General features: G+C 41.4%; 3 protein-coding genes across 3 annotated transcripts; 1 reads left to right on the top strand and 2 right to left on the bottom strand.

Annotated features, from left to right (window-relative positions):
* The first annotated feature begins 4,757 nt into the window (after positions 1-4,757).
* npm1a (nucleophosmin 1a) lies at positions 4,758-10,456 on the top strand. Its single transcript, XM_086309603.1, has 11 exons — positions 4,758-4,927; positions 6,035-6,114; positions 6,332-6,451; positions 6,605-6,698; positions 6,835-6,947; positions 7,053-7,132; positions 8,472-8,529; positions 8,619-8,729; positions 8,850-8,960; positions 9,044-9,118; positions 9,393-10,456. Exons 1-11 carry the CDS (start codon positions 4,882-4,884, stop codon positions 9,435-9,437), a joined length of 933 nt encoding a protein of 310 aa, XP_086165729.1. The 5' UTR covers positions 4,758-4,881; the 3' UTR covers positions 9,438-10,456.
* Positions 10,457-12,394: 1,938 nt separating this feature from the next.
* Positions 12,395-15,946, bottom strand: LOC147321251 (claudin-7-A-like). The gene is made up of 4 exons (XM_086309602.1): positions 15,456-15,946; positions 13,441-13,605; positions 13,261-13,345; positions 12,395-13,163 (listed from the first exon to the last, which is right to left on the bottom strand). Exons 1-4 carry the CDS (start codon positions 15,676-15,678, stop codon positions 12,995-12,997), a joined length of 642 nt encoding a protein of 213 aa, XP_086165728.1. The 5' UTR covers positions 15,679-15,946; the 3' UTR covers positions 12,395-12,994.
* Positions 15,947-33,326: 17,380 nt separating this feature from the next.
* fgf11b (fibroblast growth factor 11b) lies at positions 33,327-74,333 on the bottom strand. Its single transcript, XM_086309601.1, has 5 exons — positions 73,298-74,333; positions 52,847-52,957; positions 51,768-51,871; positions 39,614-39,812; positions 33,327-39,518 (listed from the first exon to the last, which is right to left on the bottom strand). The coding sequence occupies exons 1-5, from the start codon at positions 73,488-73,490 to the stop codon at positions 39,382-39,384; spliced, it is 744 nt and encodes a 247-aa protein (XP_086165727.1). The 5' UTR covers positions 73,491-74,333; the 3' UTR covers positions 33,327-39,381.
* Positions 74,334-121,896: the final 47,563 nt, after the last annotated feature.

Genomic DNA, 121,896 nt, shown 5'->3' with positions numbered 1-121,896 from the left:
TACCTTTGATGTTGCCATGTTTAAGGCAAACCCTTCGCTTGTCCAGCTGGACGCCTGTAGGAAGAGGGATTTGCATGAGGTGGCAGCAATTTATGGCATTTGTGTCTCCATAGCTCTGCGTAAGGCTGAGCTGAAAGCTGCTCTTATGTCTGGATTGGTGGAGAAAGGGATGGTGGCCTTGCCGGTGTCTGCCAGTCCACCTGAGCATGGTGTAGCGTCTCAGCCTGTTCCGCAGGTGCCAGCTCAAGCTGTAGCTCCATCAGTGTTTACGCCTGTTGCTCAGGGGTTGCCTGAGGACAAGTAGATGACACTGCCTCACTTCGAACCTCTCTCCATTGAATCATCAGTAGGCTCTAAGCAGGATGCTAGGCTCTGTGTACGCCTGGCTCGTCTTAAGTTGGAAAAGGAGGATCGTGAAAGGGAGTTCCAGTTAAAGGAGTTGTAACTTAGGCGTTTAGAGGCAGAGCTTGCAAGGGCCAGGGAGGTTGAATTGAAGGAGGTGGAGGTGGAGACAGCTGTCAAGTTGCAACAGTTGGAACTCCAGCCGGCTTCCCTTCCTCCAACTGCCTCCATTCGGTAGGCAGATGTAGGGAAAAGCAGTCGTCTGGTTCCGGTGTTCCGCGACAGTTACTTCGAGTCATTTGAGCGTATAGCCACAGCCTTGCACTGGCCACGGGATTCGTGGGGCATTTTGTTACAATGTAAGCTGGTAGGTGAAGCTCAGGAAGTTTGTTCCTTATTGTCCGCTGAGGACAGTCTGAATTATGACAAGCTAAAAAGTGCCATTCTTCTAGCTTAGGAGCTAGTCCCAGAAGCTTATAGGTAGCGTTTCCGGGGATTAAAAAGGGGACAAGGTCAATCCTACTGAGACTTCGCGAGGAAGAAAAGTGTGCTTTTTGATCGGTGGTGTCCAGTGTTAAGAAATCAGTTTCACCCCGGTTCTTTTTTTTTTTTTTTTTTCCCTCAGGCATCCAGAGACGGCACCGGAACTCAGTAGTCATTTCACAAAATCTTTATTCATCTTCATCTAAGCATGCATCTTCTAGAAGGGAAGACGTGCAAGGCCGGTGTCCCTCTGCAGACCTTCACTGCTTTGTCTGTGAAACAGTTTTGTAGAAGTGACCCCATCGTAAAACCCCCCAGTGTGTGCTGGAAACTCTGTCTGTGTGTGTCTGCACGAGCATGTGAGTGCCTGTGTGTGCGCATACCCGTGTGTCTATGTGAGTGCACGTGAGTGACTGTGCATGTAGGTGTGGGTGCGTCATAACAGTCAAAGCACTGTGTGTCTCTGTGTACGTGACTTCCTGGGGGTCATAAAAGTAATCTCACCCAAGCTACACACAATTCCTCTACACAACATAGAAAACAGAGTTAACATATTACAAACACTGAGACCCCCACTCTGCATCCACTGGGCCATTGGCCTCTTGCTGTCTTACATTTACAGATCATGTGGAGAATCTCCTGCAAACCTACTTCTAAGTGTATAACACTTAAGAGTTTTATTAAAGGTATAAGCATCAGCAACCCCCAACTGTAGCTTCCTGTCTCCTTTTATGGCAGGCAGACCCCCAGTATCCATAAATTCATTTCTCTCTAAACAATTACACACTCTCAGGCCTACAACTAAGCCAAACTAAAACACAGACAAACAAATCCTTCCCTATTCCTCTGATCTAAACAAATTTAACACATATTACACTAATTATTTTCTTGTACTCACACCAGCAAAGCTACAGACCTGGCGTCGATGCGTGAATTAATGCTGATAGAGGAATTTAAGAACTGCGTCTCCGAGCGCATCGCAGTACACCTTAGCGGACAAAGGGTTTCCTCATTACAGCAGGCTGCAACACTGGCTGATGAGTTTGCCCTCATCCATAAAACCAGTGTCATTAAGCATTACCAACGCGATGCCTCAGTGAAGGTTAGCAATGTGCCAGCTGTGCCGTACCCAAAGAGCGAGGTACCTGTGTCCCGTCCCAAGGTGAAAAGAAAGTTTTTCTTCTGTTTCAGGTCTGGCCATTTGATAGCAAATTGTGAGGCCTACAAACAGAAACAGTTGGTCTCGAGAGCTAGGAGTGTGCCAGCTAGCAAAGCTGATACAGGCGTGATTTCAAGAGCCAAAACAAAGCTCTGTTTCTTCTGCCACAAACCTGGCCACCTGGTTGCTAACTGTTTGAAAGCCCACTCAAAGCAAAAAGGCTCTGCTTTGAAAGGAGTCAATCGTGGTTCACAAACGGACAAAGTTGCCAGTCCGAGACGACAGTTGGAGCATAATTGCTCAGTGGTGTCTTTTGGTCACTGTCAGAGGTCGACTAATTCTGAGCTGCCACCTGTTGACCATCTTCCAGATGACCTACAGTGTGACAGATTGTGTGTGACACAACCATTCCAACCTGCACCTCTGGCTAGCCAGCATGCCTGTTGCCATGAGCTAGCGAAGAAGTGTCTTTGTGTTTCAGAAAGGCCTTCTAGCTATTCGCTGGGTTCTCCATATGTGATGGCTCAAAAAAAATCTGGCTGTTACTTGGGACACTATGTTGAGGGACTTGAGCCAACCCGATTCAGTGTTTTCAACCCATCAAAAAGGTCTTGGCAGATTTGGCAGGGTATGCCTAACCATTATTATGGTGCACGGTAGGTGATAGATTTAAGATTTGTGTAGGACATCCTGTGGCAAACCACTGGTTTGTATTTATGGGAGGGGGTGTTACGGCCCTAGCTGGGCCTCCTAAAATTGCCCTTGTGTGGGTGTGGTGTTTTCTCTCCGCCTCTTCCTCTCTTGCTCCACCCCTCTGTCTCTCTCTTGCTCTTCTCTCTCCCCAGGACACAGCTGCTGTTCATTGGCCTCATTTACCACCTGGGCCCAGTTAGCAATCACCTCTCCTAGGTCATATAAGCTGGGGATGAACTGGATATGAGAGAGTGTTTTTTCTCTGGTGTTCCCACATTGTGTGTTGAAGGTGTCGGGAGAGATCCTATAGTGTGGAGTTGTGGAAGCAGTTTGCAGTGTAGCTGCTTCACATGAGTAGTGTGGGCTTGTGGGCCTCGGCAGCAGTAAAGCTAGCTGCTGCTAGTGACAGGGTGGGCCCCTGGAAGTGCCTCCTCGTGGTGTGGAGTTTGTTTGGTTGTTGTGTTCTTTGTTGTTGCAACCTTTTTCTTTTTCTAGTGTTATTGGTAAAACAGCGTTGCCGGCTCCTTATGTTAATTTTATCTATAATAAAAACTATTTTATTTACTAAGCACCTCTGTCTGTTCTCCTTTCATTCTGTTCTGGACCCATTTGTTACCAGTCCACACATACCCCTAGACCTTCATCGTGGGGACGTAACAAGTATGAAAACTGTGTGAATCATATGCCATGACATTTGCAAGTCCTCAGAGTTGAAGCTCTTTGGGTCATGTTAATTAGCTTTTTTTTTTTCTCTTCTTACCCATCTGTATTCATTTAGCTCAACTATTCAAACTGTGGGGGAAAATCAGAAAAAAAGATTTTTGGTGAAGAAATTGCCCATCTATCAACTTCTTGGCATTTATATTATGAGTACAGTTCTGCGCAAAATTTGAGTTAATCTTTCTTCATGGTGATCAGATTCTTACAGTACTTTTCTGCATTCCTAATTTCATCAATTTTGACAAGATCCCAGCATCGAGCCCAAAACATGACAAAGCCGTCATCATGTTTTACATGTGGCTGTAGAGAGTCACTGTTGGGTCTCCACACGTGAAATTTCAGGTTTGTATCAATCATTCCGTAAGACCTGTTGCCACAGATTTTCAGTCCAGTTCTTCTGTAACTTGGCACACCTGAGACTGCTATCCCCGTTTCACTTCCCTGAGTGATGAAGCATCAACTGAACGGTTAGATGCATCGCTCAGGTCCTGTGTCAGGCCTTTGTTGGATTTCTTTTTCTACTTTTTACTTTCAAATAGTGTCGATGTGCAGGAGATTATTTTTCTAGACCTGCCACTTATTTTGTCCTTCACTTTATGTCTTTAAGGACACACTGCACACCATACCACAATATGCCAAGTTTTTGGCTAAAGCTCTTTAGGGATTACCTTGTGATGCAAAAATATTGTTTTATGCCTTTCAAACTGTGTTATCTTTGGTATTTCTCATAGATTGACTCAGAAAAGGGAAACAAGTGATGTGATTTTTTGACGGGCTACTAGTAAAATGCTTAAAGAGACAATTTAAAATTGGTTCTTTAAATTGGTTCAAGGTTCATCCTTTGAGTTATGCGTCCTAATTCAATCATTCTTGAATGACTGATAGATCAGTGTTGAGTGGCTTAACAAATAAAAAAATACTTTTTAATACTTTATTATTGTAGTGTCTTTCCATTACAGTATAAAACACCTTGTTGTTGCTGTGATTTGGCATTACATAAATAAAATTGACAACAATACAAGAAAGGCTGGCTACTTGGAAGTAAACTGTAAAGAAATAAGGAAGAGCTCGAGACTTTTTCACACTGCTGACACCTACAGACAGATTTTCAGTGACAGAAGAACATAATAGGTTTGATGGGATCGTAAAATTAAAGGTTTATGTAAAGAAAACATCTTAAATGACTGTAGTATGCATGGGGAAATAAATGAAGGACTATAGTGTTGAGACGTATTTCAAAATGACCGTAATTCCTAACAGTCAATGCGCGTTTACACTTTTCCAACACAAACAATGGAGCTAGCTTTAAGACGCTCTGTGCAGCGGTCCTGTAGGTGGCGGTGTGGGCTGATTTTTTCGCTCCGTGCCTCATTGAGAAAAGAAGAAGAGCGGGAGCGCTGTAGCACGTTAGTTAGTGGCTGCTGGTACCATTTGGTTATTCTTCTACAGCATATAAGGAGTTTGTCAGCGTCCTCGTCTCAAACATGAACGGGCTAGATGAACCAATGGCGCCACAAACGTTCCTTTACGGTGAGAGCACAACTTTGTTTTATGTGTGACTTGAGGTTGTTTTATATTCTGTGTTCTCGTGTTTTTTGGCATTAGCAACAGAAAAAATGACACGTAGCATGCTTAGCTACACGTGCCTTGTTCCAGACGAAGACAGTGGACCTGTTTGCATTTAAAACATTTAAAATGTCTTGTGGTGTTGGTTGTTATGAGTCGTGGCAGGAGGTTGAATGAGTCTTGCTGAGCTGCTGTGCTTCAGACCACTCTGCCACACACGTGCTTGGTTATCAACATGGCGGCCCCAGTGATTTATTAACGGAGTTGATATCTGATCAGTTTCTTTAAACAAAGAGTTAGCGCTGCTGTTCTACTGAAGCACCTGCTTTTTTTTTTTTGCTTTTTTTTTTTTTAGATGAACTGTCCATTTGAAGCTCTTAGAGCTGACAGTTTTCTGCTGGCCGGGGAAATTGGTCTCAACGTGGCTTCAAACACACGCGGACCGCGTTGACCTCCCCACCGCTCCTCCTGCGACTGCATTTTAAGCCACCCCAGATCTTAAAGAGTGTTTCTATTCTTCATCTGTCGTTCTGCTCCCCTTACTAACTAAAATTTAACCTCTTCTTTTAGGGTGGATACTTCAGACATCGTTTAAACAGCAGATACGGTCACAGTGTACTGTTTTAATGTTGCAAATTCTGAGGTGGTTCTAAAAGAGCAAGAGCTAAATATCTTTTTCACACACAGAAACTAAGCCAAATCGTTCTAATTTGATAATAGACTGTCTCCAGTTTGGTGATGCTTATCCAAAGCTCTGCAATTGGCTTTTAACCAAGGTTAATTGACATGTCATACCTGTAGAGGATGCATATTGGAATATTAACATGGCACGTGTCTTTTGCTAGGTGTTTCAGAACTTTAGCATAAGTTTAGATGACGTGATTTTCACTTCTTCCCCTTCATTTGAGGGGAATTCCTGCTGTTGCCATGTGGCAATGTTCACCCCTTGTTCTGTAGGGCTCCCTCTTGTGTGCACCTTATATGTAGCGCTTTACACCTAAGTGATTGGTTCTACTCATTTTCTACTTTTGTATTCTTTTAAAATTAATTTTATTTTAATCTCTTCATCAGGGTGTGTGCTGGAAGCTGGAAAGGAAGTGGTTTTCAATCCTGACGACGATGACTTGGAGCATCAGCTGGATCTGAGGATGGTGCGTGTCTTTCATGCAGTTTGTTCATCCCTGTATACTTGAAGCTGTTACGACACGGTGTACAAAATGTCATTGTGTCCCACACACTGAGCACATTGCGTGTGGTTGTGTGAGAAGGATGCAGCCAAGTGGTACAGTGAATACCAAATCGTTGGTTAACATTTTCAGTTTGAAATTTTCCACCACCAAAACATCAAATGTTCTGTTGTGTCTTTAGGTGTGTGTGGACCCCAGCACAAAAGATGAACTTCATATGGTGGAGGTAGAAGGGCAGGACGCAGAGGGTCAGAAGGTCAAGGCAGTTCTGGTTTCACTTAAGCCCTCTACCTTGCCAAGTGTAAGTAAACGTTCTGCTTGAAAACACACCTTGGCGACCAAATAATTTTATGCTTTATTCTTCCTTAGCCTCACTGAGGGGCTTCTGTGCTGCCTCAGGAAAAACCGCTGTATAGTTTTGCAGCAGCTGGCTTATTTGTGTGTTTTGCTGCAGGCATGTCTTGGCGGCTACACAATCACGCCCCCAGCAGTTTTTCGCCTGAAGGCAGGTTCTGGTCCGATCCATATCAGTGGACAGCACCTTGTCAGTGAGTATTCATAATTCGGAGAATGTGGCGAAAACCCTCACACAATCAAGACTCCTCATAGCACAGCAGATGGAGTAGTTTTTTTTTTTTTTTTTTTTTATTATTATTATAAATTCCTTGTAAATTGCCCCCGCAGTGATGGATGCAGATCAGTCTTTTGATGAAGACGATGAGGATGACGATGAAGAGGAGGAGGATGTCATAACATCAAAGAAAAGGCCTGCCACTTCCCCTGCTGCAAAGTCTCAGGTTTGTTTGTTTTTGTTTTGTTTTTTGTTTTTTTAAATTGGTTTTAGTATAAAGTGTAAACTTGTCACTGTAAAACACATGACTGACTTTTAATCTCATACACAGAAAAAGATGAAAATAGAGGTGGAGGAGGAAGATGATGATGAGGAAGATGACGATGAGGACGATGAAGATGAGGAGGATGAGTGAGTGTCTGACCACACAAATGCTGTGAAGTCTTTAAGTTGCAGTCCTCATGCGAACAGATGGTAGCTTTACATCTTTCCTCCTCCTGCCTCTTGGAGAGCCGATGACTGTAGGCGATCAGTTGTTAAAGATGGCCAGCTCTGGGCAAAGCGTTATTTCATATTTGCGTCACTGCATTGCTGGTAAAAGAACATACCTCTGCTCATCTTGCTGCCAGCATGTGTAGCAGGCTTTTGTTGAAAATGACCCCTTTTTTTTTTTTTTTTTTTTTTTCCCCCAACCAACTCAAATTGTGAAAATAAAATTTATAGCAAAGGTCAGATGGCTTTTGAACACTTGTTCTGTCATGTTTTATAAGAGCTCATTTGTTACTTGCTAATAGCGTGGAAATAATGCTTAATGGAGGTTGCTTCCTAACATGATAAAAGCAAAACTTGTAGGACACCATCTAAAAACTGGTTATATTTGTAGCCATGACAGTGTGCATAGTAGTTACTGTTATTTTGAAACTAGGGAAAAAGTTTTCTGGTCCATGTCAGACTTTTCAAAACCAAACCATGTTCATGCTACAGAGGCCCTTCGTAAGGCTGTGTGATATGACCAAAATCTCATATCCCGATATAAGACATTTATCGTCCTGACAACAATATCACAAAAATTCTACTTTTTCTGTAAATTCTGTGATTCTCGGGCAACTTGACTTGCAAGAAATGTTTTCAGCTGGGTGTCATATACCTGGAGTTGAGTGTTAGATAAGTTGAAATGGCCACAATTTTCTTGAGTATTTATTACACATTGTGCTACAGGGAAAAGCCTGTTCTAAGGTTTGTTTGTTTTTTTTTTTTTTTTGTTTGTTTTTTAGCAACTGACAGCTTTTTAGCTTCTCGGCCGTAAACACTGCATACTATTTCACGGGATTCTGTTTATTTTGGAAAATCTCAACAGGATATTCACCTTCATTGTGAAAGGTTTATGGGGGGGGGAACAAGCGGATGTTGGAGCAATCGTGGTTGCTAACAACAACGCATAAAAGCAGTCGCTTGTCCATCCATAGTGTGGTTATTTTAATGTAAGAGAATATATAGAAGTTTTCATATCATCATCCGATATTGTTATATCGAACAGCCCACTCCCTCACTCCTCCCTCCAGTAAATGGCTACAGTGCCTTATGACTTGTGTGCATCTTTAAGTTGCATTTCTCTACTGGGATGGTGAGGACAACAGTTTGGAGCACTGTTGCTTTTAATTAAGCTTTGACCTTGCTGCAGGCAAGAGGTCAATTTGAGGGGGAAAAAAAAGTTGAACTGCTATTGCTTTAATCTTTCTCATTTCTTCAGGGATGATGATGAGGCTGATGACGACGAGGAGAGCATGGAAGAAGAATCTCCCGTTAAGGCAAGCAGATATCTTTATCGCGGAGTTTTAAATTGAAGCTTAATTTACACATGCTCACTCTGCAACTGACAGCTGCCCATTTGTTACAGGCCAAGGCAGCTCCAGCCAAATCTATACCATCCAAACAGACGCCATCCAAACCCAAAGCACCTGCACAGAATGGCAAGAGTTCAAAACCGAACACTCCAGCCAAAAACCAGGTAACAATGGTTTACATGAGCAAGAATGGCGAGCAAAGGCAAATATATTTAAAAATTAAATTCAACACTTCTAATGTCTAGACTTTAATTTATTTGTATTTATTTTTTTGCCCAATGTAGGAAAAGACACCTAAAGGAAAAGGTGACAAGTCTCCCAAAACCCCACCAACTCCTAAAGGACCTTTGAGTGTGCCAGAGATCAAAGCCAAGATGATGGAGGCAGTGAAAAAGGTTTGTTCTTGGATGTCCTTTGAATCTGTTTGGCATGATTAAAATTGCAAATTGATTACATTTGTTTATATTTTTCCTAATAGGGAGTAACGTTACCTAAAGCCCAGCCCAAGTTTGAGAACTTTGTGAAACATGGTCACAAGGTCACAGAGCCCAAGGTATACAACAAATTTCTATTGCCTGCTATTATAACATTTTTACTTTCTTAGATTATTGTGAAAATGTAGCTACTGGCCGTAATTTGATTTAAATGGAGGCGGTGTACTGGCATTTATTTGTCATGCCACTAGGGGGCATCAAAGTCCAAATATTCCAATCATAAGTAAGGAGGAAGTTGTGTTGCAGTAAATGAGAGACCATGTTGCATGAACCTGCTCTGTTTTTGACAACAATTTAAGTCAGCTGTTTATATATGGGTTTTTTTCTCCTCAGGTCATTGCAGAGCTGTGGAAGTGGAGGCAGGCATTGAAGGAATAACAGACGTTGCAGTTTTATCTATTTTTATAACTTGTTTATGCCCTTAGCACCTCTTAAACCCTCTGAAGCCAAACTGAGTGCCTCACACTTGTCCTTAAATCGCTCTTTACGTATAGGCCACTTCAATTTGCCCTCCTGGATGAAGAGATTGGAGAGGTAGTGAGGGGCGGTAGCTGTGCAGTACTGGTGCATAGTCCACCTCCATCACCCTTTTGTAAGAGCACAGGGCTTAGGTTTTTTTGTTTTTGGGGTTGTTGGTGGGGTTTTTTTTTTTTTTTTTTTTAATAAATCCTTGCATTGTTTTAAACTTATAATTTCTGGCACCAGATAGTGGAGAATGTTATGTTGTTTCTTCATCTTGTTTTTTTTTTTTTTTTTTTTTTTTTTTTTTCTCTCCCCACTTTAGTAAGTTTGATATACTCTTATTAAGAAACAGTTAAAACACACCTATTACACAATTTAAAAACAAATACACGCTTCACCAGGGATCTAATACTGAAAATACTCTGAAGTTTGTTTGGTTTAGTATAATTAAGAACAGGAACACGTGTCACTCTTTCTAGAACATTGTCGTTTCTTTATTATAATTTTAGATTTGTTGCATCATAATCCTGTGACAGCGATTTCTCTCCCTTCAAAATGTGTTGGAGATGTATTTTTACCGTCCAAGGGGAAAACGATTCAGCCAATCTGTTTGGGCAACGAACCTAGAAGTGGAGTAATAACACATTTCAGCTCTGTGAAACCGTTTGCTCTGTGTTGCCATGCCTACTGACAGCCCAGCGGCCAAAGGTTACATGCTCAGTAACTGTATGTGTGAGTTAATTTGCAAATGAATTGTTTAATGTTTCATAGAAATTTCTACTGGTATCAAGTTTGAAGATGCAGTTTGACCAACTGTGGTTATTCTGTTCTCAGTGCATGAGGCCTGTTAAAACACAAGACCATTCCATGCTGTCAAGTTTTTACGACTTTTCAACAGACTGTCCCTCAATTGATAAAATAAAATAATAAATGTGTATCTTTGTTATTGTTGTTTGTTTAAAATTAGGTTTGAGTTATTACAACATTCCTCTTGGTGTTTCATTGACAGAAGCGATGAGACTGGCAAACAACAAAATCAAGTGTTTCCATGTGACCTTTGAACACATAACTTTTTATAGGCGTTTTGTCATCTGACAAAGGAACCATTTTACAGAAATGCAGATGGGCTATAAAGTTCTCTTTGTAATGCTGTTAAATGCCAAGGCCACTTTAGTGTACACTGGCCACGTTTCTAAGCAAGATCCTTTTGATTTTGTTTGATCAAACCACTATAAAGAACCCCTCCGGTGTCAGCACATTTTACTCAAATATTCAGATGTGCTGCAGCAACCTGCAAATGGCTTACCATGTGAATGATTGTGCCGCTTGAAAGGGAACCTTCACCCCCCACATTAAGTGTACATATTTTACTGGTTATTTAGATTCTTCGTATAAGCTGCCTGTTATGGGAGATGTTAAGCATCTGCCTTCCCTTGATTATAATGGAAATAATTGGTACAGGATGTGGTGTTTTGTTTTTTTTTTAAGGAAAAACTGCAGTTTCATGCAGTAAGTACCTCTTTGCTGAACCACACCTGCCAACTCACACTGCAGAGGGAAGTGTGACAATGGGCTTGTGGTCATGCTTTAAACACTGATGGCTTCCCTCTCTTCTGGTGTGTGGATGTAGTTTAGTAGAAGTACAGTTAATGTTGTTTTATAACAAGGTTTATAGATTTCTTTTTTTTTTACATTTTGAGTCCCACAAGGTTGATCCTGATGTATTAAAGAAAGGGTACACATGCCTATGCCCAAACAATGCAGGTGGATAAATAGCTCTGTGAGGTGAACTGTTCCTATAACACCTGAAGCCTCGTGCAAGAGACCCTGTTTATTTAATAAGTATTCTGTATCAATGTGGCTTTCTATTACGTGTATAGTAAAAGTCCCTTCAATTCAGCGAGGTACGTTTCTGATTAGCAGTGCTATCTGGCTGATTAGAGTAGGGGATGTATGGTGTTCAGAATTTAGACATGTTTTTCAACTTTAAAAACAAAATGGATTCCACATGAACGCCACTGTTATATATGACAATAAACCAAAAGCAATTGAATTGAATCTTACAGGACAAGACAATAGATGTTTCTTTTTTTGAGGGTGAGGGACACTGGCAGAGAGGCGTTAAAGGTTTGACCCTTTTAAGAAAAACCAGTATAAGTAGGTTATGAGCAAGACACTACAGCCTCATAAACGGCGAGGAGGATATAGATATAGCTATATATAGAGAGATATATAGAGAGAGATACACACCACTAGGTGGCATTAAAGGCAAAGCAAAGCAGCCAGCTAAATGATGTGTGAAGGAAGGAAGATGGCTTTCCTTTAGAAGGAGAACTGTGTGGCCTTCATGATTTCAGCCTCCTCAATAAGAAATTTATCTGCAATTGGAGTCTGATATGTCTGCACTGCAATACTCCATATTTTCATTGTCTTCATTTTGAGATGGCGCAAATCTAAAAGCCAGAAATTCTTTCCATTTTTAAATGCACAACACAAATTTACAAATAAAAAAACAAAACAAAAAAAATCTTTTTTAAAAACTGAAAATTTATTGTATGCAACAGATATTGTGACAAAACAAAACAACAGTAATCAAGACAGAAAGTCAAAGACAAGGTCACAACATTTCTCAGCAAAACACTAGAAATTTAGAAAAATCCATATTTGTAGTTCCAAATTCACTCCTGCAAATGATTAAAAAAAAAAAAAAAAAAAAAAAACTATAATGGTTTGTGGTTGTATGATTTGTGTGTTTACACAGGGGAAACAAAATATTGGTAGCACAGAGCTTCTCATCTTGGATGGCAGGTTAAATATTATGCATTCAGTCCTCACACATGTTTTTTTGTTTTTGGGGGGGGGGGGGGGGGGGGGGGGGCGGGATTTGTTGCCCAATTGTTGACATAGCTGGCAACTTGACCCACTATGCTCCCTCATGTGTTATGGCACTCTGATGGCAGCAGCAAGATAACACAGCCACATGCCAGAATTTAGTTGTTTTTGTTTTGTTTTTTTTGGGGGGGGGGGGGAGAGATTTGCTTACAACTGGCGCGCCCCAAAGCTCTTCAGACACCAAAGTGCATTGCAGAGGTTCACTGAACCAAACCTGTAACTGATCTAAAGGGTCTACTGCCAGTGTCACAGTACAGCATTTTGGCAGAATGAGGCAGGACTGACATAGTACGTGGGTGGTGGTGTGGTGTACATTAGATAAGCACGCGAGCAGTAGGTACAGATCCAGACAAAACAAAGCCAATAATCTTGGTCTCAGGTAAACAGCCATCATTTAAAATATTTTACTGAATTTAATAAAATAGAGTAACATCACAGGTTAGTACTGGTGAAACTAAAATACAAAATAAAAAGTGAGGTCTCCACCTCCTGCGATACATCTTTGCAATGCTTCAATCTCTTAGTTGGACGAGTGTAAATGTTAAAGTGTTCCTTCAGCCTCAAACCAGGAACGTTCCTGTTCATACATAATCCTTGTTGCTACCACTGGATCTGGGGTTGGAGATGGGATACTTTGGTCCACTTTGACGCCCTTTGCTTTTTGAACAGCTTGCTGCCAGAATGCCGCCTCCCACAACGGTCAGGAACGCACCAGCCCAGGCAATGAAGATGGCAGCACCGAACTCATACCTAGAAAAAAAGTTAGTCAGTCAAACAGATGAACTATGCCAAGATGACTCGATATTCAGAGTACACAAAGGTCAGTTTGAGATCGTAATGTACATACTTAGTGTTGACAGGGGTGAAAGGGTTGTAGAAGGCCCGGATGATGTCATTCGCATACCAAGAGCAGGCAACAATGGCACACAAAGCTGTGGCAGAATACACAACAACATTATTCACTCTGTTAACCTTTTAAAAATAAATAAATAAAAATTAAAGACAACCAAGTCAGATTGCTCTTTACCTCCAATCAAGATAATAATTCCACCACCCATTGCAGTGCGGGACTTGCGCACTTTGTCATCTCCGCCACAGTTGGTACACTTCATCCCCATGCAAGCTACACCCAGACCAGCCAGCGTTACAATAATGCTCACAATCATGAGGGCGCGGGTTGCCTGAAGAGCACCTGGTTTAAAAAAAAAACAAAAAAAAAAAACCACAAGGGCCAGGGTTAAACCATCAGTTAATGTGACAAACATGAAGCACTCTGTAATATGTTACATGGATTACAAGGGTGTGGTGACAGGCTGTAGGATTTACTACCGTGAATCTAAAAGGAGGTAAAAAGAAAACAGTAAGCAAAACAGCAGCATTTTCCTGCAGCAATTTATTGGTAACTATACTAAGCTGTCACTTATATTTGCAGACTTATGTGTTTAGATTTTCTATGTGGAAGAAGGTGGTGGAAATACAGACACAAACACACAACAGAGAGACCTGTCTCTTGTGTCTCACTGCCACTCCCTATAACAACGACACACAGAAACTGGCTCTACCCGGAAGTCTAACAAAGCTCGAGGGGGAGGGGTTGGGGGGTTGGGAGCCTGGCAGTACATGCATGAGAGTCTGAAACAGGTCTAACCAGGTTTCAGGTTTCATTTCAGGAAGACGCTCCCAACCTTAGGCACTAACAGATCACATTTTAAAGCAGGTGCACACTTTGTTTATTAAAAAAAAACAAAAAAAAAAAAAAAACCCACACCATCTGACAGAATCTGGGTTTCACTAAAAATCAGACAACGAGCTCAGAAACGACTTGTTCGCACTTCTGAATTCGTGTTTTTCCTTCCCCAGTTTTGGTATCCATTGTTGGTAAAGAAATTTCAAGCATCCATTTCTGAACAACAGGCCATTATTTACTCACTTGCTCCATATCTAACCACCAGGTTTAATCACACAGTACTTATCAGAGTTGGATTGGGTTCATGTTTGAAGAGGTGATACGGCACTGCCGCAGATATTGTAATCAAATGTTTTGACAAATAACCCAAAAAAAAAAAAAAAAAAAAAGCCCTGATACAGATGGGTTTGTGTTTGTTCATTGAAACAAATGGTCTATGAACCATCAAATGAATTAGCTATTCACAACTACAAGTTATGTGATCTGTCCCACAGTGACTTTCAGGCAGTTTGACCCCAGGGCACAGCTTCGATCAGCTAAATTTGAAGCACGGGAAATAAAGCTGCCCTGCTACTATTAACCTACTTTTGCCACTGATTTATAATAAGAGATAAGAGCCATAAAGATGGTTGGAATACGACAGGAAGAACTCTTTGGTCAACAAGAATGACCTAGACTTTACAGCTCCATCACCCAGCTACACTTTTTTTGCTTTTCCCCTGGAATATAGTCGAAAAGGAGCTGCCATTCGGTGTTTGTTAGAAACATTTGTGGCTCTGCTCTATAGAGAAAGGTTTTGCATATGGCCTTCAGACATAGATGAGTAAATGGTGTCAAATAAACTCCCACACGGAAAGGTAAGCTCCACATGTGGGTGGGGGGGGGGGGGGGGTGTTTCTCTATCATACAATGGTTTATAGGTAATCATTGCCAAGGTGTGCACAGACATTCCCTTGTGTAAAATAGAAGATAAGTTTAAACATTTGGCCCGTTAAAAGCCTTTATGAACCTGAACTGCTCTGCGCAGGTGTAGCCTTCCTCGGTGGTTTAAACAGGAAACTTCAAGAACGAGTGATTAAACCGGTTAGACCAGTTCTAGGAAACCAAGAACCAAGCTACAGACTGCGCCAAAAAGTTAACAGAAAGATTTAAAGTAGGCACAATCTGCAAGTCACTTCCTACCAGACATTAAAATTTCCTCTTCTATCTTAGGAACAATGACAGTACAACAAGTTGCCGCAGTATTCACAGTAAGCCGGAGCCTGCCGTTAAACTTTTAAACTATTTGGCCCATTACAGAGAGAAATTATGTGGACGCTCGTACTTATTTAAAAGCCATCAACCGTGTTACTTACTGTTTAGCTGCAGGATGGAGTCGTACACTTTACACTGCATTTGACCTGTGCTCTGGAACGCACAGGACATCCACAGTCCTTCGTACATGGAGATCGCAGTGATGATGTTGTCCCCGACGTAGGCAGACATCTTCCACTGGGGCATAATTGTACCAACTACGAGTCCAATCACGCCCAGAAGAGCCAGGGCGAATCCCAGAATCTGAAGACCCGAGTTAGCCATTTCTACTTCTTCTCCGACTTGACTTTGAAACAACAAAGGACGCTGTTCACCTGTTCAGGTACTCCTCAAGACACAGACTTCTCTCTTCTTTAAAAAAACAAGTCTGCTTCCTTGCGAGAAAAAAAACTGGCTCGTCTTTTGCTATCTAGGCACGTTTTCCTTAGCTTTAAAAAATAAAGTTAGCAAACAACAGCTATATGATTTCTCGACGATTCCTCACGCACCTGCTTGGCTGCCGCACCTTGAATGGAGAGGGAATAACGGGAGCGAGCTTTTTTAGGCGGTTTCACAGGTGGGCGGGGACGCGCACGTAGTTTCGTCTGCCGTAGCAGCAGACACCTGAAGTTTCATGATGTAAGTGTTTCCTGAACCAGACCACTGCGATGCCACGCATATGCCCATAAATAGTTTATAACAAACTGTACACATTACATATATGTATATTACAACTTCCTGTCCCGCTTTTGACACAGTGATAAGAAATACAGAAAGACAGACGGGGAATTGTTTTACTGCTGTAAAATAGTGAGGTCTTTTAAATTGAACTGTTTCGACAGTCAAAATGAAGATTCTGGATAAATAGTTTTGTATTATTTATAATAAATTAACAATCATAAATTAACACATAATAAAATAATAATAAAAACTTAATTTTATGTTCACCTATATATATATTAAGATATTTTTAAGAAACCTTGACATAGTGAGAATGTGATAAACAACACAGTGCCGCAATTCTTACCACAGAAAGACGCTGAGTAAGCGAAACCAATCAACAGTAACAACCACAACATTTTGCAGCATTTTCAGTTGTACTTTTGTGAACCAGTATTAAAATATTGCTATCCACTGAGCTGTACAGACAGCATCTGTTGGAGACAGATTTTTCTGACCAGAAAGAGTCTGCAGCTTCGGCCTTCTATAACGGGGCCATTCGGTTTTTGTTTTGTTTGTTGATGTTTTTTTATTATATCTTTATTTGGAATGGACAAGAAAAATCCATCTGCACAGCAGTATATGAATAACATGGGAACAGAGTCCTTCCAGGTTTTTAGATTAAGTCCAGGAGAGCAAATGATAAACACAGTGATCAACAGGTGCATATTATCCTCCACTGGCTATAGGAGAGTTGCTCACATGCTCTCCAGAAGGAGATACACAACACATTATATGGAACTATAAACACGAACTGGGGGGATGCCCATGCTGCTGCCATGGTAAACAAATAAATAAATTAATAAATAAACAATAGTAATATAAGTAAATTAAAAAAAAGTGAATTAACAATTGTCAGAAATTAGATAAGATTACAAAAATACAAGTAACAGTGAGATCAAGTGAAGTCAGCTCTTGTGGGGGTAATGAATAGGATTCAATTGTTCCAAATTTAGTGGAATTTGGCCTTTTGATTTCTTTACAGATATGACAGTTTTTTCATCCTAAATATCTCTAAAATGATCCCAAACCAGTCATCCAGGGTAGGCTGGACTGGGCTTAACCATCTTCTAGTAATTGTTTTTTTACTTGCCACCAAGAGTAATTGCACCAACTTAATCTCACTCCTACGTTCCAGAAAAGGGACCAGACCCATGTATAAGACCTTAAAATCTAAAGGCATTTGAACGTTAAAGACTGCGCTTAAGGAGGCCTGGACACCCATCCAGAAATTTTTTAACTTGGGACAGTCCAAAAAGACATGAAAATGGTTAGCAACAGTCGAGCCGCATTGTCTCCAGCATTGCATATGAGCCCCTTTATATCTCTCCTGATATGGTGTCTTGAAGTATCTAATAATATTCTTCCAGCCATGTTCCTTCCAGCTCATAGAACTGGATGTGGACCACTGGCAGCACCAAACATTTTCCCACTCCCCCATAGAAATAGCAATCCCTGATTCCCTTTTCCATTTATCTTTAGTGTATAAAGTGTTATCCTCGCTGGCACTAGAGAGAGCTTTGTATAGTTTAGAAATGGATTTAGTAGGGTTCATGGTTGTGGCATTTTTCAGGATGAGGAAAAAATGCGACTCAGCATCATTAAAGTCGGACAATTTGCATTCATGATCAATATGTGATCTCAGCTGTAGGTATCTGTGAAAGTCGTATTTTGTCAGGTTGTGGTTGTCCCGCAAGACCTCAAATCTGAGCACAATATTTCTATGAGTAAGAGAGAGGAATGTCGTAAGGCCATAAGATAGCCATGCTTTAAAGTTAGAGTCATGTCTGTTTGGAATAAAATCTGAGTCGAAAGCAAACCACCTGAAAATTTTTAATATTTTGTGTATCCCAGAAATGTTGATTACCTTCTGCCAAACTTGGAGGGTGTGGGTTAACCAGGGGTTCCCCAACTTTTCCAGCCAACACGTTAGACCCTTATCTGCCATTACAGCTTGTAGAGGGAATCGGTCCAACAGGCTGGACTCCAGTTCCTTCCACTTAGCTGTGTATGTTTTGTTGCACCAATATAAGAGGGGGGTTATTTGAGCGGCATAATAATAATTCCTGAGGCGGGGGAAACCCAATCCTCCCTTTTCCTTGGGGAGCTGGTGGGAGGTATTCTGTTAAGCATTCATATTACTCTTTGCTGTATAAATAGTATTATAAGAATACAAACTGTCTTTCTTTTTTATTAGCCAAAATAAATTTCCAAAGTGGGAAGTGACAGTTACATACCTGGAAGTAATGTGGGAAGTGAAGTTTCATACAAATACCACAGTAACAATAATAAAAAGCTTATACGTTTTGTGTGTGAGTGTTTTTGTTTGATTATTTGTTTTTGAGACACATGGGTAAAACAGTATGATCACAAGCCATGTTAAAATTCACCTTCAAGACTATGAACTTACCTCAGTACTGTAATATTTAAAAATAATTATCAAATAATAAATAATTATTTAATTTTGTACATTCTGTCTTTGGGTATTTATATTCACTACATATGAATATTGCCAAAACCATTGCCACCATCTCTGTTACATAAGTATTTTCCTATCAAGCACGTCTTACTGCTGGAATTATAGACAGAAAAAAAAGTGAAGATCTGGGGAGTAATTCAGGAAGCTTAGACTGAGAGTGTTACTCACCCTGAGGGTGTGCCTTTACCAATTCACAACAACAACATGAGTTGAGATGAGGAAATGCTGGAGATTTTAATGCGAGTTATCAGTCAGAAATTCTAGAAATCCAGTACTTTGATTTGTGTCATCTTCTTTTTTTCCCAATAACTGGATTTTCATATTATTTAAATGTGTACCTTGCTGAGAAATCTGAATTTTGATTACATAGATATAATCAATCAATATATATTTGATATAGAAAGAATGAAAAATAGGGCTCTCTTTCTCTTTTGACTTTTTTCTGTTTGCCAACTGTGTGGTAACAGTGGGCGCCAACTCAATCAGCAGTCAAACAGGTTTTGTTAAGGATCTGCTGGAGTTGATGGAAAGCATAAAATTGTACATTCAAATGCAATTTCCACCTACAAGTAAATCCGATAAGGCTAGGCACGTGGACTTCTTATTCCTGCTTTTGCGCCGGTGTGTAACATCTTAACAAAAAGTAAATTGTAGAGCAGAGGTGTTCTACTATGAAACCGAGACTTTTCACTTTAAATCTGATGTCACCACTGTGAGTCATCATACAGAAAGTAAACGATAAATATTTTTGATTTGTCTCTTGAGTTTTGGTCAGTCACATGACTCATTCGGCGCGGATGGCAGCAAACGGAACAACTAAAATGTTTTTATTTTGCTTCACAGGGCGTGTCCTTTCATCGGAAGTTTCGGGAGGATTGCCGGTAGATCTCTTATCTGTTGTTGGACAGATATGTTAAACTTTCAATTTATCCATTACATTTTAGTTAACCCGCCGTAAACGTAGCCACGTGCCCCAAGTTCTGTGACTGTGAACTACGTCATTGGGGGGGGGGCACATGATTAAAGCCATCGCCTGACAAGCTCCCCTCCCCCACAACTCCATCTCAAATTGTTAGTTGGTTGAGCCTAAACAACAGGCCATTTCCTCCTGTCGTTCGAAGATTTGAAAAGGTGAAGCTGGATGGAAGCCAGGGGTTTGAACAGGTTAGCTAATAAAAGAAAAACAAGCAAAGGGAGGGTGTGTTGCTTAAAAAGATTTAAATAGGTACTGTTTTTAAAAAGCGGAAAAGTGAGTATATAACAACAGCGGAGGGACTGTGTATAACGAGTTTGGTAATTATTAGCAAATTGCACCAACCAGACAAGCAATCTGTCAAGTCAGTGGAAGCAGCTAGTTTTTATATATCCCAGTATGACACATCATTTGCCTTTCAAAAACAAAAACCACACATACTCAAAAACGAAAGCAAAACTATGCAAGGGAACTTCATCTGATTCAAAGTGATTTTATTTCTATGGAACATTTTACAAAAGCTCAGTGTCGAGCATGTTAAAAACACAAAATTGAACGGATGAAAGAAATAATAGGTTCATGTCTTTTAATCTGTATTTGCTCTACACGCTGAATTCTATGAATTGTGTCGATGGCCTTCAGACCTTTGGCTATACTTAAAAAAAAAAAAATCTCCCAATACCAGAAAGCAAGCAAGCAAACAAACACTAATTGGCTGAATGACCATAAAACTGACTAAAATCGATCTTGGCACTGCAGTCAAGCTTTTACCAACGTAGTGCTTACCACTCTTCTTCAACTGCTTGTTTTCACAGCTCACCCCAAACAGTTTAACACGGTTAACTGAAGTTAAAGCAGTAGGTGTAGATTTCAGACACCGGACACCATGTTATAAACCTCCATTCGACTGCTCCCTTCAGCTGAACATCTTTTTTATTCTTTTGTGTTCATGAGAACGAGAAATTAGCAAAAGGCTTATTTAGAAAAACAAACAAAACAAACTACTATAACATGTATTCAGCTGTTGTAATGCTTCTATCTCTAGGGTATGTGACTGGGCTTAAACACAATCCTAGCCTCTGGGGAGCATTGCGTCAGGAATTGCATCTGGTTTAAAAATTCAAATATACAGAACCATCTACTGCAACAGACAGCAGTCCACTTTTTTGAGAAACAAAAGAGCAACCCCCAAAAAAATTTTTTAATGGATTTGTCGCCGTCATAACATGAAATCAAAGAAGCCTTATATAGAAAAAAATGCTATAACATTGCAGTCAGCAGTTGTATAGACTCTCCTCTGCTGTGCACTCAAATGAAAAAAGAGGACAATATTTTCAAAAAGAGAATATTGTGCACTTCCACTCTTCAACTCCTCAATAGCACAGCTGAAATGTGCTTGAGTCCTAAAAATCATCAGAAACACAGCTGAATAAAAACCCTGAACATATAAAATCCTGTGGTTTATACATTAATTCATTAAAAGGTGACTCAATGTGCATTTAAGCAGATTACTTCCTCAAGCCAAGGACACAGAAGTACCACGATATCACACAATTGTCATATCTCTCAATCTGAAACAGGAAAGAGGACCACAGACTGTTGATAGACGTAAGCAGGATCTACTGACAATGAGCCAAATGTTGCAAAACTGATTGGACGGCGCAAATAGATATTGACCCAAACCGCACCGCTAAAGCAGCCCAAGAGATGGTCAAGTGTGGGATGTGATATTCTTCAATGGTCAAGTCAGTCACCTGATCTCAATCCAACAGGTGATTTTGAGTTATTAAATACTAAAGTTAGATCTGCACCCACACTGAAGCAGTAATTCAAGGTGGCTGCAGTAAAGTGAAGAAGTCTCAAGTGAATATTTGGTTATGATTTAAAAGAAATTAACATCTGTAAAATTATGTTAGGTTGTGGGGACTATGGCAGGGATAGCTCAGTAGGTAGAGTGGTTGCCCCATGATCGGAAGGTTGGGGGTTCGATTCCCCTTAACAGCTACCCTGAGGTACCCCTGAGCAAGGTACCGTCCCTACACACTGCTCCCCGGGCGCCCAATGGCTGCCCACTGCTTCACTGAGTGAATGGGTTAAATGCAGAGAGCAATTTCCCCACGGGGCTCAATAATGTACACACTTTCTTTCTTCTTCTTTCTATGTATAAAAATAGCTGTACTTCCTAAACAGTTGATCCAATTTTTCTTATCAATCACACCTTTATTGTTTGGTTTATAATCCACATTACTGACCTCACGATACATACAAACTAACCAAACAAGTTTTTGTAGTTTAGTTCATTTTATAGAGCAACGTAAGGAAATAACTCACTGGAACTCTTTAAAATGAAACAAAACCTTTGAAATTTTAACATAGTTTCAAAAATTCTCTAATCACAGATTTTATAGTTTGCATGAAACCTCAGCATATCACGTAGGACTTTTCCTCATACAGTTATGACTCACCTGAGGTCTTTTTTCCCAGAATTGTTCTTTATGATTCTTGGAAGCAGGATAAAGGACATAAGGTTACACAGGGGTGAAACAAACAGACATGTGAAGTGAAATGCTGCCATCTAATGGTTAAAGCAAATAGAACACAAAGCAGTTCTATACACAGCCATTTTAGCTCACGCTTTTACTAAAACATCCATGAGTATATGATGCTGTTCATATATTTAGAGGAGCTTGAATATTTAAGGACACGGTGTATGTTAGGACTTCTTATATTCATCATTTAAAGTCATTGGGTCACATATATACAGGTAAAACAAATGGACGCAATTTTAATCTTGATGATCACAAACTGTGTTTTATAAGCCTACTTCTTATTTGCTATTTTCTAGCAAACACTATGGGAAAAAAAAGAAAGAGCCAGCAGTCATTCCTGTCCCATAAAGCGGTGGAGAAATCAGCTATGATCTTAAACAAGATAGATACACAGCTGGAATGGCCCCTGCTTTTGCCTTCAGAACTGCCTAAATTTTTCATGGCATAGATTCAACAAGGTGCTGGAATCATTCCTGAGAGATGTACAGCTATGAACATCCTATTCCACCACATCTCAAAAGTGCGCAATTGGTGGCTGTGGAGACCATTTGAGTACAGTGAAATCACTGTCATGCTCAAGAAGCAGTTTGAGATGACATACTCGAAGCAGCCATCAGAAGATTGGTGCGCTGTGGTCATAACAGTACACAGGTAGGCTGTGGAGTTCAAATGATGCTCAAGCTGTAGTAAGGGGCCCAAAGAGAGGAAAGAAAATATCACCACGCCATTACCCCCCCCCCCCCCAATGGATCCATGCTTTTATGTTGTTTATGTCAAATTCTGACCCTACAATTACAGTGTCCCAACAGAAATGTAGACTCAACGCAACGTTTTTAAAAATCTTCTATTGTCCAGTTTTGCATTGCAGACTCAGTTTCCTGCTCTAAGCTGACCGGAGTAGTCTTCTGCTGCAATAACCAATCTGCTTCTTCACAGATGGTCTTCTGAATAGCTTGGCTGTAATGAATGGTTGTGGTGGGCGTGGTCTGCGGTGCCGTGCGGACGCACCTGCATGGCAGCCGCAAACACGGGGACCTCTGTCACCTCGCGCAGCTCCTCTGTAAATGCCGCCGCTCCCGGCTGGAGCAGCCACTCGCGCGGCTCCTCTTCCTCCGGCTGGCGCAGACCTTCGCGCTCCTCGTCCGCCGCCTCAAATTGGAGTGGCTCCTCCACCACTCGCGGCAAGAGCAGCCCTTCACCCGGCTGTTCCTCCTCCTCCGGCAGGCGCGGACCCCCCGCGCCCCTCGTCCATCACCTCCGGCTGCCGAGGTTACCGAGGTTACTGTTACCTACTTTTCAGCTTGAAGCAGTGTTGCCATTCTCCTCTGACCTCTAGCAACAACAAGACATTTTCACCCAGAGAACTGCTGCTTACTGGATAGTTTCTGACCATTCTCTATAAACCACAAAGATGGTTGTGTTAGACAATCTCAGTAGATCAGCAATTTCTGAAATGCTCAGACCAATCCATACCATGTTCAAAATCACTGAAATCACCCTTTTGTCCCTTCTGATGATCAGCTTTAACTTCTGCAGTTCATCTTGACCACATCTTAATGCCTAAATTTACATAGTATTTTAAACTTTAGCCAACTATCTAAATTTGGCTGTATTTCGACAGCAGCTGTAAAAGGCTTTACTCGTACCTTTAGAAAATGTTTTTCATTGCCCTCTTACATCTCGGGCATTGGACAACACTTGAGAAGAATGAAGCAGGAACACAGACACTGTGTCTCACTGACATAACTCAACATCTTTGAATATTACTTACTGATATGATTTATATTTAGTTTCTTTCCTCTAAGCAAACTTTTACTAAAATGTTAAATGTTCATTTTTGTTAGAATTAGTTTTTATGACATCTTTTGCTTCATATTTAGAAGTGATGCTAAATAGTAAAGCATGATTTTCATATGCATTCCCATAATGTACATGCAATTCTTTCAAATTTTTCTATCATTTCTCTGCATCCGTTTGATGCTGTGCTGTTGACAGGAAAATCAACGACAGACCATGTGAATTGCGTGCAGTCGGGAGAACATTGGCACTCACTGGGAAAACATAATTAAACGTGGTGCAAGGTTGTGATTTTCCCACGTTTGTTCAAATTTAGCATGTAGATTCCTATAATAGAAACATACACATGCTGAGGGTAATTGGTTCCTCCAGATACCCTGAGAACTATATTTGGTTTAATGCCTTAATCCTTATTTGTTACATTAAGAAATATAAAGCTCCATTCAGTCTGAGCACAGACTGCTCCACTCTGTGTGGGTTTACTGAGAATAATCTTATATAAATGCGCGAGTCATGCTTCCATGAGATTTAAGATGCTCCCATTAAGCAAAAGAAGGATCAGAGGAAGAAAGCGGGCTGTCTGACCCTGACTGAGGTCACATCTCAAAGGGGAACTTGTTGTGACAGACCAGAGTGCACAATAATCTCCTCGATCAGATGCTGCTCAACTTTGGCTCCAGAATATAACTTGTAGTCTAATTATCAAAGTCTGCGAGGCATTAATTTACCACAGTTATCTCTGACAGATTGTAATATGTAACTGACTGCTGGGTCGTGAACGAGAGACGTAATTGCAGCTATTCATCCGTCTGATATGTTTTGGTTAAATAATCTTAGGTCTTTGAAAAGACAGATTGCTTCTTAGTAGATCAGACAGATGTTAGTTTGTTAATTCCCCATCAGAAAAAAAATATGTATGTATGTATGTGTGTACATGATATGTATATTTATTTCTCTTGTTTGCGCTGTCCTTTGGATTTATACTGACAGATTTGACAGCAGGGATGCTGAGGCAAAGAGGAGGGGAAAAAAACAGACATTTTTTTCTTAATATATATCAGGCTGCAGAAACTACAGACATGCCAAAGAGCTGCAAATAACTGACAGACTTTGTTTTGATTTGGTTGTGCTTATCGTCTGAGACACTTGGAGAGTCCAATGCTGAGCAAGGAAGAGACACACAAGAAGACTGGCAGCTGTTGTCTTGAGCTTTCAGATCTTAAACATCATAATGTTTTACTTCAATAACCTCCATGAAAACTCCTTGAATTTGAATGTAGATTATGGCCGTTGGAAACCACAAACAAGATTGTCAATTGGATAAGGGGGCAATTTTGAAGAAAATTGAAGAAAAGTGAAATCTGAGTTGTTCTAGCAAATAATTTTGCCTTCTGACTGCCACTTCTCCACTTCTGACCTCAGAGGTCAAGCTGGAGATTTGGGGCACATTCTGTAACAGTCTGGCAACCTATGCTGTGTTCAGTATAAACAACTGGTCTCCACATATACACACAAAGAAGGAAGAAGGCACAACAATGCTTTAATTTAACTTGTAAGGCTGGAAAGGTGCAATGCCAAGAGGCAGCTCTACAATCCATACCAGTACAGTGTTTTGTCTTCGGGATGCACCTTTGACCACTAATAACTTTTACAGAAAAAGACACATTTGTCAGCACAGTATTCTCATGGGTGATCCACATACAGCCGGACTGCACTGACCGTGTCAGAACATCACTAATACAGAACGGCAAAGCACTCTAAGAAATATAATTTGCACTCAAGAAGTTCAAAGGGACGGTGAGGGCCTTGAGAGCAAATGCATCAACATCTGAAGAGCTTCAAATCAAGATAAGTAAGTGTCCATGCTCCATTTCGTGACATAACAAACTAATATGCTTCTCCTTTTTTTTCTATTAAAACTCACATGAAAGCTGGAATAGCTGCTAAGAGCGCGTTAGCTGTATAACATTTCATATTTGGCATTAATAGGACGCTGGAAAGGAATATTGTTTCGCAGCACACTATTCTTCAAACACTCTCTACTTAGTCGTAAAGCCATCTGGTTGCTGGCCTTTTTCAACTGGTCACCATGAAGGAGCTGCCTCTATTCCACCAGCTAGCGTAAGGGTGATTAGTGAAGAGCAATTACAGCGTTGGATTATTTTCCTTCTGGCCCACCAGAATGCCTTTTCTACTTGTGGAGTAAAATGAGAAGATATTTGCTCCTTCTGAATGACAGCTGCAATGGCTGCCAGCAACCAAATACTGGCCTAACTGAATAACGCCTTCTGTTGATTGTTATACTAAAGTAATTTAGGCCTTACCTAAAAGTGAAAGTGTTTCAATGCAGGGGCAATTCTAGGTTAATTCACATTAATGGAATAAGCTGTTTCCAAATGTCATCTACCCTTTTCACATTTGCAAACCTCAATTCAGTGGGATAAACATTACTATGTTACCTTCAAAAGCAACCAAATTAGTTACATTTACAAGAGTCTAACATGTAATTTGAACAAAAGGATTTTATGTTTCTACGGTAGTTAAATCACGTATGATCTGCATGAAATTCAACAACCTAAAACTAGTTAAATTTATTCTTGTTGAACTGAAGATGATCTTAAACAATGACATCTAAGGTAAAGTTTAAGGCCACAGATCGCAAGGACTGGAAGTGCATCGTTGACCAAGCTGGAATCCCTACGGAACCCACAGTGCATATTGGCTTCGTGGACAGCCTACCTTGCTGGCCGCTAGCTAGGGATAAAAAAAAGAGATTCTTGTTGTGATGACATGATATACTCTGGTTTGTAGCCTGGAGTCGCAATATTACAAAGTCATGGACAAGAAAATATCGGGGGTTATTTCAGGCAGAGAAGCATACATACACCATGTGTATGCTATTGCTATTTATTGTGGTTTAACCTGTCAAGGACAACAACATAAAGAAAATTCTGTATCAAATTCACAGCTTTCCAACTTCTTTTAAAGTATGGAGTGGCAGCTTGGTGGCATGGTGGTTAGCACTGTTATATCAGTGCAACAAAGTTCTGAGTTCAAATCCACCAACTGGCCAGGGCCTTTCTGTGTGGAGTCTGCATGTTCTCCTTGTGTCTCTCTGGGTATGTGCAGTTACCCCCCAGGACAAGCAGAAAAGGATAGACAAGTGTGATGGCATTTCTTAAATCCAATAAATTGGAGGGGGGGGAAAGATGCGCATGACAAGCTTTATGTTAACCAGACTCTGATTTGTTGAACACTCCAAAAATAATTCTTTAAATGAACTTAAAATACTCATGGAAAAGATTTCCATGTTAATAAATGCCTTTCTAGTAGCATTATGTACTTTCTTTGGACTAACATAATTTGCATGTGTTGGATCAACTCAATTGAATTAAGCTGAACTCAACTAAAGTAAATATGTTGATTCATCATTAATTAATTAAGTTGGTCACACTCAAGTACATTAAGTTGGAATAACAGAACTGTATAATGCTAAAATAAAGCAATTTAATCACATGGAAATCCTTTCCATTATTTTTTAATGTTCACTCAAATAGTTCTTTTTTGAGTGTAATTTAGAGTGAATGATCAGAGATTTCAATCTAATCCACCCGTTTTAGCGTGGAGCCTTTAGTTATTAAACACAAGGCAAAGGCTAAGTCTTTAAAGAAGTTAAAGAAACATTTTTGGCAAAGCAGATAAGTCCAACAAATCATCAAGCTTAAAGTGGCATTATTCAGTACAAACACTGGAAAATCACACTGCCACTCCTTAGACATGTGCACAAAGTTTTTCAATTCATACAGTACAAACCCTCCCTTTATTAAGCAGACTCGGCACAGAGCATCATGTACCCCATTCCAAAACACTTGCAAACTAAAAAACACATGCAAAATCCAAAACACGTACAAACGCCAAAACACATGCAAACTCCAAAACACTTGCAAACTAAAAAACACATGCAAACTCCAAAACACGTACAAACTCCAAAACACTTGCAAAATCCAAAACACTTGCAAACTAAAAAACACATGCAAACTCCAAAACACGTACAAACTCCAAAACACTTGCAAAATCCAAAACACTTGCAAACTAAAAAACACATGCAAACTCCAAAACACTTGCAAAATCCAAAACACTTGCAAACTCAAAAACACATGCAAACTCCAAAACACATACAAACTCCAAAACACTTGCAAAATCCAAAACACGTACAAACTAAAAAACACTTGCAAAATCCAAAACACTTGCAAACTAAAAAACACATGCAAACTCCAAAACACGTACAAACTCCAAAACACAACGGAAGTGCTCCAGGACGCTAGGGGCAGTGTTGAGCTTTTGTTACCTAGTAACTACACAAGCCAGGAAGTACCAATGACCGGATTTGGGGTTTGCAGCTGTCACTGTCACTACCCGATCCGTACCGGAAACCCGATCGGTACCCCGCATGCGCAAATCTTACGTCACTTCCTCTCTTTGCCAACATTGCGACATTCAATATATTTGAATGATACGGTTAGTGCCCAGTTAGCTCCTAGCATTTCTCAACGGCTCTGCCTCCTTTTCGACTGCCCGGGACATTTAAACAATGGATAATCCGTATACAAAGAAATTCATGCTTTTCTCCTCAACAGAGAGTGTCATTACAAACACACGTTTGTAATGACGCTAATTCAGTTTATAACAGGGTTTATTCGCTCGGTCAGCAGGTGGCGGTATCCTCGTACACTGGGGAGTACACTGCCATTAAACTAACAGAAGAAGAAGAAAACATCTGCACATGCGCGGTACGGATCGGGTAGACCCAATTTGTACGGTCAGACTTTACACATGCGCAGTAAGGATCGGGGAGTCCTGATCCGTAACTATCTTTTTATTTTTCGTTTTTGTCTACATTGTACTGAAATGCTTCATTATTGCAAACATTTTAAGATATACTTGTTATTCTTAACATCTTAACAGATACTCTGACCTGTAACTATCGTAAAACGCTACGACCGGAAGTAGAAACCTTTCGCACATGCGGGGTACCGATCGGGTTTCCGGTACGGATCTTGGTGGTTTATTTTGCAAATCGAGCTCAACACTGCCCCTAGCGTCCTGGAGCACTTCCGTTGTGTTTTGGAATTTGCAAGTGTTTTGGATTTTGCAAGTGTTTTTGAGTTTGCAAGTGTTTTGGATTTTGCAAGTGTTTTGGAGTTTGTACGTGTTTTGGAGTTTGCATGTGTTTTTGAGTTTGCAAGTGTTTTGGATTTTGCAAGTGTTTTGGAGTTTGCATGTGTTTTTTAGTTTGCAAGTGTTTTGGATTTTGCAAGTGTTTTGGAGTTTGTACATGTTTTGGATTTTGCAAGTGTTTTGGATTTTGCAAGTGTTTTGGAGCTTGTACGTGTTTTGGAGTTTGCATGTGTTTTTTAGTTTGCAAGTGTTTTGGAGTTTGCAAGTGCTTTGGAGTTTGCAAGTGTTTTGGAGTTTGTACGTGCTTTGTCTCTAGGGGCCACCATAGAGAATACATTTATAGTCCACGTCAATGTAATGGCATCCATCCTGTTCAAGCCATGTTTAGAGTGACATGAATCCTGTAAAAACCTGTCATTCATATCAATAGGCTATGTTTACAATGTCCACTGGCTTTTTTTAAGTGTGCTACTGGAAAGCACACTGAGCATCACTGAAATACATGAAAAAAAAAACCTACTTTGTGAAAAATAACTTTTGTTTTTCCAGTTAACTTCACTATTTGGTCCCTCGTTCTTCCTGTTCTTGTGCAACCTGTCCTCTCCCCCCCTCTATCTCCACCCTCCTCATTCAACTAGAAACTAGAAAATGACAAAAATATAATCTTTTTTTTTTTTTTTTTTTTTTTTGGCCTGTCCCGTTTGGCTCTTTTGCCATCAGAATTATTGTCTAAAGGCAAAGAAAGATGCCCAACGGATTTACTTTACCAAATTGACCATCCCAGCCTTGCCGTAATGGTCCATTTGATTCACCTTTTATTGTTTATTTTATTTTCACTTGCTGAATACGGGACAGACTTGACTGGGGGAAAGAAGGGGAGAAAGAAAGAGGGACGGGGGAGAAGGGCAAAAAACAAAAACCAACAGAATGGGCAGAAAAAAAAAAGAAAAAAAATGCATATACTGATCACCTGGATCACCTGTTGAGAAAGAAAAAAGAGAACAAGCAGAAGAGAACAAGAGTAATAGAATAAACAACATCACAATGATATATGGGAATATGACAGTAAATACTAAATATTAAACATTATTGTGCAGCACATAAGATCAACAGAACACAGTGTGCTTTGAGGTAGGAGCCAAAAAGGGTGTAGTTTGTGGGTGTGTTCACCCGTGTGTACACCTGTGAGCATGGACGTGCTTGTTTTTAAAAAGTTCCTTCATGTAATGATCTGCTAGAGGGTGTGGGGGGGGGCCACAGCCCCGTCCTCCAGGGCATGAAGCAGGTATGGAGGAGATCAAAACTCCAGACATCCAGAGGCCCCCAGAACACAAGAGACCAAGGAAGACCAACAGAGGGGCAGCCGTGCCACTGTCCCAGAAAGAGCTGAGGAGAGTCCCAGATGAGGGCTCACTCAGCAGCCGCGGAGCAGAAGCCAGGGGGGGTTGCAGTGACGCGCCTGTGAGCTCCACCAGCAGCCAGCTGTGCCTGAGTGACCGAGCCCCAGGCTGAGAGGCCGGGGGCACCCCACCTCCGAAGTGGCCCGAGCGAGCCCCAGGCTCCAGGCAAGAACAGGAAGAACGAGGGACCAGGCTTATCGGGATAAGCGGCCGCCAAGGAGTGAGCCGGTGTGTACCTGGACGCCCATCCCCAGACACAAAGAACCACCAACGCACCGATGTCTGAGGGAGTCCGCCACTGGCAGGGGAAGTGGTGGTGGTGGTGGTGGTGGGGGGGGGGGGGGAGATAGGCCTCCAAACCTTGGAGGGCCTGAGATGTCCCTAGAGAGGTGGCGTCTGATACCCAACCTGACACAGACATACAGGCACACACAGATACAAACGTCCATTCCCACCCTCATGCTCTCATATGCACTTACTCCACACTCAACCAACGTGGAGACAAACATAAAGAGACGCTGTACACACGATCACACTCCCCAAGCATACTCTACGAACCGGGTCTAGGTACCCTTGACCCTGGAGGGGGGAACTGCACCCAGACCCAGGTGGTGTTACCCTTTTCCCTGCGGTGGGGAGAGGCAGACCGCCCCGACTCCGCAGCAGCAGGGAGGCCCCACACTCCAGACCGCAGTCGGACGGCCAACTCCTCCTCCTAGCCCCCCCGCTCCAGCAGGTCGCAGAGAATGGGGGTGAGGGAAGACTCCAAACCTCCCTCCACCCGCTCATTGTAGTGTTGATGCATGTGTGTTCTAAGGTGCATTTAAAACCCAGGAGGGCATGGAGCTACCTGCCAGAGAGCAGCAGGTAAGCGCATAGTCCCTCTTGCTAGACCTCAATGTCTAACGTGTATTTAAAATTGAGAGGTGGGCAACAACGTCAGGGGTGAGGTGTACACCCTCAAAAAAAAAAAAAAAAAAAAAAAAAAAAAAATATATATATATATATATAGCAAGTGGGGCGTCCACAATCGACAACAGGACAGCACACTGTTTAGTTATGTGAAATCATCATCGATGAATGTGTGGAAAACAGAAACTACAGCTTTATCATTTTTGGTAAATTTACATGTTACAGTGAATAAAATACATAAACGGATCTGTTTCAGTTTATAGCAATATTTAGACTGAATACAGGCTGCTGTTGGACATGGACAGGTAACATCTTTTTGACTTGCTATCACCAGGATCTGGAGCTGTATTGTAAACAAACACTGAAGCTCAATTTGATCAAAATAGGAATAGAAATGTTTTAACAGACTGAAATAATAACACATTAGCTCCTTGGCTGGCAACTCATGAGATACAAGCAGACCAGTGGATCAGAAGGTTACAATTAGCTAATAACCTTTAGTGATATAAGTAGCTAAAGATTATTAGCTAACTAGCTAGTTAGCTAGCTAACGTAACTAATGTCCCCACATTATCAAAACAGTTTACACTTTTGCTGTATTTCAGTTAAAGTGTGTTTTAAATCTACATCACTGATGTGTGTCATGAAATTACCTCTTCATCTTCTTTCTCCTGCAGCAACCATTAATGGCAAGCCATGCTTTTGTGTGAGTGCACTGCAACATCATGACATCAACAACACTGGACACAAAACCTTTTCATTCGATCCTGTATTGTCCTCAATAGACAAGTTCGGAAAATATAAGATTTGAAAGATTTGAAAATAATTCCAGAAAATGATGCTAAACTATGTTATTATTAGTATAATTAATTTGAGCCAGGACACTTACTTATACTCTTAAGAGAAGAAGAGCAGTTAGCAGGTGGGTTTGATAAGATCTTGCAGTACTGTCAGTTGATTCTGGGTAAGCTAAGTAAGCTTTGATAAAGTAAGGTGGCATATAAAAATCAGCACATGCCTGTTGATACTACACAATTCCAATAACAATCACCCTTTTATGCAGTGATTGCTGCTAATATTTAGCTAGCAGTACACTACAGATGGAAAGTGACTTTCTGTGTGCAGTTTACGGGCTCTCAGGTGTTAATTCAGGTTTGACACAGGTCATTAATTTGCACTGTAAATACAGCATCTTATTAGGAACTAACCAAAACTGTTCTCCTGTTATCATTGTGCTTAGCATACGTTACTCTGCCTGTTGTGATGTTCTCTTGCTACTGCTATTTTTTCTCCTTTTATTGATTGTATCCTAATTGATTTATGTAAATTATGAAATTATCTAAATGATATTGTTCTTTGCAGACTGGTTAACCTCTGTCCATCTTTTAGCTGTTACTTGAAATACCCATGCTGTCTTATAACTACTGTAGTCAACATAGTCTGACCCAGTGCTGTCAACATTACTATTTAAAATTTATCATGAAGGTGCAGTTTATTTGACTAGGAAATGAGGGACGAAGTACAATCTCACATGCTCTTTAGAGAAACAAAGGGAAGAATAGGGGCAGGTCAGCTGATTCATCCTGAGCTGCCACCCTCTGTTATTTGTCTCCCGTAGCTCAACTCTGACCTACATTTAAAAAAAAACAATGAGATACTTCTTTATTTCTAACATAATTGTAACTTGGCTCAAAAACATTTTTTACTTTATGTATTTTTTTGACATTACATAGATCAGACTATGGAATAATAAAAGCTATGTGACTGCAAGGACAAATAAAGGAAAGGAAAAATGTTAATGTCCTACAGCGCATTAAAGGGGAAACTCATTTTGTTACTAGCTAATGCCTTTAAGAAAGATTTAGAAGGAAGCTGAGACAAAAAGAAATCACACAGAAAAATCAGAGAACATTGCTTATAATCATACAAATATATGTTATTTTATTGAATATTATATCAGAATAAGACATCTCCTTTCATTTCATGTAGGAGTTATTGTAGATATGTACACAGGTCTGATGGCAATCATGGAGAGAGGGTGAATTGAGGGCACGTGTCTGTCGATACTGAGAGGGAGTCATCCGTAAGGAGCCAAAGAACATTAAAGTATGCATGCTTTGCAAAAACCACAAAATTAAGAAAAAAAACAACCCATGTCAGTAATTCTTATTGCAGACTGTCATTATAGCCTGCAAGTTGTGAGTGCAGTTAGCGTGTTAGATTTGTTTCCCCTCCTTGAGTGCAGGCTGGTAGTTCTGGTTGCATATTGCTGGTCTTTACTCCTGCTTTGCTGCTTCTTGGCATATCCAGAAAAGCCAGAACGTCCCTGCTTCTGCTGCTTCTTTGGGCTCTTAGTGCAAGGAGTCCGTGTTTAAATCCCTGGTGACACTCGGGAGGTGCCTGAGGAGTCAGGCCTGCCCTCTGTGGATAATCGGTGCCAAGGCCAAGTGTTATTTATGGCTTCTTTATCTTTTTCATTTTTTAAAGTGTTTGTTTGTTTTTTGGAAGACAACGAGATCAGTTTGAGAGAGAGAAGTTAAGAGTCTGTAAGAACAAGAGTGGGAAACCGTCTGGAAGACTCGTGTGACCGTAAGTCTGATGCCACCAAGGTCATTGCTGAACACGTTTTGGCTTTAGAAACTGTTCTGCTGTTTTTATTTTATCTTTCTGACTCGGTCACACAGTGAGATTCTTTTTGGGGGAAGTTTCCCCATCGGTGTAAGTTCAACAGTGCTGAGCAAATACAACAAATAAAACCGAGCAAGTCCAACCAAATAGGAACAATTCTTCATAAAAACAACATCAACGAAAAACATGAAAAGGTATAACAACAGAAAGGCAGTAAAAAAAAGAGTACAACACTAACACAGTTAGTACAGTTTTAAGAAAATGAAAATATGTGTTAGTAGATCAGATATACAATATTTGTTAGTATTAACATATATGTAAACTGACAGCATCCTGCACATATAAACCATCCAGACGACTTCTGTTGTCTGGAAGCAGTCTGCTACCCTGTGTAGATTCCTCACATACTCAGGCATTCCTGAAAGATGCCATTCACTCACTGAAACAGCAGAAATATCAGCATACTCCACAGGTTCAGCATATTTGGCTTTGTGCATTCTGCACATTAAACAAATCCTTATTCAGAAAGAACTATTAAAAAAACAATGTTGCAGCCAAGACTCAATTTCTGTTAGTGTCCTGTTTTGAATATTTAAAACGCTTGGAACAGCGAGCGTGGCACACATCCATTTTGTACTGCTGTAATTCCAGGACCAATTTATAATTTATTTAGGATGGTTTTTGAGGTATTTAGTTGGCACAACTGCCTTCAAAAATGAGATCCATCAGTTTGAACCCCACTTAGGTTATGCAAGAGGGAAAGGATTTTTAGAAAACTGTATTTTATAATGGTGTGCATATTGTGTTATCCAATTTATATTAAATCTCTTGTGTATGGACCACTGTCATGTACCATTAGTGATTGTTTGTGAGTTGTAATAGATAAAATAATTCATTGGGATAGCATTAATCAAATTCAGTGAGATGCTGCATTTTGACTATTTAAACTTACAGCATAGCAAGGCGGTGGCATCAAAACCACATTAGGAACCCACGACGAGCACATTATAACCACATTAGGGTATGATGCAAACAGCCAAATGTCATGATATATTGCCATCTTATTAAAATTCTGTGGAAGGAAAAAAAATTCTTGAAGTTATGCCTTCAGCACTGTGGCTTTCTGCCCCTGATTAAAAATTCTGCCTCTTAGCAACCAACTACATCCATTAGAGGGTGCTAGTTAAACATAATTTTTCCCTTTAATTTGACAAACTCCATGGCGCACATTTCTGTACTGTGAATGCAGGTTAAGTTGGTTCACGGTTTTGTGGATTTTTGAGGATCATTAGTGTTCATTAGAAAGCAATAAGAAAATCCTGCATGCAGGTAAAATAGATTTTGTAAAATGTAAAACTCAAAAAGGTGCATGGCTCAGATTGAATTTGTGTAGCGCATGGATAAATGCTATGCCTGAAAAGGCCGTTTTGTTTTTGCGCATGTCAAATGAAATGTTACCAGGGTTTGCTGCAAAGAATTCCCTGGATGTTGGTTAGTTATTGTACAGTGCAGTAAAACTGCTGCTTCTAAGGTTCAGTTTACCTTTGGTTTAACTGGTTTACTTTTCGCAGATGTGTGTCTCGAAGCAGACTATGGCTACTGATGCTCACACTGTTCCAAAATGAGAGAAAACTATTTATTCATCATCCAGTGTAAAAGCCTCCTCCACCGGGGGTTGTCCATGTGGCTCCTTTGTTGAGTTTACAGGTTGAAATCAAACAACAGCCCTCTGAGTTCATCATGATCAAATGGATTTCCCTGTCTTTGGCAGACCTTGGGGAGATTTTTGCACCTATTGCAGGGTTGATGTTTTTTTCGTTTGCGTTTTATTGAGTCTATCGATCATTGTTTCAGTCTCATGCCCTTTCTTTTTTCTCGCCTCTCTGTCTTGTCTTACCATACTGTTAGTCATAGATACACACACTCACACACAGAGACCTTATAAAGACACTAAAGGTATGCACACCTACACAGGCAATGTGATGTTGAGAAGAAACTTAATGTTAAGGGATCTGTGTGGGATAGGGATTACGACTTTAAACCTCTCATGTGTGGGCACGCAGACTATAACATTTTTTTTTTTTTTAATTTTCCATGTCACCACCTTACTGTTAGCTTTGCGAGACCTGTATTCATAAATGTATTCTCACTTGCAAAGCAGAACAATTCAGACTTTAAACTACAATAACAAAGATCCTCTTAACAGCTTTTCTACTTTTAGGACCACCATGTCTTTTTCCTCTCCTAACTTTTCCATTCAAGAGCATGACTAGTTTCACTTAACAGCTGCATTGCTTAACTTCTCTACATTGCAGAACATTGCTTCATGGCCATAAAGCCATACTTTTCCATTTAGCCCCTCTGGTAAAGCATTCAACTTTGTTCTTCATTTCACGTCAGACCTGACATTCTCTGATCTAGGCTGTCTACTTGCAGTATCACCATCAGACAACTTACTGTGGCATTCGTCATTACTACAGAGGTGAGGACTGATTGGCTTTTGGGACTAAGGAATCTACGGAAGAATTTGGATCAAGCGACAGAGGGTGCTGAGGGTTATTTCTTAAAATCTTCTTTAAAAAATGAACTGGAGCTTCAGAAATATACATTTTTATACTCTTTTGTGTTTTTAAAGTTCCTATTAGTTGCAAGTCTGGTAAAAAAAAAAAAAAAAAAAAGCTATTACATCTCATTCCTTTCCTGTCAGTCATTCACTGCGTTGGGCTTCAAGTACTTCCCTTTCATAGAGTGAACTTGTGATCAACTTCAGAATTCAAAATCGTGTGCTGCCTGCTGTGCAGACACATTTATATCATGCAGTAGTTAGTAATGCATGGTTAGAACCCATACAAGGCTGTACCAGACTCCTCCGAGAGGCAGAACATTGGGTTTCCAAAATAGATATTTGTAGGTCTGCAATGCAAGGACAAAATATCCAAATTTAAACTGAGTGAAGCTCCCTCTGGAAAAGCCCAGAAAAATGAAAGACTTGATAAAAAAATGAAAAGCCCTCCAACTAATTTCCTCCATAGACCCTCTGTCCTAAATAGCACACAGTGCCTCTTTGTCTCACATTCATTATCATACCCACATGCCGCGCGCAATCCTGCCAAAATTCTTGCTTACTTTACTGCACACATTCCTTATCAACATTCCTCAAGAATACACCTCCTAATCCGTCACTCTTCCTAAATAACCGCCACCGTGTGATGACTTCTTTACAATTCCGCACACAATTTCTGACTTACTTTTCACCCTCAATACGGCACATTCGTAAAGCCTCTATTTCACTTTCTGTAGCATGTCTGCACATTTGCACATTATGTGACCATTCAAATTAAACTCTATTGCCAATGCACAGAAATTCCTAGAATTATCGGGGAATTTTTAGCAGCCATCTAATAGGCATTTTTTTTTCCCCGTTTGGCTTCCCCATCTCCCAACATTGCTCTTTCCTGTCATAGCAAGGGACTTAACGCTGTCTGTGTTTGTTGGTAGTATCCATGCACCATTCACTTAACATTGTGGTGACATTTGTTTTTCCCCTCAGTGACTTACCAGAGCAGACAGCACCCAACAGCAGCCATTACTGAAATATCCCTGACATCTCCCATTTAGACACCTTGTATCAGGTCAGTTGCATACAATTCTAAAATTGCATGCAGTTCAGTCTCGATGCAATCAAAATACCGGTTAATTGAAACTAAAAAAAAAAGTTACATTTAATGAAGATTCCTTTGAGGACACTCATTCATTTAAAATATATACACATCACACAAAAGATGTGATGAGTGGTACAAAGTATCACCTATTCCACGACACAGACATGTCAAAGACATTGTGCTGTGTCTGAAGGACATAGTAGAGGTTACCCACAGTTTCTCTTTCTATCCTCTGTGCATGCACTCATTCACAGAGAATCTTACCTCACATTTATACTCTAAAAGACAGCGACATAAGGGGGTTAAAATACAATCACAGCAAGACGTTCACTCAGACAACTACATTTTTGAGGGCAATTCTTCCAAGGTGATTTGATAAAGCTAGTGAGTGGATAAGCTGCCAGACATCCTCAGAATAACAAGTGCTCCAACTCAGAGGCTCCTTCGGCTTTGATGTTGGGCTTCAAACCTGGCTTTACTCTGACAGCAGATGCCGAGCAAAGTGTACACTGGCGTGCTTTTTCAGGTGACTGATCCACCCTGGGTTTAAAATATGAGCCAGTTGTTTCATTTGTAGCCTTTAATGAGCGAGCGCCATAATTAGCGATCACCCGTTAGAGATTACTGCAGTAGAAAGAGGGTGTCATGCACTGTCTCACTTACTTATGCTGCCCCTGTTTTTGATTTTGCTGGTATAAATATTGCTCAAGCCTTTTGACCCTTTCCATTAGAGTCTGGAAAAACAAAAACAAAAATACATGAAAGTAAATTATATTTTATGGCTCATCTTCCCAAGAAGAGTAGCTGCTTCAGGTTATTAATTTATTTTACTGGGAACCACTGCTTACACCTACACCAAGCAGTTCCTTGCTCCTGAACTTTATAGCATTTGTTGTGAAATTCAAATATTCCGCTTTCTTATCTCCAGCAGGACTGAAGCAACCATCCCCACCTCTCTGCTTATTCAATATAAGGTTTTTAGCATCATCCGGTTATTATCACAGCTAGCAAAGAAAGCAAACAAAAGAGGAAAAGGATTCGTTTTTAGTTGCTGCTGACCTGACCCGACCCAAGCTTCCTGCAGATTTCTTTCGTCTCTAAGCCATATCATCTCACTTTGAGCTTTAGTTGACCTTAGTGATTAGCTGGTAGGCAGATGGTGGGTGGAAAGCTGGCTGAGCCACACTGTCACCAACTTTAGGGCTCAAGAGGGAGCCCATGGGTGAGGATTATCCTGCGGAGTCAGTGCTGGATGTGTGTGTGTGTGTGTGTGTGTGGTGACTATACAGTACAATAGAGCTGATGATGGGGAAGGCATATGAGAAAAGATGAAACTGTCAGCAGACAAAGAAGCTTGATCCTGACGGAGAAATAAATGGGGCTGCACGTAAGCAAATCACAACAGGTACAGAAAGAAGTGACACTGGGAGAAAGGGTGGGGTGGCGGTGGTAGGAGTTCTGGCTCAGACCCTGGGCTTTCCTTTCACTGGTTTCAGGTGAGGGGGGACTCCTCTCTTAGGTCTTCTTGGCTGCTGATGGACTGCTGACTCTTTATCCCTCAGCATCTTGGAGTGCACTTCTGGAATGAGGTGGCCGCTGAGCACCATTCCCCCAGCCACCCTCAGTGCATAGTGGGCAACTTTGTTTCAAGTGTCACTGCTACCCTTTGTCCCACCCTCATTCTCCTGTGCTATGAGGCCTCAGCCTTGGGAGCTTCTTTCTGTCCATTCTTTAGGGACGGCGAATCTGATGTCTTCACCGTCTTCCGAGGTGGGCTCACTGGCTCACTGACTAGCTCGTGTAGCGATGGCTCCTTATACATTGCAACTGTGTAACAAAGATAGGAGTCGTCAGTTAGCAATTTAGGTTAATGATTAATAACTGAGAAATAAACTATTTCAGTATAGTTTTTTTAAATATACCCTCTATAACTTTAGGCAGGAAGTGTGCCGCTCCCTTGGTCTTCTTTACCCGGTTGCCCTTCATGACCTGACCGTCACGGTTGATACCGATATACCAGGAGCGGCCAGACTGGGTCTGCCGATAGAGCATGGAGGAGTACGTAACGTAGTAGTTCTCAAACACGCTCTCTTTGAACCTGCACTCAGGAGTGAAGTGCTCCTGAAACGAGATATGGAATAGGAGAAGAATTGCATTCATATTGTCAAACTGAACATAACAAGAAAAAGTAATCTGCAAATGTGATGAGAATATTTCTAAATTATCGCAAGTCTTTGAACTTGGACTACACTGCATGTCAGCCCAGACTAAAAAGGAAACAGAAAAAAAACAAAAAGAAAAATATGGGATGCATACTGTGAAACACATTAATGAGGTGGCTGTTTCCGGAGGGAAAGGAAGGATAGAATTAGATCTGAACTTGTGTTTCTTTGAGAGCGTGGATGTTCCGGTCTTTTAAGAACAGCAAGAAAAGGTGCAGACTATAATATAGATGTGAGAAAAAGCATTAACATCTCTGCTAAACATAACAACTACCCAAAGGGAAAATGCATAGATGGAAAAAGAAGATGAAAGACACCTAAACAATGACACCAACACACTGCAGTGTGCACACATACATTGCTGTGTGTACATATAAATGACATCAAAGTGCAGGAACTGCTTCGGAGACATCACAATATGCTGAGCCTGGGATGATTATAGGGGTGAGGATAATACTGGTAAAGTTTACCAGTGTTTGGAATCACTGTTTCTGCAATATGTATGCCATAATTGGTTATGACATGCATACCGCATTTAATTTGTGTTAAGCTTATAATTATGACATGCATAAGAAGTTGTTTTTAATGTGTTTCCTGGTTAAATAAAAGTTACATAGACAGAGACGCCCATTGCAGAGCCAAACACCACAGTTTCCAAAAAGTAGACACCTATGTGGAAATTACCCAACTGCAGTTGGTTAAAATTATTATTCTTTTTTTATCAATGTACAGTGGCAGTTACTAGTTAAAAGATGTTACGAAGCCACAATCCGCTACCCAAAATTTCAGCCCTGACAAATGGCTGCACCACCGCCTCTCTTTAAACCCTCTTTTTTGCTCTCTTTGTAATTAGATGTTGTAACATGATGTAAAGTAAATGGCTGAATTTCATTTAAAAAAAATACAATAAAAATCAGTGAAGTCAAGTGTAACTATATTCTGTACTGGGACGTGAACGCCAGCATGGAAGAAGCTAACGCTACAGCTGCTAGCACTGCAGAGGCCAAACTAATCTGAAGTTCTGCACATTTCAGCGACACTTCTAGCAACGGTAACATTATATTAGCTATTAGGTGTGGCTTTGGGGACAGGGATGGGGACACCCTTTTGCGCCTGGGGACAGCTAGACTGGGACATAACGATAAACGTGTTTAACAGTTTCAGCTCTTAAAATGCAGACTGAATACTCATTTGACCAATATTTAATTTTGTATTTTTAAAGCATGCTCACCTTCAAATCTTTTCTCAGGATTTTGTATCTTTTTCGACAATTAGAAGACTAGTTGCCAATAACATCCTTAGTTAAAGGCCCGGTGGAAATAGTTTTTGTTTCTGTAGTTAAATTTAACCTGTTGTGACAACAATATAGCATTTTCTTTTTGACATATATTGAGTGCCATTTCTTGAGCATAGAACATAATGGCTATAACACTGCTAGCATTAGCTACAGCAGAAACAAGCAAAGAAACGGCACAGCCAAAATACCAAAGTTGAGCATTTAAACCAAGGGGTGGTCAAAGGAGCTTGCAAAGAAAAGCGTCTGGACTTCTTTAAGTTACTTGAAGACGTTTCCAGATATAAACCTAGTGGGAGTAACCCACTAGGTTACTCCCACTAGGTTTATATCTGGGACTCTCCACCATTTGACCTTAGAACTGAAGAAGCTTCTCGGATGAGAGGTGAAACGTCTTCAAGTAACTTAAAGAAGTCCAGACGCTTTTCTTTGCAAGCTCCTTTGACTACGATGACCTGGATGACTGAGAACCTTCACAGACAAACCAAGGGGTGGTTTCTCAGTGGCCCAAATTAATGAATTGACTTAAAACAAAACATTTTTTTGGGCAGAGTCAACCCTGAGGTGTGAGAAAGTTCACATCTATAGGACCTCTAAATCTTAGAAAAACAGGTTGAAAACAAACTAGATTTTAAGGGTCACAAACTAGTATTACATTTATATTTACGATACATGTTTGGGTTTTTTTTGTTGGTTTTTTCCAGACTCAAATTAAACAACAGAAAGATCTTTCACCCTGCAATCCCCTAAATGAGATTATTAATATAGGCCACTCTCATGTAATGCCAATTGTCCGTGACTGGCCAAATGTGTATAGACAACAGAAAATCAAATTAGAAGAACTTGGATCATGTCCAACAGTTAAACCATTCTTTGTAAGTGATCATGTCCCTGCAGCACTTTCCCTCTCTCTGTACTCAGTGTAAGGGCTACTGAACACTGCATAATGTTGGCTGGTGAGATTAACCAATTGTGACAGATATACATCACTCTTAGTCTCCATCAGGGTCTGGACAGAGTCTGTCCCCTGTCAGAGAGCAAAGCCAATCTGTTGGATTGATTAAGTGAGAGCAGCAGGCCAGAAATGGCTGAGTGGAGAATTTCTGAGACTCGGGACAAACAGTAGCATCAAACTTGGCGTAGACACGTTTTAATAAAGAGACATAAGAGACCTTCAGTTTCAAACTTATCACAGATCATCAACTTTCTGCTTTATAGGGGAGTTTTATCCTTTAGCAAGGTATTTCAGGACTGTGTGTCCTCCCTCCATTTATTTCTGACCCACTGCTCCACCAGTGTTCATGTCCATTTCACTGCCACCTTCCTACCATATGAAAATAAGCTTCTACCCTTAACTCAACAAACACTCCTGCTACCACCACATTGCAGAGCTATTTTAAGATCCACTGACAGGTTTGATATCTTCTGCTGTGCTAACACAGAGGATGGGATCGATAGATGATCTGCTTCATTCATTATTAATCAGACCAGAGAGCAAGAGGGTGGGAAGTGCGGGAGACAGAAGGGGAAAGGTAGGGGAGACAGGAAAGAAAGCAGAAGATCACTCAGAGAGGACAGAGGGATTGGTGGGTAATAAAGGAGATTAAGAACTGAGAGAAAGGGAGATCCCTATTATCCCCCAGGACCAAAAGGAGCGCACGCTGAGCTGACAAGGGCTTTAGTCGTCAGCACCCCACAATCTAACACTCACATTCCTCTGGAAACAGAACCCATTACTACAGCGCAATGCCCCTTAGTTCAACCTCTGAAATGACACCAGTGATAACCCCTCTCCCAAGTCATCCTATAATTACCCTTCATAATCACGCCCCTGAAATTAGTCTAATGATAGAACTCATGTTTTCTGTACTTCATTCAAGTAGTCTCAGAAGATCTAAAGAAAAACCATTCTGCGAGAGCAGGCAGGACAGTAAAAAAATGTCCTTATAATACAAGGATTTTTGATGATGACCTACCGCAGTGGCTTCTATTGCTCTCCCTAATGGATACAAATATGTTACTGTAATTATCGCCATCTCTCAAACTCACCTTGAGGTAACCTTTAGACCCTAGCAAAACAATAGTTTCCGCTCCCACTGACAACATCACTCAAGCCACCAACGTCTGCAGATGAATTATTGCTAATGATGTGTGGAGCGTTGCACATTTTAAAGAGCAATGAGGGAATATTTCCATCTAAGTGGTGGGTATTTGGACTGAAAACGAAAAAAAAATCTCCTTCTTTAACCGTGACTTATTCGGAGACTTGGCTAGCTAGCTTCCCTCTTCATGTGTCGCAAGCCAAAAAATTAATGCGAATGAAAGCAGATGAGAAAGATAATATGTGCGGAGAATTCCTAAGATGGGTAGAACCTTTTTATGATGCAGAGTATCATCCAGACCTTCCCCGCCCACACACGCAACCTCCTTCCTCATTCCTTGTGTGTGATTACATCTGTTCTACCTGCTTCAGTAAGCTTTGCTCTCCACCACGACCATACTCTGGAAGTGCATCAAGCCACACTCACACACTCACAGGGCAGAGTTCCCTAATCTTACCCTGCAGATAATTAGGATATAGGGGACAGGAGTGAGGTTGTGACTAATTAGAGAGAGTAATTCCATGCATGATATGTAATATCTTGTTCACTTTAATTTCATCATGCATGTACAAGCATGAAATCAGAACTGATGCCCCTGAAAATATAGCTCTATTTCTGTAAACCAAAACATCATTTGCATTTATCATGTTAAAACATTTGCAGTTCCCCATTTAGACAGCAGGGGTCATAGTGTCATGCAGGCTTCCTGCATCTATTAACCGGCCCATCAACTCCTTGTGTAATCTATGGGAAACTGTGAAATGTGCCCAGCTCCAGTAATCCCACCACATTCCCATAGTTCTGCATCACTGCTGCAGCAGCCCACTCACATGACAACATGAAATGTAAAGCTCATCCATGCAACATTCACCTAGTACACACACATACATGCTCTCTGCGTTCAGGAAGCCTTCCACCTCCCCCTCCCCAGCAGGGCATGTTGCTGATGTTGTTTGTCAAGCCAGATGTGGATGCACTATGACACGACGAGTTACATAAGTCAGTAGACTACAGAAGCTTATTAAGAGGGATTCAGAGAGGATGAGAATACTGTCTAGCACCACACATGTATGATCTGTCCCTAATGCAGTCCGGGGAGAAATGAAGCTCACATGACAAGAATAGAGTGGATGATAATGTGCTGAGACTCGTGGCTCTGCAGTGCTGATTGATAGCTGGAAGTCCCTTGTCAATATAATGCTGCTGAGAGTGGAGCTGTCGCTGACATTCCCTTCTTCCACCGTCGGCGACAGCGGTGACTGTTCCGCACTGCCCGCTGCCTTTATCAGAAAACCCTCTGCTTTAAATATTCTGGGACGCAGCACTGTGGTTAATAGCTATTCCATACTAGGGCTGCCACAAACGATCATTTTGATAGTCGACTAGTCACCGATTATTTTTGCGATTAGTCGACTAATCAGATCATCATCCATTGGACGTAAAACTACAGCTTATTGCACCAGCAGCATCTGCTCATATAACTATCATTAGCTTACAGCTTTAAGTGTTTAAGGTCTGTGCTAACTAAAAATAAAGACAAGATGATAGTTTATTAAATTTTAATGAAATTTGCAGATTGTTTCGGTGAAGTTTAATGAACTCCTTGCTATCTAAAATATAACAGGACACTGGAGTAAATTCTCTCGCATCTCACACTTCTGATAATCAGCTGTCTGCTTGACGTTTATTCAGCTGTGATTAAACTATAACTTTAATCTCAGCCAAACTGATTTACTCAGGAACAAATAAAATACTAAAAAAAAAGCCAAACAATAACATTTTAAGTTATCTAAGTGACTCATATATATTTAACCTGAGTAGCGAAAGACAGCGGTGGGTTTGAAAACGATTTGCGGGGAGTCCGGTGTTCTCACGGCGCTAGTGACCTAGCCCCCGGCTCGCTAACGAGCTAGTGGGTAACAGATGTCTCCGAAAACGTCGGAGCGCTTTTGAAAATATGTGGTGTCCTGATAAACTGAGCAGATATTTGAGGTTTACACAGCTACATTCTCACCTGAAAATATGTTAAACGTTTATTTTGTGACCCAGAAAGAATAATAAGAGTAACATTAAAACTAACTAGCTGCTGCCATTGTTGGAAACTGCGCTGGGCCGCGCTATGAATTCTGGGACACAGCTGCTTCTTCTTCTTCTTCTTCGGGGTTTAACGGTAGCTGACATCCTTGTACATGCAATGCTGCCATCTTCTGTTTCAGTCCGTTATTACACTCTTAAATCCTGCCACTTATTCCTGCGTCTTTTGTGATCTTACAAAGCTTCAAATGACGCGTCGACTATTAAATCAGTCGTCGACGATTTTGATAGTCGACGTAATCGTGACTAGTCGACAAATCGTGGCAGCCCTATTCCATACAGTAGCAAATCGGATAATGTATCCTGACTATTTTGGTAGGAGAGCCACGGTACAGGCCGGCTCATGAATCCATCACAAAGAATAGGATTTTTGCCTTTCCTAAGTGCTCCTAATTGGCTGCCTTGGAAAAATGTCCTGCTTTATTGTTACATTTCTGCACTCTGCCTCTTTTCTTTGGCTCTGGCCAATTATTCTCCCTGCTGCTTTTTCTAATGTCCACATTTTCCCCTGTCCTGTGATAAAAGCGATGCTATCAAGCAGTGGTGCTGTCCTGCATCTCAATGTAATCCTTTCATGAAAAAGAATAAGAAGGACACAGGTTTTCATCAATACCTTCTTCACTATTCTTCTCCCTTTCCTGTGTCTGTCTATGTTTCGTCTCTTTTGGTGCCGGTCTGTTCTAAACACACCCATCAATACTTTAGTATCTTTTAATTAATTAAAAGACTTGGACACCACACTATTTAATTGCATATATATATATGTGTGTGTGTGTGTGTGTGTGTGTGTGTGTGTGTGTGTGTGTGTGTGTGTGTGTGTACTGACTAGTTTTGACCAGCACATCTTTGGCCAAAACTTGCTTGTTGATGGTCATGTTAGCCTTCACTAACACAAGCTCTTTTCTCCCTCCCTCTCATTCTCTCTCTCTCTCTCTCTCTCTCCGTAGCACATACACACACACTGTTTCTCTCTCTTTTTCTCAGTGTCCATGAGGAGTTTTTCCAGAACACATAGATTATAAAATGGGGCAGGAACAAGCGAAGCTCTATTTTTGTATCGGAACCAGCCTTTTCCTGTTGTCACCCACAGGTAGTGAGGTTGAGATTTATGTCTGAGACAACGCTACTGTTGACTTCCTTCCTCTGTTTTTTCCAAGTCTGGCTCAACAGCCACACACTGCTGTATATGCATGAGGCAGGGGCATGAGAAAATTTTCCCTTGAGCATGCAGAGGCAAAACCTTCTAATAACTAACATAAGTGGCAGAACAAGCAGTGAGAAAACACTCTGTTAGCCACCTCAGCTCTGTTGTGACAGCCAAAAGCATATGTATCACATAGAACGCTGTCTGAGTAAAAAAAAAAAAATCTGGCATCTTTTAAATGAAAAAGATGATTTACATTTAAACACAGCACAAAGTTGTGTAGACATTTGCCAAATGCACTCACTCAAAGAACTAAGATTAAATAAAATAAAATGAGACTACTAATGTTTCAGAAATTAGAACATGCTTTATGGCCAAAAGAAAATCATGTTCTGTTGTACTGCACCTATATGAGCCCATAACTGTGTGTAAAAGAGAGGAATCTCTCCGAAAGAGGTCAGTTTGGGATGTACTACAGCTATCGACTGCTGCTGAGGAAATCCCTTCTCTCCTCTTCGCACAGAGGAAAGGCACCAAAGTCTAATGCATGCTAATCAGGGGCTGAGAAGATAATAAGAGATGTTGCAGTCCATATGCCAATATTCAAGATTTGACTCTTTTATGCACAGATGGTCCTCTCGCATTTATATGCATCGATGCACACTTGCATTCACTGATTTTGCATGTAATTTTCTGTTCTTGAAAGCAGCACATATAACCAGTAGAGAGAAAAGATCCTAGTTATACAACATACATGAATAAATAAATGTGTTTTTACAAATGGGTGCATGAGTGATTCAATATTTGTACTTTTTCATAGCTAGGATATTGACACAAGGTGAAAAATGATCAGCTGTGCACAGTCTAACTTTCTAGTGACTTTAAGATAACCTGGTCTTTGTTATTTATAGCAACAAATGTAACTTTATCATAGAAAACAAAGTTGTCACAGTAAGGTGTAAAGAGTCAACATTTCCTGTAGTAGTCATAAATCTTTAAGCATGTAGCCATGGTTAAGTGATTTGACACTAATCGCATGTAAGCAGTATTGCAAGCACTGTCCAGAGTGCTGATCAGACTTTATCCTCTTGAAGTGACACCAAAGCTGTCCAAGGTGCTGACTGAAAGAGTCAAGTGTTCTGAGACAGACGACATTGGAACTATCCATCTGCCCTTTTTGTCCATTCCTTCACTTCTTAAAGTATAAACTATTTAGTTAAAACTCCCAGATGAGTTGGTACTGTATATGCTTGGTCTCAAAGCCTGAACATTTTATTTTCTTAAACAGTGAAAGGTCGACTTTTAAGAATATAAATGACTTCAAATAAATACTTAAATATCTAAAGTGGTAAAATGTAATATATACATAAAACAGAGACCTGGGACACATTTCTGAAAAATAAATTGTTGTATTTTGCTACTAAGCATTGCCTCACATATTCTAAGTTGACAGGATATTTATTTTGTTGTGGAGTATTGCCACAGTGTGGTATTGCTACTTTTACGTCAGTTAAGGATCTGATGACTTATTTCACTACTATGGAGCAAAAACTACAGAACTGTACAAGTGTTGAGCTATCTCTTATTATAACTTGGAAAATTGGAAAAGGGTGTAGCAATCTATTGAAATTTGTAAATAGAGCATCCATCCATCCGTTCATTCATTCATCCATCTGCTGTGGCATATCTGGCTTTAGGTTGCGGGGTGCAGCAGTCTAAGCAGAGTAACCCCAACCTCACTCTTTGGCTATTGTTTTAGATGTACAGCAATTGTTTTTAAGTATGCTATAGAAATAAACATGACTTGACCTCTTCCAGCTCTACCGGGGGATATTGAGGCATTTCTAAACCAATCGAGAGATTTAAACTCTCAGTGTGCCCTCCTCTCAGTAGGACATGCCCATAACACCTTACCTAGAAGGAGGTGGTTTGGACATCCAAATCAGATCTCCAAACCACCTCAACTGGCTCTTTTCAATGTGAAGAAATGGCGCAGGGCTGTCCAACTCCAGTCCTCGAGAGCTACTGCCCTGTACCTTTTAGATGCATCCTTGTTCCGATACACCTGAATCAAATGAATGGCTTGTTACCAGGCCTTTGCCAAAGCTGATGGCATGCTGAAGAGAAAATCCAATCATTTGATTCAGCTGTTTTGGAGTAGGGACTGAAGTTAGACACCCGTCGAATGGTGGGTGTACTCCAAATGAATGAGCTCCTGATGCTATTTTACCATGCAATTGACATGATTGAATGCCTTCTGTAAGTCACAAGGCACATAAACTCGTGGGGCTAACTCTGATATACGCTTAAATATCCTCTCCAGTATCCTGGCATGAAGCTTCCCAGGTGGGCTGAGGAGTATGATCCCCCAATAGTTGGGGCACACTCTCTGGTTCCCTTTCTTGAATAAAGGAACCACTAGTTTTTGAGATGTGGTGGTCCTTGAAGGGTTCCACCAACCATTGTGGTGCCTCTTGAGGTCTGGCCTCTTGAGGTCACTCCCTATTGTTCCCAGACTTTCCTTCCATTACAGAAGGCAAATCAGTGGGGCCACTTTTGTGCTGCTGGCCATCAGATACTTTCCAGATGGTTTTACATGGTGGATCACAATCTGATGGAACTTTTCTGCTTTCATATTTCTATTAGTTTTGACAAGATCCCCAGCACCACTGGCTGAAATTCATCCCCAAAACACGACAAAGCCTCCACCGTGTTTTACTGATGGCTGTACATACTCACTGTTGTACCACTCTCCTGACCTCCACTGTACATACTGACAACAACTTGAACCAATTTTTTTTTTAACTTGGATTCATCACTCCTTAAGACCCAAGTACCTCTGACTTTCAGTCCAGTTCTTGTGTAATTTGACATACCTCAGGCTTTTATCCCTGTTTCAAGTACGGAACTCATTATATTCTATTGGTTGCAATAAAAAAAATAAAACGTCAACAGTTAAAAGGTTCTAAAGATGTTTCTGAATTATAAACTATCTCAGTAAAATATGTGTAGCGTAACCTGTTTAGCATAACTCACTTGACCAGAGCTGTTTATTTTCTAGCTGTACTAGGACAAGAAGATGATTACATCAAAGTCCCCAAATTAATGTTTTTTAAAATACTGCAGCATAAAGATAGGTTAAATTGTTTTGGTACAAATGATCTGTAAGGTGTCTAGTATCAATGTCTATATTTGCAATTATTTAGCTTTGTTCAGTATAGCCATAGACTGACTGAACATTTTAATGGCAACAATAGTGACCAGAATAATGCTGTATATCTAGGCATGCTCAGAAAGGATCGTTCTTGCGCTTACTATCACAATCAATGAATGATAGTTGACAGCAAAACCCTGCTTTGAGGCACTATTTCTCATCCCAGTCACTTCACACTTATAGGTGCAAATCACCTCAGTGCAAACAGAAGGTCATTTACTCGGTGAAGCCAAAAAAGCAGAGATGAGAACCTGAAACCACTGAGCCCGACACCTTCCACCCCTTGGCTGCACCTAGAAATAAAAAAGCCCAAAACAGACTTTTTTTATCGAATTTTCCCTTCCCTTTTTAATCGGTGACAAACAGAAGGCCTGGTTGAATTTAAAGCCCACTTAGAATCAAGCTAACTTATTGCTGGCAATGAAAGTCAAGCTCTTACTATGGTTTTACAGGGACCAAAAACAGTCCTGATACCCAATACCACCACAAGCATCCCCCGCAGGATACCCCAGTCCACATAACACATGTAGACTGGTTGAGCAATCTCCCATACACCCTCAAATATCATGACCAGGATGAAAACCACATTATTTGTCCAGAATCCAAGATTCATCTAATGGTTGAACTCTCCTCTGAGGTATGCTGGCATAGACCTTACTGGTCAAGCTGAGTAGTGTGATCCCCTTATAGCTGCAATGCAGAAGAAACTTAACGTGAAGCTCATCCACCCCTAGTGCCCTGCCACCAAAATGTTTTTTAACTACCTCCTGACCTCTCTCTTCACTGTCTCTTTTTCCACTACAAAAGGTGTGTCAGTGGGATTGAAGAGATTCTCGAAGTACTCCACTATCTGACTATATCCTCTGTTGAAGTTAGCAGCTCTCCATCTCCACTGAATAAAGTGTGAGTTGGAAGCTGCTTTTCTCCTTGTGTCACCTGACAGTTTGCTAGAATTACCTCAAGGCTGACTGAAAGTCATGCTCTGTGGCTTCAGTTTTTGCTTCTGCTACTGTGAGAACCACACTTTGCTTAGCATTCCAGTACTTGTCAGTTGCCTCCTAAACTATCCAGGCTTGACAGGACTCATCTCCTGTGTCCACTTTCTGGTTCTGGGCTCACTGCAGTCACAACAGACATCGACCACCTTATGATTGTAATCTGTACACTAATGGCAGTAGGGAAAATGGTCCATTCATACTTGTGAGGTCCTTTCTGAAGTGCTTGAACTTATAGCTAAAGAATATTTTTATCTACATAGCTGTGATTAAGACGTTGAAGATTACTTTAGCATACAAGATCACAATCTAGTTGACCAACCCCATGCAACCCAAAGGGAGAAAATTGTCATTATTTATAGACATCCCATTTAGTAGTGTGTGCTCAAATAGCTTTACAAACTGTAATACATCAACTTATATTAATACCCATACTAATATATTGTTCTTTTCACTCTTTGTTACTTTATTTCTGTTTTACACCTTTCTAAGTTCATAAATTAGAAAAATGATTTAAAATTGAATTTATGTTTTCAATGCAATAAATAAGCGAGGCAAGAATCAAAAAATATGCAAGCTTTTGTGGTAAGTGGGCTCATATCTTGAATTTACCCTCATTTTTACAGTTCTGTATATACATGCATTGCGAGGTTTGTGATGCATGTACGTATACATCATCAGACCCATGTCATGCAAATTATGCTGAAATAGAAGAGACAGTAAACTGAAGTCTAAGTGACAGACAACTGAACCTCTAAATCCAATATGACAGTTGATGATAACGCCCTGATTGGTTTTCTCCTTTTTGATTTCCTTGTCAGTGATGTGAGTAGGCATTAGCTTTTCTGTAGGAAAGATATCAGGACCCCGCAGCTGTTATCCAAACCTGAATGGATGCATTCTAATCCAAAAGCAGAACAATCATCTTGGATTTAGTGTCACAGCAACATATCTCAGATATGTCATGAAATGGAAGTATTTTGTTTGTATAAGCCTAATGGGTATACTTACTGATGTATAGAGGTATCCTTCACTATTCATGGCGAGGTACAACCCTGTCTTTGCCCCCTGAATTGCCACAATCCGCAGCCCCACTGGAATTAAGTTGAACTGTGCTAAATTGGGAAATAAAGTCAGAGATAGAGAAGGAAGGAAAGGAAAAAGTCAGAAAATCAAACTGCAATACCATATCACAACACATTCTGCTATTCTGTATTCATATTTGCAGGGTGAATGGCTCCAGTGTCAGTGCTGCCTGCGGTTTCTCTCTTAAGCCCAAATGCAGTGACCTCTTACTTTATGTTTATGGAAACATAACACTCTGTCACCTTCACTGAGCTTTGTGCTGCCACTAAAACTGAACAATAATGGAAATGTTCTGCCATGCCAACTGCAGCTTAGAGTAAAGACAGCAACGCAGTGTTGGTAAAATACACTAGTAAGCTAGTTAACAGTTCACCAAGAAGTAATGTTACATCGAGAGTAAATAAAATGCCACATTCAGACTTCGGCTTTAAAAAAAGGCCTATGTCTGACTCTTGAAGGTCAAAAACAAAGAAATGATAAGAGAGCACTGCATAGTTTCCGCTCTGATGGCCAGATTTAGTTTGCAAAAGGTCAGGACGAACATTCACATCGTCTCAACGGTTGTAATATGTCACTGCTCTCTCTGGTTTATAAAGTGCATATAGTGACCTGCAGATCCAATCAGAATCTGTGATCCAAGCGTTTCTGCACGAGAGCCGAACACACTAAATTGCCAAAGTTTGACAGGCACTGCGACATGATGTGCTTCCTATTAAGAGACAAAAATAACAGTCCTAATTGAACCAATTTTGACAGGTGAGCTGACAAAATCCTAACTTTTTCCTCCACTCTTCAGCCATAGGCCCTTACAGCACAGCACGACACCTGCTGTTGTTCGGTTAAGTTCTTTACAGCATTAACTTTGGCAAAAAAATTACGAGCATTTCCATTTTCCAGTTTTATATATATATATATAAGTGGGTAGAAGCAATGCTGGAGGCTAGATTTGTAATAATTGTTAAAAACTTACAACATAAGCATGATATCTGTACACTGATACTCACAAAATGAGCTGCTTTCATCCCTTGTGCTGTCGACAGTGCCATCAGGCTGCATCTGCAGGTAGTATCCATGTTGGCTGTACAGCCGGGTAACGATGCCTTTCAGCTGTGGCTCTGCAAGGGAGGACCAGAAAGCAGCGTGGCATTAGACAGATGTGACATTTACTAATTTAATGGCCCTGAAAAAAAAAACGAATGGTTAGTCAAATATGTCATTTTAAACAAAGGCACCAATGAGAAAAATTAAGAAGTGTATTATATGAAGCTAGAATGTGGTTTATGTGCGACGTAACCTTAATGATTTTCTGTTATGAACTAATTTAAAATGATCATGTATGCTGAAGGGCAACTGGGCATCAGCATTACACATTTATAAACTTTTATTGGCGGTGGAAGATCTCTAATATTATAATAGAAGAATATTTGTACAACCTTAAAGCAATTTGCAATAACATGTAAGAATATTACACGGCTATGTATTTTTTTGTACAAGACAGTGATTTCTCTGTAGGGAAACCAGTGGGTGATGTCATGCTGGTAACATCCATCTTTTTTATATACAGTGCATAGTTTGTTTCACTGTTCTTCTTTAGCCATGTGCCATGAGCAAATAAAGTAAAGTGAGATACTTCACAGTCTCCTTCTTGCTAAATAAACAATATATTCAAGGGGACTGGGTGCTAAATGTGACTGACTAGAGGAGCTGAATGTTTCATGAGCGGAGTCCCCACAGCCTACTCTGTGTCCATTTAACAAACTGAATCTCTGCAGCACCAGGCTCTTTGTTGTGATTTCTCTTTTGAGCTCAGCACCTTAATGTCGTGCTACTCCAACAACAAGGATAACCCTGCATTTCCCCTGATTTTGCTTGTAGCAGAGTGCTTTATTCAGTCAGGACTAGTGACCTGATCAGCCCCCTTCATTCCAGCTTTAATAAGGCAGATGAAAGATGGTTAAAGGAGCAGTTTATGATGGAGCCTCTGGAGGGCCATCTGGGAGTTCCCCTTCCACTATACTCCTCACATGCACTCGCACACACTCCTCTGGGAATGACCTGGGGCACTGCGCAATCTGCCCGTCTTCTTCACACTATAGCGCGAGGAGCCTGAGCGAGGCAGAGGATACAGGGATGAGATCTGTAGGACTATTTCCCAGAGGAAGTGTGCCAGGGCTGAAACATCAGTGAAACTGTGACCTACTCCCATTGTTACACGCATGCACGTCCTTTTGTTTTCAAAGCCTCCTGTCAAAACATTTCTCTGTCTCCACTCTCTCACTTTCCTCTCCTTTTCCATTCCATACCCTCTGAGTTATATTTGCTTTCATCCCACCTAATAACATCATGCATCATCCAATCAGAGCAGGGAAGCCGTTCATTAGTTGTCCCCGCAGATTCAAAAGAGAGAGATGAGAGACAGAGAGAAAGAAAGGGAAATGGGAGGATCGGTGAGGACAGAAGCGAGCAGAGGGACAGCGAGGGAACAGTGAATGAGATGACACTGACATTTCATGAAGAGCTGTATGTGCAGGAGAGGGGGAAAAAAAAGCACATTTAGGCAGAAATTCAATAGACAGCTTGTGCAATATAGCTGCAATCAAAACTCCCATGCTTGGTGTCAGGCGCACTAAAACTAATGTTTCACTTAGCAGAGCTGGCTCTGACTCCACAGTCCTCACCACAGCACCAGCACACATTAGATTTTGATCCAGCATAATGAGAGCAGGCTCCCAGGAAAGAACACGACAGCTGTATTTTACCACAGCTGCACTGAGGGTTCATTGTGGTCAGCGGATTGGTCACGTCGTGTGAAAACACTGATGTCACCACAGTCCCATCACCATTTATACTGGTGATCAAGGCACCAGATTGCTGAAATAGTCTCCTAAATGATATGTGTCAGAACTCGGGGGGGAGTAAAAGTTTTTCAAGGAAGTCTCCTATTTTCCAGCTGTTGCAACATCTTCCTCTTGTAATATGGGAATCTCAGAGCTTTTGCAATGGTGTGTCACTGAAATGTTGGCAGAAACCAGCTCAATCGTACTCTTGTATCTTCAAAGCGCAGTTTAAACCAAATGTCCCACCATTTCTGGCACACGTCACCATTTGTGAGGATGTGAGACGCTGACATAATGTGCCCTGCAGAAATGTAAGGATCTTTAGGTAAAAATTTGTTTGATCTTCAAAGATATTTCTGCTCTAGAATAAAAGACTCTGTAAAAAAAGAGTGAAGCTAATATGGAAGTGACTTAAACTTCTATAGTAGCATGTTAGCTTATAACTTCCAGTTCTTTCCAATGGCAAGTATTTTAGCAGTTGCAAAAATTCAATTCAGGGTCACAAGAGGGCTGGAGCTTATCCCAACTAGCATAGGGTGACAGGTGACAAATATTTGCACTCACATTTAAATCTTATTGAATACAATAGTGCATAATAATACTGCTTCTTGCATCCTTTATGTACAGTGTATGTCTAAAACTCAGGCAGATAGACACTCACTCTCTGACTTTGGCCCAGAATATTTTTTCTTGTCATATTTTTAAAAGAATGAATTAATAAAGGAAGTAATCCATTGATTAATAATTAATTAGTCAAATTAGCTGCAGCCTTGAACTGATTAGTTGTTTTTTGGTTGGCTATTTTCAAGCTGAGGTAGTGCAGTTTCTTCTTTTCAATTCTTTTTTACCAAAAGAAGATTAGTGGAGCAACTGAGGCCAAATCCGCACAACAAATGTCGACAGTGATGAGATATAGTCCTGTCTTTCGTGTCTGAATTCTTCCCGGTAATAAGAGGTCTCTGATTATGTGGGCTCGCAATATTAAGATTGATGAAATAGGGCTTTATGAAGAATTTCACTGGGTAGCTAATTCTTTATAGGGCACCAATGGCTTATGTAAAAAGGAATAAATATGTTTTCTATTGCCATATTGTAGTTGCTTGTTGTATTAATGGATTGGAGAGACAAATAAATAAGCTGGAAAAAAAGAGGATGGTTGTGCCAGGGATTAAAAAAAAAAAAAAAGCAGACTTCATAAGGACAATGAAGACGAGGAGTTTGGCCAAACATTTAGATTTTCAGACCAACATGGTGAGAATGGCAAATAGGTTGTTGTGTTTACCGTCCAAAAAGAGGGGATAGTGTAATATATCACTGGGATTTAAAGCAAATTGGAATCTGAAGTCTTTTTAAACAGCAAACTGAATGAAATTCACAAAATCATGAGGAGAAGAAATCTGAGCAAACGGTAAAAGTAAGAACTTATTGTTTATTCAAGAAAGATTACAGATGTCACAAATGTTTTAAATATAATTTTTCTTATTTTGCTCATTAAAGATGGGGAATATTATCATTACATATTAAACGTGGAAGATACAGGAAAATTCCCTTCATTTTATTTTGAAATTATTTATATTTTATTTATTTAAGTCCACATTCCTGATTTGGATAGGCTTTGATATTGAAGATTCATTTAAATGTATTTTTATTAATGTTTTTTTTTTCATTTTATAAATATATCTTTCTAAATCATGTAAAGAGGACAACAGTAACATGTTAGACAAATTCTTCATATTACTCCATGCGGATTATAGACTTATATATATATGGATTGTGTCAAATATGCACATGCAGCATTTACATCTTTGGTTAGAAAACATAGTAAAATATCTCCTGGAACATTATTACATTATTATCTCTGTTTATGTTTACGTTATTATACAACTCTGATATGCTGATGTTGACCTGTTTAAATAAGCTAGCTGTGTTGTAAATGTAAAGAACATTTAACACTTTGTTAAAGAGTCAACTAGAAACACCTGAAAATCTTATTTTCTGCCCATTGTCCAGCATCACTACTGAGAGATTTTTGTTTCATTTAAATAGAACAATTTAGATTAAAGGCTTAAACTAAATAAATATCTTACTATAATGATTGTATCAAATGCACACGTGTCTGTTCCCTAACTCCTCCTAGACTTGTTAATCAATGGGAATGAAGAAAAATTAAAAATATATGTATTTATTATTAATTTATCTGGTGTGTATAAACAGCCATTTTTGCCATCTGACTTTATCTGACTTTATCTCACTATCACAACAAGATGGCGGCGCGCACGGGTGCAGCGGCTCTTAGCTCTCCAGTTTGGTGCTCGTTTTTACTTTTAATGTGGATATTTTTGAATGTTTGCAACGCCGCCATCTCTTACAGTCGCCAGAACCTAATTGACCTAGGTTTTAAATATAGTTTGTCTGTTTCTGGCGACTATCAGCGAACACACAACATCCTGGTGGAGATAGCGAGACCGCCAGGGTCACCGTGGATGGTCTGCCCGCCCAGCAAGCGTAGAAGGCGACGGAGGGAAAGAAAGCAGAAGAGGGGATGCCGGTCGGGCTCAGACGCTAGGCTACGCAAACATCCACACCGGCCAGCACTTCCGAGCCTTTTCCTATCGAACGCCAGATCCATCACCCACAAACTTGACGAATTGGAGCTACAGATAGCCAACACAAGCTTTGCACGTAACTGCAGCATTATTCTTATTACGGAGACGTGGCTTCACCCGCTGATTCCCGACGCTGCAGTCGAGTTAGCAGGCCGCACGCTACACCGGCATGACAGAAACAGCAACTCAGGTAAAAGCAGAGGAGGGGGGCTATGTGTTTACGTGCATAACGAGTGGTGTTGTAACAGCAGGATCATTCACACACACTGTTCTCCTGATTTGGAGGTTCTGGCAGTCTCGTGCAGACCTTTTTACATCCCGAGGGAGTTTACAGTAGTTATTGTGATAGCTGTTTATATACCGCCGGATGCTAACGTTAGCACGGTTCTCAGCCTCTGGCTCAACACCATAAACAAACAACAGCTTGCCCACCCCGATGGGGTTTTTATTGTCGCCGGCGACTTTAACAAAGCGTGCCTAAAGACTGTGCTTCCTAAATTTGTCCAGTTTGTGGACTTTGCTACGAGAGGAGAACACACTTTGGACCATGTCTATTCAAACATCAGGCATGCTTTCAGAGCGACACCCCTCCCCCACCTGGCTGGATCTGACCACCTCTGCATGTCCCTCACCCCCACCTACACCCCCCTGCTGAGAAAAACAAAGCCCCAGACAAAGACAATAAAAACCTGGCCTGAAGGAGCCCTTTCTCAACTGCAGGACTGCTTCTCAACAACTGTATGGGATTTATTCTCCAGCCACAACCTCCAGGAGTACACGGACACTGTACTCTCGTACATCAGGAACTGTGTTGACAATGTCACCGTCAACAAAAGGGTCAGGGTATTTCCAAATCAAAAACCCTGGATGAATAGCGAAGTGCAATCCCTCCTAAAAAGCCGCAACACTGCCTTCAAGTCAGGGGACAGGGCTGCGTATAGGGCGGCCAGGGCAGACCTGAGTAGAGGCATCAGGAAAGCTAAGGCTGCCTATAGGAGGAGGATTGAAGATCACTTTGCTGACAACGACCCCAGAAAAATGTGGCAGGGGATCAATCACATTACCAACTACAGAAGCAATAACCAGGCAACATCTAGGACTGATGCCTCACTGGCTGAGGATCTAAACCGTTTCTTCGCCCGCTTTGAGACGACCAAGCCCTCAGCTGCCACACCACTTCCACCCGCCCCCAGCACTGGCACACTAACACTTAGGAAGCACCAAGTGAGGTGTGTTCTAAGGTCAGTGAATCCCAGGAAGGCGGCAGGTCCTGATGGAATACATGGAAAGGTTCTTAGAGCATGTGCTGACGAACTGACCGGAGTCTTCACTAAAATCTTCAACCTTTCCTTGTCATCAAACACCGTCCCGCCCTGCCTCAAAACCTCCACCATCATCCCCATCGCCAAGAAGACAGCTGTGGCCAGCCCAAATGACTACAGGCCTGTTGCACTTACGCCTGTAGTGATGAAGTGCTTTGAGAGACTGGTCTGTCAGCACATCAGGGCCGGTCTGCCTCCCACTCTGGACCCCCACCAATTTGCCTACAGGAGCTACAGAGCAGACCCGGCCCCACTTTACATTCACGGGAGCTGTGTGGAGAGGGTACACTCCATGAGGTTTCTGGGCGTGCAGATCTCTGATGACCTCTCCTGGACTGCAAATACTACAGCGGTGGTTAAAAAGGCCCAGCAGCGTCTCCACTTTCTGAGAGTGCTCAGGAGGAACAACCTAGAGGAGAGGCTGCTGGTGACATTTTACAGAGCCACCATAGAGAGCATCCTAACGTACGGCATAACAACATGGTATGCAGGGTGCTCAGCTGCAGACAGGAAAGTACTGCAGAGGGTCATCAACACAGCCCAGAAGATCACTGGCTGCTCTCTGCCCAGCCTGGAGGTCACTGCAAACTCTCGGTACCTCAGCAGAGCTGGCAATATCATCAAGGACCACTCTCACCCCAGCAACCAACTGTTTGAACTATTACCGTCAGGCCGACGGTACAGGTCACATAAAACCAGGACAAACAGATTCAGGGATAGCTTCTTTCCCAGAGCTATCACCGTAGTAAATAAGCACAAAAACAATTGAACCTATTCCATACCGTCACTGTCATTATATTATGCTGCTATTCATACTGTCATTATATTAATGCTGCTATCCTGTATATATTGTACATACTATTGTTTGAGTACTTACGATTGTTTTTTTTGTACCTTTTATATTTTACATTTATATTTATTATTGAAACTTGCACCAAGGGAGTGGCACTCCAATTTCGTTGTACTCTGTACAATGACAATAAAGGCTATTCTATTCTATTCTATTCTATTCTATTCTATTCTATTCTATATTGCGATATAATGAAGAACAATAACATGAATAAATGAGCAGAATCTGTATCTGCAGAAAACTGAGTGACTTAACTAAACTGACTTCATTTTTTTAAAGTTACAAATGGTGCTTTACCCCCTAAACTAGTTTGTGTACATGCCACAGTATAGCAAGCGCACATTATTAGGCAAGCCAACTTCTCCTGCTTTTATAAGCCCTGGAGGAGCATTCTGATAGATAGTGACACAGTCTGACAGCAGTCTACCTCTGGATTAGCAAAGCACACAGAGTTGTTTACATGAGCAAAAAGCCAGTGTTTGTATCATGAGCATGCTTAGTGTGCACACTGAGTATCTACTTCTGCTTCACAGGGGTAAACAGAGAAGATGATAACTTGGAGAGCTACTGGATCAAAGGTTTATTGCAGGGGACAAAACAGTGACCATTTTATGGTCCTCTAAGTCAAAGTACTGCATAATGGAGTGATAGAAAGCACACAGGTGCAAAAGTAAAACTTGGGGTTGCCATTTCCGCTGTTTCTCAGTTCTGTTTAGCTGTATTCAAAACAAATATTCTAGCTCAGAGTGTAAAAAAAATGAGGCCCAGGGGATCACAGACAGACCAAAGACTGCAATTTGGCCCAATATGGATTTTAATTGTATTTTCATAAGTTTTGCAGCTTTTCCTGCTGATAAAGAGCTCCACCATGCCCATTCATACAACAACAAAGTAAATACGTAATAGATAAACACAAAGTTTCTATTTTCTCTGTCTATTATGGAAATGTATGCTTTCTACAAATGGATTTACAGTAAGAAAAAAACAAAAATAATAACATTCAATTGAATCTTTTATGTAATTTTCCACCTTTATTTCTTAATTAAGCCTAAAGAGTCGTGCTGACAGAGTTTTCGTTATCATGTTGAAAAACTGAGGTGTGTTAGCGAAGTAATTTTTTTAAAAACATATCAGGCATTAAATGTTTAGTTAAAGTTCTTTACACTGACATAAAGAGGAGTTTCACTGGTTTCTGCCCTCTTAAGGGGTCTGAATGTGGCCCACCGTGCACAGCTATAGTCCCAGCTTTAGTTGCTCGTTAATTGTTACTTTTATGTCCTGTTAAAGATTCAGTGTGGTTTTAGCTTGTGCAGCTTTTTTAGTTAGGGCCTTCTCTTGTTTCAGCAGAGTAAATTTCCAAACTGTGTCTAAAGTAGTTAAAACTAGCTCCGCTTCAGCCAGATGCTTCTGTAAGAGGGCATTTACACATTGTTGCGTAAGCATTACCAATGATATAACGCCTTACTCAGTATTATAAAGTGACAGGGGACTTTCTGTAGATGCCTTTTTAATATTTAAAATTACTTTTATCTGTCAGCTTTTTGGAATTTTACTTAAGTAAGCAGGACTTTTACTAAGAGTGCTTTAAGATCAGTTTACTGTTTTGGGGGCAGTTACAGTCCCATTAACTGTAATGAAGGGCTGCAGCCTGTGATATACACTGTGAGAAATTATTGAAACATATTTGCAAATCCAGTTTGCTTACTTTAATTGGATTCAGAAACGGAACTTTTTATCAAAGTGGTTGCAGGCTCTCTGCAATTCTATAAATTCACTAGTTGGCCAATTGTTTCAACTTTATATATTTATTTTATGCACACATTATCTAACACAGTAACGTGAGACGGTTAATCCTTTGGGGGGGGTGGGGGGGGGGGGGGGGGGGGGGTTGAAACTGAGGCCATTAATCAAACCAGCCTTGTTTTTGTAGAAAAGAAGAACAATGTATTTTTCATTGGGTCATGACCAGACGCATGACATTGAAAGTGCTGGAAAATGGAACACAAGCTTTTGGTAATCAGTGTTTCTGCACTCAAACGTGACCATATATTTAAAAAAAGAAAAAAGAAAAAAAAGCTCATGATCATCATTAATCCTACCATGTTTATCTGCTGTGATTCATCCAGAGTCAGTTGCAACCCTGTTCTGTAGTTACACGAGCAGCGGGCAGTGCACACATTCTTTCAGGGTGAACACACCTACATCTGCCTTGCAGAATTTTCTCTAAATATGCCAGCAGCACAACGTGCAGCTTCCACCGTCCAGGGTATTTCCCATGGAGAGGAAGTGTGTGTGTGTGTGTGTGTGTGTGTGTAAGACTACATTCATCACTCCTGGGACATGTGTGGGCTTGAGTGACAGGAAACATTCGCTGATCCAGGTCAGTGGAGTGTGGGTCAAAGAGAGCTCCTTGTCTGTTTATGTACATCAACACAGGTGTTGTCAGCTCACCCGACAACATGTTGACTCATCAGCCGGCCCATTTTCAAGTGACCTCTCCACACATGAGAGGAAATATGACAAGCAGAAAGGAAAGTGTGTAGCGAGTCTCCCCTTAAGAGATGTGGATTTAAAAGACGCCGCATAAATGTGACACAACACAAGTCCCACGTTTGCTGCACAAAGTATAACGCAGTTTTCAAACGGCGAGACGGAGACATTATTAAGTTAGGTAAGTTGTCGAGAGCAGTTTGTTTATTAAATTGACTTTTCCTCTAATCCCAGCAGAAGCCGCTGCTAGGTTTACACCGGGACGCCCCTCATCAATTTGCATTCCACATCGATAATCATTTTGAGAATCGCACGGGGGAGAATGGAGCCTAGCCCTCCAGTTCAACCATACACACAGCAATTATGTGGGTCTCTGTATAAATGAGGTCAATGCACATAAGAACCCAAGGTAATCACTTCATACATCCCGGCTGCCATCAAGGACACTTAAACCCTTCGCTGCTGTGTAATTGCTCTGAAAAATAAGCAGCGGTTGAGATTTATCTCTAATCAGCGTAGTGTATGTCTCAGTGTTGGTTATCATTACACTAATGTATTTATCTGGCTTGATTTGAGCTCAGTATGTTGCTGGCTGATCTCCCCAAAGGCGAGCTCCTCTCGATAAGGTTGGAGGTAATTACTGGGGGCCTGCATGACTGAGCAGCCAAGGGCATTTTCCTCTGCTTTGACCCAATCGAACAACGGGGGTTTTCCTTGGCTTATATTTGCAGGAGTTCCCGATTCGCTCTTACCTTTTGCGTGAAAATACTCCACTCTGTGTTTTTGCATGCATGTACTCTACTGTATTTTACACATAAAAGAACGAGTCGGCCTCCCGCATGTGTGTTTGATTCTGCATGTAATAAAAGGAGAATACAGTTTCTCGTTTTCTAAACTGGGCCAGGTCTACAGTACAGTGCTGCTAGTAATTATCAACCTTGTGGAAAGAGAGGAGGGAGAGGGAAGGGAAGGAAAGGAGAATTGGAAGCCTGAAGTCATGGTACCCAGCTAACAACTTTAACAAGAGTGAGGAATGCTCTGTGTATGTCCAGAAATAAAAGAGATAAGGACAGCAAGTGCGACACAAAAAAGGGCAATGATGGAGTGATGGAGCTGCAAAAAGATGCGACAAGAATAACGGGGAGGGAGAGGAGAGATGGGAAGACGCACCGGAAGGGATGTTGTAGAAGAGGGATAGGAGGACGGGGCGAGGTTAAAGAAAGAATAGGAACGAATGAGGTGTATCTCATCAGCAGCGAGTTCAAGAGTGGCCTCTTAATTTGAATTCAAGGCTTCATAAATCATTTCCTGTGACAATGGCAGCGATTCACATAAGTGAGGCACAGTTATTGCTTGTTATTAATGGCACTGACAAGAGCATGTCACACACGAGCACGAGCAAATAGGACTCACAACGCTTCCCTGACACACATTCAATATTCACATATGTGCTTCATTAGCATTATGACAGAAACGTATCAGTGACAGTTAACAACATGCTCAGCTCAGGGGATTCAGAGTAATGTGGGGCAGACCCCATGCTGCAAGTTTCTTCAGGTTGAAACGTAAAACACACACAGACACAAGTGGAGAAGTGCTCAAGCTCACGCCTCACCTATCCTTTTTTCTCCAATTGACCCGCCAGCAAGGACACAAATAGGCACTTGATATATGCAGAACAAACAAAGACAAACATCCTCTGAACTCCCACAGGGGTCCAGACCTCTGTCAGAATGTGTGATGATCATGCCAGCGAACATGCGACTGCGCTAAACAGTGTGATTGGGGCCAGGAAAGGATTTACACATTAAAGGTGTGGTTTGCAGTGTTTTTCTTTACTGAACCACTTATATGATGAGGTCCCCGCACAGCAGAGGAAAGTCATGCATAGAGATGCTTAAAGGCAGCTTCTCACCCATTGTAGATTTTCTGCCAAGCTTTGACTGAGATTAACTTTAGCAGACGCTGCCACACATATAGCATTTAAATAGGAAATAGAAAAGACCCTGACAGAATATACAAACAAGGAAACAGCCACAAACATGTCCAGTGGAATAATTTGCATGTATTCAAATAAATTCAAATTCAAATTTTATTTGTCACATACGCAGTCATACACAGTACGATATGCAGTGAAATGCTTACACAAGTGCTCGTGACTTAAAGAAAAAATAAATAAATAAGGGTATGAATAAGATAGGAAATAAATATGAAAATTAAAAAGGGTAAATTTAACTGGGAAGAATAAGATAAAAATATATAAATTAAAGTTGAAAATAAAATAACTGTACAACAAAATACACAATACACAAATACACAGTCTAGAAATATATAAGAATGTATGAAGAAATATAAATATATATATACACAATAACAGCAGCTGTACAAGTATTAAATGGAAATGAAGAAATATAATGTCCAGTGTTGTGCAATCCACATTTGTAAGTGTCTTGTGCAGTGCAAATATGCTTAAAGTGATTTAGTGATGAAGTGATTCGATTAGATGACCACGCATCTAATTGAATTAGTATAAACAAAGTCCAGAATGTCCAGTGTGTGTTTAAGAACCATATGTGTGGGTCAGTACTATGTGGTGGTGTGATTGAGAAACCGTATCGCCTGCGGGAAGAAGCTTCTCCTCAGTCTCTATTCACATTTTTAAGTATTGATGCTTAATCAACATGTAAGGTATCAGAAATGGCAGACTCGTGACATTTCAGTACCATATTTATATTGCACATTATCATAGACAAAATACTAGGAGAGCATATTGTATATATTCCATTGCGAGTAATTCTGTTATGTAATTGAAATAATAGCTATTTTAGGTTAAAGACCTCATTATCATTTCATTGGTCCTATCTCTTAGCTTTTCTGCTTGGACTGGTGCCCTCATGACCCGAACCCAGATAAGTGATTGTAAATGGATAGATGGATATCTTACATTGGGCCTTGGTGCAGTCCCTTAGTTCATCGTCTGAAACAAGTCCTTTTAGCTACTTCCCTCTCTCTTTAATCACAATAGGTAAAACAATTGTTGGAGAAAAGAAAAAAGATGGCAATTTAACTGCAAAATTATATAGGTGCTGGACAACCTTGGTTTTATATGGGAACATATCCAGAAAACTGGCAACCAGCTGAGTCCAGTCTCCTATTGTAAAGAGAAGTGCCAAGACGAGTTGCGCATATCGCCACAGACTGACTCAGATTGATTGCAACGTGTTGGTAATCTGTCTGTGCTTATAAATTAGACTGCAGCTCTTTGCAGACTTTCACCAACCTGTGTGATAGTGATGGTCGTCAGCCTAAGATGGGCCGCCATTATTTGGAGACAGGTTACCTCCCACCAGGTGACCATAACAATTGCCTTGTGATCGAAAGTTGCTGTCCAGATTCTGATGGTGTTGCAAGCTCAACCACTGGGCAACCATTTGGTCACTATAACTACTAGCAATCAGTCACTGAGCCATAAGTCAACTTTCTTCTCATTTGCTGTCTCTTATAAACTCAAGGGTTTGACACCATGGGACGGAGAGCTTCTTCACTCACAGCTCATGCCGTGTGCCTGAGATGACCAGGGATATCTGCTCTCCGTGACATTGTAGAGCCAATAATAGAAAAAAAAAGAGCAGTCCGAAGCGACTGGAATATACTAGTTTAACAATATATATGAGGCAAAGTATGTAATTGCGTAATAGGTCTCTTTTTATGTCCCTAAAATATATATTTTTTGGTTTCCCATCGCAGTATCCCATGGTTGTCTTCCATTTATGATCGCCTTCCTCTTACACTCTCCAAATTTCCCTCCACTTGTCTTCTCATCATTACCTCTTTACAGTGTCCTCTATTCTCAGTTTTTCTCTTGTTAGAGGTAAATTCAATCTCCCCTTGTCAGCTTTAATCAAAGCACCCACAGATTCAATTTAGCAGGCATGTGTGGGAGGTTAAGGTGGCATCTTCAGTAGGACAGGAAGAAAAAGAGGCATTTTTTGTACACACATCCTTCCTCCTGCCTCACTTTGAATAAGATTTAAAGCCATTGTCAACAAGCTCTCTAAGGCAGGATCTTTTTCCACAAGCCAACTCCTAAACTCTAGCTGTAATAATACTTTAAAGTAAAAGATCAGTCTGTCATGTCCACTCACTTTATTTGTTAGACATAGGTAACTTAAAGATATAAAGTTAGGTAAACCATCAAAATTAAAATAACTAAATCTCTTAATCTCTGGTGTTTTTTACTTTACACAAGAAACTGCAAAAGATTAAAGCTTAAAACTTTTTCTTTCAAGACACACCATTTGGTGCCAGATAGTTTAGATGGCTGTGGAATACCGCGGGCTCTTTCGTGCTGGAAATCTCCTGACGTTGGTGGGATGACCTCATCAGCAACCAACGACTAATCTTCTGTTTGTCTCATCTAAATATGTCAAATTGTGATGAATACTAATCTTATTACAACTTTCCTGCAATGATGCGAAACAAACAATCTTCTACTGCAAAATTTTAATTTCGTCTTTAAAATTTAAATCAATAGCTGTCTAATAACATAGATAGGGTTAGAAGTCTTAAGTAAGTCTTGAGTTTTCTGTTCTTGCCCAGACTTAATGGGCAACAGGACACTTATAATGTATCTGGTAACAGCTGGGCAGTTAGAAATGAGTGCTATTATTGATCCTGCTTGTCAGTAGCCAGTCTTGTTGAAACTCATTAAGCTAATGAAACCTATTAATGTTATTCTACAAGTTTTGCACAAAATAAGCTATAACCTAGGTACATTGTGACACTCACCAATGATATTTTCACCTCAAATTCGTAATGAGGAGGAAATAGTTTTTGGTACTATGCCTCTGGGTTGGATGTACAGCAATCTTCTTGCAGGTAAAGGTTTTAATAACTAAAGAAAGTAAGGCATTTGTTACCTCGTAATGTCAGGACAGTAAATTCTAGTTTAAACTTCCACTGAGTGTTTTTTAAAAATCTTGCAGTTTGTGTACATGCATAATACTGACATGGTAACACTATTGAATCTGAAATAAACTTGCCAACACTCCTTGTTTTCCCTCAACTAGCAATTAAGAAGGGATTTGACTTGAGTGTGTGACTGCTCTCCACTGATGAAGCTATTGCTGCTGCTTGTCCAAAAACTAATTAGGAACATTTAAAGAAGTGCTGAAGCCCCAGTGCAAACGGTGCCCAGAGTTAATAACTACAGGTTTAATTTGATGACGATTGCTAACGTTTCCGTGACTTGAGGTTGGGACAGTTGCATTTTTTCTTCTTCTTTTATTTAACTTTAGTAAATCCCATCAATATCAGAGCTGGGAGCCGGGTGGATGCACTGATGGTGCCGGTATAGCAGGTGCACTCAAACCTGCTGCACAGCTTCAGATAAAGATGCTGTTTTTTTTCTACTGAGCTTGCTGTTTTTATTCCATTTCGATTTGTCTTTACCTGCAATTTCAACACATGTAGTAAAGTGAGCTTACTGAGTCATTCGAATGACACCATCCTCACCAGCTGCGGCAGCCAACTGACGATCGGCGACCTAATCCAGCGCCGCCGACTCCGTTGGTTTGGCCACAGTTTTCGAATGGACCCGAGCCGCTACACCCATGGCCTACTCTGTTTGACCCGCCCCACCGATTGGAGGGTGCATCGAAATGCACCAAAGAAGACATGGATGAAACAAATCCAGGATTATTTGAAGGCCCTTCGACTTGACCTCGAGCAGGCAAGAACCATCGCCTTAGAAAAGCGTGGAAGATAATTGTTGGTCAAGCAAGAGAACCTGCGGCACCTACAGCAGCGTACTGGTTGTGCGGCAGACCACCGCCGCTGGTCGCCCGCTAAGGACAAGAAGAGGAAGAGAGCCTACGGGAAGTAAATCTAATCTAGGGCAAGATTACTTGAAACCATCAGCTTCACTATGAGGAGGCAGTTTCTAACTTCTGCATGTCAGAATGAATTACTGTAGCAACAGCATTTGTCTTGGCACTTATTAAAAGTTTGGTACTGACCAGTCTGGCATAAGACCAAGTTATATCAGTCCTTGTTTCCCATCCCTGGTCCGAGTGACAGGATTCTTATTCAACAGCAGCAGGCATCTGGAGCTCAGCTGGTGGAACAGGTTGTCCTCTAATTGCCAGGTTGAGGGTTTGTTTGACAGCCAGGGCATGTTGCTAAAGTCAAAGTTGCTCCCAATGGCAGGTGAGCACCTTTCACGGATGGTCTGACACCAATAGTGTGAATGAGAGAGAAAATAATGTATAAAATAAATTGCTGTGGTTACCACTAAGATCAACCATTTAACCCATACCACACTGAAAACCACCTTTAACCCACTACAACGCCCGCAAACCTTCATTCCAATTTAGGAAAGATGCTCAACTTTCGAACCATGACTGACTACTCTCTAAACAGATTAAGAGGATAACTGAAGAAGTGTTTTGCAGTGGCACTTAATATCCAACCCCATGGTTTCCCATCTCATCTTCTTCTCCACATGCTGCAGCTATGACAGTCTGATTCACAGCTCTCTGCTGTCCCACCCGCCTCCCCTTTAATCTCTCCACCAATATCTCTCCTTACTCTTCTGCATTTTTGATCTTTGGATCTGAGTCCACCCCCGTCATCACCATCCACCCCCAAAAACAATTTTCTGTGGCATTAGTAATATCTTCTACTCTTTTCTTTAAGCTTGTGTTTACCTCTGCAGACTTGCCCTGCTTCACTGTCTCTTTCTCTCTGTCTCTCTCTCTGACCCCTGTCACAGTCAGTAAAGTTCTGATGAGAAGCTACCTAACACTGCATTGTCTGATCAGGTGTTGTTGAGTAAGCGAGTTTGCAGCCTCGATCTCTTGGGGTCAGCTTAATGCTATCCTCTGCTGGATCTCTCCTTGTAACCCGGTCTGCTGCCTGCCAGCCAGGCCCTACATTTCTGCTCCAACTGTTGACTGGCTTCTCCAGTGCTTACACCTACAACATACTACTGCACCTCCATGCCAAACAGCATTTTCAATGCTACAAGATGTCCAGGTCTGCACTATATTTGCATGCATTAGTGTCTAATGACTCAGCAATAGTGTTACTATTTTTAATGTGTATTAATATGTTTATGGTAAAACCTCTCTGAAGCCTACTAACATTTTTCGTCCACCAAAATCAAGATATATGGTTTATCTGAATTTTTTTCTGTATCTCATTTTATACCTACCTGCTAGTGCTTGTTTTTTCCAGATCTGTTGTCCGTGTGCTTGTTTGATTTAACTTAGAAAAAAGGTACCAAAGTTAATCTGCAGGGCCAGGGAGTTTGATATCCTTTCACTTTTCAAGTCAGATTCAACCTTGAACAAACCAAGAGGGAGATTATTGATTAATTGCTATACATTAATGAGCCAAATTGATCTGAAAGAAGGGCAGGAGTATAGATCCCTGACAGGGCAACCACTTGAAAGGGTTTTCTGTACAGTAAGGGACTATGCAGGACACCCAGAGGAAGGTGATTACACGGTAAAATCAGGTAGATGATCATCCTTTCTGTGATTTGTGCCAGCCACATTTACAAGTGGTGGGCAGTAGCAGTAATAAATTTAGCTTGTGTCTGCTGGTGTGATGCTAAAATGACAACTGAAACTATTCGCGGCTCAAAAACACTGCAGGAAGAGAATTTACATGTGGAGACAGAAAACATATAATTACATTTTTTGGCATCAGAGTATTAACTTGTGCAAATGGCTTTTATATGTACATGTTTTTAAAAGATATGCACTTGTGTTATATAATGGAAGTTTAATCTCTAATCTCTAAGCCTTTTTTTAAATCCATAGAACTTATATAAGATATTTACAGTGCATATCCTTCCAATGTCCCCATGCGGTCGTACTGGGAGTCTGGCTTCACCTTTCGGATTGTGGCTGTTAACTGTAGTCCTTATTCTGCTCTGTGAGCTCGCTGGCCAGCCTAAAAAGGTGGACAACTGGTTGTACTTAAGGCTTTTCCTGGGTGATCAGGCAGTAGAGTACTTAGATGTATATGATGGAGCATTGTCCCGCATTATTGTTCTCTCTGCTTTAAATGCTCTATACTCTCTGATGTCCCAAATTGTAGACAGTCCAAATAGCTCATCCTTAAAGGAAGCAACCAATACCAATACCCTCCACTGTGCTTTCATCTGGTCCATTAAGAGTTACTCTCATTTTATCTGTTCATCAAATCTTTGAAAAATCTTGCTTTGTGAAATCTTGATGCTTCCACCATGTGGCCATTTTATGTTGGCCTTATTTCTGAGCACTCCTGTCATTCTTATTCATTTTAATTGTTTAAATGTAAATGCACAAAAAGACCAGAGATCAGACGATGGCGCTCATATGGGATTTCTCTACTCATTTTGAGCACTCAAAACACTATACAAGCCCTGTTCATGCATTTTAAGTACTATTTTTAACTTATCAGTCAGACTACAATGCATGCATCAGGGGAACTCAGGGTTCAGTATCTTGCCCAAGGATAAGAATCACGTGCAGATTAGAGGAGCCGGGGGTCGAACAGCTCACCTTCTGATTGGGGAGATGAGCTGCTTTACTTCCTGAGAGTTTTAATTTTTTATGTCAAAAAACCCTCAAACCACCAAAAGTGGTGGTGGATTGTAACGCTTTCCATCACATTACATTTTTCTATTACATCTTTAATATTACCTCATTACAGTACTAACTGTATTAACATTGCTACTGTTCAAGCAACTGTTATTACTACTAACACAAAGCTAGCTTGATTGTCAACAGGTAACAAAAGCAGTAATAAGCGTTGTTGCTATGTAGCATCCATTTTTACCCATACCTGTCACTGTAGAAGTATTCTTTGGGCTGTTTTTCACCAGCTTTTCTGCTGGTTCTGTGTTTATACTTCAACACTAAAAGAAAATGTGTGCGCCTTCATTAGCATAGGGATTTATATGGCTCTGTACTCTCAGGTTTACATTTTTAACTCATAATTATGTGCATTATTTTTGTATGACGACCCCAACACTGAATGTCACACAAAGCTTAAAGCTCAAACAGCAGATGGGATATCTGGTGATTTTCCCTGAAAACACGATTAACTGTACTATATGTGGTCATAGTCGGTTCATTCATGTCCACATCAAATCACAAGCCACTGCAGCTCAGACAACTCATTATGTAAACAATTTACAACCCATTTCATAGAAAACAGGAATCGTTTAGGCTACACTGAACAGATGCATAGTGAGGGGAATTTAGGGATGCAATATTTTTTTCATTGTTATGTCACATCTGTTAAATCTGAAAATTTTAGCAATGTCTTGTCAAAACAGACGTGGTTTCTGAATAGTTCATTGGATGTGACTGACAGGAAGTTATTCCCGTTTTAATGATATGCGGGCTTAAATGTATTAAGCCAGTACAATCTTATCATCAAACAATACCACCAACACAATTAAAGAAACTCCAAGAGTAAAACACTCAGATGCTCAGACCAAATGCAGTAAATAGTGTGAACTAAGATAAATACAGCAAAGCAATATTTTGGCAATGAGGATCCCGTTGAAGCAATGTAGACATATGTGAACAAAGGGATGCAGAATGAAATGAAAGTCCTCGTCAAGCATGAAGCACTGCTCTTCGCTTTTGATTCTCATGTGGGGGAAACACTCTGAATTCACGGTTTCTTCTCCAATCAGCCGTGAAGGTATGTTTCCTCTTTAAGAATGATGTTTGTTCAGCAACATATTCTGTAGCATACTACTGTCGCTATTTGTGCACCAATGAGCCTAAACATTTCGAAGTCATCAATTCATTGCAGCAGTCACACCAAAGAAGAAAAAAGTACTTTGAAAATAAATTAAAAAAACATGATTTTTCTCCTGAATTAAAGCACACAAAGGTAAACATATAAGGAAAAGCAAAGACGCTTACTTTGTACGAAATGTTAAAAAAATAGCAAGCCATCATATAATGAGCACTATCTTATGAGCACTAATACTACAAAGCTTTTGTTTTGCATCCTTAAAGTGGTAAGAAAGAAAGGAATCTTAGCATCACATCACACGAATCTCTGTTCAGAGACTCAGAGCTGAAGTTCTGCTTTCAAAGACCAAGCATATCAGACAACCTGACAGAATTAAGCCTGCACTGGGATTGCAGTGGTTTTTAGCTATTTTGACAATTTATTGTTTGTGCAGGTCTGCATAATTATGTCTGGAGATGCAAAAGCTCTGTTATGTGCATGTAAACTCATGTCAGAGTTTTGTCTGACTAAAAACTTGTTTTATTTTTATTATGCAGACTTGAGAGATGTGGCGACCATTGGGAGAGGTGAGGATGCAGGAGGTGGCTGAGCTGAGAATGACTGCTAATGTGAAACTCAGATATGACAATGACAAGTGTGAATGGTTGGGTGTGAGCTTCACTGTTCATTAGAAATAAATGAGGACTGACAAAAAGAACTCTTAAACTAGTAAACAAACAAATGCATTAAAACTGCTTACTTTGTCATTGATTTTGCACTAAAATGTGTGTGTGTGACTAGCAGGAAGCTACTCCTTTTGAATGATATGGGGGCTTAAATGTATTGATCCAGCACAATTAATTCTTATTATCAAACAATACCAGCGGCAAAATTTAAGAAGCTCTGAGACTTAAAACAACCAAATGTAGTAAATAGTGTGAACTATGATAAATATAGTAAATAAACCTTTTGGCAATGAGGATCATGTTGACGCAATATAGACATATGCAAACAAAGGCATTCCGAATGAAATGAAAGTCCACATCAAGCATTAAGCTCTGCTCATCAATTTTTACTTTTCATCACTTTTCTCACTCTGAATTCACAGTTTCTTCTCCAATCAGCCATGAAGGTATGTGCCCTCTTTATGAATGATGTTTGTTCAGCAAAATTTCCTTAAGCTGTGGCTACCATTGGGAGAGGCGAGGATGCAGGAGGCGGCTGCACTGAGAATAACTGCTAATGTAAAACTCAAATATTACACTGACAAGTGTCAATGATCAAGTGCGAACGGAGCTACAAGGCATCTTGTTGAAGTGTTGATCATCATTGTTTGGACAGGGAATAAAAGAGGACCAAACAATGTGAAAAAGGACTAATAACAAAACCCTGTGAGTGTCTTTCAGAATGAACGTTGAATTGGAAAACTTTGTATAAAAGTGACTTATCTCATTTTAGTGCATAGGTAAATTTTCCATTTACATGAAGTGTGAAAAGTAATTTTAGCCCAGTTTTAAGATAACAGGTGTAGCTCTCACCTCTGGTACAATATCCCAAAATATGGGTGAACAGAGAAGCAAGATGGAAATGATATTAGTTGACTCACCTGGTCTTTTGTCATTTCGCCCTTTTCGACCTCCGCATAGCCGTACTTTGGAGATCAGGACAAGGATCTGTTTCTGGCACAGGGACTTGTTGCTCTTAGGACAGGGCTTGCGCTTGCTGGCTACCGGTCGGTTGGCTTGGTCGTCCTTGACCGCCCGTTTCTGTCTAATGAGAGAGCTGGCGAGAGCTGCCATCTTCCCCCCCTCTCACCTTTGGGAGGGGGGTGACTTCCTTCCCGGTACCCCCTTTGCTGGTTTGGCTTTTGCTTTCCTCAGTACACTAGAATAGGACGAATGTTATAAAGAAAACCCCACAGGGGAGATCGGGAGTCTAAGTGGGTTAACAGGGAAGAGTTTAGTTTGAGGGTTCCCTTGGAGAGGGATGAACTGGATAAGATGCAAGTTCACATGCAGTCCAATGTAATGGACCAAAAAAAAAAAAAAAAAAAAATCAAAATCTGACAGTAACAGATCCCAGGAAAATTTTTTTTTTTAAAGTGATACAGTCACATTTTCAATGTAAAACTTTGAGACCAGCTTTAAAAAGACAGACTTTTCCAAAAGGTTACGCTCGAGACATGATTCTATCCCGCTTCCCCACTCATCTTTCACATCAAAATGTGGCCTGGCAGCCAAGTACAAAATGTTATATTGCAAAATAACTAACCTACTTTAAACAGGCGATACAGAAGAGAAAGAGCTCAAATTAATTTACGTATAAAAACACTTTTAAAGAAGAAAAGTGGGCTCATTTTGAATGCTAGGAAGCTCTTAAAAGCGCAAGAAAAACCAAACTGTTTTTCACCATTCGTGCATTCCATGGCGGTCCAACTTTGCCTCCCATTTAAATGTGGCAGCGTGGAATAATGAGCCGAGAGTCCAAGCAGTAATCCAGCTGACTTAAATCCAGAGGTAGCACAGCAGGCGGGACACTGACAGTCTTTGTCGGAATGAAGCCGGGAACGGAGCAGAGACATGGACACAGACAGGCAGAGACTCCTCTTCTGCCTCCAATGGCATGCCTCTTTCCCACAGACCTCACCAAAACCCCCCTCTTTCCTCCTCCCCTCCCCCCTCCTCCTCCCATCCAAAGTCAGCGAGTGGTTGTGAGAGTATGTGTGTGTGAATTCCAGCAGCCACCATCAGTAGAGGTGACATTCATGACAGAGAGAGAAAGGAAGGGGGGGAGCGAGAGACAGCAAAAGAGACTGAGGGAGGGGAGGGGGAGGCAGAGGCTGTGATGTGTAAGAATGAGCTTGGCGGGGAAGACGGAGGAAAATGTGGGAGAAGGACGTCTTAACAGCCACTTCACCGAGGCTACAATTTTGTTATTTCACAGAAAACATCCCCCTAAAAAAACAAACTAGAGCCCCCCTGAAACAGAGACACAGCGCCAGAGTAGGAGAAAGACACCAGAGAGTGCTGGAGGTGCAGATTGTGACAGTTCTCTGTCTCCTCGAGAGGAGCAGCATCACCACGTGCTACCTTCCTGTCACATGCACCCACTCACACACACACCCAACACACACACACAGAGCAAATCAGCATATTTTGTAATGGAGCCTTCCCTGCTGTATAATTGCTCATCTCTAGTCTGTGTTTTTCTTCATCTCCCTCTTTGAAACTCACTTACATGATAGTAATCTCCATATTCTTCTTTGCTTCCTTCAGCTTTACATATACAATTGAGTGGGGGGGGGGGGGGGGGGGTGTCTCTGTACCCTGAAACTGACATTTAGTGTCTGACATAGCCGACTGCTGGCTTACACTAACCCTGACAGAAACATGAGTTAGGACAGATTGAGTAAGACAGCTAGCCCTGCCAACACACACATACTGTCCTGCTCTTCCAAAGGCAGACTTTATGTTTGAAATTTTAGAAAAAGAGCAGGTCTGATTAAAGTTTTTCCTTTATTTCACTGAATGGAATGAAAACAACCCATGCATTTGACTGCATTTATACACGAAATGTCATGAATTTGCTTGTAAAAGTAGATATATATAAATTATCTTAAAAGATTTGGGCCATAATTTGAAAAAGCCATCAATGAATCTGTAGCAAAACTGGATATAAAAACACTAGACATCTCTGGCCCAACCCCTCAGACTCAGAGCCAATAAATTAACTTATCTGATTGGCAATCAATCCAGTTTTATTTGACACGGCACCTTTTTACAAGCCAGTCGCTGGGGAAACCAGCAGTAGAGGCGACTTCAAAATGCAAGCTCAATTCAGATCGTTTCTAACAATGCCACGCAAGGTCACTGTCTCTCAGAACTTGATTGACAAGTGACAGCAGATGTTTAGTCTCAGCGACGGACGAGGGCATGCCTGGGGCAGAGGAGAGAGAACCACGCATGAGATAATGCAGTTTGTATTGATGTGAAAACATAAAAAGGATTTTTTTTTCTAATGATCCTCCCCTCCCTTCCAACAATCCCCACCATTTCCAACAATCCCCAGCCACTCCCTAGTCTTACTCTGGGTTAAGAATCAATCTCCTAATGGACATTGCATTGCACACATTGCCAAAGGTTGTTCTTCTTTTTGCTTTTCCCAGTCACAAGTACATGCCAAGTTACACCAAAAGAAAGCTAAGTAGGGATTCTTGGGACATTATACTGTCTCAAGGTTAAGAAATGTGTCCAATATTATAATGAAATATCACGCTATAAACTTAGAGGACTCATTAAGACCCAGCATTTTTAAATTTCTTTGTAAGACCTACTCTATCAGCACAAAACCAAACTAAAAAACAATAAACACTCATTATGCCAGAACACTTTAATATCCTGGTTAGAGTCAATTACTTACCATATCACTTTTGCCTCAAACACCTAGCTAGGTTCTTATACCCACAAATGCTCACACAGGAGACTCTGCCAGCCTTAGGATGTTTTATTCAGGAAGGAAAGAAACAGTAAATCTAAATGAAAGTAAGAATGATAAAAATAGCAAATGAGCTTTCTGTCAAATGTACATGTATAAATTCTCATCATCTGAATAATATACAAAAGAGGATTAAATTATGTTTTGCTAAAAACAATCCATTGCACAATCCCTGCATGCATATCAAATTACATGGAAACGGGGGGTATTAACAGCATATCCTCTTTTAAAGGGCTTTATACAGAAATGTTTTTCCAAGGATAATGATTCTCAGGTTTTGGTACATTCCATGTTACTTAACAGTGTTTTATAATCTTCCCTAGATAAGCCAGATGGATGAAAGATAGATGGAAAGGAGGGATTGTTTTTTTCCTCTTCATCCTGAAAAGTAATTACAGTTGTGAAAAGTACGTAGCTTGGACAGCTATTAGTTGGCTAATAAAAGTGCACCAGGTTGCAAAAAACCCCATAAGTAAGACTCTTGAAACTACCAAACTGATAGCTTGGCTGCCAGAAAAGATATATCAGAACAAGAGTATAATTGGTCTGCAAATGTTGTCCAAGGAGTCATAAAGAGCCTACTCTCAGCTCCAAGGGAACAGCAGCACAAAGACTGAACATCCATAAATGACACTAAGTAGTGATGCAAGGATATCTGGGAGAAAGAGACATTACACAATACCATTGGCTTTGGTGGATGGAGCTAAGATATACAGTAGCTACCAAGAATAAGAAGATCACAAAGGTGGTCCACTGCCTGGACCAAGTACGATCCAACTCCTTTTGGCCGAAACACCTAACAGATATCTGTGATCACCTGGCAGAACAATTGTATGAGCTACAAAGAATAGGCACACCCAGACCTGCCAACACAGAGCAGAACAATGCTGATGAGGATTCACACAAGGGTAACTTCCAGCTACTGGCGAGTAACTTGCCTTTCCGTAGGATGGAATCTCCTGTAAATTGAGTAGGCACATAAGCTGACACATGCCCAAAGCTCAGAATGGCACTGGAAGCAACGCCAGGAGATCAAAGCACCAGCTAATAGGGGAATCAACATAATCAGTGCCTTGATTGACTATAAATAACCCTATCACTGATGCCCCATACATGTCATCCACCTTATTGCAGAAGTGAAGTGACCATCAGCCATCTACATGGATGACATCAAGCCATATGGCAGGAGTCAATGAGACATTTGACACACTAATCCATCCAACATCTATATGATAGCAAAGAAAGGGCAAATAAAAAGTCCTATCAGTCATTAATTAAGCTGGCCATATAAGAGGTAATAGATTGACGCCAAGACGTGAAAACTTCTCACTGTTCCATGCGAAGAGGGTCTATGTGCAATCAAAAGAGGGAGGATGTGGATTAGTGTGTGTCACAATCACGACTGAGAACGAAACAAGAAAAATACATCAAAATGTCCCTCTGTGAAGAACTGCTATATGACTGCCTCAGGCAGCAGAAGACAGATGACCTGGAGGAGGAAGATAAAATATAATAGAAGACCCAGCCCCTCCATGAATGCATCATCTGCAGATACTGGCAGACATCAAGATATTCTTCCAGAGGATAGAAAAGGCCACCCTGAAGAATAGCACAGAGTCTCGGATCACGACAGCACAAGAACAAGTCCTAAGCACCAGATCCGCAGAAGCAGGCGTCGAGCACAGCAGCCAGAACCCAATGTGGTGATCCAAATGAGATAGTCCAGCTATCTCTCTGTCCACTCTGTCCACTGTAACAGAGTGTAAGACAAAACAAACCCTGAAAGCCTTAGCCAGGTGGATGGCATAGCATATAGCCACATTTGTGTAGGAGCCCCAAAGTCCTGATGGAACACATATCTAAAAGTGGTTGAAAATAACCAACAACTTCAAATTCCAGACGGACAACCAGATGCTGGCTAACCAACCAGACACTGTGGTGGCTGACAAGGAGCAGAAGACTGTGACAGAAGTCTCCATCCCAGCTGAACATTTTGGATTTCTTATCAGTATAGATTATAAAAGTTATTTGGAAATAAGATGTTTGTTCATTTCCTCAAACGTATGATTGCTCATCGGACACTTTGTCTTGCAAGATCTTTTTCAGACCCGAGTAAAAGCAGTGAGCTTGATAACGCCAAAGCAATTATTTAATTGATGATTGGTTATTTATTAAAGAACTGCAAGAAATGTTGACAGGGATTTATATACGGATGGAAATACAGACAGTAAAGCTGCTGCAAGGTGCTCCTTGAAAACGCTGCTTCATTGAACTGTGATGGAGTATAGCTACCCTGAACTTTAGACATGCGCCCATGTTTATGTTAACACATAGATACACACACACACACACACACACACACACACACACACACACACACACACACACACACACACACACACACACACACACACACAGCCAGAAAGAATTAAGCACATCAAAACAATTGGCCCAGTTCTGTCTCTTTCTCCCTCCTCTCTTCATCACTCTCTCTCCTTCAATCCTCTCTCAGCTCATCATACTGTCCACAGATGACAGGAGGTATTCTTCGTAATCCCCCTCCATTATGCGACCATGTAGAATCCGAGGCCCGCTTCTTGCATACAGAAATATTCTTTCCTGTGTCCATGACCCACGGGTGAGTTGCCCATTAGCTTTGAGCTGCACATATCATTCTCAGTTTCATTGCTTTTTTGAACAGTGTTCAGACCATTCTGGTAATTAGCTTTTAATACTGATTATTCGGACAGATACGGAATCTCGTTTTTTATGTACAACACCTCCTGAGTTTCATTTGCAGACACCTGGTTTCTAATTAAAGCTAGTTATGCTGATTTTTTTTTTTAAATCATTCAAGTAGTTATGTTATTGATAATTTTGTTTCCAATATATTCCCAGTGTACAGAAAGTTTATTTAGGAAACAGTCGTCTGTTATCAGATAGAGTACCATCTTTATGCAGTTTCCCACAAGAACAATCATCAACACAACAATGTAAGTATGACTACCACAACTTTACTATGTTTATAATTGATAAATTATGGCTATTATGTATTTATTCAGAATTGTATTATGCTTATGGTTTGGGGATAGTGTAAGTATGTTTTATTGTGTGACTGTGTTAATGAAAATTTTATTTCTACATACATCGTGTGCTTAGATGTATCTATTTATAATGTTTTTGTAACCATGCTAATGCCATGGCTCTAGATATGTCTAGTTGGCCTGTCATTTGGCCAATCTGTCATTCAGTTGTCCTGGTCTAGACAGAAATATCTCTGTGTGGTGTTAATGGAAACATTTCATGACTTTGTGGGCAGAACAGTCTGCAACATTATTGAGTTTAATGATCCCCTTTCAGTGAGGACATGTGCAGAATACTGGAGCTACCTAGCAAAAGTTTGAACCATAAATTATAATATCAAAATGATAACACTCACCTACCCCAATTTCTTAATTGAGAAAGGTGCTTATCTTATGTACATGGTGAAAGCAACTTTGGTGCAACTTTCTGCAAAAGCACACAAAACACAACAGAAATAGAAAAAAACACAACAGAAGAGTTTCTGGGGATACGGCAATGTGACGGACCAGCTACGAAAGCAACAGAAACCAAAGTAAACTAGCACTGAAACAGGCTTAAAAGAAACAGAGGATTCATCAGTGCTGTAAGAAAGAAAACAATGTAATTTAATGTGTTTTCATCACATGTTGAAGAGGCATTCTTGCCATTAGCCATTTACTGTTTACTTGTCACTTTGCAGCTTTTCCATCACATATTGTCTCCCAAAAAACAAAACGTCAGTTTTGTTACATGATTTTAAATTTTTTATATATATTTTTTTAAGTCTTGCAGCATATTTTTCTATTTCTGTTGTATTTTATTCAACTCTCTCTCATCGTGTTTTGTGTGTTTTTGCAGTGTTTTCCTAGTTGCTGGTTGGCAATGGGCAAAATGCTCAAAGTGTGTTGGCTACATCCATGTTTCTCTATGGTGTTCACTCAATAACTGTGCCTCTTTTATTCTGCATGCTAATTCAGCACTGGCATGGGTATCAGGTAGCTAGCTAAACTGGACAGCTACTTGAAAACATATTCAGAATTTATGTTGTCCATCTATAAAGCTGCTAAAGTTACAAGAGCCATGCAGACAGAGAATTTTGCCATCTTTAGGCTCTATTTGAACCTGTTTGCACCCCTCATGAACACTCTCACAGCAAACTAGTGTTTCCAAGCAGACTACAAAATATTATTTGAAACACGGATCTTACTGATCTTATTACTATCGTCACTTCTTTACAGGAATTGCAAATCCTGCTTAGAATTCTTTTGAAACATTCAACTTTTCTAAAGTTTTTTGTGTCAGTAAACCACAAGAATTAACAAAAAGGAAAACACACCCATCTTCTCTACATAGTCTTTGTACTTGTACGTGATGTTTTTCTCATTGTCTTTGTCTACACTGTTGCCTGAGGTGAAGTCTTAGCAGGTAGATCTGTAAGATTAAGCTTGACTTTTTCAGAGTAAGTAAAGATTTCATGATGAATATAGATTTTTGGAAAGCCTCTGTGTTTAAAGTTTGCTCTCACCACAGCTTGTTCAGCCATCACCACACTAAAGCCCTTCCCTTTGTCCTGTGTGATCCCCTTCCATACTGAGTCTGACAGTGCTGCAAATTTGCATTTATGTACACACTTTTGAGGGACTCAAGAAACTTTGGGCATATAGAAAGAGAGGCAGAAGATATAGCCCTAGAATAAAAAATGTAGCAATGTGGGAGTCTTTTGCAAGTGACAGTAGGTCCATGCAGGGGGAGAATTCTAAGGGATGGTAGGTACCACTCAGTTGTCCAAGGACTTCAGACACTGGGATGGAGTACAGGGTGGGACGAGGCCAGATAGGTACTTAACAGCAAGGTTATAAAGCTTTTGCAGGGGGAACATTGTGTTTGCAATATTGAGATATATAAAAAGTGTTACAGTTTTAATTCTGGATACTTTTAAAGAAAACCAAGCAAGAAGGAGATTCTCTGTGTCTGATTTTAATCCTCCATTCATCTGAATGTCAGGGCACTCAGAACAAAGTGAGATGTTGTTTAATTCCCCCAAACTAAATTTTCTGTCAGTGAGCATTAGACCTGCGAGATGCAGTCTATAAATAATATTTTTTTTAAACCAGTTAACTGTGACACATCTCTAATGCTTTTGTTTGTTTTGTTTACAGTCACTGTAATGTGTTGGTAGAATATGAATTTAACCGCTCGCATGCAACAGCAATATTTTAGTGTCATTAATACAAGCTGGGGATCATTATTACTTCTCTTTTTCCCTGCTTGCCAATATTTATCCTCCAGTTTCTATAAAACAGAAATAGACCAGATTAGGGTGACCTTTCATTTCATGGTTCAGGAATGGAAATGAAACGTTTGGGTTTAAATAAAGACTCCTGATTTATGAACCAGTCTTGCTACAGCCGATTCTCATCATCCCCAAAGGATTGGGGTTTTTTTTAGTGAACACAAACGGCTCAGAAATGCAATCATGGTGTGTTTACATGTTTACAGACCAGAGGTGATACAGCAGATATTTATTTATTTATTTTTATTGCGTGTTCTCGCATTTATGAAGAGCGTTCACAGAGAATCAGTTCAAAGTAGGAATACAGAAATGGCAGCAAAATGAGGTCGAATAAGTGGGTTTTGAGATTGGCTGTGTGTTCAATATAAATATTGATTTTATGTTTCTGGAGATCTCTCAAGTGTCCCATCAGTCTTTTTTGGCATTTCACTACACAACACTTACTGCAAATTCTGAGAATAACTCACTGTGATTGACTCACCAAAACTAGAATGACCTTATATATATGTGACGCTGGTATAGATTTACACACAGTGCTGTGTAACCAGCATTATTCATTTAGCTGTAAGAATGTGATTCAGACATCCAGTTAAGGTGGTTGAGGAGAGAAGCGGTAGGCGAAAACTGGCATGTCAGATGGGCACCTCCCATCGCAGATGTAATGAATTAGGATCATAACGTCTCTAGAAGGCTCTAAACTAACCAGGACCACCCCACCTGCTCTCAACACAGTTTCAGTAGATTGTTCTGTTTATTATTACAAATATTCTTCAAATGTAAAATCAGACGGCAGCACTTCTTCTCTACTCTTTATTCTCATTAAAAAGGCATATATGTGAAAATATAATCATACTACTACTGTACAAAATAGCAGTGCTGATTATCTCATGTTTTTGTTGTTGATGTTGTTTTTTTCTAATCATACTTATGGTATTAATAAGCAAGTCCTCAAGAGTAATAATGCCCAAACCACACTGCATCGTGAGCCATGAAGCACCAAGCAGGCAGACATGGGGTGTATAAAAATCACAGAGTACATATTAATTAATGTATTTATGTCTCATAGGAAGAAGCATATTTTGCTCATCTTAGACATGCCATCCAATGTTTTCACTGACTTGCTATGCTGATGAAGTTGAAGCATATTTCTACCCTCCTTATCTACTTCCTTCTGCTACACTGATAACTTCAATGATTTGTGTTGGGCTCTGAAGGTTGCCAAGATGTGGGTGATCTACAACTTAATATGGTTCTTGAACATTTTGTCCAAACACACATGGAGCCAGAGCTATATCAGCTGCTTACAGACATAGTGTGAAGAGCACGAACCCCACCTCCTTAATCAACTGAAAATACCTTTTCTTTATAACTGTATTTCTAAGAATGCAAAAAATAACAATAAGGAAATATGGCAGGAAAATGCTAAGTGCATTAGTAACTCCGGGGATGGCTATATCGTTCCAGCACTTTGGTTAAGAATGAAATATCTTGAGAATTTTTATGGGTTGCCTTTTTTGCAATATTCAAGAACCCCACATGATGAATCTTATTAAAATTTTAAAATGAGCCGACTTGATGAAGGAGAAAGTGGTGTACTTATCAAAATAACAGTGTAAGTGCAGGTTTGAAGCACTAAACAGCATGACAGTTCAGATCAATGAGTGGCACCTGAAGGAGAATTGCTGTGTTCTGATATGAGGGTGAACTCTTCTATTAGAAACTGATGGAACTGTTTGAGACTGATGAATCATCCCAGAATGCCAGAGTTACCCACAGAAGGGCTGCTTCATTAGAAACAAGTTTGCTGAATAAACCTGAAATCTGTGTATAATTGTGAACTTGTGGGATGAAAAACAGTTTTTACAACAGAGTTTGATCAGCTTGTAAGTTAATGAAGTTACTGTTGTTGTGCCACATGTGTACATGTGCAAATTTTAAGTATTTTCTTTTTCTATGCCATGTGAAGCTACAGCTATTAATTACTGTCTAACTAACTACCAACTAAACTACTCAACTACTTAACTACTGACTTAACTTACTGACCTGGTAGCCTGGCTGCCCCTGGGTGGGTCCGGGATGGGCGTGAGGTTCTGGGGGTGCTCCGTCTCTGGGCTGGGGCCCTGGCCAGGCCTCGGGGGCTTGGGTCCTGGTTGGTGTGTTGCCGGGGTTGTGGGCGGGTGGGTGCATGGGGGCCCAGCCCTGGCGCAGGGTGCAGCCGGTGCGTCGAGCCACCTGGGGGGCTCTTCAACTGGTGGGGGAGATTGTCACATCTTGCAGGAGCTTTCCGTTCTTCAGGAACTCTCTCTGCAGGAGGGGGAGATGCAGGAGAGGTGGAGGAAGAGCTCAGCCTGGGCGTCTATTGTCTTATGTAGTCTGGAAGATGAGTGGATGGTGGGGTGGGTGCAGTTTTCTCTGTGGTGGGGTTGGGTGGACTGTCCCGGGCTCTGTGGGGCCGGGAGGCGCTGCTGCACTGGGCCCCGGTCTGGATGGGCCTGGGCCCCCTTTCCCTGGCGGGTCGCGGAGTATGGGGGTGCCTACTGGGGTCAGCGGGGGAGCTGGCCCCAGGGAGGGGTCACTTGCCCCTCCCTTCCTTCCCTCCCCATCTCCAGCTGCCTCCCTCTTCCCGCTCCAGCACAACCACCCACACAAGCAGGGCCTTGGAGTAGGGGTATGTCACCAGGGTGCAGAGGAGGCTACCCCCCCCCGTCCCCCCCGTCCCCCCCGTCCCCCCCGTCCCCTTCTGGCTGCCTCTGCCTCAATTTTATCCCACAACTTGGACATTCACATTACTCAGACTCTCATTACACATACATATAGGATCTTGGGGGTGGGCACGCTACACGGAATCCAAATTACCATCAGGGTGTACACCTCACCCCTGGCGTCGTTGCAGACCTCTCAATTTTAAATACACGTAGACATTGAGGGCTAGCAGGAGGGACTATGCGCTTACCTGCTGCTCTCTGGCAGGTAGCTCCATGCCCTCCTGGGTTTTAAATGCACCTTAGAACACACATGCATCAACACTACAATGAGCGGGTGGAGGGAGGTTTGGAGTCTACTCTCACCCTCATTCTCTGCGGCCTGCTGGAGCGGGGGGGCTAGGAGGAGGAGTTGGCCGTCCGACTGCGGTCTGGAATCCACGTTGGTTGAGTGTGGAGAGAGAGTGATATTATACCCCTCTTGTCAAACTGACAGGTCATGAATTATTCATGAGCTCCGGAAGTAGGAAGTAATTAAGGAAGTAATAAAAATATGATATTCATAAAAATATGATATTCATAAAAATATGATATTCATAAAAATATGATATTCATAAAAATATAATTGATTATTTAGAAAGTTTCTTATATATCAAAATAGCATTCTTTTATTTCTTTAAGCAATTAAATTTTTTTTATTTTTTTATGCTCAAAAAACGCCATCTGGTGGCGGGTCAGTGTGTGTGTGCGCGCGCGCCCGCGCAAATAATTACATTGATTCTTGTAAAGAGTTTCCAAAAAGGTTTTGACTGACAACAACGCTCACCTGGAGGATCAACACTCAGGCTAATGATGCTGATGGGGTTATTGCTCTGGGGATTTAGCAGGTGAGCTAAATCATGTGTAACATGTGAATTTCCTGAGTGTGGCATTAATAAAGTCTGTGTCTATGTCAAAGCTGACGTTTAAATTCCTTTTTAAATTTACCAACATTTCTGATTTGCGGTTAAGACTGTGACATGTTTTCACCATTTGAAAGCCAGAAGAGTGATCACTCTTGAAGCCTGGTTGCTGCAGAATACTAGGACTACTAGTACTAGTTCTAGTACTACTGCTACTCCACAAAGCACATTGTTCAGGAATTTCACAAATTTGCTTACGTCTAATGTGTTGGCTTACAGGTAAACTTGTTTTGCAGATGGATAGGATGAAAACTTCCAGCATCACATAATGTTTTCCGATCAATAGGTTTGGAGTAAAAAAGAACTGGACATATATTTGTCTTCTTTGGGCTACTTTTATGTCAAGAAAGTTAACTTATTTAGAACTGTGATCAAGGATAACACATAAACCCTTGCAAATGTGATGGTAAAAGAGTCTAACATCTAGGTGTTACATGGTGTTGCAGGTGATAAAGATCCATAAACTACTTCCATTTGTTTAGAGGTGATTGCCAGTTTTGTTGGGATTTTTAGAGATACAGAGATCCTGTTCTGCTTTACTTAAAAAAAAAAAAGGATTTTCAGAGCTGTTGATATATTAATCAGTGTTCATAGAAACATGGATCAACCCTGTTTTGACAGTGAGAGTGTTACATTGTGACAGTTTCCATAAAAGTCTGCAAATTCTCTGAACAGGTAGCCATGAAGCAGCCATTTTTTTTAAAGATTAATTAAACTTAATATTATTTGTATGGCCATATCACAACAACAGCATAGCCTTAAACCAGGTTTGGAGTAAAGAGAACTGGACATATAGTTTCTTTTTTGGGTTACTTTGAAGTGAAGAAAGTTAACTTGTTTAGAACTGTGATCAAGGATAACACGTAAAACGTTGAACGTTTCAATATAAAAAGTGTACAAACTCCAGAAAAGTGGCAACTGCGGTGGCAAAATTGCAGGCAATTTTCACTTAAGTAGAAGTACAGCTGCTAGTGTCAAAAACACTCGAGTAAAAGCTTGATAAAGTATCGGGTCAGAAATGTGCTCAAATTGAGGAAGTCAAAGTAGTAACCTAACTGAACCTTGTGCTATAATAAAAAAATAAAATAATATTAGTAGATAGGACTACAAACTTAGTCTGGTGGTAAAAGGCACAAAGGCCTCAGGGGGACATTTGGCAGCCAGGGTTAGAGCTCAGACACCTGGAGCCTGGGGGTTGGGGCTAACAACACTGACTGGTAAAAGAATCTAACATCCAAGTGTTACATGGTGTTGCAGGTGACAAAAAGCCATAAACCACTGTTTAGAGGTTGTTGTGGAAGTTTTCCGTTTAATAAAGCCTGCAGACAAGCGATGAGCGGTAGCTAACATTCTTTAATCAAGACAAAGAACAGAAATCAAGCTTGGTGAGGGACTGCCATCGCTGGGGCAGAGGGTGAGCAGAGTCTCTCACTGAGCCTAGCATGGCTCTCAGTTTTGTCTTTCCCGCAAAGAAAGTTTCACACTGCCTTGCTATCTTTTACAGTGGAGAAAAGACAAAAAGACTCTTCCTGTGGAGTTGTCTGCTTCCCCCCAACTTCCTTACCAGACCCCACTATCTGTTAAACTGTTTAAATGGAGTGTGAGGCAGACATGCTAAAACAGTGACCTAAAAGCATTACCAATAAACAATGGGATCAATACATAAATGAAAGAAATGCAGCTGATAAAAAAAAGCCATAAACTACTTTCATTTGTTTAGTGGTGATTGCCAGTTTAGTTGGGTTTTTTTGAGACACAGAGAGTGAGAGATCCTGTCCTACATTACTTTAAAAAAGAAGATATTTTCAGAGCTGTTGATATATGAAGCTCTGAGCATTGAGTGTTGCATTGTGAGAGTTTCAGTAAAAAGCCTGCAAATTATTGCATTTATACTGGAGAGCAAAGAAAAATTAAATTCTACTTGTACTATGGAAAATCAGTTTCATAAAAGCTACATAAACAGAGCTGAAGAAGACTGCGTTTGTAAAACTAGCGGTAACGTGTGAGAATTATAAGTTATAAGACTGTTTCTGCTATCGATACAATTTGTGTTGTTAATCCTAAATGATTCACGGTGACAACATCATAAGAACAAGGTCATTTTACTCCACACACACACATTTGGAAAATCACATAGTTTGACCATAAAAATTCCCGGAATAATTAGTATTTGAGATTGCTGAAGCAACATCACTAAAGAAAAATATCCTTGCATGTCACTTTCGTTTAAAAATATAAAAAATGTGAAGTTTTTTTTTGTAAAACATAAAAACAACAAAACTTAAGACCTTAAGAATCTCCTTATGAATTTTGTGAATATCTAGATCATTGGTGTTTGGATTTGAGGGTGAACAGGGCGAACACTGAGGCTGGGTATTAGAAATACAACATGGCAACATGAGACATGTTAACTCTGAGAACACTAACATCTAGATTAAGGTGTGAGAGGTAAATACATAACAGAAGCTAAAAAGGAGTTGCTTGTCTCTAGATTAGTTAAAATAAATTGAAAATAAACTGATTTGAACACGTTTGATGCATTATACAAAAAAAGGTTCATGATATAGTTCACATGATCTAAGCAAGAGTGACTCGGAATCTCAAATGTTAAAGTACACTTACTGATTGTACTTTTACTACATGAGCTAATGTAGATGCTCTAAAAGCACGCTGGCTGAAAAAGAACCACACGTTTGGAGAAACTGTGCTGTAACTTCTCATACTGTGAAGTTTTCTGACAAAAGTGAATTGAAAACTTATGCTGTACAGCTTACTAAGGGGTCCTTTGCTGGGCCATGTGCAATTACACAAAAGAACAAGTTAAATTTCACCATAACACTGACTGGAGAAAAGCCAAATTGGGATTCTAATTGAGATTACAACTGAAATCAGTGCTGTGATAGTTAGTTTAAGATCACAACCTGATTTAAAACACAGTCTAACATCAACATTCTTGCCCCTGAAAATAGGTCAGGATGGCCGAAAAATGTACTTTAAAAATGAGATTTTCTTTTTGTTTCATTGGAACAGTAAAGTACCATTACAAAGAAATGAGTACACCTTTGTAGATATCACTGATATGGAGTTTTTCATGTTTTACATACAGACTTTCTCATTTAAACCATGGTGACTTAAAAGTTTAGCAGCAAGACACTTGTTTCCTTTGTTCCATCAAACATTTCTTTCAGCCATCTGTGTTTATCAGAGCGATATGTGACTAATTTTTTATTGAATCACCAGAAAGTACACAAATACAAGATTAAATATTTTATTTATTTATCAAAGATACATAATTACACATTGATACAATGAATAAGGTGTCTATAAAAATTACACATGGTGTAAGAAAAAGATTATAACATACAAATAAGTGTTTTAAGATAATCTGACATACTTTAAAAGCATAAGAATAAAAGTTTAAAAAAAAAAATCATGTTCTTTGATGATCACATTACATGTATCACATTTTTTAAAGCATAACGTAGGGTGTTCACAAAAACAGTTTTATGATTACTTTTTCCACAGTGCTTGTATGCCTCTTGCAAAACTATGTACTTATCACCATATGACATAATAACTCACGATTATGCAAGACCAGCCATGAAATGTCCGTCGCTTCATTACAATCATTTGTCCCCGCTGCTGCCCTCAGACCCAGTCTTCTGTACTGTGGGGTAAAATTGCTTTTTTGGTGGTTCATAAAAAATATCTCAAAAAGCGATGTTAGTGAGGGGACCAGAAACACTGGGTTGCAGAGCAGTTGGTAAGGACTTGTATATTTCTGGAGAGTCTGCAAAAGCTGTCTTGCTCGTGCTCCTGATTGGATATGTGGAGCCCGGCTCTGATATCTCACTGGTGGCAGCTAAAGGTAGGCATGCCTTGGAGGCGGAGTTGGTCTCGGGCGCAATCTTTCAAACGAGCCTCACGGCATTTCAGGCAACCTCAGGCCGGAAACAACATCCGGTCACTCGCGGTCAAAATCCACGCAGAGCTGGTGTTTCGCAGGGATCAGGTTAACACATCTGGGTCTAAAAATATAAAGAAAAACAAAAAGAGTTTTAAAACACGCAAACTAGCAAAATATCAAAGGAGCATAACATAACAATAACAAGATGATATGAGATACCTGATGAGGCCATGATAGGTGATGTAGACATGTAATGTATAAACTTTTACGGGAGTTAAAAGTGGAGCTTATATATATTTTAAAGTGTATTGTACGTGGGATAGGCTCCAGCGCACCGCGCGAGCCTGAAAAAAGGATAAGTGGAGGCGAATGGATGGATGGATGGTGTATTGTACGTGTTAGAAACCATTGTGATATTTATTTATTTTTTTAAATGAAAGGATTGACAGAATGGTAAAAAGGAAAATGCAAAAATGTAGTTAGAGAGGAAGATTAACACTTACCGAATGATATGCGGATAAGGAAAGAGACGCAAGTTGCTGTTGAAATCGGCCGCTCCCTATGCGAACTCGCAAGCAGTCTGAGCGGTTCCAGTTGTTGATATGGCTGAAGGCAGGGGTCTTCTGGGAGCTCGGGGGTAGTCTTAACCTGAGCGGGAGATCATAAAAATCGGACCTGGAGCGGATTGGCTAACCGGGGTGCGAAGGGAGCGGTGCAATAGTTATGTGATTGGCAGCGGGGCGAAGTAAGGGGGGGAGTTGGTCTCCGGCGCAAATTTCGAACGAGGTAAGCAGCGCATTCGGGAGCAGAGCGGGGAGCGAACAAGCAGGAAAAAATTGTGCTCTGCAAGAAGTTGTGGATCGGAGATTAAGAGCGAGGTAGAACTTAGAGTGTGCGTTGAATTTTAGAGGTAAGAGGTAAGGCTAGTAAGAGGGAAGTTTTTGAAGAAAAAAGACTAAGGATTTTCCCTGTTATCGAATATAAGGTTTTGGGAATAGAGGGGTAGCTAACAAGTTATTCTAGGGATTTGGAGAAATCGCGGAGAAATTTTTTTAAAGGAGTTTTGGCTTTGTTTGGCTGAGCATGAAGGGAGCCGCGGGGCGCTGAATTTGAGAAAAAAGACTAAGGATTTTTTCAGGATTTCCCCTGTTATCGAATATAAGGTTTTGGGAATAGAGGGGGTACCCTAACAAGTTATTGTAGGGTTTTGGAGAAAACGCGGAGGGTTTTTTAAGGAGTTTTCCCTGCTTATGTTTCTAAGGAGGGTTAGGGTTAGGGGATCGCGAGTTTTTTCTGAGTATCAAATCAAATCACTTTTATTGTCACATCAGTATGAGTTTTATTCTAAATCTACAAATGCATATAAATCGAAATAAAGTTTTCCCCCAAGGCATGCAGCATGTGTTTGTGGCCATACTGAACGTTACAAAAGCACAAGTTTAACTAAACAATTTTAATATGGTTTAATACATTTTTAAACACATGAGCACGGAGCCCGAGAGAGCACGGTCCGGAGACACGGGCGCGCCCCCGCACGCCCAGACACACAGCCTCGGGCGCGCGCGGGCGCGCGCGCACACACACACTGACCCACCACCAGATGGCGTTTTTTGAGCATAAAAAAATAAAAAAAATTTAATTGCTTAAAGAAATAAAATAATGCTATTTTGATATATAAGAAACTTTCTAAATAATCAATTATATTTTTATGAATATCATATTTTTAGGAATATCATATTTTTATGAATATCATATTTTTATGAATATCATATTTTTATTACTTCCTTAATTACTTCCTACTTCCGGAGCTCATAATTCATGACCTGTCAGTTTGACAAGAGGGGTATAATATCACTCTCTGTGGAGTAAGTGCATATGAGAGCATGAGGGTGGGAACTGTCATGGAACGCCGTGCGGCAGGCAGGAGTAGGACCCAAAATGCAGGACTCACAGGCACGAGGGAATAAACTCAAAAGGCAGCTTTATTGCGTAACAGAAGATGATAGGCGATACAAAACTAGACTGGGAAAAACTAACATAAGGCTCACCAGGAAACACGGGGGAAATCACAAACCAAGAATTCACAGAGAGACACAGGGAGATCCACACACGGCATGAGGGACGACGTCACACTGAACAGAGGGAGACGCAGACAGAAATACACAGAGGGTTAACGAGGGAAGTGGGAGCACACGGGGAACACAGCTGACACAGATAATCATAACGAGACAGGGCAGGAGTGAACACAACATGACGCATACTGACGAGAGACTGTCAAAGTAAAACAGGAAGTACAGAGGTTCAGACAAGAGGAGAGAGCACGGGGAGAACACAGACATAACAGGCTGGGGAAAACATGGAATAAAACACGAAAGGGGACAAGGGCTCATGAATACATAGAGGGGCACACGGGGGGGTGAGAGTCACAAAGGGAAAGCACACAGGGAACCACATAATAGGGCAACTCAGGAAACAGAACCTAAACAGGGAACTGAATACAAAAATACAAGAAAACTAAGAACACTGGGCCAACATGGCCCAGGACCATGACAGGAATGGATGTTTGTGCCTGTATTTCTGTGTCTATATGTCAGGTTGGGTATCAGACGCCACCTCTCTGGGGACATCTCAGGCCCTCCAAGGTTTGGAGGCCTATCTCCCCCCACCACCACTTCCCCTGCCAGTGGCGGACTCCCTCAGACATCGGTGCGTTGGTGGTTCTTTGTCTCTGGGGATGGGCGTCCAGGTACACACCGGCTCACTCCTTGGCGGCCGCTTATCGGGGCCTGGAGCCTGGGGCTCGCTCGGGCCACTTCGGAGGTGGGGTGCCCCCGGCCTCTCGGCCTAGGGCTCGGTCACTCAGGCGCAGCTGGCTGCCGGCAGAGCTCACGGGCGCGTCACTGCAACTCCCCCTGGCTTCTGCTCCGCGGCTGCTGAGTGAGCCCTCATCTGGGACTCTCCTCAGCTCTTTCTGGGACAGTGGCGCGGCTGCCCCTCTGTTGGTCTTCCTTGGTCTCTTGTGTTCTGAGGGCCTCTGGATGTCTGGAGTTTTGATCTCCTCCATACCTGCTTCATGCCCTGGAGGACGGGGCTGTGGCCCCCCCACACCCTCTAGCAGATCATTACATGAAGGAACCTTTTAAAAAAACAAGCGCGTCCATGCTCACAGGTGTACACACGGGTGATCACACCCACAAACTACACCCTTTTTGGCTCCTTCCTCAAAGCACACTGTGTTCTGTTGATCTTATGTGCTGCACAATAATGTTTAATATTTAGTATTTACTGTCATATTCCCATATATCATTGTGATGTTGTTTATTCTATTACTCTTGTTCTCTTCTGCTTGTTCTCTTTTTTCTTTCTCAACAGGTGATCCGGGTGATCGATATATGCATTTTTTTTCTTTTTTTTTTCTGTCCATTCTGTTGGTTTTTGTTTTTTGCCCTTGTCCCTCTTCTCAGCTGTTTCTCTTTCCCTCTTTCTTTCTCCCCTTCTTTCCCTCAGTCAAGTCTGTCCCGTATTCAGCAAGTGAAAATAAAATAAACAATAAAAGGTGAATCAAATGGACCATTACGGCAAGGCTGGGATGGTCAATTTGGTAAAGTAAATCCGTTGGGCATCTTTCTTTGCCTTTAGACAATAATTCTGATGGCAAAAGAGCCAAACGGGACAGGCAAAAAAAACAAACAAACAAACAAACAAAAAACTACTTAACTACTACTTAAACAACCAACTTCTAAAAGTGAGTTTAGCCTTCTGCTCTCAGAGTGCTTCTTGTTCTGACTGACATTCAGCAGATGACATATTTTGAGATAAAATTCAAAATAATGTGTATTTTGAAAATATTTTATGCAATAGATCTGGTAACAGAGAAATTCAAAAAACATGAAGATGATTTTTGATGTTGCAGAGCTCTGTATGTGCTGGCTGCTAAGTAGAGATGGCACGATACCACTTTTTTATGTCCGATACCGATATCATAAATTTGGATATCTGCCGATACCAATATGAATCCGATATAGTGTTTTTTAATCAACAAGACAGTTTTTTTAAATATCTTGCTGCATTTTGTATAAGTTCATACTCAAGTTTAAAACAACAACTACACTAAAGCTATTCTGTTATACCTGTATGCAAAAAAAAAAATTTCATAGTTCAGCAATACTGATCAATCTAATAAACTTAAACCTACACCATCCTCCCTATTCTGGTATTTTAAAGAGTACTTAGCGTAAATATTAAGCAACCTAACTAATAGGGTTCCAACTCCCAGCAACAACAAAAATAAATAAATAAAAAATAGGGAACCACCCCTCACGCTCCACCTCATGATGCTTAATCGACGTAATCAACCTTAATTTGATGCAGTGTGAAAAAAAATGCACAGAAATCAATTATTTTTCAAGAAATATTAAATAGATTCAACATCTTTCTTCAACAAAATTGCAGACTGCACAGATGGTACCTTCCCAAAGGAAAAAGTACTATAGCTTACTAGGGTATATATATATTAGACTTAATAGTCACTATATACAGTAATTGACTTCTATTCATTTTACATCAAATTAAAACTTTGGGTGTAAGATTCGGATAATTATTTATTAAAAGCTAGACATTTTAAATGAGAATAAGAAAGAAAAGTATGTCTTTGTGCCCCCTTTTCCCTGTTAATGCCCTATCAGCCCCCCTGGCTAAACTTTGCTAGATCCGCCCCTGCACAGTTACCAGCGTCAGCTACGTAGAAAAAGATCCTCGAGTAGAAAGTAATATTAAATAAATTCTAACAACAGCTTATCAAGCTTAAACGTGCTGCTGTTGTTCAGCCGCTGGTTTCCTCTTTCTGGTGCAAAGTGGGCCAAAAACAAACAAGAGACACGGACTCGCGACAGAAAAGCCGATCAGCTGATCATTAAGCAGTTTCATGATTGAAGTAGCAGCAAGAAGAGGCAGTCGCTTGTTAAGCTTAACGCAGGAATGCTTTACAAACATTCAGAGATGGACTTACACACTTGCTTTACTTCTCTCGGGGATAACTTTGTCGGAGATGAAATGCCGGGTTGCTAGCGAAGCTCCAAATGCTATCCAGACCACCGACAGGTCCCGCATGCCACAGCCGCTCTATCACGTGATGCATACTGCTCCGACGTGCTAACGTTCTGAGGTGAGTTACGGCATGTTGCAAGTTTTGTGAGGTACTTTCGTGATATTTAATGGATCGGATTGCATTTTTTATTTTTCTCCGATATCCGATCCAGTAATTTAGGTCAGTATCGGACCGATACCGATACGTAATATCGGATCGGTCCATCTCTACTGCTAAGTAAAGACCAGTGTTGGGACTAATGCGTTATTAAGTAACGCGTTACAGTAACTACGTTATTATTGTGGTAACGAGCACGGTAACTAGTTATTATGCCAAAATCAGGAACGCGTTACTCGTTACTGGGATTTAGATAGGGTCGTTACTCGTTACTTCGTGTGGTGGCTATCGCGGAGCTTCCACAGATTCAGTAACATTAGCAAGTGGTGGAGGCCAGCAGGTGGATGAAGGAAAAGGGACGCAGAAGGAAAAGAGACCCGAGGCGGCCGCCGGTCCAAGTGTGAACTGAACTTCAGGTAAGAAGTTATGACCTGCAGTCTCTCTGGGTCAGATATGAACCAAGTTTAGGTGGAGTTTATTTTCGTTATTCTGACTTTTTCCGTACTGCGTGCTAGCTAGCATGACAGAGTTTCTATACAGCTGGGTGGTGCTATGAAGTTAATGATGTTGAACTTTATTTTGTTCATAAGTTATTAGAGTTGCCAACCGTCCCGTCTGGTATTCAGAGAAAATATTACGCGTTTCTTATTGAGGTGAAAAGGAACAGTTTGTCCCGTAATTCAGCTACAATGAAAAAGGCACAAAGATGGAGTTATTCTGTGTCTTTACGCTGCACAGCTGCCTCTTCTTCTTTCATTCTCCCCCCTCCCTCTCCCGTTTCTACTTCAATCATGAAAACTGATCAATGATCAGCTGATCGGCTCTCTTGTTTGTTTATCGCCCACTTTGCGCCGAAAGAGGAAACCAGCGGATGTCGCGCTAAACAACAGCAGCACGTTTAAGCTTGATCAGCTATTGTTAGAATTTATTTAATATTAATTTCTAGTATCAGCTGATGTTTGCTGGAGCCACAGCTGCAAAAAAGCTGCTGGTCATGATATGGTTTGGTTATGTGGTGAGAGGGAAACATGAAGATGAAACCAGGAGATGTCCTTACTGGATCATCAGAGCTGAACAGGTGATGGAGAAACAGGTTTAACTTTTAGGTGACATGAATGAGTTGAAGGGAAGTTATGAACTGTTTCTGAGAGACAAATAACACCAGGATCCTTTTTTAGGTAGCTGACAGCTGGTAACTGTGCAGGGGCGGATCTAGGGAAGTTTTGCCAGGGGGGCATGTAGGGCATTAACAGGGAAAGGGGGGGCACAAATAAATACTTTTCTTTCTTATTCTCATTTAAAATGTCTCACTTTTAAAAAAATAATTATCTGAGTCTTACAACAAACGATTGATAGATTTGTAGCCCTGGCTATATAAGTAGCTCATTATTTCAATTTGTTCATTAATATTGATAGTTAATTGCAAATCTTTAATGTGTTCAAGAATGTATACAAATGCCTGCAAAGTATGTGATGTGTGTCAGTTAAATGCACAACCTTTTTATTTGTATTTTGAGGTTTATGTCATTATTTTTGATATGGTATTGATATGTACTACAGCTCCAGTGAACCCTGAAGTAGTCTCAGGTAGAGGGGTGGGAGTAAGTGGGGAGCCGTGTGCACTCTGCAGGAAGCGAGAGAGACGAGAGCTGAACAGTGTCGAGTGAACGCAGAGTTCATAGAAGGGCGACAGACGCATTTTCGGGTTGACGGATAGTTAACTGGAGTCGAGAACTGTTGTACCCTACTGTGAGGTAAATGTGGATTTTGTCTGACACTTGTACCCAATGTTATTGTGTAAAACGGATTAGCGCTAACACAGCCGCTAGCACAACTGCTAACATAGCCGCTAGCGTAGCCTAGCATATTCGCTAAGCTCTTATTCTGCTCTGTTTTTATTTCTTAAGCTAATGCTAAGATTGAATGTTATCGCATGTGAACTGGCATTTAGCGGAGTTGTGTGATTCAGTAGGAGGAGACGGACGTCTTGCTGGCGTGTCAGAGAGGTCCCTTCTGCTGGTGTGCTGAAGTTATGTGTTCACGTGGGAGCACGTGGAAAGGACGACTGTGAGTGCTGCTGCCGCGGCCTGCTGGTAGCCGTGACCCAGTTTCCCCGCTATCCCTTTGAACTGCCTGGAGGTGTGAGTACTGTTGTTTGCACGTGCTTTTTATTTTTACTGCTTGGCAACAAGTGAAGCGACCATATTGTTTTAGGTCCCAACGCACCCGAGCCACGACTCAGGCCTGCAACGAGGGGTTTGCTAGCAGAAAGACTGTAGCACTTGAGGTGTGTGTGTGTTTGGTGAGAGTGCGTGTGGGCCCACAATATTATTTGATTGTTTTGTTTCTGTTGAGGTAGATACCTTATCATTGTTTAACAAACTTCATTGACTTTACTTATTTTCTTTGTGTTGTTAGTTCAGCATTCACTAAAGTGGAGTTAACTTTATAATTGACCTGTTTGTGTGTGATTTATTTCCATATAGTGTAGTTTTATTGCATATTTAATACCATAAGCATTAAAAAGGGAATATCAATAGGAAAGTAACAACAGGAACCCAGGGCCCCTCTCAATAGAACGTGGGACAGGTGTTACACAATTATGGAGGCACCGCTGGGATGCTCCCGTGCTTAACTTTTCTAGTTTGTTCTTTAAAGGAGTATTTTGTTTACAGATTTTCACAGCCTAGCACACCAGCATTAGGGTTTGTATGATGACTACTCGAAAAGAGTCTCAAATTGCACCCGAGCTTAGTAGCTGGTGCAGTAAAGCAGGTATAGACCCAAACCGGGCTTTTGTACTGCATGATGTTCCTTCTGATTTTGACTTATCAGACATTGAAGAGACAGCTCAGTCAGTGAAAGCTTTTGGAAGAGTAAAAGTGAGAGATAGACTAAGAGACACCCAGACAGGCAATAACCTTGTGCTGTGTGAATGCCGTCAAGCTACTCAGCCAGACCGCATACCACCACATGTACAGCCATTGAATGGAGGTCCTGTCTGGAAGATTTCCCTCCTCACTGAATCTGTGAGGTCAGTTGATGACTTCTCAGCCAAGCTTAAGAAACTAATGGTAGAAGAAGGCAAAACAATTGATGATGTTAGTGCCTTGCTGTCTACTGAAACCCCACAGGAAAACTCCCCTGAATCCATCATTCGGGCAGTCGGAGACCTGTTAGCGAAAACTATGCGACCTACCGGTGAGAATACTGCATCTCGACGTCTGCGGATATTCTCTGGCCACTCTCCCACTCCAGCAGGTGAAGAGAGCCTGGATAGCTGGGTTGAGCAGGCTCGCCTGATGATTGAAGAGTGTGACTGCTCTGAGAGAGAGAAGCGAAGGAGAGTAGTTGAGAGCCTAAAGGGACCGGCATTGGAGATCATCCAAGCTGTAGGACGAGATAACCCTGATGCTAGCCCGGAGAGCTATGTAGAGTCTCTAGAAAGTGCATTTGGATCCCTGGAGTCAGGTGAAGACTTGTGCCTCGCCTTCAGGAGCCTGGGTCAACAGCGAGGAGAAAAGCTGTCAGACTTCCTGAGAAGATTGGAACGCTCTCTGACCAAAGTAGTGCAGAGAGGGGGTCTCCCTAGCCATCGAGTCGACCGTGCACGTATTGACCAGCTTATACGGGGTGCAACTGAGTCAGAGATAATGTTACTGCAGCTAAGACTCAGAGAAAGAAAGGAAGAGCCACCCGCTTTCCTGAAGCTGCTCAGTGAGATTCGAGAAGAAGAAGACCATGCAAGAGTGAGGCATGAGTCAAATACCACAGTTAGACAAGTGAAAGTTAGTGAAGAGACAAAAGCCAAATCGACAGAGGTTCAAGAGCTCAAAGCCGAGATCAAAGAGTTACGCTCTGAGCTTAAAGAGTTAACAAGCAAGCGCTCAGATGCCGAGCTAATGTTGAAACAAACCAAGAAAGTTGCTGAGACTGGCGCGGAGAATGAAGTCCAACAGTTAAAGCAGCAAGTTCAACAGTTACAACACCAGCTGACTGTTATGGCAGTGTCACAGGGTTCAACCCAAACTGACTCAACAAAGAGAGATGGGAGGGCCAGACGAAGCAAGGTAAACAGACCATATGCTGCAAAAGATTCAGAAAGTTACTTCTGTTACCGGTGTGGGGAGAATGGCCATATTGCCACCCACTGCATGGCTCCTGAAAACACTGCCAAAGTAATTCAGAGGCTACTCGGAGCCCTTCGTAGGAGCAAAGGGGGAAAAGGAGCTACAGGTGGCGCTTCTGAGCCCACACAGGTCGGTTCCATCCGGAAAAGTTCCGTGCACACATCCTCACAGGATGGACTCCCAGAAGGATTGGTTGGCCCGTCCATGATGACCGATGTGACCATAGAAGGACAACCATGTAAAGCTCTCCTTGACAGCGGCTCTCGAGTCACCATTATATTTGAGAGCTGGTATTCCCGTTTCATCCCCAATGTGCCCATTCTTCCTTTAAAAGATCTCGCCATATGGGGACTGAGTGATTCCAACTACCCATACAAGGGGTATGTGGCAGTTGAGGTGGGTTTTCCCCCCAACTCAAAGGAAGCTGTAGAGACAGTCACTGTCTTGGCCTTGGTGTGTCCAGATCCAAAGAGCCCAGACCCGGTTCCTGTCATCATTGGCACTAACTCCCAGAAACTGCATTCTCTGCTGAGAGATTGTGAAGAGGTAGGAGGGAAAGATGAGATTCACTCACTGAGGATAAATAGTCTCTCCTCAGAACTGCCCTCATCACTCATTAGCCAACAAACAGGCGTGGTGGGTCATGTGAAGTGGCAAGGCCCCGGGCCAATCACTATCCCTCCTTGTGCAGTACAGTATGCAGTTTGCAAGGTGGAACAACAGCAGCCATTAGACAAAAGTATTCTAATGGTGGAGGTGGGCGAATCTACAAACCTCCCAGCTGGAGTGTTGGTTCCACCTGTAGTACTACCATCTTCTGAGATGGACACTAACAGTTTCACACTTCTGCTAAGAAACGAGTCCCAAAGAGAGACTATTGTCCCCACTGGTACAGTGCTAGCTCAGGTGTACTTGATGGACACTGTCACTGAGTTAACAAAGACCTCCGCCCAAGAAAGGTCTATTAACCCTGAACTGTTTGACTTTGGAGATTCTCCTATCCCTGAAGAGTGGAAAGCCAGGTTAGCAGCAAAGTTATCAAACAGAGCGGATGTTTTTTCCCTGGAGGAGTGGGACGTCGGCTTAGCCAAAGGTGTCACTCACCACATAAGGCTGAGAGACCCTCGACCATTCAGGGAGAGATCTCGCAGAATCGCACCTGCTGACATTGAAGATGTCCGACGCCATCTACAAGAACTGCTAGCAGCCGGCATAATCAAAGAGTCACGCAGTCCGTATGCTTCCCCGATTGTCAAAGTCAGGAAGAAGAATGGCAAGGTGCGGATGTGTATTGATTACCGTCTACTGAACTCCAGAACCATCCCAGACCAGTACACTATGCCACGCATAGATGATGCACTGGATTGTCTGACAGGAAGCAAGTGGTTTTCTGTACTGGACCTGAGAAGTGGATATTACCAAGTGGAGATGTCTGAGGCTGATAAAGAGAAAACAGCTTTTATCTGTCCTCTTGGGTTTTTCCAGTTTGAGAGGATGCCTCAAGGCATCACTGGCGTACCCGCAACCTTTCAAAGGTTAATGGAGAGAGCTGTTGGAGACATGAACCTGATTCAAGTCCTTGTGTATCTGGATGACCTTATTGTGTTTGGCAGGACACTGGAGGAGCACGAGGAACGGTTACTTAAAGTCCTGGACCGGCTGGAGGAATGTGGCCTCAAAGTCCATCCATTCGCTTCCGCTTATCCTTTTCAGGGTCGCGGGGGGTGCTGGAGCCTATCCCAGCTGTCATAGGGCGAGAGGCAGGGTACACCCTGGACAGGTCGCCAGTCTGTCGCAGGGCTAACACACAGGGACAGACAACCATTCACACTCACATTCACTCGCACATTCACACCTAGTGACAATTTGGATTAATCAATTAACCTATCCCCACAAGCTGCATGTCTTTGGACGGTGGGAGGAAGCCGGAGTACCCGGAGAGAACCCACGCAAACACGGGGAGAACATGCAAACTCCACACAGAAAGACCCCGGCCTGATGTTGGAATTGAACTCAGGACCTTCTTGCTGTGCGGCAACAGTGCTAACCACCGTGCCACCGTGCTGCCCTGGAGAGAGCTGTTGGAGACATGAACCTGATTCAAGTCCTTGTGTATCTGGATGACCTTATTGTGTTTGGCAGGACACTGGAGGAGCACGAGGAACGGTTACTTAAAGTCCTGGACCGGCTGGAGGAATGTGGCCTCAAAGTCTCCATTGACAAATGCCAATTTTGCCAACCCCAGGTGAAGTTCTTGGGACACATTGTCTCTGCCTCTGGAGTTGCCACTGATCCTGAGAAAGTGAGTGCGGTGACTCACTGGAAGAAACCCACTGATCTGAAATCCCTAAGATCTTTTCTCGGATTTTGTGGATACTACCGGTGGTTCATCAAGAACTACTCCGCCATAGTCCGCCCTTTGACAGAACTGACCAAGGGATATCCTCCTGCACAGGGTAGCAAAAAGGGTGTCACTAAAGGAAAGCAAAATAGCTTCTTTCGAGTTGCCGAGCCTTTTGGTGAACGGTGGACCCCAGCTTGTGATGACGCCTTTCAGAGCATTGTTTACAAGCTCACACATGCTCCAGTCTTGGCATTTGCTGATCCAGCCAAACCATACATCCTACATGTTGATGCAAGTTTGGATGGTCTAGGAGCAGTCCTGAACCAAGAGTACCCAGAAGGACTCCGCCCGGTAGCGTTTGCCAGCCGCAAGTTGAGTCATGCAGAACGGAACTACCCAGTTCACCAACTGGAGTTTTTGGCTCTGAAATGGGCAGTAGTGGAAAAGTTCCATGACTACCTTTATGGGGCTAAGTTCACAGTGAGAACTGATAATAACCCACTCAACTACGTCCTGACCACTGCCAGGTTGAACGCGACAGGTCATCGGTGGCTAGCAGCACTCTCCACCTATGATTTTAGCATTCAATATAAGCCCGGCCGTGAAAATGTGGATGCCGACTCACTGTCCAGGAGTCCGCAAGACACAACAGATGGATGGGTGGATATCCCACCTTCTGGGGTAAAAGCTTTGTGTCGTCGGATCACTACAGATGGTTTTCAAGAACACACCACCAGATTTGTTGACCAGCTGGGTGTTTCGCCAGACGCCATTCCAGCTTTATATGCAAACTTCACTCAGATAGAAGTGGGCCCGCTGGAACAGCAAAGCCTGAAAGAACTGTCAGAAGCCCAAGACTCTGATCCAGTTATAGGTGTGGTGAAACCTCAGGTTGAGAGAAACCAAAGTGTTTCAGCTTCCACGCATCCAAACCCAGATGTTGTGTTGCTGATGCGAGAAAAATCCAAGTTAAAGGTTAAGCGTGGCCTTCTGTACAGAGTCACCACAAGACCCTCTGGTCGAGAAGTGAGTCAGATCGTCTTGCCTGCTAAGTATCGGCCAATGGTACTAAAATCAGTGCATGATGATGCTGGTTCACCTGGGCACAGAACGAACTACAGAACTCATTAAAGACCGGTTTTACTGGCCCAGAGTGGCATCTGAAGTTGCAACATACATACAGAACTGTGGAAGGTGTGTAGCTAGGAAGTCCATCCCACAGAAAGCTGCCCCTTTACACCACATTACCAGTAATGGCCCTCTAGACCTGGTCTGCATAGACTTTCTTTCTATTGAGCCAGACTCTAAAGGCATAGCTAATGTGCTGGTTGTCACTGATCATTACACCAGGTATGCTCAAGCATTTCCCACAAAAGATCAGAAAGCACTGACTGTCTCCAAAGTCCTTTTTGAAAAGTTCTTTGTGCATTATGGATTGCCGGCTCGCATTCACTCAGACCAGGGTAGAGATTTTGAGAGCAAGCTCATTAAGGAGCTATTGACCCTGCTGGGCATTCATAAGTCCCGAACGTCACCTTACCACCCTCAGGGTGACCCGCAGCCTGAGCGTTTCAACCGTACTTTGCTGGCAATGTTGGGCACCCTGGATTCAGCTAAAAAGCCTAAGTGGAGCCAGCATATAAGCCAGCTAGTACATGCTTACAACACCACTAGAAATGATGCCACAGGATACTCGCCCTACTTCCTCATGTTTGGAAGAGAGGCACGACTACCCATTGACCTGTGTTTTGGTGTGGGGTCAGATGAAGAAAATGACTTAAAGCACCACCAGTATGTGGCTAACATGAGAAAAGAACTTCAAAAAGCTTACCAGCTAGCCGCTGATGCAGCTTCCAGGAACAATGAACGAAACAAGAGACTGTATGATGCGAGAGTTTGGAATCAGACACTTGAGGAAGGTGATCGGGTGCTGGTTCGGAATCTGGGCCTCACAGGAAAGCACAAACTACAAGACAGATGGAACTCACTACCTTACATAGTGATCGCCAAGTTACCCAATCTCCCTGTGTATCGTGTAAAACCAGAGAGAGGAACTGGTATTGTGAGGACCGTGCATAGGAATCACCTGCTGCCCATTGGTTACATGGTCAGGATGTCTGCTCCATCAGAAAAGACAGCGCGACCAAAGAGACCAAGGACCAGGGCACAGCAAGTAAGGTGTGAAGATGAAAGTCAGACACAAAATTTGGAGCATCTGAGTGAAGATGATTGGTCCTCAGAGTCTGAAGAACAGTGTGTCTACTATGAACCTCCTTTAGCCTTTCGCGACAGTGTTGAACCTCGACGTGAGGAGGTTGTGAGCCTTCCTGACCATATGGAAAGTGATCATCCCAGTGTTCATGAATTGTCCGAGGTGGAGGAACAGGGGGAAGAACTCTCAGTAGTAGTAGATCAGACGGAGGAAAGTTCACAGCAACACCAAGACTTGGTGGGGGCTGAAGAGCTGGAGGACAGAGATGTTCCTACACCTAGTATCTCAGTTGGGGGTGCTGACTCACCCTATGACCTCCAAACAAAAAGGAGAGTGAGACCTGTTTTGCGCCTCAGTTATGATGAACTTGGAAGGCCCACTGACAGACCTGTGACTATTAGTTACCGAGGTATGGTAATTCAGATTTGCTACGACCCTGACTCCTAAATGTTAATGCACTAGCCAGTACTCTTTAGTGAGATTTTAACTGGCCTAATGAAAATAGGTCTGATGGGGACATTCAGACATTCAGAAGGGGGAGGGTGTAGCCCTGGCTATATAAGTAGCTCATTCTTTCAATTTGTTCATTAATATTGATAGTTAATTGCAAATGTTTAATGTGTTCAAGAATGTATACAAATGCCTGCAAAGTATGTGATGTGTGTCAGTTAAATGCACAACCTTTTTATTTGTATTTTGAGGTTTATGTCATTATTTTTGATATGGTATTGATATGTACTACAGCTCCAGTGAACCCTGAAGTAGTCTCAGGTAGAGGGGTGGGAGTAAGTGGGGAGCCGTGTGCACTCTGCAGGAAGCGAGAGAGACGAGAGCTGAACAGTGTCGAGTGAACGCAGAGTTCATAGAAGGGCGACAGACGCATTTTTGGGTTGACGGATAGTTAACTGGAGTCGAGAACTGTTGTACCCTACTGTGAGGTAAATGTGGATTTTGTCTGACACTTGTACCCAATGTTATTGTGTAAAACGGATTAGTGCTAACACAGCCGCTAGCACAACTGCTAACATAGCCGCTAGCATAGCCTAGCATATTCGCTAAGCTCTTGTTCTGCTCTGTTTTTATTTCTTATGCTAATGCTAAGATTGAATGTTATCGCATGTGAACTGGCATTTAGCGGAGTTGTGTGATTCAGTAGGAGGAGACGGACGTCTTGCTGGCGTGTCAGAGAGGTCCCTTCTGCTGGTGTGCTGAAGTTATGTGTTCACGTGGGAGCACGTGGAAAGGACGACTGTGAGTGCTGCTGCCGCGGCCTGCTGGTAGCCGTGACCCAGTTTCCCCGCTATCCCTTTGAACTGCCTGGAGGTGTGAGTACTGTTGTTTGCACGTGCTTTTTATTTTTACTGCTTGGCAACAAGTGAAGCGACCATATTGTTTTAGGTCCCAACGCACCCGAGCCACGACTCAGGCCTGCAACGAGGGGTTTGCTAGCAGAAAGACTGTAGCACTTGAGGTGTGTGTGTGTTTGGTGAGAGTGCGTGTGGGCCCACAATATTATTTGATTGTTTTGTTTCTGTTGAGGTAGATACCTTATCATTGTTTAACAAACTTCATTGACTTTACTTATTTTCTTTGTGGTGTTAGTTCAGCATTCACTAAAGTGGAGTTAACTTTATAATTGACCTGTTTGTGTGTGATTTATTTCCATATAGTGTAGTTTTATTGCATATTTAATACCATAAGCATTAAAAAGGGAGTATCAATAGGAAAGTAACAACAGGAACCCAGGGCCCCTCTCAATAGAACGTGGGACAGGTGTTACAGATTGATGCATATATACCATCAAAACAGTGTACATCACTGTCACAACAGTGTTTATTTTCATTCAAAGGCTTTATGATTTTTCCTATAATCGTGGGCCAGTCTCTAGTCAAAATGCCCGGGCCAATTTTCTGTCCCAGTCCAGCCCTGTATGCAGCTCATCTGCAGTCTGGTGTTGCCTACATCTTCCTATTCAGAAGGCAGAATTTCCGAGTTCTGAGTACAATCGAAAGCACCACGACTGCAGTTTTTGTGTTGGATGTAAAAGGTGCACATGACGCTGTGACGTAGGCTAGAATCATGGCAGCAGTCAATGACGGTCCAGGCGTGGGATTTCTCTCGTGGAAATATGCACATTATCTTTTCCTTTCTATTGGTAGGTGGCACAGTGCACTTGTGGCAAGTAAGCAAGCTAGAAGACTGGCAAAGTTATGGAAGCAACACATTAACAAGAGAATTCTGAGTAAAACCAAAGTTACTTTCCCTAGTAACTAGTTATTTTGAAAGTAACGAGTAACTTGAAGTAACTGAGTTACTTTTGAGAGAAGTAACTAGTAATGTAACTAAGTTACTATTTTAAAGTAACTTACCCAACACTGGTAAAGACACACGAAGTATTCTGTACCCGCTGCCATTTTCATTATTGACTAATCTCTTCTCACTATAAAAATAACTTGTAATACATCCAAGTGGAATGCCCAACCAGAGACAATAGAACACTGGACTTACTGTATGCCAATGCTGAAGAGGCATACAGTTCATCACCTCTCCCTCCCCTGGGCAGATCTGACCACAACCTGGTGCACCTTGTCCCTGTGTATGAGCCCTTAGTGTGCAGGGAGCCACCAGCCACCCGCACAGTATAGAGATGGTTTGAGGAGAGCGAGGAGGCTCTTAAGGATTGTTTTGAGTTGACTGTGTGGGAGGTGATCTGTGACGACCATGGAGAGGACATCGACAGCCTTACTACATGCATTACTGACTATATTCATTTCTGTGTGGATAACACCATACCTACCAGGACTGTGCGGTGTTTCTCCAACAACAAACCTTGGATTACCCCAGAAATTAAATCTGTCCTCAAGCAGAAGAGGAGGGCCTTCAAATCCAAAGACAAAGAGGAGTTGAAAAGGGTGCAGAGAGAGCTGAGGGGACTGATAAGGAATGGGAAGGACAGCTACAGGCAGAAGATGGAGAACCAGCTTCAGCAAAACAATGTTGGCAAAGTCTGGAGAGGCCTCAGAACCATCTCAGGCCACAAACATCAGAACTCTCTGCCTGGGAGGGATGTGAGGTGGGCAAATGAACTGAATCATTTCTTCACCAGATTTGATTCATCCATGAGGCAGTCTTCAACACCGGCTGCAGACTCACCCACCCCCACTGCTGCTGTTCCACCTCTGACACCTCAGACACTTCACACCTCCTCTACTCACCCTGCTCACTCCTCCCCAACCCCCAACAACAGCATCCAATACACGGTCAACACAAGGCTCCAGCCTGTCTCTCTCAACCACCCAGGTTAGGAGGGAACTGAGGAGGATTAAATCCAAGAAGACAGCGGGTCCAGATGGCATCAGCTCAAGGGTCGTCAGGTCCTGCACAGATCAACTGTGTGGAGTGATGGAGCACCTCTTCAACCTGAGCCTGAGGCTGGGGAGAGTCCCACAGCTCTGGAAAACCTCCTGTGTTGTACCAGTGCCAAAGACTTCACGCCCCAAGGATCTCAACAGCTACAGGCCGACATCTGACATCTCTGACATCTCAACTCATGTTCTTTGATTTCTCCGGTGCCTTCAACACCATTCTTCCCACGGTCCTGAAGGACAAGCTGGAGAACTCAGGAGTGGACCATCACCGCACTACCTGGATTTTGGACTACCTCACCGACCGACCACAGTATGTGAGAACTCAGGGCTGTGTGTCAGACAGGGTCATCTGCAGTACGGGGACCCCACAGGGAACGGTTCTGGCTCAGTTCCTCTTCACCATCTACACTGCAGACTTCTCCCACAACTCCACCCAGTGCTTCCTGCAGAAGTTCTCTGATGACTCTGCAATAGTCGGCCTCATCACTGACACCAAGGTACCTTGGTGTTCATCTGAACAACAAACTGGACTGGACTCATAATTCAGACGCCCTCTACAGGAAAGGGCAGAGCAGGCTGTACCTGCTGCGGAGACTCAGGTCATTTGGAGTGGAGGGCCCACTCTTGAAGACCTTCTATGACTCTGTGGTGGCTTCTACTATCTTTTACGGTGTGGTCTGCTGGGGTGGCAGCATCTCTGCTGGTGACAGGAAGAGACTGAACAGGCTGATCAGAAGGGCCAGCTCTGTTCTAGGATGCCCTCTGGACCCAGTGGAGGTGGTGAGTGACAGGAGAATGGTGGCTAAGCTGTCATCCCTGTTGGACAACATCTCCCACCCCATGCAGGAAACTCTGACAGCACTGAGCAGCTCCTTCAGTGGCAGGCTGCGGCACCCACGGTGAAAGATTCTGCAGGTCTTTCCTCCCCACTGCTGTCAGACTGTACAACAAAGACTCCAACTGATCAAACACACATATCCACACATGTGCAATAACACTAAGTGCAATACTCTTTTTCTGGCATCGTTGTATTTTTACTCAGTTGTATATAGAATTTGTATTCTATTTTTATCCTATTGTATATTTTATTCTATCTTATTCTACTGTATATGGTATTTATTCTTATTATATTCTAATTTTTGCTACATAACTTTTGCACTGTCCACTTCCTGCTGTGACAAAACAAATTTCCCATGTGTGGGACTAATAAAGGTTATCTTAATAAGTATGCATCTTATATTTTCCCTTTGGTACTTGATAAGTTCTACTTTGTTACAAAAAATACCACTATTGAGGACTAAACACCTGATGTTTTTGTAAAACAAAGCCACAGATCAAACCCTGTATTCAGACCTTTGAGCAGTTCCTTGTTCCACTTAGGAGCTGCTCTGATAACGTCTTGCATTGACCTTCCACATATTTTAACACTCCCAATGGCAACGAGAACAACTACTTGTTCTTGTTGCCATTGGGAGTGTTGCAAAAGTCACACATTTTAGGGGCTTTAATTAATAGTGAAATTTGAAGTACACAGTAAACTTAAGTAAATCAGTTTTTATGTTTCATTTAAAAACGCCCCTCCCTACATTTTGTGTATTTATTCCTACAAATACAGATGCACTGGTTTTGGGCTTAACATTAGTTCCACACATCTTAGTAAACCTGAAAGTATTAATGAAAGTATTAATGTCAGTGTGAGATTTTTTGCACTTGCACAAATGGCCCTAAAGATGCGGTATTAATATGCTCAAACACAGTGGAAAACATTACACATCCATTATTGCACCAGTATCACTCATTGCTGAAGTTCCGAAAATCCTATTCTTAGCTTTTTCCGCTTTGTGATTTTTTTTCTCAGCTCCTGCTACAGAATCACAGGGAAAATGTTTTTTGCAATGGCTCTATAAGGTTTGGGATGTCTGAACCAATTGTGACAGTAACATGATGAAATGCGATGCCATATGCGAAAGAAGGTAAGTATTTTAACTTCTGAGAAGCTAAAATTACAGAAAGGAAAAGCTTTACAAAATCCCGGACACCAACTAAGTTAGATTTTCCTTCAACAAGAGCTATTTCACTGAACCCTATTTTAATACATTATCTTAACCATGCCACAGCCTTTTTCAGTGTAATCTTGCTCTGAGTTTCCTTTTCCAACCTTGATCTCTGTCCAAGGTGTATAGCTTTCTGTTTAGAGTCACGATACAGTCTATTTCCAGCCTCTGTGTGCCTCATCTGTCACACTTATCCGGTGGTCACAGCAGCCATCAAACAAATCCACTTAAAGCCTTCCATTCTGATGTAATTATTTCTTGTGCTACTTTTGATATTCCTTGGGTGGAGTGGAGAAAAGCGATGCAAGGTGGAGGCATAAAGTAGATGTCTTATTAAGTTTTTAATCTTTTATATACCTGCATATCTCTTAGAGCAACAACGCTCACACTCATGCAGTTGCACACTTTTACACCTGGAGGCTGTCCAGCACAGCTAGACTTATCTGCTCACCAGTGAGTAACTTTATTGCAGCAGATGAGAACAGCTAAAAGCTACCTCAGCGTGGTAATGCAGGTGGGGGAGGTAAGCAGTGTTTTCTCACTTTCCCCACTTATCTGTACCCTATCTCTCAATAAGTTAGTACTTCGTTTTATCAAGCGTCATCTATCTTCAAAGTTAAAGCAATTTATATTCCATATTTAGCAAACACGGTACAAAAAGCTTTTCTATATATATATATATAGTAACAAAGCTGTAAAATGCTTGAAATGTCAAAAACATCCATGAAACAAGCATGACCTTTACAGATGTACAGATAACAGTTTAAGGGCATTGCAATGATAGAAAGAGATAAAACTAAGAGGAAAATGATTGTGTCTGATCGTTAAAGAGACAAGAATGATCTAAAAAATGGATAGTATGAACTGTACTAAATTAGACTGACAGCACCACATTTATAAGGTGTCAGCATAAACTGCATATTTTTTTAGGATAATGATTCGAGATAGAGATTAGATGAATGTAGAGAATAAAACAAATCATTATTGAATCATGATGTTTGTTCAATTTCAAGTTTGAGACATCAATTAATTTCTGCTCAATAGCCAAATAGACATTAAAGTAAGACAGCAACATATACTCCACATAATGTATTGCAAGATATGTAAGCTATTTAAAGTAAACACTGCAGATAGATTTCTCTTAAGGTATATGAGTATGGATCATCGGGGAGAACACTGATGTGGAAAGAGCCTGCATGACTCACAGGTGGAGAACATTTATGGCTTAAATGCACACAATTCCAGCTGTGTTGAGTCATTAGAACAAATTATAAACTGCACTCTGTTAAAAAAAAAAAAAAAAAAGCATAGCATTTTCACAGTGTCCTATCACCAAGCTTAAGCTCACACAAACACCAACTAAAGCATGATTCTCAATGTGCTGTGTGAGGGATGTCAGACAGACCAGCTGAAATAGTTAACGTTTTCCTTACAGAAAAGTGTCTGCAGATGGTCTTGCTATTTTATAACAATCATATTGTTAGAGATAACAGCTGTGCTTTAAATTTGATTAGTATTATCGGCCAATATTGGCTATTTGCCGATTTATCAGTGTGAGCTTTTATAATGAAAGATCAATGAAATAACAAAAGTAAAGGAAAAACACCCTTCAAACCTGAATACTGACGCTGCATAGCTTGTCCACCAGAGGGCACACTGCAAGTTCACTGTTGATGACTTTGGTACATACGGTGGCCCCTAGAGACAAAGCACGTACAAACTCCAAAACACATGCAAATTCCAAAACACATGCAAATTCCAAAACACGTACAAATTCCAAAACACTTGCAAAATCCAAAACACGTACAAATTCCAAAACACTTGCAAAATCCAAAACACGTACAAATTCCAAAACACTTGCAAAATCCAAAACACTTGCAAACTAAAAAACACATGCAAATTCCAAAACACGTACAAATTCCAAAACACTTGCAAAATCCAAAACACGTACAAATTCCAAAACACTTGCAAAATCCAAAACACGTACAAATTCCAAAACACTTGCAAACTCAAAAACACATGCAAATTCCAAAACACAACGGAAGTGCTCCAGGACGCTAGGGGCAGTGTTGAGCTTTTGTTACCTAGTAACTACACAAGCCAGGAAGTACCAATGACCGGATTTGGGGTTTGCAGCCTTAAAGGCCGCATTTTAAGGCCGATTACGTCACAGCGACAAGAGAAGGCTTTCCCAATTCAAAGGCTGCTCGAAATGCGGCCCTCAAATGCGTCCATAATTTCCCTGAATTTTAAGGATGGGTCGGTGTAGCCTTCATGGCCCAACATATCCCAGACTTCATAGTGCGGTGGTGGTGTGGATAATTTTGCCGAAAAAAAACGGTGGAAGCGGAGCGGAGGAAGTGTAAACTTTCAGAAGTAAGTACTGAATATTATGTCACTTATTTATGCGCAAATATTTTTTTAATGAAGAACATTAAACCATTATTGTTGGCCACATGTCGGGAAAGTTATGTGACATTAGTCATGTCTGTACTTTCAGAATTAACTTGGTTTTAAAGCCTTTACTTTAAAAAAATATATATAGTCGACCTTAATCTTACAGAGATTGTGATGATTTTGTGGATAATTAAAGTCAGTCATATATCCACAAACACAACAAGCTGAAAGTCAGTGATGCTGCTCGGTTTGCAGTCCTGAATATCACAGCACAAGCAGGATTCACTGCACTGTTAATGTTAGCTGTGTTATATTGCTGCCTCTGTTCGGTGGTGTCGAGCCAAACGGACTTTAACGTGTGTTTGAACGAGCTGACGGTTCACTCGTTAAGCTGAAAGAAAGATGCTTTAATCACAGGAGTCACACATGTGTGTCCACTGTACCATCTGGGAACTCCTCTTGTTTCGTAATAACACAAACACTAAATCCTCCTTCTTTTGTGCTGTTTTGTAGCAGTGTATACACCTGAGACTGTCACCTGTCTGTCTGTCCTGCACTCTCTCTGTTTCTTTCTCTCTGATTGTGTAATAAAAATATGAACATGTGTTTATAAGTCACACTTGTGTTTGAATCCTGCAGCTTATCACACATTTGATTTCCATGTGTGACGACTGCAAGTGTCCAGAGTGAGGACAGACTGAGGGACCCACTGCTGCACATCATCTGTGAGGCTTTGCACCCCTGATGATCCACCAGGACAAACTCAACAGTGTGTGAGGAAGAGGAGGAGGAAGAGCCAGCAGCAGCTGACAGATGGAGAGAATAGACAGACTGTTCCCTGTTTGTGAAGGACTGCTAGAAAAGTTTAAAATAACTAATTGTCTGTCCTGAATCAGTCTTATTAGGTAATGTTCAAATAATTTTATCATTCCAGTGTTTTCAGTGTGGGAGAAAGTACTCAGGGCCTTCAAGTTACACACTATGAAAGGCAGCAACAAGTGTAATATTCAGAAACCTAAAGTATGTATCAGCAGCAGAATGGAGCTAAAAACAAATGTTTGTTTCAGTTCTATGAAGCTTTGAGTATTTTGGATCAGTAGCACTGCTGTGTTTGTTGCATCATATTGCTGTAATTGTTTATATGCTTTATATATTCTGAGCTAAGTTGATCTATAGTGTTACATCATATTCTGTAAGGATGTTATGTGTTTGTTTACTTTCTGCCCAGTTTGACCCATTTAGCAGAAGCCAGCCTGTTTAAGGCTCTGATATCTATTCTGTATGACTCAAAGCAGTTATGACATGGTCTGATTTTCTCACCCAATAAAGGAATATTTCATATATCAGTCTACTCTTCATTTTATCAGAAACAGTTATCACAGCTTGTACATTTTCTTTTTATAAATATATGTAAGCAATGAGCCAAATTTAGTAATGCCAGCATGAAGGAACAACATTTGTCTCTTATATATGATACACCTATATATGCACTGTCAAAGATACTTGTCTTTGAGTGAAGATTTAAGGTGATAAGACATATAAATAACTGCAACTTGAATCTGTACTGAAGCTCAGTATTTGACACAGAGTTCATGTTCACTGCTGTAATAGCTAATAATGATTAATATAATAACTAGAATATTGGCCATATTATATTTACATTACCAAAGTGATATGACTTTAGTCTCATGAACAACATCAGCTAATTCTTATTTACTAATTAATCTTGAAATGACTGTTCAGTACAGAAATGAAGCCCAAAAATCATGTTTTACTGTCCTGTGGTCTCAGCCTCAGATACTTATCAAATCACACAAAGCTCATGTAGAAACAAACAAACAAATGAACAAAATATGTTCTCCCTCATTTCTGTCAAACCAAGTTGTATGACACGTTTCCAGCGGTTAGTATCACGGTTGCTAGGCAACCTGGGAAGCGCGACGGAGACTAGACCGTCCCATACAGACAAACTTGCCGTTTATTTTGCAAATCGAGCTCAACACTGCCCCTAGCGTCCTGGAGCACTTCCGTTGTGTTTTGGAATTTGCATGTGTTTTTGAGTTTGCAAGTGTTTTGGAATTTGTACGTGTTTTGGAATTTGTACGTGTTTTGGAGTTTGTAGGTGTTTTGAGTTTGCAAGTGTTTTGGAATTTGTACGTGTTTTGGAATTTGTACGTGTTTTGGATTTTGCAAGTGTTTTGGATTTTGTACGTGTTTTGGGTTTTGCAAGTGTTTTGGAGTTTGTACGTGTTTTGGAGTTTGTACGTGTTTTGGAATTTGCATGTGTTTTTTAGTTTGCAAGTGTTTTGGATTTTGTACGTGTTTTGGAATTTGCATGTGTTTTTTAGTTTGCAAGTGTTTTGGAATTTGCATGTGTTTTTTAGTTTGCAAATGTTTTGGAGTTTGTACGTGTTTTGGAATTTGCATGTGTTTTTTAGTTTGCAAGTGTTTTGGATTTTGCAAGTGTTTTGGAATTTGTACGTGTTTTGGAATTTGCATGTGTTTTTTAGTTTGTAAGTGTTTTGGGTTTTGCAAGTGTTTTGGAGTTTGTACGTGTTTTGGGTTTTGCAAGTGTTTTGGGTTTTGCAAGTGTTTTGGGTTTTGCAAGTGTTTTGGAGTTTGTACGTGTTTTGGAGTTTGTACGTGTTTTGGAATTTGCATGTGTTTTTTAGTTTGCAAGTGTTTTGGATTTTGTACGTGTTTTGGAATTTGCATGTGTTTTTTAGTTTGCAAGTGTTTTGGAATTTGCATGTGTTTTTTAGTTTGCAAGTGTTTTGGAGTTTGTACGTGTTTTGGAATTTGCATGTGTTTTTTAGTTTGCAAGTGTTTTGGATTTTGCAAGTGTTTTGGAATTTGTACGTGTTTTGGAATTTGCATGTGTTTTTTAGTTTGCAAGTGTTTTCGGTTTTGCAAGTGTTTTGGAGGATGTACGTGTTTTGGGTTTTGCAAGTGTTTTGGATTTTGCAAGTGTTTTGGAGTTTGTACGTGTTTTGGAGTTTGCGTGTGTTCTTTAGTTTGCAAGTGTTTTGGAGTTTGCATGTGTTTTGGAATTTGCATGTGTTTTGGAGTTTGTACGTGCTTTGTCTCTAGGGGCCACCGTAGGGTACACAACCCAACAACCAGATAATCTACAGTAAGGCTACGTTCACACTGCAGGTCTTAATGCTCAGTTTCGATTTTTTGATCAAATCCGATTTTTTTGTCTGGTTGTTCAGACTACAAATAAAATGTGACAGCAAACGCGCTCTAGTGTGAACCATTCGCGGCCCTCAAAGCGGCCCGCACGAGCAAAAGAAGACGTCACACACAACGCGCTCTGTTTAGACCCAGACCAAACAGTATTGTTTGACTGATGGCCCTTAATATAAAGACTTGTTTCGGACTAATCACCAACCGTATGTCACATTCAATGAGAGGCAGTTGTACCGTTAAATTAATGCTGAAATTACTGCTGACATCATTAGAGGGCTATGAGCAGAACGAAAGCATCTTCACCCTTTGCATGCAGAGGTCATTTCAATCAAAACCAGCTGTAATTGCATCTCTTGGTGGATTCCAAACAATCTTCTGCAGCTTGGTAGATAGCTGAGTTTCACATTTTACTGCTACCCTTCATAAGAGAGCTCTCTTTGATGTTGTAGAGCTCCGCTGCAAGACAGCCTTTGAACCAGTGGGAAACTGCAGTGGATTAATGGATATTGCAGTCAAGTCTCTTGCTGGGGGCTTGCTTGCGCTATTGTGAGCAGACCATGCAGATCTTTGTTATTATCAACTTAGCACAAGTCATGCCCCGCATATGCCCCAGCCAGAGGCAATGCCATGGGATCTTATATTTGTTTTAAAAAAAAAAAAAAAAAAAGGCTGATGCAGGACATGGTCATGCCAAGAGTGACCATAAATAATGAGGTGTAGATTTCTGTATTTCACTTTCTATGGGCTTTTACAACTTTTGTAAGTTAACAGCAAATTACTTATTTGATAGAAGATGTTCTAGATAGGATCTATCCCTTCTTTACCATCATCCGTCCCCATGAATTTTGCCACTGGGCTTTGAAAAACTGAAAATCTAACATCTAACACCAAGACGTGCAAAAAGCATGACAGTTCTAATGGAAATCCTCCGGCATATGATAATTAATCACCTGCTGTGATATGAAGACAAGCACACATGCACCGTCACACACACATAGAGACCGGGGAAAAACATTTTTTTTATTTGCTGCACCAAGCAAGCCAGTGAACAAGCACTGCCCCACCTGTGTAGCACAATTAACTAACACACAAGAGGACGCTTAAAAGTTAAAGAAAACATCTATTGTTTTTTATGGATATTTCTTTTTGAATGCCCAGTAACAAATTTGAGGAAGGGCATATATTCATCATATAAGGTAAGGGTTTTTTATGTGGCGCTTAATTTTGCTGGGTTTGATAAGTATTTATGATTATACATGCCAACTTTATTTAGTTTAAAATGCACTCTCAGCAGCCTGACCTCATGTGCTCTACTCTATGTGCTGTGTTCAGAAATGGGCACTGCACAGGAGTAGTCTTGATAAGTTTAATTTAAGGGGTCAGAGCCTGCTGTTTATCTCACGTGAACCAAATTTAAATCCGGCTTTAGAAGCAGTGAGGTACACGCCAGGGCATGATTTGAACTCAACTGTACATGTATAAATTCATAGGAGGCTTGTGCCACTTCCACTTGTGCAATTCTGGTCCTTTTAAAAAAAAAATTGGATAAATCAGTTATAGTGCTGCGTTGTAAAATTTTGAAACCCTACCTTACCTTTACCTCACAGAGGGCAACAGCTTATCCTAGCATGCCCTGGGCTGGATGCCTGTCCATCACAAGGCTAAAACAGATTAACACCATCACAGTCACATTCTCACCTCTGAGGAAACAGCTTGCTGCGAGGCAACAGAGCAAGTCAGTGACCCACTGTTGTGTTCCAAACGGTTTCAAATGCAGACTAATTAACACCTGTGCTTTAACCTGCCGATGGAAAACGCGCTTTTGTGGCAACAACTGAATTTTCTCTCCAATCCTGTTGGATTAATCAGACATTATACATGTATTTCTGAGCTAAAATGTGAAATTTCATTGCTGAGATTGCACAGTGAACCAGCATATTGTGCCTGATGCAAATGCCTTCGGTAATCAGCTCATGGATTTGCATACATGCCGCCACAGGCAAGATGCTTCTCGGCCAAAACTGAGATTTAATCCACCAACTCTGTCCTCTCAGTTCCCATGGAGGACAGCCAAAGCCTTGTTTACCCCTAACCCCTCATCTGTCACAAAATTAAGCCTGTCTCTCAACAGCACTGACACTGCCTGTGTTTAAAATATTAACATGATACCTTTCACTCACGCTATTAGACACACAGCAGTGTTCTCCAAACATGTTACTCTCTCACACTGGCACAAGTGGGTGATGAGTGTACTGGATATTTATGTCAGCTTATCAGATGAGACTGATGTGTGGATGTAAATCTCCTGACTGACTCTCACTGACACTTAAATCCACCATGTTTATTTATCTCTGTGTCAACCAGCTGAGCAATGTCCACACTAAAGAAATGTAAGACTTGGCTGTATTAAGAAAATTTACTTGACAATCCTGTGAAGTGGGAGGAATCTGGAAAGTAGTAAGAAACCTATTAGTGACGTTATCATAGATGGTAAAAATGAGCTGAGTTTAAGAGTTTATATTGCAAGTGAAAAATCAACTCTTTACCTGGGTGGGTTTACCTAGACTAAAATGCAAGTGTCAGACTTGCACTAAACATAGCTGAAATGCTGTGTGGATGTACTGTTAGCCACATGAACCATGGGTTTAGCAAAAAATAACTCGACAGCAACAGACTCAGCTGTACATTTGCATCTATAGGATAAAGGTCACACTTTTGAGGATGCCAATTCTTCACATTTTGGACAGAGAAGACAGATGGAGGCCATCTACGTCCACTGTGAACAACCATCATTGAACAGAGAGGCTGGGTTACGACACCGACTGTCTTCCACCTACAGTGAAGTTTTAAGATCCCTTCCCAGCCACCTCAGCCCCCACTCACATCTTGGGTCAGGTGATCTCAGTGGTTCACTTGATAGGGTGAAGCAAGGTCTCACAATGATGTCACTCGACGCCTTTTTTCACACCTTGGGCACATGATCTTCTTGCTCTTGACGAAGGCGGTCGCACTTTTCTCCTCTCCTCCTCTCCCTTAGCTTCCCTTGATATTCTAGTCTTGTGTTTTTTGTATTACTTTTCCCTGGAACATTCTCTCACAGTCTGTTCTCTAAAACCTAAAAGAGGAATTATGGATTGGATCAACTGGTCCCTAAATGCAATTGACACCCCTTTCTCAACGAGAAGTTTGGGCTTGGGTGAGCCTGAGTGCTGAAGATATCTACCTATTCGGAACCATGGTAACAGGGTTCTGGCTGATCGGAGCTGGCTTGGCCCTGACTTATCGAAGAATTAAGAAAGCGGAACCGGCTGTTCAAACCCCCACAAGGCTGCCCGCTGGGATTGAAATGATGGGAAGAGGCGTGAGGTTCTCAAAATGGGCTCATTGAGTGCAGCATGGATAAGATCTTGGAGAGGCTACGGCTGCTGTGAATACTCAGAATAAGATCTCTGACTGCAGACTGGATTACATCTCGGAAGGGCTAGCTCGAAATAACATCTCTGGGCGCAAAGTGGATGACATCTCGGGGGGGCACACTGCCGTGAGTTCTCAGAAATCGGCTCCTTGAGCACAAGAATGACAACATCACAGAACGCAAGTATGGCGAAGCTCACTGCTCTCCAACGGGAGATTGAGAGACCAGTGTTGGACTGTAGAACTGCTTTGAAATTCATATGAGCTGTTCGCACTAAAGTAAAAAGCACCATCACTTCATGCGGATACCCTCTCGGCGCCAGCTGCGGTCTCAAGGCTGGAGCCGAACAAAAACATCCTGATAACGACTGTGTTTAGACTGTCCTTCCCATTCCATGCAAGGCCACCTGGGTTGGCTGGAAGACTGTTTACTTAGCCTAGCAGGGTGAAGGACACTGTCTCAGCTGAACTCTGGACACGCACACACATACATATACACTGATATGCACACACTCATCCCCCCTCCCTTTCCAAACGCCTTCGACGCTTATTCCCTTCCGATGCTGACGGTGGATCAAGGAGACCAGCCCACGCAGGCCCGGATGTACTGTCTAAATCGGCTCTCTCTCACCCTTTACCCACCCCTGTTGCTTGTCATGTGTTTCTTTGGTGTGTTAAGAATTTTTTCATGTGCTATGTGCAGAGGTGTTTTTTTCTGTTCTCAAACTGATCTCCCTGTTGGAGCTCAGTCTGGGGGGAGTTTGTCATGGTCCTGGGTCTCTTGACCCAGCGTTTTAAGTTTGAGTTTATTTTGTTCATTAGGTTATCTAAGTTCATTTGGTTATTAGACTCCTTGTGTTTTCTTCCCCTGTATTTAAGCTTCCCTTCACCCTTCGTGTTTCATGCTGCGTGTCTTATGTTATCAAGTTTGTATTATTATGCCTAAGTGTTTCTAGTTATTATTTTCCCCTCGTGTTTCCAACCATGTTAAATCTCCCCTGCTCTTCATGCGTTTCATGTCTGTGTCTTACGTTGTCAAGTTCGGGTTGTCATGTCTATGTCTCATTATGTTTACTGTGAAGAGGTCTGGTGTTCTGTGTTCATCATGTTCAGTTTTACTCTCCCACTGTGACGTCATTATGTTCATGTGTGCCAGCTGTTTCCTCATGTGTCTCCACTTCCCCTAATCACCTCCTGTGTATTTAAGTCCTCTGTTTTCAGTGTGTGATTGTCAGGTCGTCTGTTGTCCACGCCATGTTTCCCATGCCATGCTTCCAAGTTTCTTGCCTAGGTTTTTCTTATTGCTTGTTTAGATTCCCCAGTTTAGGTTTGTGTTAATTTTGCTTCAGTTTGCCTTGCCCTTTGTTTGTACCTCTTCTACTAGCCTTATTAAACGGCTCGCCTTTTGTTAACATTTCAAGTTCTGTTCCCTGTTCCTTGGCGTCTGCGTTTTGGGTCCTTTTTCAATTCATACAGTCTGCCCTCGCCAGACTGTGACAGAGTTATTTTTTTCTCCTTATCTTTTCTCATGTGGTGCATTTTTCCATTGTTATACCTCTCTGACCTGTCTTCCCCATGTGATGTTTTGTGTAATGTATGTATGGTCGGAGGGTAAGATGGCGCCGCCATTGCGTGCAACAGGTCGGCAGCCTTATGAAATTTCCCCTTGTGGGACTAATAAAGGTATATCAAATAAAGATCAATAGTGGGTCAATGACCCTGGTAAGGGACAACCACTAAGGATTAAATACCTCGGACTCTCCACCTTTTGGTTTTATAAATGAAGAAGCTTATTGGATTAGAGTTGAAACATCTTCAAGAAACTTAAAGAAGTCCAGTTGCTTTATTTCTAAGCTCCTTGGACCACCATGACCTTGACTCATGACTGAGAAAGATGGACAGCAGTTGAAGCCAGTTGAGAGTCGCAACCTTCCAGCGTGTCCTGGGTCTACCCTGTCATGTTATCTCCATTGCATTTGCCTGAAAAGCCTGAGCTAGCAAGCATCTTACTCAGATGCCCAAACAATTCGACTGACTCGTTTTAATACACAGGAGTAGCTTCTCTACTATAAGCCCCTCCCATATGACTAAGCGAGTGACCCTGGCTCTGAGAGTGAGTCCAGCACCCTCAGGAGGAAGCTGATTTCTACTGCTTACATCTGCAAAATTCTTCTTTTCGTCACTACACACACAAGTGTGGATGAGCCTCTCCATGATGCCATGCCACTTTACAGTCATGGAAGGCTTTGCATACCTGAGTGATCGCAGGAGCTATGTTGTTTTGTATTTACTTTCTGGAGTCTCAGAAGAGCATGTGTTATCAGAATCAGAATTTTATCCCCAAGGGGAAATTAACAAACAACAGAGCAGCATAGATTTATGTCTGCCACCACCATAGACACTGGAAGAGAAACCTTCTTACTGTATGTTGCTTTAAGGCTAAAAACAGCTACCATGAAACTTTTTAGTCCTGCAAACTCCACATGCCATCTCGCTACTTGACTGTGATTGATAACGCTAATACTGACTCCGAAAAATGGACTGACATATCTGTTCATATGATAATGAGTAATAGCTTTCATTTTCCTCGGAGATTTCTACTCACCGATTATTATTCTAACTTGAGGTGCTGCGGCACACGAGGAGCTTGGCACAATAAGCCTTGGAAAGCCAAGACGAATATGTTAAAACGTTGTCACTTCCGTGTGCCAAACAGATGCTGTTATTTGAGGACAGCACATGTTGTAGCTCTTGCTTTAAAAATTGAGTAGTAAAAATTTACATCCTGGTAATGTGGGGGTTTAATAGGCCACTGTATCTGCCTTTAAAGCAGACGGCCTAAGCTTTTGGCAATAAGGATTTTAAACGGAGATGAATTTTAAGACACAAGTTTACTGGAGAGAGGACCCATAAAATGCATCACACTGAAGACCGTACAGTGGACTTTACAGACCTAAAGACAGCAAGTTCAGCGTCGGTTAAAACTAGCAGTGGATTCACACCATAAACATACAGTGCTCTTAGTCAAAGGAGCTTGCAAAGAAAAGCGTCTGGACTTCTTTAAGTTGCTTGAAGACGTTTCACCTCTCATCCGAGAAACTTCTTCAGTTCTAAGGTCAAATGGTGGAGAGTCCCAGATATAAACCTAGTGGGAGTATCCCCCCACAGAGGGACAAAAGGACCCCCTGATGATCCTCTAATCGCCTGAGCCAAGGTGTGAAACTGGGCGTGGGTCCCAATCAGCCAGAGTTTCGGGTGTGTTCATTGTGAAACCTGGCCCCACCTTATCATGCGAATTCCTGAGGTCAGATGGCCCAGGATGTGAGTGGGCGTTAAGGCGTCTGGGAAGGGATCTCAAAACTGGATTATAGATGGCAGAGAGTTGGTGTCGTAAACCCCCGCCTCTGTTCAAAGATGGTCGCTCACAGTAACTTAAAGAAGTCCAGACGCTTTTCTTTGCAAGCTCCTTTGACTACGATGACCTGGATGACTGAGAACCTTCACAGACATATACAGTGCTCTTGTTCTTACACTGGCTGATGCAATGGCAATGCTCGTTAAATTTCTGCTCCCATATATGCCTTCAGTTACTTCTTCTGAGTATCGCTGACTAAATTCACATTTAGAAGTATGCTACTCTTACCGGATAGCGAGTGGAAAGAGGGAGAGGCCTTTTTCTCTGATTGTTTTTCGGACTGCAGCCCATCTAGTGCGTCATGGCTTAAGGCATCATTTGTCACACTCCCCTAGCAGTCTGCTTTTTTTCTTTTTCCATCTCGTCAAAGTGTTTCTTTGCGTCATCATCTGTGTGTGTGTCATTTTTCTGCGTCTGTGGGTTGTAGTAATCTTTCAGACAGCAATTCTACTAATTAGGAGCTAATGAACGTTTGAGACTCACCTCTTCGTTTATCATCGTGCCATAGCAGCTGTCACGGTGCAAATCCTTATATGAACTAAAACTGATGCGGAGCTCACCAAGTTTATCTGAATTAATTTGTTTCTGGTCGTGCACTTCAGTTCACAAAGTAATGAGAAAAAATGTTGCACCACAGACTGCTGTAGTCTCCTGCTGGAGCTGAGCAAATAGTAGGACCGAGTAAAAGACATGACGCAAGCAGGGAGAAGGAGAGTGGATGTCTGAGAAGAGCAGGAGACCAGAAGTTGTTGAAGAATGAAAAACTGATTACTTATTACCCCCTTGACTCTTAATCCAGTTTACAATAGTCGACTTCACCCAGGCAGTTTTACTTCAAAGGTTTTGAGCCACGGCCAATTTTGTTGCATCCAAGTGTTCCTTTTCGAACCTGAGAAAAAAATGTCAAAGGGAATACTAATTAATCAAGTAAAGTCAGTGCCAAAAAACTGTTTCAGCTAGTTACTAAATCCGAACAAGTGCTGTTCAACATAAGCCCTGGAAAGAATGGAGAGCTCCAGCATATTTCCAAAATGCCCTGCAAAGAGTTACCATTT

The sequence above is a fragment of the Aulonocara sp. 'chitande type north' Nkhata Bay genome, linkage group LG10, assembly GCF_057382095.1.
Source record: "Aulonocara sp. 'chitande type north' Nkhata Bay isolate Kocher_YH1m ecotype deep benthic linkage group LG10, A_spYH_male_GT1.1, whole genome shotgun sequence".
Taxonomy (NCBI): domain Eukaryota; kingdom Metazoa; phylum Chordata; class Actinopteri; order Cichliformes; family Cichlidae; genus Aulonocara; species Aulonocara sp. 'chitande type north' Nkhata Bay.
The sequence above is the reverse complement of the archived record's forward strand: the minus strand, read 5'-3'. Positions and strand labels throughout refer to the sequence as shown.

Bases quoted from the DNA above. Each gene is read 5' to 3' on its own strand.
- npm1a (XM_086309603.1), top strand. From the start codon at position 4,882: ATGAACGGGCTAGATGAACCAATGGCGCCACAAACGTTCCTTTACG. The intron at 6,115-6,331 runs GTGCGTGTCTTT...TTGTGTCTTTAG, and splicing joins ATCAGCTGGATCTGAGGATG to GTGTGTGTGGACCCCAGCAC. The intron at 6,452-6,604 runs GTAAGTAAACGT...GTTTTGCTGCAG, and splicing joins AGCCCTCTACCTTGCCAAGT to GCATGTCTTGGCGGCTACAC.
- LOC147321251 (XM_086309602.1), bottom strand. From the start codon at position 15,678: ATGGCTAACTCGGGTCTTCAGATTCTGGGATTCGCCCTGGCTCTTCTG. The intron at 13,346-13,440 runs GTAAAGAGCAAT...ATTCTGCCACAG, and splicing joins AATTATTATCTTGATTGGAG to CTTTGTGTGCCATTGTTGCC. The intron at 13,164-13,260 runs GTATGTACATTA...CTTTTTTTCTAG, and splicing joins TTCACCCCTGTCAACACTAA to GTATGAGTTCGGTGCTGCCA.
- fgf11b (XM_086309601.1), bottom strand. From the start codon at position 73,490: ATGGCAGCTCTCGCCAGCTCTCTCATTAGACAGAAACGGGCGGTCAAG. The intron at 52,958-73,297 runs GTGAGTCAACTA...CCTCCCTTGCAG, and splicing joins GCGAAATGACAAAAGACCAG to AGCCACAGCTGAAAGGCATC. The intron at 51,872-52,846 runs GTGAGTATCAGT...TTCCCAATTTAG, and splicing joins GGATGAAAGCAGCTCATTTT to CACAGTTCAACTTAATTCCA.